Below are 141495 nucleotides of genomic sequence, written 5' to 3' on the forward strand. Positions count from 1 at the left end.
ACAGGATCCTATGTGGTTATCATCATCCCATTTCAGCAGGAAGTAGTTCTAAGAATACTACACCCCCTCTCCCTACTGTTGACACTAAGGGATAATTTACACCTGTTTAGGGATAATTTACACCTGTTTAGGGATGGTTTTCAATTGTTTAGGGTTGGGTTTGGAAAGTGTTCAGACTTGGGTATCTCTTTTGGATAAGTTTAAGGTTTGGATGGGAAAGATATAGTTAGGATGGGATATAGGTAGATTATTATATCTTCTTGTGATTTACCTTAGTGATTATTAGCTATAGACAACTTACATTGTTATAGATTCTCATATGATATAACTTATGTATGATCAAGTTGGATTCCTTTCTTGGATAATTTGTACATCACAATTTTGTCATACTGTATAAGGTCTTCTTTTTATGATGTTTAGTTCATAAATATCCTTATCATATTCTATGCATATATGCTTTTACATATGTTTAAGACATTTTGTATATTGACACAATTTAGTTTTGTTTCAAGTCTAAACTAAAAGGGGAATTATAGGGAAAGATCTAGGTACCTGTGGCACTGACCACGCCCATTTTGAGCATGGCCACAGGTGCGTATGGGAGTGTGGAATAAAGGGCTGAGGAGAGGGGCGCTTGCTCTCTTTTGGGGTTCTGGTCAGGTCTCGAAAGGCTGCAAAGACTAACCTGGGTTTTTGGTTTCTCATGTAAGTAATTTCCCACAACAAATAACCTACAACATCCTTATTCCATGTACTGCTATATTTCCTCACCACTCTCCCCTCCCAGGTAAACCTTACCAGCTCACACCAGCCTAGCAGAGTATGGCCTCGGAAGTCAGGGGACAGAACAGAAATGCTCCACTCTCAGCAGTGTCAATCAGACAAGTTAAGGGTGACTACCCTGTGAGTATCCTGAGATAATCTGTTGTATTGTGAACCCAAATCGCCTTTTGCATAATGAAAACACCAATTGATTAGAGACACTTGACGTCCTGTATATAAGGAAATAAATCACAGGGAAAGTGGCATGGGTTTGGGAAATTGTCCCACATGAAGAAAAGAAAAGGCTTAGTGAACAGACCAGGAAGAGAATACTCAAGAAGGAAGAAACGACCAAAAGAAACCAGTGCTCCCTTTGTTAGAGACAGCTGTAGGGATGTCCCCCAAAAGATGAGAGTTAGCTTACCCTGCACTGCAGAATCCAAAAACCTGTGACTGCAGACATTGTATTATCCTGAAGTTACTGCCATCAGAGAGAGTCCTGTAGTACCTGACAGCACCAACTGGGCCTCTAACAAGTGACAAGCGCTCAGGACAGTGACCTGAACAGCAGGTGTGGGGTGCTATGCCCCAGTAGAGGATCTAGGGAGGAGCAGGTAGGAAGGACACGTTTCCTCCTCAACATGGAGTCAGCCCACCCATCTCCTGGTGTTGAGAGGACGGGTGAAGGGCATGGCTGTATCAGGACTGAACGATACCTGTCCACTCCTACATTCACAACACAATGTGCTTGTATTTTTCATCCTCAGACAGCTCACCTTTACCATGCTGTCATGCTCTCTGTGAGTTAATGTAAAACGGACAGAGGGCTTTGCAAGGGGGAACTGAGAGTGGGGTTGGGATGAAGTGGAGCTGAGCACTGTGCTCTGTCTGTTGCACAATTGCTTCATCAGGGCAGCGTCAGCGTTGTTTTATGTGGGTCTGTTGAAAAGGGGTCACTCTGGAATGTAATTTCAGGCTTAGCAAAAGCAGGGCGGGGTGGGGGGGAGTCAGCCTCAATGAACTGACTACTCCTGGCTTTTCAAAAGCCTCCTTTATTGTTACACAAATTATACCTCTAGCAAGTCAATTTCCAGTTACCAAAGCCTCCTATCTGGAGTTGTTGGACGGAATCATTTGCCTAAGCAATTCTCAGGCATGAGACCTCCTATTTTGCCAGGTCCTCTCAAGACTAAATTTTGCAAAGGTTCTAAAATTCCTTCAGGAAGAACTCAGATAAGAATCACGGACTTTAAACAAAAGGTAACTCAAAGCCTAGAAACTAAAGCCAGATGCACTGGCTCTGTGGAATCTCACTACAAAGAAGGAAGGCCATCACCAAGCAGATGTTAGCTCTGTGTCCAGAGAGGCCATGAGTACAGGAACTGCAGGAATGCCATGCAGATGTCTGGAGTGTATCTGGGCTAGGAAATAACAGCCACTTATGAAAAGTAGCTTAAGAATTAATTCCTGTCATCTTTTTCATTGAACTGAGTGTGAGTACTTCTCCGGGTTCAGACTTGCAGGTAGGATGTCGACCAGTACTTTTACTATACCCCGAAACAGCAGGAGAGGAAAGCATTCTTTTGAAATACAGAAATACAGAAGCAGGGGACTGCAGAGAAGCCTCATCTTGCTGTCAGAGACCCACAGCCTGCAGGCCACTCCTTATCTTCATCTCAGGAGGAAATAATGGCTGAGACGGGCTCCCTGCTCCACAGCTGTCTCTCCTTACCCTCTTAGTCTCTGTGTGTTAGCAGTAAGAAAGACAGGTGCTCGTGTTTGTCTGTTCCTGATAGGTTTATGAAAACATCCAGACTGAGTAAATCTGAACGTTAAGCACACAGCAGGAGAGGGTGAGGCTTGACATCCTGCATTCTCTTCTAAGCCAGAGACCTCAACACCTCCACTGTTGGGGAATTTGAAAGGGGTACTTTCTCAGTGACTAGGACAGGAGACAGATGAATGGATACAAATGCTGTTCCTCTCAAGCTCTTGGAATTTGGATCCTGGCTCTTTAGACACCAAGAGGGGAAACTACCACTGTGTAGTTAATATCGAGTGTTCCAGCCACCAGGGTCCTTCCGAGGACATGTCTTACTGTGTAGTGCACAGACAATGAGCCAAGAACACTGCTGATTTCTGAACCTGAATCAGGATAAAATGACTTGAGGAGAAAATTACTGGTGGGGACCTCTAAGTAATGTGACATCCTCTACTAGATATTGACACAAAGAGGGACATTTCCTTCCAGACACCCTGGAATCATTTTTAATTTCTCAAAATATAGGTTGAAGGGACCAGCCCTCTGCTTTAGCAGCCATAACAGGCTGTAGAAAAGACTCAAGATGTGCTTGCCTGACCTTGCTGGGTCTGCCGTAGTTACTAGGAGGTCAGATACCCTCCTCGTGGCAAGGAATCAATCACAAGTTAGCTGGCAGGGCTGTGCTTTACGGCTCTGGGTAAAAGTGCATAACAGAGATGTGCAGAGCATAGCAACCACCCTGGGGGGGGGCCTATGGGCCATAACAGCCAGTTGACCAATCAGCACAGGACAGGCTAACCAAGCCCAGAAGCACACCACTAAGACTGTTGCAGGCCCCTAGACACTCCCCTTTCTCTACCCAATATATTTCCCCATCTCACAGCCCCTTCGGGTCCTTCTCCAGCCTCTGCTGTGATGAATGGATGAAGAACCCGAGCTAATGGAGTTAGCTCATTAAACAATAAAAGACTCTTTGCTTTTGCATCAAAATGGGACTCTTGGTGACTTGGGGGGTTCAGAATTTGGGCACAACAAGGTGACTTATACAATAAGTAGTTTTGTTTTAGTTAAAATTAACAAAAGTAAAAATATGGATTTTAATGAAGATATGAAGTAAAAACATCAATTTTTAAATAATTGGCACACAAATTATTTAACATCACTAAAATATACTACATAAAAGGGAGGACTGATATAGTTCTTCATTGTGAGTCATTTAATTCAGACAAAATGTAAATATAAAACATTCATGTTTCCAATGAAAATTTAATAATTTTAGGAGTTTCAGGAAATACCCTAAGAAGAAAATGCCCTCGTTGCCATGCAGCACACAGTCCCTGTGCCCAGGGCCTGTCAGAGCTCAGCATCTGAAAACCTCCCTGAGCCCCACTGCTCCTCCTCCCACGGCCTGCCTGGACCTGGCCACCTTCTGATTCTGCACTTGGATGCAGAGCACTTACCCAGATGGACGTGGAAGGGGAGGACTCTGCCTGAGGAGATCTGCACAGGTTTAGGTGAGGGGGGTTTTAATGCATCTTGTAATTTTAGTGCCTACCATTGGGGAACACAGAAATGTGGCATCCCAGTGGAACACCATACCTGCCTGTGACAGTACTTACTCTGTCCTGGATAACAGCCATCTGGGGAGGGCTGGGCACAAACTATGTGAGTTCCCTTATTGCAGGAGGAATCTGAAAGTTTATGTCATATAGATTGTTAGCATAAAGTTTGAGGGGGATCTTGGGTGGGGAACCATGGCGGATTCCATGGCAGGCGAGGGTGACCAAGGCGGGGGACAAACACGCCAGGCAGACAGAGTTTAAGTGAGAAGTTTTATTTAAAAGGGGAGGGAGGGAGGAAAAAGAAAAGAGGTAAAGAGACACAGAGACAGAGAGAGGACAGAAGAGATGAGGGAGACAGGAAAAGTCCTGTCTGCCCCAGGGGAACAGCGGGACGACAGCTGGAAAAGAGAAGAAAGAGAGAACAGAGAGGGAGAAGAGCCAGAAAGAGAGCATAAATGGGTGAAGGTCTTTCTTGTAAAGGGGTCCTTTGCACCTGAGTGTAGATTAGTACTCATGGAACCCTGGGCTGACCAGAGTACTGCCTGAGTGCATTCTTTCAGGTGACAGGAGCAGGCCCACATAATGCCTGGATCCTTACATAGACAACTCTAACTTTTCTCACTTTACTCTTTAGACTTAATTCAAACCAATTTTATTCACTGTGATGCCTCTATTCTGGGATGAGAATTCCTGGGCTTCCCATGACTCCCCGTGGTTCCAAGTATGCTTTCCCTACACTGTGTGATAGGCAACCCATAATTCTCTGCCATGGGACATGTATTAGTATCAGGGAGGGTTAACTGGAAGATTTTGAGTATGACGTGAGAGTAAGTCGTTGAACAAGTCTTTTAACACATATAATCAGATAAGGCTTATCGAGGAAGGAGGAAGCCCACAGACTGTTGTTACTGGGAAAACAGGTCCACAACAGTCCAGCCTCAGCCTCATCCTAGACCCTGTACTTCTCGTGTGTGTGTGTGTGTGTGTGTGTGTGTGTGTGTGTGTGTGTGTGTACATGTGAAAGAAAGATGCAGGCATGCGTGTGCTTGCTTGCCTGGGAACTCCCCTTGTGTGCATGTGGAGGTCAAAGGTCATCTTCATGTCATCTATTTCTCTCCACCTCATTTGTTAAGACCTGGTCTCTCACTGAACCTGAGAGTCATTGTTTCAACTAGACTGGCATAGCAGTGAGGTCCCCCTATTGGTGCTTGGATTACAAGCATGTGCATACATGTCCTACCTTTACTTGTGTGTTGGGGGGTCTGACCTCTGAACCTCATGCATGTATAATAATCATTTTATCCAGTGAGCCATCCCCCAACTCACCCCTTGATGTTAATACTCGAAAATCATTCCATCTCCATTAACACCGGGGATTAAGTAAGATGGGTGGTGCAGTATACTGATGCCCGGACCCTACCACCTCTGGACTAAATAAGATGCTTCATAGAAGCTTTCAGAGAGGTCCTAGAGTGTAGCCGTTAGTACTTGTTAATGGCCAGAGATCTGGAGTCTGTCAGCATGGATATGAAGTCTCCTCTGTTGCATAATGATGGTGCCAGGAACAGATGTGCAGCCTGTCAGAGCCCCCATTATTCATCTGTCTGATGGGTAGGCAATGCTCACTCCCAGGGTGTTGTGAGGGTAAGGAAATAGTAGATAGTAGGTGCTGCCTGCCCAGCAAGTGCTCCTTAAGTAATCCTGGGGAGGTCTGACTTTGTGTATCCTCACCAGGGGACACTGCAGGAAGCCATGTGTCTGGTCCATGGTAGATGCTGTAAAAGATATCTGTGAAAGTGTGTGTGACTGTTACCACGGCAGACAAAGCTGTGGTGAGAAATACCAGTTACTGAAATGATACAGATGCTCTCTAGTTTTTGATTGAGCATAAAACTACATTTCCCAATACCCTTTGCAGGTAAGGAGTTCTGGCCAATGCTAGCTAGGCTGAGGTCACTGGGTGTCCCGAGCTACCGTCTCACCAGCAAGAACGACGCGCACACTTAGGATCCTTCTGCAGAACAGCTTTAATGCGTCTTGAGAGGGAGAGCATAAGCTTACAGAGCGGAGACCCAGGGAGCGAAAAGCCCAACCCTTATATAGCTCAGCAGTCCCCGCCTCGGACGTGTCATCTCCTGACTGGCTCCTGCTCGTCAGCCCATATGACGCCACGGGAGAGGCAGAGAGTAAGGGATGGAAAAGTAGCAGGCACGTGCGCACCAAGGTTGTTTACTCCAACTGACAACGGATGTCGGCGCCATCTTGTAACGGAGAATGTGGGGGCGGCTCCCCACAACTGGGCCTTGGATTCTCTTCATTCCCCTGGCCCCAGCATCACTCTTGACATTTTGGTATTTGTAGACGTTAAATCCCATTTCATTTTGTTGACATGTGATGTGTTGTCAGGCAACATGACTCATTAGACATGGGGAATGTACATGTAACCAAATCTATCACCAGCTTGCCTCCTTCCATCACACAGTGTTTATTTCCTTCAGTAAAAATCCTAAAAAGTGGTGATGTATAAGTAAAAACAGTGACTTTTCCAGGTATGGAATGTGAGTTTAGCATTGCCATGTTTCTGTGAATTGGTCTTTCAAAACAATGAGTGACACACAGTACTACTGTCACCTACATGAAACTCACGTGTGACAAGATTTGGTATTTGATTTGATGTCTAATGTCAAAGCATATTTCAAGCCCATGGCTTTACAGCATTGGCTAATATCAAAGATTTTCGTGTCTCTGATCTGCTCTTTACATTTGGAGTTTTGCATTCACAGGAAACTTCACCCAGGAGCTTGCTACACTGGAGCTGCCTGTGGGTCTGAGTGCCAGAGCTGATCACACATGGCACTGGCAGGATCTCCAGCAAGGGCTTCGGTGTCCCAGGAGAGACTAAGAGCAAGATTCAGACCAGCAGAGAACAGTCTTCAAATGATTGGATGGGGCACATTTGTCACAGGATTTTATTATAGAACAATTACATTCTGGTGTATTTAGATTCTTGCCACTTTTTAACTTTAATGTGTGTGTGTGTGTGTGTGTGTGTGTGTGTGTGTGTGTGTGTTTTCATGTCTGTGAATATAGGCACCTATGTTTCATGATTTGTAGAGGTCAGAGTTCAACCTATTATGCTGGTCCAGACTTTCCACTTGGTTTAAGGTTGGGTTTCCAAGGTGTGGACCAGTCTAACTGCAGTGGAGATTCTGTGAATTCCCTTCCCTTCTACCCATGAAAACTCTGGGATAGAAGATGCTGTAGTCTGGTGTTATGTGGATATCTGAATTCAGGTCCTTGTTCTGCAGTGAAGCCTTTATCCTCTGAACTTCAAGGGGACTAGAGAGGATGCTGGGATAGCTGTACATTCTCTTATCATGAGGAAGCACACAAAACATACAAAGATGTCATTTGAACATTCTAGCCACACGACTGAGTGCTAGTGAGCATACACATATTGTTGTGTCCCATAACTGCACATATCTGCAGCATTTATTTCCCCCGAATTGAAATTCTGTCTGAGAATTGAACTCAGGATGTCTGGAAGGGCAGCCAGTGCTCTTAACCTCTGAGCCATTTCTCCAGCCCAGAAGAACTGATTCTTACAAGTCGTCCCCATGACAACCAAAGAAATGAAGAAAGGAAGACAGAATTAGTTACTGCACTAGATAAGATTCTAGCTTGTTGCTAAATGAGGTGTGTAAAGAAGGACAACATACTATACCCATGACCTTCAGAGAAGGTTTGGTAGAATTCATCAGAGAAATCATCTGGAGGTTGTTTTTATATTATTCATTCAATTTTTTCAGTGATATGATTCCATTATAGTATCTATTTCTCCTCTGGAAGTTTTTGTCTCTGAAGGAATTAATCACTTTCATCTAAGCCTTTAACACTCCAAGAAGCTTCTCTGCGCTCCATTTCATATTCCTAAAGTATTCATGCTATCAACAGTGGTGATCACTCTTTCATTTTTGGTTAAGTAAAGAACATTTGATTTGAGTTCTTTTAGAAAACAAGAATTGATACTCATTGATTTTTTTTTCTCTGTGGATATCCTATTTTCAGCTTTTAAATGATTTTCCTGTTCCTTTACATTAACCATTTGTTTTATAATTTACTCAGGTGAAGTTTAAATTACTGACATCAGATTTTTCTTCTTCCCAGGATACACACCCAGTGTCATGTATCTCCTACACTGTGGATCTTGTTTTTACTACAGACCACAAAGTTAACAAATTGATTCCATTGATCTTGTTTTTACTACAGACCACAAAGTTAACAAATTGATTCCATTTCATCCTCCTCCTCTTGTTTTCAGGGATAGAATTCAGAGTCTCACTATGTCCTTGCTAGACAAACACTTCATCACTGAGCTACATGCCTAGCCCCTTATTTCTATTTTAATTTGACTGAGATTAAAGGTGTACCCCCACTGCATCTGACTAATTTGACTTGTTTTAAACTCACATTTAGCTCTGACTTGCAGCTTGGAAGCTGCACAACTCACAACTTGGAAATCATGGGAAACAACCAATAACACCCAGAAACAAATGTTGCATGTGAAAATGGATTAAAGCAGGGCTCCTGTCACACACTGGGAGAGAACCCTTGAGCCTATGTTAATCTCACCTATCAAGAATAAAACCACTACCACAGTTTAAAGTCAAATTTGAAGCAAGCTTTAATTAGATACTGGCCAGGAGGATGGGCTCTAACCAAGTCCATACCCAGGTTCCTGGGAAATGTCCCAGAATCATAGTTTGTATCTGCTTAAGAAGAAAAACCCAGGCCGGGTGGTAGTGGTGGCACACGCCTTTAATTCCAACACTCGGGAGGCAGAGGCAAGCAGATTTCTGTGAGTTTGAGGCCAGCCTGGTCTACAAAACTACACAGAGAAATCCTGTCTCAAAAAACGAGGAGGAGAAGGAAGGGAGGAGGATGAGGAGGAGAAACATGCATTTCCCATAGGTCCAGGTTTAATCAGGGGAAAGTATACAATCCTGACATGCCTCCAGCCTGTGAACTTCCTGCCCACATGTGATCAAGCACATCTGGTGCAGATGGGTCAAACAAACTTGTTTATGGGAGTGAAAAAAGTGTGACTTATCTTCCATAAACAGTAGCCTCCAGCATTTCAAGAACTATCTGTCCTTGGACAAGGAGCTTGCAGATCAGAGGCATTTGGTTTCATGGGTCTCTTAGGCATAGTAATTAACACTTGAAATGGAACTTTGGCTCTCACACCTACTGGGAACTCACAGGAAGTACCAGGAGTCCCACAGGAAGAGAGGCATCACTCACCATAAAATAGATTTCAGTGGATTATAACTTGGGACCAATCATACAGAATGAGTGTGTGCCACAGGGAGTCAGGGTCTGTGTGTACATTCCATGTTTTTGTCCATCCATTCACTGATGGACAGCCACACTGAGCTCAGGACTTGACAAGTGCTGCAGATGTCTATGCAGGCATTTCTATTCCCTCGGGAGTGACAGTCCTTGGTAGGGCTATAAAAGGAGACAGATCTGCAGGTAAGGTTTTCAGGAGAAGCTGCTAACCCTACCCACTACACCCCACCCCATGCATGTCCCCCACCCAGAGGATGGCTTCTGTGTAGTCCTATGAGGAAACTTTCTTCTTGAGGTACTTTTTCTTTTAATTTTGAGATCTATATAATTAGTTCATTTGTGTCATGAGAAATACTAGTTTCAGTTTTCTGTTTGTTTCTTAACAAAACTTCTCTTAACTAGCTAGACCGAACAATACTCATTATCCTTATTATTACTGATTTGAAATACCATGTGTTATAGTATACATATTAGGGAAATTATGTTTTAATTTCACAATAATATATTGCTTTCCTCTTTTATCTTTAGAGATAAAATAGGACAATTGCTAAGTATCTTAAAGATCTTCAGGAATTTTAAACAATATTAAATGCTTGAGGAGGGAGTGGAGTTCATGATGAATACCTGCTCTCATGGTGGACACTCAACCACAAAGCATATGTCAGTGTCTACCCAGGAAAAACTCTATCCAAAGTTTACTATCAAAATTAGAATGACATTGGCTCTTAAACAAACTAAAAGATGTAATATAAATGTAAATTCAGTTAATGTTTTTGAGTTCATTTGTATGGCTGATTCAGTAGAATTGTGTATTTTCAGTATATGTATACAGCACACACACACACATACACACACACACACACACCCTACCATTGAAACTGAAATCATGTCTATGAGTCCATCCAATCCATTGAGAGTCAATGCTGGGGAGGGCTAGAATTCGTCACTAGTAGGGAATCCTTCCACTTGAATTCACTAACAATTGTACAAGTTTTACAATGCAGTTGACACAAGAGGAAGTAGTAGTTGGCAGTACTTTGGGTAACACATGGCACTCTTTAATGCACATAGAAGGCCCAGGAACGCATACACACCCAAGCCATGGCTGGGAAAACGTGAGGCAGATTATACAAATGGTGGTAAAAATCTTTTCCAGCAATGACAGACTATGGACACCCCCAAGGAGGGTCTCACCCTCCCTGGGGAAATGAGGGGATATTGGGGGGAGGTCAAGGGAGGGCACAGGAGGAGAGGAGGGAAACGGAGAGGGACCTGGAACTGACTTGTGAAGCAACCTTGTTTCTAATCTAAATTTAAATTTAAAAATAAAAGAAAAAGTAAAAAAAAAAGAAAAGAAAAAATCTCTTCCAGTGTTTTTCAGGCATTTACTATGTTATGTGGTTCCTTGCTTCAAAGATGAGAAAAACCAACAGAATGTGTTATTGATATCTCAGGCCCCAGCCATCTTCCACATCCTCGGGTTCTTTCTTGAACACAGGCCAAGTCCAGCTGACATGCTTATACTGACTGGGCTGAGACAAATTCTCAACTTGGTTTCCATCTCTGTACGTTACTGGTCAACGCTTTTTCCCTACGTTTACTGGACATTTGAATCCCATCTCTTGAAAACTGTACTCTCAAATCTGTAGCCCATCGCATGACTTCTAGCTATTCATTTTATGAGTTTCTGTATATTCTAGACATTAATCCTGTCACGTTCAGCTAGCGGGGTTCTGTAGTGTCTTGTTCCACCACACTCCAAAATCGCCCTCCCAGCCTCTAATGACTTCCAGCCCTCAGTCTCTTCCTTCAGACTGTGCAGGAGGCCCCAATGCACAACTCCGGGAACCAGAGACACGCGAAAGGATACAAATCTCCAACTAGAGTTCCTAGTCAGAAGTAACGCCCCTTCCGGCAAGTGTGGCGTGTGCGCAGTGGAGAGAGCCGCGGGTCTAGCTGGGTGGAGCTTCGAGTGCTGCAGCAGCGATGGCGCAGTATGAAGGCGCCATCAGGAGCGCGGGCCAGTGACGTCATCAGGGCGCGTCCCAGTCTGGCCCTAGTCCCTTAGTAACGCCTTCGGACTCGCCACGCTTGCTTTTTAGACCCTTCCTGCGGCTTTGCCCACTGGGATGCTTCACCGCAATCTGCCTAAGATCCGGAGACGTGAAACGGCCTAGAAATGAATATGTGTGGAAAGTAACTTCCAAGCACCTCACATCGTGGAGCTAGGTATCAAACGGAAAGCTCGCAGGCTTCAGAAACAGGCTCCCCGAGTTCATCTTCCTTCCGGTACCGGAGGCTTGGTTCCAGGTCCTCTTCGGTTTCCTTAGCAACAGCACGTGGTGGGACTCACATATACACTGACAGGTCTAGTCCTTGCTGCTTGTTAACAATGCCGAGGCTCTCCGCAGATTCGTGGTCAGCTCTTCCGTTTTCTCACAGTGCTTAGGGCTCCGTCACCCAAAGGTGCTGTGAGACGTCTGGGAAGACTGTGGGAGTGTACTACGATGGAAAACCGTCAGTCACTGTGTCAGTGCAGATAAGAGCTCCCGGATCTCCACAGCTGTGCCCTGCAGCAGCTATTTCTCGTCAGGCAGGAGAGGTGAAACTGTCCGGCCTGGGGGTGTGGCGCGGGGAGCAGGCCCATGGGATACCAGACCAACTTGAGTTCACACCCTGGGTAGGCAGTCCTTCCACACCTCTCTGCGCTATCTTTCGTATCCCGTGAAGTGTGCTTTGTCTATCACATCCCGTTCACCTCAGGAAGCCGCCGAAAGGGTCAGGGAGGCCCTGGAACACGAAGCCACTCTTTCGATGATGAGATTCTGCATCAGTGCTGGTCCACACTCATGGCCTGGAGAATGATGTGGCTTCCACTCTGTGCCAAGCTGCGGTCAACTGTAAAAAGTGGCATGTGCCTATGACCTGTGGCCTCCAGCCACCCCTTCTTTTACTGGTATAAAGATGTGGTCTTGGGCCCATGACTGTTGAGCAAGGACAGCTCACAGTCTGTCAGACTCTGGAGCCCTATCTCTGCCTGAGCCTTCTTGTTACATAGGGAGCATCTGGGTGCCCCACTGCCTCTGGATGTCCATCCATAATCCCTCTTTGCAAACTCCTCACAGTCACACCTGGGTTCACACTTCAGGTTTCTGTCAAGGATTCTAGCTCCCTTGTGGCTGGGCTTGTGACGAAGTAGAACATTGCGGTACGGTAATCCAAGTGCCTCATCTTAAGGTGGCCAGGAAGCAGAGACCAGGAACAGGAAGGGACCCGGATCAAAACACACCCACACAAGTCATACCCTGTTGACTTACTTCCAGCTCGTAGACCTACCTTTAATAATCCTGCCACTTACCAATAACCATTTGAAATATCACCCTTAACAGGTGTGTCTAGCCTGTGACCCAGGCTCCACAGGAACTCTGACTGTATTCCAACACATGTTTATGCAGCCTATTACAATGTCAAAATGTGGTCACCCCTGGAAAGTACAGATTATACCAGACACAGGTTTCTAAAGTTCCTGACATCTCTCAGTCCTCATGCCCCTAGCAGTAATTCAGACCATCAGGAGGTCCTGAGTTCAAGAGCAGCCTGGGCAAGAGTGAAACACAGTTTCAAAACAAAAACAAACAAACAAAAAACCCTCAAGGGCTGGGGATATAACCTAGAGTAGAGTTATGCCTCCCATAGGCCAGGCCCTGGCTTCAATCCCGTGTCACACATAGCACCCCACCCCTCCCACACACACACACACACGTAGGGGAGAGTGAGTGTAACGATTACAGATACAGAGACGGTCTTAGGAGGAGGAGCAGAAGATAGAGGAATCAACCACAAGCTATGGAGACTCACATAGCCATTGAGAGGCAATGCAGGCACTCACTAGGGACACTCAGACCATTCCCCCATGTGTCTGAGTTTCTGTGCCTCAGCCTGTGCGGGCTCCCTCCACATTGTTGGGGAGATGGGTGTTCACAAGTTCATTTTCCCAGTCTGTGATCATCATGAATTCGGTCCCTGCTCAGCACCAGGCCCTGAAATGTAAAACATGGACCCTGAAGATCCAGCTCATCAGAGATCACCACCTGTCTGAAGCCCTTCTCATCCCCCAGCCCTCTCCAGCCTCACCTGGCAGTGATGTAATATATCCATGACCTCCACACCTTGTGTGGGAAGATACTGGGCCAGAAACAGGAAGAGAAAATGGGACAGAAGGGGGACTGAAGAAAGGAATGTCAGAGCAGATCACCTTAGTGTTAAGTCACCAATGTCAGATATTATTCCCCAAATGACACACCCTCTCCAGAGCCTACTTCCTTTGGACTTTCCCCAGGAGCCTGAGAGCAGATAACACCACAGCCTCACTGAGGCCATGTTTGATTTTTATTCCAACTTTACTTTTTCAGAACCTTAGCAGATATTCTACAACTAGAGCTGTTAGTATGGCAATCACATCAAGGACAGGAATCTACCTGTGACCTGTGAGCAATGGCAGGGACACAGGGTGGGAAGAGAGGACACCACTCAGGTCTAGAGGAAGCAGGCTATGGGACACAGACACAGCTATGGGACACAAAGACACAGATCGAGGCAGAGAGGCCTGAGGAGGCTCGGGAGGGACCAGAGGAGGCTGGGAGACTCCACACCAGGATGAACCCATCCATCTCTCCTCTTCTTCCGCTGCATGTTGCAAATAGGTCAAGAACAGAGAAGCAGGAAGCTAGATGGTCAGGGAGCAGCATCAGGAGAGGGGATACAGCACTTCAGTGCCCAGATGACGCTTTCCCAAGCTTTGTGTGACATTGGTTTCAAGGACTGACACGTGCACCCCACTCTGTGGACAGGACGGGGGGGGCTGTCTTGGAGATATAACCCACAGTGCTGTAGCTGGGGGCTTGAATTATTTTTGTGAACTCACCTTGATACACAGGGGCTAGCCTGACCTGTCATTATCTGGAGGTGACAGCCCTCTCATCTTTACTGAAGACCACCTCCCCAGCACAGACCTCCTCCCCAGCACAGACCTCCTCCCCGGCACAGACGGGGCAGGGCAGGGCAGGGCAGGGCAGGGCAGGGCAGGGCAGGTCTTAACTTTCCTTTCATCACACTTCTCCCCCTGCTCCAGCAGCGGTTTCTCCCCTCTGATGTCCACATATACTCCAAGGTCTACGTGAATAAATCCTGTGGACTCTTGAGGTGGCAAAAGGTTAAATTACACACCACATTCGGGCACACAATTGTGTCAGTTAAAAAGCACAGTGCAGATGAGGGCAATGTACAAATACACCTCAGTGCCTCACCTCCTAGCTTTGGGTGTTTCGCCATTCTTCCTTTTGATTGGAACCACTTTGTTCCTGGAGAGCCAGCCTTTCACCTGGACTGGCATGCAACAGCACAGCTTTGCTGCACAGTTCGCCACTCTCCTCATCACTCTCTTCCAGCCTGGGCAGTGTCTGCGGGTACAGGCTATCATCACACTGTCAGTCTGGTCATTGGACAAGGATACTGGTTCTGATGACAGATCCCCAGAGGATGAGCCGCTCGCTGTTGTATGAGCACCCTTGGTGGTCAGGGTCCACAGTTCCTCCCTAGGAAGTGAGTTGTTTTCTGGAGGTGTGTCCTGAGAGCCCACATGACTCTCAGGCTCAGCACCACAGCTACTCATGGCGTGGGTGCAGAGGGCATTAGCATCATCATGATGGCAGGCTGCCCTGAAATAGGAGATGGTCCTTTTCAGCAGAGAACACTGGGGAGCAATAGACATGGTGGCCCTCTTGTCTCCCTCCATCCTTAAATGTTTCTCATCATCAGGAAGCTGACATTTGTAGGGGAAAGTGTGAAGGGCAGGCTTGCTGGTTCTCTGGTCCAGGGGGAGAGGGAGGGTGGGGAGATCTGCAGGGGTCGCACAAGGTGTAATTCCTGGCTGCACAGGCTTCACCTGGTTCCCTTGTCTATCCTCCAGGGAGCTCTTGTGTTGTAATATCAGATATGTAGCCATTGTTTCATCGAAAGTTTGCACTTTTAAAGATTCCAGGACCTCATTAGGCTCATACCCCAAATCAGCCATGATGATTATGATAATGGGGTTTGGGAGACTGGGGAACTCCTCCAAGGAAAACTCAAGAGAAGGCACCTCACCTTGTGTGAGCCATGGGTGGTGCATGATGCGGTCTATAGTGGCCCTCTTACTGGGGTCCAGGGTGAGTAACTGGCCGATTACATTTAGCACGTTTGCAGAAAGATAAGATGGGCAATAGTATTTTACACACAAGATCTTCTGCTTTATCCCAGGATTGGTAGGTGCTTGAAAAGGGAGGCACCCTGTGGTCATAAAGTAAAGGAGGACTCCTAGGCTCCACATGTCAGCTGCGGGTCCATCATAGTCTTTTCCCTGCAGGAGCTCTGGGGCACAAAATGGGAGACTACAGAAGAAACCATGCAGCTTCTGCCCAGGGCTCACCTGAACGCCCAACCCAAAGTCACTGAGTTTGATGTTGCCCTCGCCATCCACCAGGATGTTTTCTGGCCTCAGGTTCCCATGCACCACACCTTTTGAATGACAGTAATGCACAGCGCTCCCAATCTGCTGGAAAAGCCGGCGGGCCTCCTCCTCCTGCAGGTGCCCATCCTCCTGGATCCTGTCCAGCAGTCCTCCCCCGCTCGCATATTCCATCACAAGGTAGGTGTTGACAGTGGTGCTGATTATCTGATAAAGTTGGATGACATTGGGATGACTAAGGGATTTCATGATGTCAATTTCGGATGTGACAATGGAGGAGGTCCTTGGCAGGACTTTCAACGCCACCTGAGTCTGGGTGAGGAGGTGGCAGGCGAGCTTCACTTCACCAAAGCTGCCTTGGCAGATAGTGTTCAAGATCTTGTAACTATTTCTGAGGGGTGCCTCATCGAAGGCTGTGACCTTGAAGTCCAACATCATCATTATCACGCCAATTAACAGTGCTAGGTTAAAAATTAAAACAATAGAAATCAGTTCTCAAACGTGATTCTAATTCCCACATTAGAAAGGCAGAGTGGGCAGTGCTCTTGCTACTTCCTGCCCAGCCCGTTGCACCTGCTGTGCACGTGGGGAAACGCGTTATCCTAACATAAACACATCTCAAACAGACCATTTAATGATGTTCCTGGAGGCCACAGAAAATCAAAACAAACCAAGCACCAAAGCAGTAGACTGAAAAAAAAAAAGAGCGGAGCAGAAGTGAAGAAAATGGGATATAAAGGAATAGGAAAGCTTGTAGAGATGGAGAGTTAACTGAGACAGAGTTGAGCTGAAAGCCTGAACCCAGCTCCCAGAGAACGTGAATAAAATAAGATAAGGCTACAGCATTATGGCTAATATCGCTGACATTCACAGCATAGGTGGGAATATTTTGAAAACCTACATTCCAACAAGCTGGAAAAGTCTGGAATAAAAGCTTTTTCTAGACTCACATAGCCCACCAACATCAAACCAAGAAGAAGAAAGCACCATATTGAGTATAAGCAATAAAAGCAAAATGGTGATTAAATAATCCCCAGCAAAGAAACCCCCAGGCACAAATGGATTCACTCAAGATCTGAAGACCTTTTACAGAAGGACCACACCAATGTCCAATTCCCTAAAGCAGAAATAGAAAGAGCCACCCTACACAGCCAGGATGATTCTGACATCAAAGTGAGAGATATAAGCAAAAGGGAAAATTATAAACCAATTTCCAGAACAAGTGTAGATGTGAAAATCCTTTACACCAAATACAAATTCAAATAACACATTAAGAAGGCCATACTTCGCCGGGCGGTGGTGGCGCACGCCTTTAATCCCAGCACTCAGGAGGCAGAGGCAGGCAGATCTCTGTGAGTTCGACGCCGGGCTGGACCGATAGCCTCCAAAACAATACAGAGAAACCCTGTCTCGTAAAAACCAAAAAAAAAAAAAAAAAAAAGGCCATACTTCATGAACTAAAATGAGTTCACCAAGTATCCTAAGGATAAGGATGTTGCAACATACACGAATTGTTCACACACACACACACACACACACACACACACACACACACACACGGACAGACAAAGGAGAGAAAGAGGTAATGGAATCAAGGACGAGACAGACACACTTAGCCATAAAGAATGACTGTCATTTCCAGGAAAATGGGTAGAACAACTAGAGATCATGTGTTAAAACCTGCATAGAGCTGGCCAGGTGGCTCAGGCAGTAAAAGTGCCTGCCACCAAGCCTGACCTGAGTTCCATCCCTGGAACTCACAATTGAAGGAGAGAAATAACTTCTAAAAAGTTGCCCTCCTACCTCCACATGTGTGCTGTAGTATATGCACAAACAGATACAAAAATAAACAAATGTAAAAAAAAATTTAAACTCCCAATACTGAGCCCTAAACTCCTAAACCCAAACCAAGAAGCCATGAAACAAGTTCACTGTCAAAGTCCAGCAGATCACCAGTGTTAAATCCAACAAATCACCAATGTCCAAGTGCACAACCCACCAGCCAACAGCTATCCAAACTGTAAAAGCCAGGCAGGGCCCATGCTTCTTATGGACAGGGGCCTTGCATTGCTCATAATGGCTCAATGTGATGTCAAAGCAAGAAACAGGCACACCCCACAGAGGGTTTCACAGCTTTCCTTCACCAGGGCTATATTAGGTTTCTCATCATTGTGAGCAAAAACCTGAAAAGAAGCAACTTATAGGCGGGAGGGATTCCTTGGACTCCTGCTTTGGGGGAACAGTGGAGACATGGTGGTAGGAACCACTAGCGCTTCAGGCAGAAGCTGGGGCTGCTTGAGGTGGCTAGTCAGAGTATGTTCCATCCCCCACGCCAGTGACCAGCCACCTCTCCAGGCTTCTATCGTTCTCAGGCACCACGTGCTGGGATCAACTGCCTCGACACAGAAGACATCTCAAATCCAACCCACTACAGAGACTTCCTAGTCTACCTGTGTCAGTCAGAACGCCAGTTGCTCCAGAGAGGAGGGTGTGTGAGAAAAACACACAAGCACTTGTGGAGGAGGGTTGTACTCACTGTTGAGCTGGGACATATTAGCACATTAACCGATCTGTTAGAAATTTAAGCCTTAGCCGGGCGTTGGTGGCACACGCCTTTAATCCCAGCACTCGGGAGGCAGAGGCAGGCGGATCTCTGTGAGTTCGAGGCCAGCCTGGTCTACAAGAGCTAGTTCCAGGACAGCCTCCAAAACAATACAGAGAAACCCTGTCTCGAAAAACCAAAAAAAAAAAAAAAAAAAAAAAAAAGAAAAGAAAGAAATTTAAGCCTTTTCTTAAAAGTGTGTTCATTTCTCATCTGGGTTCACCAAATGGCGGGAAGAGAAGCCTGGCACTGCTGTTACTTTGTGTTTCCTCTCCAGTGAGTGAACTGCTTCCTGGAGAGCACATTCGTTACTCAAGGAAAGCTGAAAGCAGAGCTAAGTCATTATTAAGTGGAGTGTTATTATTTTACAATAATACATATTTTATTAATATGCTATATTAATGTGCAGTAATATAATATTTTTATTTTTATCCATGTGCATGCATGTACACACCATCACTCAGGTGTAAGGTGAGAATTGGTTCTCTCTACCCACTGTGAATTCCTGAGATTGAACTCAGGCCTGCTGCAAACAGTTCTTTTGCATGCTGAGTCATGTTTCTGGCCACTGGTTTTCATGGGGGGGGCAGCAGAGCTCCAGTACTGTCTCTAGGGTTATCTAGGTTCAACTTGACTAGACCTGGAATCAACTGAGATACTTGCCTGTGGAAGGTCTCTGAGGTATTTCCTGGAATGGTTAACTGAGTGGGGACAACCCACCCCCTAAGCATGTGGCACCTTCTGGTGGTAGCGCAGATGCAAGAGGCCTGAAAGGAAGCTGCTGCTCCTTGCCTGCCCTTTGCCCCTCCGCTGCCGCCTCTGTTGTCCTCTTCTGACAGAGCACAGCTTCTCTGACATTCTGGTGTGGACTGACAGCCAGAGGCTCTCTAGGATTCCTCCAGGACTTCAGTACCAAGCTGTTGTAGACTATTAAGATGTGTTACATTTGTTTTAACGATGCAGTTGCTTAATTGTTGCATTCTTTCATGTTGCATTTGTTTAACTCTGAGAAGCTGTGTTACTTTGCCTGTCTAAAACACCTGGTGGTCTAATAAAGCGATGAATGGCCAATAGCTAGGCAGGAGAAAGAATAGGTGGGGCTGGAAGGCAGAGAGAATAAATAGAAGGAGAAATCTGGGAGGAGGAGCAAGAGAAAACAAGGAAAGGAAGACATAAGGGGTCAGTCACACAGCCAGCCACGAATTAAGAGTGAAAGAAAGGTATACAGAAATGAGAAAGATAAAAAAAGTTCAGAGGCAAAGATAGATGGGATAATTTAAGTTACGAAAAGCTGCTTAACTAGGACCCATACAGAAGTTTGGGATCTGGGCTAGAGCCTGCAGCTTGGATGGAGTCAGGGGGCCATGCCACATACAGATATGGGTGGCCTGTGCTGCCCACAGGGGCCAGGCTGCAGCTGAGGGTCATGTCTGGGTCAGTGACCCTGTATCTGTCAGTGTCTGGTTGACATATGTGGCTCCGTTTGCCACCAAGTGCCATGAAGAAGCCCAGGTTCAAACTAGCAATCCGAGTCTGGGTTGGTGACCGAGGACTAGGATGCATCCATATCTGAGTGGCCTGCGCTGCTACTCAATGATATGGCGACGTCTGGGCCTGGGCTGCAGCTGAGGGCCTTGTCAGGGTCCATGGCCCCACTGCGGCCAGGGTCTTTGCTGATGGCTGATGCTCCAGCTACCATTGAAGGCCAAGCAGACACCCAAGATCAAGGGCCAACTTGGTGTCTCAGGGCCATATGCCGCTGGGGGCAGTGGTGACATCTAGACCAGCTGCTGCTAAGGACCATGCTGTGGTCCATGGTCTTACCACGGGTGGAGTTTCACCTTAAGTCTGGGTCCTGCACTGCCACTAATGATCACATAGAGGCCCAGGGTTGGGGCCACAACCTGAGGACTTGGTGGTGTCCATCGACCAAATGGCTGTTGGAACCATGCCCGCCTGAGTGGCGGTTCCCTCTACACAGAGCCAGGATGTTGTCTGGGCCTAAGCTGCATACAAAGGCCATGTATGGGGCCATGGTCCAGTCAAAGCTGGGGTCTGTGTTAATGACTGTGGCCAGTGGCACCTCAAGAGGCCTTAGGAATCATGTGAGATGAAATCAGAGAGTTATACTGAGCCAGTCCTGTTCTTACTGCCCTGGGAAAGCTGCTCTTACCTCTGGATGCCCAGTACAGCAAGAGAGCTGGCTCCTGCACTCTGGAGAAAGGGCCCCCACCTCTTACCACAGGTGAGGATGAACCTACCCTGAGGGCATGTATGTAGGGGAGCTGACTCTGCCACTACACCTGAGGTGTGTGGCCCCAGTGGCTCTCTCTGACCTGACTGGCTAACACCCGGGCCCACAACTGAGCCCTGCATTGACCCACCCCAGCATCTGTAAAGGAACTGGTTCTGCAGAAAGATACAGCAAGATCTCCAAGACACAGGAGAGATACCCCAGAAGAGCTCTGGTGAAGATCAAGTGATGATGGTGTACCTAAAACCAGAGGCCTGAACCAGACCAGTGACTCATTGCAATCGACAGTAGCCAGTCAAGCTGATGGAACAAAGGGGTGTTCTATATGACACACTGAAGCCTCCAATGACAGCAGGATGCATGGAGAGGTGATGGAGAGGCAGGAGGGGAGAAGCAGAGATTTTGTTTTGGGTATGGTTTGTTATTAGTGTTCTGTTTTGTTTTAATGTTTTTTTTCTTTTTTGTGTGTTCTTGCTTTTGTTCCCTTGCTCGCTTACTTTGTTTTGTTTTCTTTCATGGGGGAAATGCAACAGGGGTGAGGGGGTATGGGGGGACCAGAAGGAGAACAGAATTGGGGTACCTGATGTGAAACCCCCAAAGATTCAAGGAAGAAGTTGCAAAAAAGGGGAAAAAGGCTGGTTAGAAACAAGCCAAACTAAGGCTGGGCACTTAAAAGTGATAATAAGACTTCATGTGGCTGGTCAGTGGTGGCACATGCCTTTAATCTCAACACTCAGGAGACAGACACAGGTGGATCTCTGTGAGTCTGAAGCTAGCCTGGTCTACTGAGTGAGTTCCAAGACAGCCTCCAAAGCTACTGAGAAATCCTGTCTCAAAAAAACAAAAGGAAAGAAAAAGAGAAAAAGATGTTGTAAGGATTTATCTGGGATCTAGGTGGCAGGCCTCCAAAAGAGTTAAAGAGCAAAAGAGTAGAACGACCAATAACACCAGACTGGGACGTCTAACCCTAACCCTAACCCTAAGCCCGTGACCGCTCAGGCACCCAGCTTTGAGGACTGAAAAATTACCAAATTCCCAGACTCTCCAGTGTGTGAGCAGCCATTTTGGGACTACTGATCAGTTTTCACGTAAGCCAGTCTAACACATGTCCATTGCCATATATAACCATTGTACCGTGCTGCTCCTGTAGAGAACCCTGAGTACCACTCCCAGGGCAGGGCCATACCCTGGAGCTGCACAGTTGAAGTATGCACCTTTGACCCGGGCGTAAGCTCAGCCATGATCCCTCTAAGATGAGAGAGGGAGGGTCAGTTATGCTGTTGGCTCACTGGCCTTACATGGAGGACTTTTTCTTGGTGGAAGCGCTGAGAAAGAAAGAAGAGAGGGGAGCGAAGAGACTGGCCTCTGGAGATTGGAGTGGCAGAGGAGAGGAAGAGAGGCAGAGAGAGACAGGAGGTGGGCTGGGCCGCCTTATAAGAGGGGACACAGCTGATAGCATTGCGGGACCCTAAGCAGGTCAGAGCACTGCCTGAGTACTGGCAAGCACACCCTGCCAGGTGACGGGCGGAGCAGGCCAGCACAACACCTGATGCTAACGACAGTAACAGTAAAGTACAGATTTATTAAAAGAAAGTAAAGGCTGGAGAAGTGGTTCATTCACAAACGTGCTTATCAGGCAAGCATGAGGATCAGAATTCGTAAGTACTGTCCTCATGCTTGTAACCCAAGGCTGGGGACATTACGGTATCTAGATAGACTTAGAAGCCTTTGAAGATGATGGACTCCACCCTCACCCTCCATTTTGGACTCAACCCTGTGTTTCCTTGGTAACACTGGAAAGGAAAGCATCACAATCGCCCCTTCTTAGGCCCTAAAATGACATGTGTAAAAGTGGAGGTATAAGGGCTTTGTTGAGGCCCATCAAGAGAAGATCACTTTCTCCAGGGCAAAAGAATAAATTTTGAGTCTACCCCTAGGCAAGTGGAGAGAAGATATTCACAAAACATTGCATATTATTGTCCCTCATAAGAGTTAATTCAAGTGGGCCCTGTCAATCACCCTGGCAGGGCCACTCCTCAAGAATGAGGATTCACTTGAAGACATGCTCAGATAGGAGGAGTAGTTATCCTTTTACGAGAAAAGGTACTCACGGATCTTCATTATTAAACCTGCTGCAAGCATAACTCTTCCTTCTCATTAAATCTTTCTCAGATACCAACCAAAAGCTTAGACATGCTTTCCCTGTTGTCCTGAGCGTTTTCCCTGAGTATGAATGGCCCCTCCAGCCTCCTACAACTGCTCGCTTGAAGCATTAATCTAATTGATCTTATCAATAAAAACTCAGGAGTCAAACATTGGGGTAAAAACCTGAAACATCAGAGAAGAAGCGGAGCAGCCACAGTTGTTTCCTGCCTCCTCTGTTCCTCCATCCAAAAGGGCTTATGTTTTCTCTCCACTCCACCTTATCACCCTGTCTCCTCTCTGGACACACCTCCAGGCCTCTATGACTAACTAGTGGTTAGCTCCACCCTCTGACTCCAAGCAAGCTTTGTTTGTCAGAACACAAACAAAACATCACACACTTGCTCATTTCCATGCCTGATACAAAGCATAACTTTCTTTGTTCTCAGTCTCCCACCTCTGGGCGGCTGCCAGGATTTTCAGCTTGCCTGCACTGTTGTTTTTCTCTCAAAATCTAATAAAATGATCCTGAAGGTATCTTCTGAGTTCATTGTTAAATTTTCTCATCAATGAGACAAAGAGAAAGAATCCACAAAAGCAAACTTGATGACCTGGTAATTGGGAGGAAGAAACAGATCGCTGGGGCTTGCTGGATAGCCCAAGCTAGCTCTAATAAGCACCAGGACAGCAAGAGACCCTGGTGGTTTCGAAACCCAGAGTGTTGGCAGCACATGAAGAAAAATGACACCTGATGCTGTTCCCCACCTCTACTCTCACATACAGACAGGGAGAGAGCATAGAATATGGAATACTGGTCGGAGTAGAGCAAGCATGAGGCTCAAAGGGTTACCTCTGGGTCAGGGTCTTAGAAGGGACGGAACTCCCTGGAAGGGACATCTTTCTCAAGTTTTCAGATGTGACCGGTTCCCTTTGATAGGTGAACAGTTCTGGGGTTGGTTCCAGACAGCTCTCAGTTTTTTTTTTTTTTTTTCTTGCTGGGTCCCAGAGTTAACCTTATGATTCACTGACCTAGGGAAGTGGACCATTCCTTCATGCTTTGTCTGTCTGCTGATTGTGTGTTCCCAGTAGGCTGGCAGCACGGTAAGAAGGCATTCTCCTTGTTTATAGACTAGAGGCTTAAACTCCGGGCCTTCTTTACCTAGGCTTCATCTAGTGAACAGAGCGTGATGGGGAAAAGCCCAGGAAAAACACACGGACAAGGTGACTTTGTAAATGTCCTATAGAGGCCATGCCCCTGGAGGTCTAACTGAGGGCTTTCCCCTCAGTTTACTAGCCCACTACTATTCTGGAAAGTTCCATTGTCTTAATAAACTGTCTCTATTTCTGTTTCTAACCGTGCGTCTTTGTTACCATCTTTTATTCTGCAACATGACTCAGGAGCCTGGGATGGGGTACCTCTGAACTCCACCTGCATACCTGCACTGGGCATGCTTGCCAAGAGCAAGTGTATACTTTCCCCCAGCATTCTAAGCCTCCTCACTGGTTCTCAGACCCCACATCTGACTTAAAAGACATGGCCTTTTCTGTACGTCTGCTCCTCCCGGTGGCTGCCAGGATTTTCCACTTGCTTCTCCTGTTTTCTCTCAAACTTTAATAAAATTGTCTGGGGAAGGGGGATTTCCTTCCACTTCCATTTAAAAATATTGGATTAATGAGAGGTTCAAAAAGAGACCCCTGCTTCCCTGGTAACACTGCCACTGCCACTATATTTCCTGAAAAATCCTCTTAAACCACATTTACTGGAACAAGCCATGAGGGCCTCACTCTCTCCTACCTGTTAGCAGGCACTGGACACCAGTTATAAATAATACAACAACACGCCTTCACGCATGAGTCTCCCTGCCTTGATGACTTCCTGACACCAAAGTACAGGAACAGTTTTGAAGAGTCCCTAAAGGAATCCCCACATTGTTGTTGTAGGGGAAAGATTTGATAACACTGTAAAGATGAGTCTCTGTCCTTCCTTGCCTGGCTAAGGTACCTTCTGATTGATTTAATAAGGATCTGAACAGCCAATAGTAAGAGCAATATCTGCTCTTAATTCCTTAGCCACTCCTCTAGCACCTATAAAAAGTTTTTAGTTCGCAAATTTTATTATGTTTCAAAAAACAAACAACTCTCTGGGGCTGGAGAGATGGCTTAGAGGTTAAGAGCACTTGCTGCTCTTCCAGAGGACCAGAGTTCAGTTCTCATGGAACTTACTACACTCTGTGACCCTCCAATACTTCCTTCCTTGTTGGCTTGACTTTGCTGAGGATCATATAAAACTTTATTTGCCTTTTGGGATCACCCCAAACTGCCTCCTCTGAGGCTTATTTTCCATGTCTGCCTTGCTTCATTTCCTACCTTCCAACCAATTCTCTTTCATCCTGGCTACCTTCCCCCCTCAAGACCTTTTAGTAGTCAACAGGCAAAAAGATGAAAGCTGAGTTCTGGCTCCCACACGTAAGGACCTCAAGTACCCCTGGACTTAGAAGGAAAGTATAGGCATGTCTGGAGTGACCTGTAAGCTTCCCTACAGTCCGGAGGAAGGCTGGGAAGACTCTCCCATTTGGTTAGAGGTCTTCTCAGGTTGAAGCAGAGGCAGGCAGAGACCTTGTGGCAGATTTCCCCAGGTCCTCGAAGCTGCCAGGTGATTCCTCTGAAGATGATATCATACCTGACAGCATCAGCAGGTGAAGCTGTAGGAAAGGTAGCACATCCAGGGATTCCAACCATAAAACTGGGAAAGATCTGTAAATCATGGTTTCAACTTTTGTAGCTGAATAATGTAGGAAATCCAAAGAATCCAGGATTAAGTCAAAACTGCAAGTAAATAGTAATTGAAAGGCAGTGAACTAGAATCTTCATACACTGCAGTTTTCTTCTCTTCAGTTTCCCCAATTTATTTGTAAGATCTTGAGGAAGTATAGTAAGAATGGTCACTGGCCACACAAGCTGGGTTTATCTGCACACACCTTTAGTACTAGCACTCAGGAGGCAGAGGCATTGCTTCAGAATTCCAGGCTAACCTCATCTACATAGAGGGTTCCAGGACTGTCCCAAAACAAAAACAAAAACAAAAACTTAACTTTTACTTGTGTGTGTGTGTGTGTGTGTGTGTGTAAATCATATTGTGCAGTTGCCCACTGAGGCCAGAAGATGACGCTAGATCTCCTGGAACTGGAGCTGAAGTTACAAATGATTTCCAGCTGCCTGCCATAGTTGCTGGGAACCAAACTCACGTCCTCTGCATCCCCAACCTAGGCTTAAATAAAATCTGGCTTGCTGAGAGTTACAAGACTCTCAAGAGTCAAAGGAACACTATCAGAGTTGACTTGTGGAAACTTGGATGAGTTTTCTGAGGCCCTCATGAAAGGAGATTCCTACAGGCTGTTGGGGGATGTCATTCTTTACTTACAAGAACCCCAATATAACAAAGCCACTTTTCCAGGGCCACCTGTTGACCTGTTTTCTTTAAAACTTTCTGCTCACATTAGATAGGACATTCCAGTTTGTGGTTTGAATGTGAAATGTCCCCATAGGCTCATGGAGTTCAACTTTGCTTACCAGCCAATGATGCTATTTTGCAAGGCCTTAGAACCGTAGGAGGTAGAGTCTCACTGTAGGACTATCTCATGTACCTGTCATAATGCCTTCCTTGCCACGATGGACTGTTTCTCTTCAAACTGTAAACCAAATCAATCCCTCCTGCTTCCAGTGTTCTGTTAGGAAGCCTTTCTAGGCATAGCGGTGCTAACCTATAATCCCAGCACTTGAGTTGGAATTGCAGCTACCTATTGAGTTCAGACCAGCCTGGGACACATACAGAAAGACCCCATTTCAAAACAAAACCCATGTGGACACTGGGTGCTGGCCATCATTGGTAAATAACAGAACATTGTAAGCAGCTGCATCTCAGTGAGTTGCTCTTGTTTCAATTCCCTTATAGTTGAGTTGGGTTTCCTAGTATTTATATGGAGAGGGCCTAGCTTAGTCCCACACAGGTTCCTTCTTGCCTCTGTATGTTTCCACCAATCACTGGATGAAACCTCTGATGATTATTGGGCTAGGCACCCATCTGAGGGTCAGGATGCTGGTTTGGACTCTAGGGGGTAGGAGGCTTCTGCCAAAGGTGAGGGTTAGGATAGATTCAACTCTCATCGATTGTTATTGCTTATGAAGACACATGGCAGTTTAAATACAAATTATTGGGGCTGGAGAGTTGGCTTAGTGATTAAGATCATGTACTACATGAACTGTTTTTCCAGTAGACTAGAGTTCCATTCCTAGCACCTATGTCAGATGACTTACACTCACTTGTCAGCCAGGTGTTGTATACCTTTAATCCCAGCACCCTGGAGGCAGAAGCTGCTGATATCTGAGTTCGAGGCCAGCCTGATCTGCACAGTGAGTTCCATAACAGCCAGGGCTACACAGAGAAAACAAAACAATCACTTGCTAACTCCAGTTCCAGGGAATCCAACACCCTGTTCTGGCCTCCACAGGTACATGAATATATCACACACAGACACAGTTACAGATATAATTATTTGTAGAACTTAGTACTGTGTAATACCCATCATTCTTTTCTGTTTTTAGTTGAGTGCACCACTCCTGCCAACTGCTCTGACATGCCATGTGTCTTGCTTTATACGGGTGTTCAGGTTTCTTGAGCCCATCAATGAGTAATACCAGGCAAAGTCTGTACTATCAGTAATACCTTATGATTAAAATTTTACCTGAAAGCATGTTTTGCTCATTTTGTGTGAAATCTACAACACTGTTGTCACACCTCTCAAATCTGACCAGCTCCATGATTTGGGCTCTTTTTAAAGCATTTAAATAATTTAAAATTATTACTAATACTTATTTTGGGGGTTGGAGAGATAGCTCCATAGTTAAGGGTACTGGATACTCTTCCAGAAGACCCAGGTTTGATTTCTAGAACTCCCATTGCAGCTTACAACCGTCTTAACTCCAGTTCCATGGGATCTGACATCCTTTTCTGGCCTCTGTGGGTACCAGGCATTCATATGATACAGTCCTTCATGCAGGCAAAACACTTGCATACATATCTTTATGTATGAGTGCCTACATGTATGTGTGCCACCTGAAAAGGGCAAAAGACTGGAGTTAATAGGCATGGGTGCTGGGAATTGAACCTGAGGCCTTTGCAAGAATCTAACCACTTGGCCATCTCACCAGCTGTTTTTGGCTCTGAACTAAATAAGATTCACAGCTCTCTACACCTCCACATCTCAAAACCACGCCTTTATGTATGGGTGTTGTACTGGTAGTTTTATGTCAGCTTGACACATGAGAGTCATCACGAGAGAGCCTGAATTGAGAAAACGTCCCATAATATCAGGCTGTAAGTAAGCCTATAGGACATCTTGTTAATTACTAATTAATGCAGGAGGGCATAGCCCATTATGGATGGATGGTACCATCCCTGGAAAGGTGGTTCTGAGTTGCCAGTAAGGAGCACTCTTCCATGGTCTCTAATATCAGCTCCTGCCTGAGTTCCTATCCTGGCTTCCTTTGATGATAAATTGTGTGATGTAGAAGCCTAAGCTCAATAAACCTTTCTTTCCCAAGTTACTTTGGTCATGTTCATCACAGCAACAGCAACAGCAACCCTAAGACAGGTGTTTTGCTTGCACCTATGTCTGTACACATGAATGCAGTACTCACACAGCTCAGAAGTAGGTGTTGGGTCCCTGCGACTGGAACTACAGAGAGTTGTGAGCCACCATGTAGGTGCTAGAACTGAACCTTGGTCCTCTAGAAGAGCAGCAAGTGCTCTTAAGCACTGAGTCATCTCTCCAGCCATAACCTCTCAGCTTTAGAGTGGTGGCACCTGCCCTGGTGTGGCATGGCAGCATCCTGGTACTCAAGAGTGGAATGTGGCCTGGACCACTTCTCACAAATACATACATACATACATACATAAAATAAAAACTGTGGCAGTGGGGGAAACAATGCAACTGACTGGGGGCTCTGGAGTAGCTTGGTGAGTGTCGCTTGTTTTTTAGATTAAATTACAGAGAGGCTGTGCCTTTTTTGCTCTAAGGTAAGGCTCATATGGCAAAGAACTGAGACCCAGAAAGAACTGAAGCCTCAACCTAACAACCCACAGACTCAATTCACTTGAGTCCTGCCAAAAGTGGCTCTAGAGTTTGTGAGGAACTAGCCAAGGCTGGAGATGACTCCAGTGAAGGGAGGACCTCGGAAAGCCATGCCTGAGCACCACAGTAGACCCTGTAAGGAAATCCTTATTGCAAAGGCTACCCTTACACAACAGTAACTGATGCACTCACAACATCTGAGGCTCTACCACAGTACAGCGTGAGAGCTAAGCCGTTACTTCAAGTCAAGGGATCTGCAGAGTCCTTCTAAATGGAACAATCTGCCCTGCCCCACTCCATGTCCAACTGCCTTGTCTGCAGAACAAGTGTTTAGAAGAACATGTTAAAGACTCAGCCTGGTTTGGCTTTATCTGAGATGGTATTACTATGTAGCCTTGGCTGCCTTGAAACTCACTGTATTTTCTTACAGAAAAATATCTGTAGCGTGGAAGGCTATTTGGGAAGCTAATGCAGGAAGAACAAGGCCATTCTGGACAACTTAGTGAGACCTTGTCTCAAAATTGCAAAGAGCTGGGAATACGGCTTCCTGGCAAACTTCCCACCTGGCACACAAATCCTCACACATATTCAGTTTCCACCACCAAAAGAGAGCTAAGAACTTTCTAACTAGTAGAAAGTCACATTCAAAGTCAGACAGAAATTGTTTCTTTTTAATTGAGTACTTCATTCAGACATTTCCTCTGTCGGCTTCTGCTCTGGAAGCAACTAGATCCCCAGCTCAATATCACAACTGACTGGACTGAGTGAACATGAGCTCCAAACCAGGGCTTTCAGAACAGCAAAACAATAAAACGAAAACCAAGCCTCTCCTTTCACTTAGGAGGGACTGGGAGTCACAGGGTCCAACCTCACCCTGCATCTGCAGACACCTTGGAGTCTGGACTGCAAAAACAGAAACATGGGTACCAGGCACAAGCAGCAGCCACATACAGTGCAGCTCAAGTATATGACCATTAGCCTCTTGCAACAGGAATGGACCCACTCTTGAAGGAGCTTGGGCATCTACTTAATTTCCCAAGGAGGTGTAAAATCTACCAAAAGGGATGCAATGGGCAGAATAAGTCAGCTTTCTCTTGATAAACTTTCCTGAGTAACAACTTTTGGTTGCTGAGAAACTTCAGCACAGTATTTCAAAGTGGCAAAATCCGGGGCAATCACAGAGTACGTCCAGCAGTAGCTTAACGCTCAAGGACAGGTTTATGCAGACATAGGTATACACACACTCCCTTTCTTCAGTGTACATGGCAAGTAGCCAAGACCCCTGATCATTAAAATAAGTTATTTTGTACATTACAGTGCACAGAGGGAAAGAGCTTTCACAGAGGTGACCAAAAGGCATTGTGCATAAAGTCCCGTGGTGAGTGGGCAGCCAGGGCCTGTGGCCTTCAGGAGCTTGACCCCTGCTCTTTGGCCACAGAGGCTTTAGTAGCAGCTGATTCTTCCACCTGCTCCGCTGGCTTTGCCTCCTCTTCCTCTTCCTCATCTTGGGGATAGAGGTCCGGGTATTTCTGCATGCATTCCTGCATGGCCCGGAACTGGTCTATACAGTCTGATCCCTTGATTTCCTCTTTGCTGTAGTGGAAGCAGGAAAAGGCAGACTTGAACTGTTCCCCACAGGGGCCACTGGCCATTCCCCCAAGACATGGGCAATTCCAGTTAATATCTCCATTGGGCAGTATCAATCCTAGAAGAGGAAGATGGACAAGGGAAAGGTGAGAGATGTTCCCTGTGATCTTGAACATGCAAAGCATGTTTGTTTGGTGCTTATTGCCTGGAAGGCATCTCCCGTAACCTCTTTATGTGTGTTCTGGTCTACTGTCTAAGCCACCTCTCAGAACTAGAATCAGAACATTGAGATTTAAAATACCAGGAATCTCTTAAGCCAAAGCAAGCACTGATCCTCCAGGCCCTACTTCCTCCCACAGCCCCTCAGCATGCTTCTGCTCAGCCAGCCTAGAGAATGGTGCAAGCACACAGATGTGAAAAGATCTTAAAACCTGTTGTACAATGCAAAGCAAGTGCTTTTAGACTAGTGGGGCTACATTCTTCCTATACAAATCAAATATTAAGGTGGGGTATACAGCACAGAGGCAGAGCAGGGTTTGCCATCCAGAAGACCCCAGGTTCAATCCCCAACCTGTAAAAAATAAATCAAACTTTTAATTTAAGTGATTTATGATCAATGAGCTGGAAAGTCAGGCTATTGATGGATTTTTAGTAAATGCTACATTGATGTCTTCCTTTTGCATGTGGCTCTTTTCTATGAATTTTGTTCACATCTAAATAGAATTTTCTAGTTTTCCAAAATGGTTCAGGATGACAGACAATTCTACTCTCAGCTTTGTGAAGGACACAGAAGACAGTTCTCCTGTGAGCCTACTGATGCAGAGAATGTAGACAGTAGAGTACTTGCCTCTGGTGTTGAGTATTCTTGGCACTGCAAAAATCAAGGGAAAAAAGAAAAGAAGGCAAGCAGGCAAAAGGCCGATACAAACTGAGTGCCACATGACCCTCTACTCCAGAGGCATGCCCAGGCGTGGCTGCAGAACTAGTGTCCAAAGTCCTAGGCGGAATCCCGCCTCTGAATGCCAGCTCTGAAAGCTTCACTGATCAGCAAGCAAACCTGCCCCAACTGTTTGGGGACAACAGGAAATGTCGCTGGTGCTCCTCAGCAGGCAGTTCCTCAGCAACACCACAGCTGCAGAGTAAGTTCCTGTACATGAAGCTGTGTGGTACCTGAAGTGGTCCTTCTGATACTATCTGCAGGTTTCTGGGCTTCAGAGTCAAGTCAGGACAGTAGTAGGACCCATCAGAGCCCCAGAGCTCCAAACCCAACTCCTCTCCAAGGGACTCTCAATGCTGAACATAATGCTGGCACTGCAGGTTCCAATGTGCTAACCCAAGGAATAGCTTTCAAAAGAAATAGACTGACATTGAAAATAGAGTCTAGATGCTATCAGTGGTGGCACATACCTGTGACTCCAGCCTGAGCCACTGTTTTGGGACAGCTGTACTGAAACCTGCTTTGTAAAGCAGACTGGCTGGCCTTTAACTCTCGGGTGCTCTTGTAGAGAACCCAGGTTCCATTTCCAGCACCCATATGGCAGCTCACAGCCATCTGTAACTCAGGTCCCAGGGGATCTAACACCCTTTTCTGACATTGGCAGGCAATGGATGCATGTTTGAACAAAACATCCATACACATAAAATAAATAATTAAAAACAAACAACAACAAAAAAACCCACCACAACTCAGGTCTACAGAAGTCCTTGTTTTCATGAGTCTAGCAGAGGACAGGATGCAATGTAAATTGGGACACACAACCCACATCCACAAGATGGCAGCTTTAGTGGTTATAGTGCAGAAGTACATTTAAAAACAAGCAGACACAGCCTGGCTGCTCACACCTCCAGAGCTCTGTGACATATGTGCAGCTAATGTAAACAAAGGACCAGAACTTATGTGAGTTCATACCTCTTCATTAAGAAAGGCTAACTCAGGTAGGCTACAGCTGCCACTCTCAGGACACTAATACTGTGACATCTGACTTGCCAATGTTCCCAACACGGGGCCAGGTATTCACCCTTACTTGGCAGAAGGCTAACAGGTAAAGGTCCCACTCGGAACATGCATCTGCTTGAGATCAGGTCTGCAAGTTCTAACCATAGCCTGTCCTCCAGGATTGCCTGCTGTAAAGTCAATCTCACTGACCAGTAATTCTCACCTGAAGCACTTGTTATAGTGCTGAATTGAGTCTTGTTGACACATATGGCCTGGGAATGCTGCACACACCTACCACACAGACTGGAATACCTAGCCCAAAGCCTATAGAGTGACATCCTGTGTCCAAAGGGATACTACTCTAATTCGGGGATGAGCCCAGGAGTGTGTCACAGTTCTGAGTAGCTCTGCTAAGTCCCTTCCTGATTTAACAGGGGATAAGGACCAGCTGCCTGGCCACTGCTCTCTTGCCTACAAATTACCTGGTACACATGGCAGGGCTCACTTCAGTAATCTGACAGAGCAGGGATCCCTGTCAGTTTTAACTTCAATCACTCTTAATCACGTCAGTACAAACACGTAGGACGGAGACAGAATGTTTTAGTAAGAAGAAATTGCTGCCTACTAGCTTGGCACAGTCCCAGCTCCTGGGAGGAAAACACAGGGATCACAGAGCCAGACATCCGTCCACCGCCAAAGGAGACAAAGTGGGAAAGCAGTGCTCACTACCAAGCCTCCCCTGGGGTGTGTCTGTGGTCCTTCCCCTCTTACCGTGCTCCTCATAGGGATCATTGGGGTCATCAGCCACCAGTTCTGCACTGCTAGGAGTTTCATGGTCTTCTTTGGTCACAAATATGATCCGATCCTTCCCTAGGGTTTGGAGCAGAGGAAGACAGATTCATTGGAGGGAAGTAAAATACAGGACAGCCAACCTGAAGACAGTTCCCTGTATCTGTCGCCATCACTGGCTAGACACCCCAGCAGCCACTTCCGGTGAGCCAGCTGGAATACACTCAGGTGGTGGGTGAGGAAGAAGGCATAACACCCAGCTCTCTAAACTGAGGGGGAAGGGGAGTGTTCCCACCCTCCTCCGTGAAAAGCCTGTGAACAACTCACAACCAGGAGGAAAGTGGAGCACTATGTGTGAGCTGGGGACCCCAGCCCACTGCTGATGCAGCTGTGAGGCTCTAGAACCTGGGAAAAAGGCCCAGGCACTAGCACCTAAAAGTCAGAGCATAGCCTGGGCCAGACACGGTGAAAAGGAAGGAGTCAGGTAGGGCAGATTTAGAGCACTCCTCAGAGTGAAGTCTCCTTCCCTCTTCTGCAGCAGCTCCCCAAAGGGCAGAGTTCTCAGACACCCTCCCCCACTCCCACCCCCGCTTTTTAATTTAGGCCTGGCTAAGGTTCTGAGGTCTCCAGGAAAAAACATGAGACGGGTATGTTTAACATTAGAGTTTCTCCCAATGGTATGGGGACAAGACATGTCTATTTGACAGAAACCTTATAGTGACCCTGTAAGGAGTCCTGATGATCCCAGCTACTCAGAAGGCTGAATCAAGATAGTGAATTCAAGACTAGCCTGGGCTACAGAGAGTAGAAATCCAAGTCTTTTTTTTTTTTTTTTTTTTTTTTTTTGAGACAGAGTTTCTCTGTGTAACAGCCCTGTTTGTCCTGGAACTCAGGCCTGCCTTTGCCTCCTGAGTGCTGAGATTAAAGGCGTGCACCACCAATGCCTGGCTCAACAAGCCAATTTCTTGAAATGAAGAAAATAAAGGGCTAGAATAGCTCTCCAGAACAACCTGTGGCTCACCCTCTGACAGATTTTGGTATCAGTTAGGCCCCTCTCACTCCCAGCAGCCACACACCAGACATTTCCCTGTGGTGGAACCGTTCTTCAGTACCCACAATGCACAGGGTGCCATCTGTCTCCATGGTGGCCCAATTCTGGATCCTGTGTAGCGGGCAGCCCTCTACCTACCACTCCCAAGGGACAGCAATGCCCTCTGTTCACAGGAACCTCCACAGTCCCTCACACCCAAACCTTTCCAGCACCCACACTGTCCTGCCTTACACACTGGGTTACTGACTCTAACCTGAGCACTGAGCATAACAATATGGCAACAGAGACCCACCCTGCCCCAGTCCCAGACTGAGGACTAGGGAAAGGTCAATGTCAGAAATCCCTAACCCTCCCAGGACCAGTGCAAGGGAGCCTTCTGACAGCCCACCCTGACTAGATCCTCACCCAGAGGGCACACTGGAAGATGTTTTCAGGTCTGAGTAAACCTGCCCTTCTTCATGAGTAGCCCTGAGGGAGGTAGCAACTGTGAGAGCTGAGGCCAGGCTGCAGACAGGTGGCTCTCTGAAAGTTGCCAGCACTGTGTTCACTTCTCCCCCTGCATCTTGGAAAGTTCAGGTCCAGGCATATGAAGGAAAAGTAAGGCGAAGGACTGGAATACCCAAGGAAGAGGCCAGAGAAGGCAAGTGAGGGCAAACGTCAGAGAGGCTACCTCAGTGAAAAAGACAGTTTAGGAACAGAGGTCTCTCACACTGGCAGACAGTAGCAATGGGCAGGTCTCTGCACACAGGGTTAGCCCCACCACCCACCTGGGCTCTGCCCAGAGGCAGTCTTGGTCTGAGTACCTAACAAATACCCCAGCCAGATTGCTCTTTCCACTGCTGGAGAAAGCATCTGAACAAGGTCACTGGGCCATGTTAGAGTGCCTAATGACCCTGGAGATTCTGGCCAGTTTCCAAGAACCCCCAAAAGTCATTTGCATAACTGCTGAGTGCTAAGCAAAAGTAGCTGACATAAAGCTCCCAGCTCTGACAGTTGTGACCTCAGTTGCGCATAGGCCCAAAGGGGAGGGGACAAATCTGGACAGTTCCTGAAATAGCTGGGGCAATAAGTGATATCCATAGAGACCAGATCTCACCCAGCAAAGTGCAATCAAACTCCGGCACATCCACACGGCCCTAGGCTCCCGGACAAGTTGGGATGAAGCAGCTTAGTGCTTCTTTACATCTGTGACTTGTCAGCCTTCACATCAACACACAGGCAGGTATCCTCTACTCCCTTCTCTTGAAGCAAGAAGCAGGCAAAACACGTAAAGAAAAGAATTGGTGTTGGTGCGGCAGAGTCTCCTGCGGTGCCATGTTGGGCCAGAGTATCCGGAGGTTCATGACCCATGGTCTATCGCAGCCACTATGCGGAGGGCCCGGGAAGAATTTGCCATTTTCAGTGGAAAACAAGTGGCGGTTACTGGCTATGATGACTGGATACTTTGGATCTGGATTTGCAGCTTCCTTCTTTATAGTAAGGCACCAGCTACTCAGAAAATAATATTTAATCATCCCTTTAACAGAATGAAGATTGTTTAAGAGATGTGATCTGAAAACTGGATTAAACTCTTCAACTCTTATTACTAAATAAAATTGTAAATAAACTAAAATAAAAAGAATTTACATGCATCAAGTGAAGAAGATTGAGTGGGGAAGGGGTTGTCTATAGAAAGAAAAATAAGTTGAGCTTTGGGATAGAGTTTAAAAGGGACTGGGGCCATCACTCGGGTGTAGAACACCTGCTGAATATGCGCACAAAGGGTCAGATTGAACTAAAGAAGGCAGAGTAGTCCAGACCTGCAATCCCATTGGAGGTAGAGGCGGCATCAGAAACTCAAGGCCAACTAGAGCCTGAAGGCTAGAGGTGGCCCTAAGAATTCAGTGTTAATTCTCAGTCTGAAGACTGGGACGGTTCTGAGGAACACCATCTGAAATGGTCTCCACAGCTCTGGCAAACCCTGCAGAGCCTTCAGTACACTATCCCAGCACTTTCCCTATTACTTAGCAGTTGGTAATTATCCATCTGGGAGTGCTTTAATGACAACCTCGCCTGTGTTGTAGACACAAAAAGTGTCACCTTGCTCACTACTACATGCCCAACGGCTGGCCCATCACTCTGCAATGAAAATTCTGAATGAAGAGAAGTGGGCAGGCGCTGACAGCACTGACAGAAACACGGGCAGCACAAGTCCAGAGTGAGGCTTCACCCACACTGCATGGAACTCCCTGAATGTCAGCCTGAGTTCTTTTAACACGGACACTGACAGATGTATGGACCTTTGACATGCATGTGTCCAGACAACCGTCTGCTTAGAACAGAGGACAGCACCCACTGTATACCCGGCCTTCTGCCAGCTCTCAGGATGGTGGGAGAAGACATCATTTCAGAGTTTATGACACAAAGTATCAGGGAAGACCTGGTGACTTTTCAGCTGGTTTATTTTATTTTTTTTTGGTTTCTCTGTGTTGTCTTGGAACTCACTCTGTAGACCAGGCTGGCCTTGAACTCACAGAGATCCACCCAAGTGGATCTGCCTCCCAAGTGCTGGGATTAAAGACATGTGCCATCACTGCCCAGCTTGGGCTGGTTCTTGAAGGATGAGAGCTGGAATTTTGGAGAAGGCACATGAGAAAGGCATAGCCAGGGCAGCTGAGGAGCAAGCGGGAAAACGTGAGGCTGGAAGAACAGCAGTACGTCACCTAAAGCCTTACACAGTATTATTTCCTTAGTTAGTTAGGCTTTTCCAGACAGGGTTTCTCTGTGGCTTTGGAGGCTGTCCTGGAACTAGGTCTTGTAAACCAGGCTGGTCTTGAACTCACAGAGATCCGCCTGCCTCTGCCTCCCAAGTGCTGGGACTAAAGGCGTGCGCCACCACCCTGCCATCGTTATTTATTTTTACTTTGTTGTTGTGTTCCTCAGACAGGATTCTCACTATGCAACCCTGGCTGCCCTGGAACTTGCTGTTTATACTAGGCTGGCCTTGCACTCACAGAGATCATGGGTAGGGGCACATGACTTCAATCCCAGTATTTGGGGGGGGAAGAGAGAATCTCTCAGTTTGTGGTACATAGTGAGACTGTCTCCAAAAACAATGGTAATAATAAAATAAAATAAAAAACAGACAGACACACGATGGTTATCTTTTGAAACAAGAAGACAAGTTCAATGCTGCAATAGCAGCAAATGGACCCAACTTCTTTCCTGGAGAAGCTGAGGCCTGTAAACCCTTCAAGAGGTAGTACCGTAAGGATTCAGACGTTATGCTAGCCTGCCGGTCACCTGCACTCGGGCAGTACTCTGGTCTCACTAAGCTCTGCCTGCCTGGCGTGTTTGTCCCTCTGCCTCAGTCTCCCTCACCTGCCATGGAATCCGCCAAGGCTCCCCACAAGCTTTATCATAACACCCCAAAGAGTCAACATCAACTTGCCAAGTGGTGAGCCGCACTAGACTTGGAGGAGACAAAAATCATGACAAGAATTTCCTGCTTAATAGTGCTCGAAGACGGAGACTTTTGTATAAGGACACCAAGTGCTAACCAACAGACACAGATCTGAGGAGAGATGTTAGTCAATTATGATTCTGGGAGGAGGGGTCTCTAGGGTTGTAGGAAAAAGCTGTGTGGTGTAGACTGGGCTTTCTAACTGGATGCATAGCCTTGGGTGGATTAGTTCCTCCTTTATTCCTCAGATTCCCTAGACTGCAGTGAAGAAGCTGATCCTACTCACTCTACAATTCTGGGTGCCCCAAGTCTCTCTGTAGCTCTGCATTCCCACGAGTCCTCCCACGTGCTGTGTGGAAACTAGAGTGAATAGCAGCCAACCTCTCAATTTACAAGACTGGAAACTAGGGCCTGGAGGGGTTACTAGCAGCTCAGACACAAGGGGCCCTTCGTGCCGGGAGGCTGCGTCTGGAGTCTTCCACGCTGCTGCCCACAGGTAACCAGTGAGGGGTCCTCAGCGTGGCTGGAGACGGTAGAAAGGAAGGCCTTTAACAGAGGGCTTCCCACTGGCACTGCAGCTTCAAGTCCCGATGGGCTCTAGGGCCGGGTAACCCGTCTTAGCTTACAGTTTGATAAAACACGAACAGTAACAGAACAAAGGTCGCTACGTGAAGTTTAAAGAGTGCCTGGTATACAGGAGGAGCTCAATAAACACTCCCGCCAGGGGCACTTCACCACGCGGCACAGCCTATTCCAGCCCGAGTGGTAATTTCCCGGGACAGTTAAAAAGCCTATGCGGGATACAAACACGTGGGGCGTACTAGGGACGACGGTGACTAATTCCTAACAGTCCCCAATTTCCAGCCAGGTACAACATGCTCCGCACTCTCAGGGCCCACGTGAGGCCTCCGAGGCCCGGGTTTGAGTGTCACGGTGACCTTGGACCAGCCTCGTTCCTCTCGGAGCCTCTACTTTCTTATCTGGAAACCGCCGCGTGAAACCCACGAAGGGCCCACGCCGCCCTGTGGAAACCCCCCGACCGCGTGTCTCTCGCAGGCCGGTGCCCGACCGGTCTCCATGGCAGCACCCGACCCACCTTCCTGCCGGCAGTAGGACATGGTCGTATCCGACGCTCTCAGCTCTGGGAGGAACCCGGCACGGTCGCAGCAGATACACCTTCTCGCACTGACCTCCCTTCTCCTCTGCTCAGGCTTGGCGGGCGGCACTTAGGCCCGCGCGGACCCGCCCCCTCCAGGCCTGCCCGCCGCGCGCCTGCCTCGGAGCCTCCTCAGCACCAGCGTCGCTTCTCAGCCGGAAACTACATCGCCCAGCGGCCCGTGCGCCCCGCCAACGAAGCGGTACCACATTTCCCAGAAATCTTGGAGGGCGCACGCGCACCAGTGAAGTGCTGGGTGTGCTGAAATTTTGTGGCGGAAAGTGTCCGATAGCGGACTACATTTCCCAGCAGGCCTCGAGATGCGCATGCGCAGACAACTTGCGGGCACAGACAACTACCCGCGGGGCGGTAACTCTTGACCTGAGTCCTGCCAGGTCCTGGATTCCACGCGGAGTCTTGCAGTTCAGTAGCAGACAGGAGGTCACCGCATTCTGCATTCCGGCCGTCAGCCTAATTCCTACCAGAGCAGTGCTAAAACGCGGAGGCGAGCCGGGCCCACCATGGCTGCGAACGTGAGTACCTTCTGGTCCCCTGACCACACTATCATCCAGGCCACTTCTTCTCCTGATCCACTGTGGGTCCTTCGGCGATACGATCTCAGTGGGTGCGGCGGCCCTGATCTCCCTGTGCTTGTCCACTGTCCACTCATCCTCAGGCCGCGCGTTTGTGGAACGTTCCCCTCAGTCGAATCCGCTCATGCGTGGTTGCTCCTTAGTTTCTGTCTGGGCTCCTGAGGGTATGAAACTTGGGGAGAAGGACCTCGAGGAAAGTGTCCCTCGGTGGGCATGTTGGTGAGGCGATCCCGCCCAGGTAGAGCTGTCCAGCAAAGGCGGCTCTGATCTCTGCGCCCTAGGGGGTGTGTACACCTAGGCTGTGATGCTACTGTAGCAGGACCAGCCTGGCCGGATGACCAAGAGAGGGAGGCTTTTCTTTACTGTCCAGTCCCTGGTGCACTCATTTGGTAAGAGACCCTGGCTGAGGATAGTCTCTCCGCGTCCCCAGCAACCCCCAGGTCTCTGGCTTCTTCCTACTGCAACTAGTCCTTAAGAACTTTACTCGTGAATCCGAACATTCATTCAGCAAGCAGAGCAGCACTTACTAGGGAGCTGGGTGTGGGAGAAGCTGGTGACTCACCACTGCCTCTGGTGAAAGCGCCTCTGAAGCCAGCTCAGGAACGCTGCCAACTCCAGGCAAACACACCCTCCACCCCTCCTTGGTAGAATGTCATTGCCGCCCTCTTCCCAGACCTCTCCTCTGTCCGGCAAACCTCTTCTCGGCCTCCTACACCTCCCAAGAGGCCAGAGTTTGTGGGGCCCAAGCAAAGGCTGCTCGGCACATTGTGAGGCCCTGGAAGGGAGGAGAACCAGAGGGGAGGAAAGCTGCACTGGAGTCAGAGAAGGCAACCTCTAGGTAACCCTAGCAGGAGCAGGTGGACTCGTGCTGGTGCCCATCATCGTCATCATCATCATCATCATCATCATCACTTTACAGTTCCCCAGCAGGAGACGCCGGCTCAGGGGCACTAGGCCAGTGTATGCTACAGCATCAGCCTGGGAAGGTGACGAGGGCAGGCTTTGGAGTCAAGCCTAGAGACAAATCCAAATTCTTCCCCTCTAACTTCTCTGGGTTCACTGTCTCATGGGATCAGTTACTTTGAAGTTTGAGGAAGATTGCTAGGCACAGAGCCTGGTACATGAGAGGTGTTAACCCATGAGAAAGTCACTCTTACAGGCTAGTACCCACAGTCCTGGTAGGCAGAGACCATCTTGGGTATGTTGGAGTCTGACTCTCATACCAACAAACATAGACACAATGGGGTATCTTCAGTAGCTGTGCATTTGTCTATTTGTTACATTTGGTAAACCAAGGAGGTTACTAGGCATACTTGCAGGAGCATGGGTAACCCCCAAACAGCTACATTACAGAAGTCCCAGACCACCCCTGGAAAGCTGCATGATGAAGTGTCATCCCCCTAGCTCCCAGCCCCCTTTCAGTTAGCCTTCTGCCTCCTGTATACCCTAGCAATGCTATATACTTCTGGGGATGGGACATCGGAGGAGGTGAGTGGCTGGAATCTCAGCCACTCTTTCGGAGAACATGCCTGATCATGTGAGGGGCTCATGTGGAAAATCAGAGCTGCTCTTATTTCAAGATGGCAATGACTGTGTCATGCCTGGGGCACAGAGTACTAGAGCATCCATACGATAGTTGAGCCACTAGGCAGGGAAAGCAAGAGAATCTTAAGATAGTGGGTGGAACATAGGCACCTGAATTCAGAATAACAGCTGTCCTGTCAGGTAGGTATTATTACCAGCAAGTGAGGAACCCAGGATCAGAGAGGTGGAGCATGTTACCAAGCTCACACAGCAACAGAGCTTGGATTCCAACTGTGGTGTGCCAATTTCCAGCCCAGTGTGTTCCCACCTATTGCTTCATTGCTTGTTGATTCTGAGCCCAGTGTGCTGGAAGTGGAATACGCATGCAAATACAGTCACCCATATAGGTGCCATTGCCCATCTCACCCCTCCCCCAACTGGAGGAATATCCTCTTGGCTTCTCTTCCTTCCTGGGCTTAGGAAAAGGGGGAGGAATACAGGTTTCCTTTTTCTGTTTCCAATTGTTCAGATCACATTACAGCTAAGGTCATTTTAAGCAATGAGAAAGGAAGTCTAGGGCAGAGGGATCTGGCTGGATTTGAACACCCACTCACTACTTATAAGCTTGATCTGGGCAGATATCCTAAGCAGTGAGTCTTGATTTCCTCATCTATGAAATGGCATAGTGCTAGCCTCTTCCACCTTGAGCTGGCTCATGACTGGCCTGGCTGATGGTCACCTTCTTGTCTGCAGCGATCGTCTCCACTGAGTTTCTGGTGGTGTCATTCTGGGTTCAGTGGGTGTCCTTCACAGACCTGAGCTAGCAGTGGAGAGTAGCCAGAAGTGGCATCAGCTATGCTCACAGGCTCCGACCCAAATCTGTCCTCTGATCCCTGGCAGGAAGGGGCCTGGCTCTCTGCGGTCCCTGCCTGGTGACCACTTTGTATCCCTGTGACTTTCGTCTACACCCACAGTCTGGGTGGCAGCCCAAGTTTCAGTTTTGGAGAGATCTGATAATGTTCCTATTAGCTGTAACTCCCACAGGTGACTACACGGCCTGGGCACTGAGCCACCACCCCAAGCATTGGATGGTCCCCTGCACTTTACCCATGAAGAAATGGAGGGCCCACAGCTAATGGGTGGCAGCGCCAGGATTCAGGCTCAGTCTCTGCTTTTGTTGATAAGCACTAGACATACTTCTGACAACAGCAAGCAGGGCAAAGCCTGCTCCACTGACCTGTGGCTTGTGGCCTACTGGATGCTGCCCGGGCATGCCCATCTGCTCCATCTCTCTGGCAGCCCTCCACAGCCAGAGCAGACAGGATGCCACTCCACACCATTGCCCCACAGCCCCTGCTGAGGGTACCCTTTTCCTGAGGTCTACCTCTATGCCCCCTCCTCCACGTAGCCTGTCTTAATGCCTTAGCTGGAAGGTCACCCAGTGCTGGACCCACTTCTCACTGGACACTCAGCACAGCCTCTGGTAGTTCTTAGAACTGTGACCCAACTGCGCAGAAGACCACTTACCACTCCTCCAACCTCACAGAACAGCACAGTCCTCAGGAAACCCAGCCATTACCTCTCAAATTTAACTAAAAACACATTTCTAGCTGCTTTGTAAAATAGCTTGTTGGAGTCTTCAACGTATGCTTAAACATTTTCTTGACAAATGCTGAACTTATGGCCCAGAAATTCTATACCAAAGTAGAATTGTACCCCAGTGTCTGGGGGGAAGAGGGATTCTTCTGGGAACAAGAAAGAATGATTTTGGACACCAAAATCATTTCTTTCTTTCTTTCTTTTTTTTTCTTTTTCTTTTGGTTCTTCGAGACAGGGTTTCTCTGTGGCTTTGGAGGCTGTCCTGGATCTAGCTCTTGTAAGCCAAGCTGGTCTCGAACTCACATCTGCCTGCCCCTGCCTTCCGAGTGCTGGGATTAAAGGCATGTGCCACCACCGCCTGGCTTCTAAAATCATTTCTTAAACTCACCAAACTGTGGATTTCCCCCTCAGTATTCCAGCGTTGGCAGCAGGAAGGAGCACGTGAGAGTGACATCTGGCCCCCAGCCAGGCTTCCTGGAGCGGCTGAGTGAGACTTCTGGCGGCATGTTCGTGGGGCTTATGACCTTCCTGCTCTCCTTCTACTTAATTTTCACCAATGAGGTAAGGTGCAGAGTGAAGATCCAGTGGCTGGGCTCTGAAATAAAGGCCTTGGTTTTACAGGCTGGAAAGGGCTGCTGAGTTACTCAGAATGCCTGCTTCAGGCATGGCTGTGTTCAGGCACTCATGCTGGATCACTGGAATCCTGCCTCTTTGTTGTGACAGACAGAAGGCAGTCCCTTCCCTTGGGGGTAAATGTGGCCCCAACATTTTCAGTCTCGCCTCCAGGCAGCTTAGAATCCGAGAGAATAGGGGAGCCATGTCTTTTTAAATCAGTTTAGCAGAAGTTCCAGTTATCTCCCAGGTTCTTGGCTTAGGTCTCAGCCGCACCTGACTCCATGGCCTGCAAGGGGAGGGCAGTAATCAAGAAATGATGGGAAAGGTTCCCCTGCCACCCTAGGTTCTCCCAGAGGAGACAGGTGAAGTGTCAGCTAAGCTGAGAACACGGTTGGCCAGTCCCGTATCACATGGTTTGGACAGTGGTTCAGATTGGCCTTTGTAAGCCACATGGATTGGGAGGTGGGAGAATGGAAAGCAGAGGCATGTGGAGGCCCAGGACTAGTACAGGGCGGGGAGACATGGAACTGTTCCCAACTTCAGGCAGTCTGAGATTGGTGGGGTCAGCCTGGAGAAGCAGGAATCCTGGGTCCAGTCTTGAGTCTGCAGTTGCTAGACCTCAACATCTCTGATTGCGAAGGCCCATCCTTCTGTGCACCCACAGCAAGCTGTCAAGCAGCATCTGAGCTGTTGAAATCCCGTTCTACCCTTGACAGGGCCGCGCGCTGAAGACAGCCACCTCTCTTGCAGAGGGGCTGTCGCTTGTGGTGTCCCCAGACAGCATCCACAGTGTGGCTCCAGAGAATGAAGGGAGGCTGGTGCACATCATTGGGGCCCTGCGAACCTCTAAGGTAGGCTGGCTGATTGGGTGGCAGTTCCCGACTATGATGGCTTGGAGTTGGGCCTCAGAGACAGACCCACATGGGTGGAGGGTACCCTCTGTGGCTCTGTGGTTAATGGGCCTCAGAGACAGACCCACATGGGTGGAGGGTACCCTCTGTGGCTCTGTGGTCAAGTCACTTCTCAGTCGCAGTGTCCCTTGTGCTACCTACAACAGTCTCGTAGTCATGTGGCGAGGGCATGTCAAATGGCAGTTGGCACATAGATGGTCTGATGGTCAGAGCTCTCCTGTTGTCTGCAGGGTCCTGGGCATCGTGTGAGAACTGAGGCTGGCAGCTTCATGCTAGGCTCCTTCACCTTCACTTCCAGGCCTGCCATCTTCATCTCTCTCGCAGTTGGGCTGCTCTGGCCTGGGGACTCTGGACCTCCATGAATCTGGCCTTTCACTTTTATTTGTTTGATTCTTTTTGAAGCTCTTGTCTGACCCAAACTATGGGGTCCATCTCCCAGCTGTGAAACTGCGGCGGCATGTGGAAATGTATCAGTGGGTGGAGACAGAAGAGTCCAGGTGAGGACCCGGGCATTGAGGGACTGCAGGACATGAAGGGCGTGAATGGCTCGGGTGTTAGGATAAAGGGCAGTGGCTTTCAGACACCATTTAACCAAAGTGTAGGATCTGTGATCAGAAAAGTGTCAAACCCCAGCATTAGTGCATGGTGACCTTTTATTTGAAGGTGACAACAGTCTAGTGCAGAGTGGGCCAAAGCAGAAAGGGAGCTGCTCAGATTAATTACCTGGACATTCCAGGGTGCACAGCCCAAGGCATGACAGTTTGGGTTCAAATGCTGCCTGCTCAGCTTTTCCTGCATTGGATCATCCTCTCACAGAGGACACAGGTCACTTCCCAATTAACTCTCATCCTATCAGAAGGCCCAGGGCAGGCGCTTAGTGACCAGGGAGTTCACCTGGAGCCAGAACCGGACTCAGCCCCACCTGAACGGCATGACCTGTGAGGAGAAGGGAGTAATCAAGGAATACTAGAAAAGGTCCCCCTCCACCCTAGATTCTCCCAGAGGCTGCTGCTGTACATCTCTTTGAGCCCGAGGCTAGACGCCTTTGGGTGAGCCAGCTAGAGTGTGTCAGCTAAGCTGAGAAAGCATGTCCCTCCAGGCAGGCTGTCTAGAGATAGTGCCTGCTCCATGGTGGCTGGGGAATGTCTGTTCCTGAGCCCGCCAGGCTTCCACTCCCTGTGTGGAGCTGGGCCTTGAGGCCAGCTCAGATACTTAGAGAGCAGTTGGCCTGGGGTGCCTGAGCTGACTCCTGCTGCCTGTGCTTTTTCTGCAGTGAGTACACGGAGGACGGACAGGTGAAGAAGGAGACCAAGTACTCCTACAGTGAGTCCCAGACCCTCAGGCCTCTGGGCATCCCCAGGACATGTGACTTCCACCCTAGCACTGTGGGCAGCACAGTGGGTCTGTGCGTGGGTGTGGAAGGCCACAGCACCAGGCAGAGTTCGGGGTACTAATCCTTAGAATCCTGCCTGTCCATCCAGGGAGGCCAAGGGTCATGAGTGCTAGTAAGAGGATGCTGAAACTAGTCTTAAATGGTGTGAATTGCCCATTCTTTCTCTTCATGCAGACACAGAGTGGAGGTCAGAAATTGTCAACAGCAAAAACTTTGACCGAGAGATTGGCCACAAAAACCCCAGGTGAGAGCTTGGCCCTGGGTCAGAGTCCAGTCTTGCTTACCCTTGCAGGATCCAGCCTCAGTTTCTTATCTGAGTGATGGATTGAGTAAACTCTGCCCCACAGGTTATCAAACACAAGAGATGTAGTTGGCAACACCAAGCTCCACGTTAGAATCAGGAGCACAGATCAAGACCTGGTCTCTGCTCACACTCAGGTTACCACAGGCCTGAAGGCCTGAGAGGCCCCTCTGTGCAGCGGAGTGCCTTGTTAGCCAGGTTGGGGCTCTAAGGGTAGTGTTAAGATTCCTCAGGAGGAAGTCACTCCATGGCATGCGATGATGTAGCTCTTGGGCATGGCTAGATCATATGAAGCCATGGTCCAGGTTGAGCCAGGAAGATAGTCAGTGCTTGGAGGCTGCCCAGGCTGGAAGTGGGATACGGTCCAGAAAGGCTCCATTTCATGGCTAATTGTAGCAGGCCTTCTGGAACCACCATTCCCCAAATCATGACCTGGAGACCTAGTTATGAATGCTCAGCCTTATCTTATACTTGTCTCACTAGCTCTTATAACTTACTTTAACCTGTTTCTCTTTACGTTTTGCCTCGGGGGGCTTTTTACCTTTTTTTTCATTCTGTATGTCCTATTTCACTGCTTCCTCTGTCTAGCTGGCTGGTGGCCTCTTTCTCCCTCATTCTCTTTCTCTCTCTTCTCACCCTCCCCCACCCCCTCTATTGCCTAGCTATTGGCCACTCAGCTTTTTATTAGACCAATCAGGTGTCTTAGCAGGCAAGATAAAACAGCAGACATCTTTACATAAACAAATGCAGCATAAACTAATGTAACACATCTTTGCCTAGTTAAACAAACACAGCATAAACAAATGTAACACATATTCCACAACAGCTGATGGGATGGGACAGGCTGGGTAAGAGTATGCAGCCCTGGGTGAGACAGAATGGGGGTGCTCAGCCCAGACTGGGAAACTGGAGCCCTGGGGGTCATACTATGCCTAGACTTACAGGATCCACTTCCTGGGTAGGGACTGTCTCCAGCACATTACAACCAAAAGGTGACCAGACAGCTCTACCCTGGTGCCCATTATTGACTGTTCCCCTCTCTCCTGCAGTGCCATGGCGGTGGAGTCTTTCACAGCGACGGCTCCCTTTGTCCAAATTGGCAGATTTTTCCTCTCAGCAGGTGAGTCTCGGGCCTTCTGTGGAGGTGCCCACCCAAAGGCCTTCCATTCCCTTGGCATCTTCCAGGCCTGGGGCCCCAGCACCAAGTGGGCCCACAGCTCATGGTGGTCAGTGTCAGGGTCCAGCTGGCCTCCATCTCAGAATCAGTTTCTGGGCTGGGGTCAGAGGGAGGTGAGTTCTCAAGGGGTAGAACTTCCACTCTAGTCAGATCCTCTGAAGCCTGGGTTGTTCTAGAAATTACCCCAGGTGCTACACCCTTATCATATTTCTGTGCATGTCTGTTCTGAGCAGACGTTGCACCAGAGACCTGCCTCAGGCAGCCCTCAGCCAAGAGTGCAGACAAGGCCCATCCCTCCCTCTGACCTTTGGTTCCATCTGTGTGAGCCCTACCTGGAAACCAGCTCTCCCACAAGGAGGTGCACCACAGCCTCCTCCGTGACTCTGAGGAGAAACCCTCAAGGCTTAAGGTGGCACCATGAGTCATAGTGATGCTCGGGTTCCATCTCTGGACCTCACCTGGGAAGATGACAGAGGAGACGCTTGAGACCCAGATAGCCAAGCTCAGCCTGACTGTCCCGCCGCTCTGCCACTCAGCTGGTGCCTGTGGTGGAGGGAGCTCCAGCCTAGATGAGTATTTCTGAGGAGGGATGGCAGAAAGCAAGGTCACTCTCAGAACTGTGGTTAGGTTGGCTTAGCAGGAGAGGGCATGGGAAAGTCTCCCTGGAAGAGTTAGTGATCGAGTTGGGCACATGGAAGTTCTGGAGATGAAACTGGGAAAGGGGGTGTTGCAGCCGGTGTGGAGGCATATTCCTATCATCCTGCCACTCGGAGCTGAGGCAGGATTAACAAGTTTGAGGCTAACTTGGGCTACATGGAACAAAAAAGAACCCATGCATGACAGTGTAGGCTTTTCATTCCAGCACTTGAGGAGTGAAGACTATGAGCTCAAGAGGTCGAGGTCACCTTCACTACATGAGATCCACTACCGAAAAAATATGTTCACTGCATTTGGGAGATAGCCACAAGCCAGAGAGTGTAGGCTGGGTAATAGTGCATGGTCCTGCTGCCTCAGGACACCAAGGACAGGGTGTCAGGCTATGGGGTTAGCAGAGCAGGGATTCTCAGTGGAGTTCAAGGTTTCTGAGCATTTTGCTTCCCTCAGGCCTCATTGACAAGATTGACAACTTCAAGCCCCTGAGCCTGTCCAAGCTGGAGGACCCCCACGTGGACATCATTCGCCGAGGAGACTTTTTTTACCACAGTGAAAACCCTAAGTACCCAGAGGTGCGTGGACACGAGGGCTGTTCACATGGCAGAGCCAGGGCTTTTGAGTAGCACGGATGGCAGCATGCAGCAGCTGAACCCAGGCTGCACTTGGCCAGTGAGGCTGGAGGTTGGCAGGCCCCCTAGGGAATGGGACAGTCTGGGTGAAAGTAAAGCCAGCCAGGTGCTGCATCACCATTCACTAACTCGACGGCTTCTCTCTCACCCTCAGGTTGGTGATGTTCGTGTCTCCTTTTCTTACGCGGGACTGAGCAGCGATGACCCTGACCTGGGCCCCGCTCATGTGGTAATCTGCTCCCCAGGGGTTGACCTCAGTCATGAGTCCCTGGGCCCAAATACCTTGGGACATGTCCTGACCACTTTGTACCTCATTTGCACAAGCAGCAGGCGTGCTCTTGGGCAGTTTCAGAGTCCCGACTGCCTCCCTGGAGCTTGGACTGAAGCAGCTCAGTTGGAGCACCAGGGCCTGGAGCCTGTAGAAACAAGGACAGCCCCGGGGTTCCTCACCTCCTGGCTGGCATGGAGTCTGAGGGGTGGGGCTGTGGGTCTCACCCTGTGCCTGTGTCCCTCAGAGCACCCCACTCAGCTCTAATACTGACTTTTCTGATCAGGTTACTGTGATTGCCCGGCAGCGAGGTGACCAGCTAATCCCATACTCCACCAAGTCTGGGGACACGTTGCTGCTCCTGCACCATGGAGACTTCTCAGCTGAGGTGAGTGAGTTGCTGCTGCCCTGACTGTGTTGGGGACAGACACGTCCTGCCCTTCTTTCCAGTGCTATTTAAGAAGGCCCACCACTAGAGGTCATGGCCAATGCTGTATGGGAAGAAAAGGAAAAGGACAGCAACCTCCTGTGCGAGCAGGGCACTGAGGACTGACACTGCCCCCTCAGTTTGTCAGTCCTGCTGGGGGAGAATGGTGAGAGGCCAGGAAGTGAGGATAGGAGTGTGGGCAGCCATGCTCTAGCACAATGGGTCTCTAATAGACATTCAGTTTCTATGGCCAGGGCCTCTGTGAGAAGCTATTTTTGTTGAGGCCCTCAAAATGAACAGGTCCACCCTAGAATAGTTAAGTCAGACAGAAAAGGGTTCACTTTGTCAGTGGGTACCAGGAGAAGAGGGGACAGTGACTGCGAGGTTGCCATAAGGCAGAGGCCACTCTGAGGTGCCTCTTCTTCCTTCAGGGGCACCAATGGAGGGTTTAGCACTGCAATATCAGGGCCATGTGAGTGCGGCAATCGCCCACACACAATCTCCTGGGCGTGCCTTTCCCAGCTGTATTTGGGAAGGGTCATGCCTTCCCCAGTGCTAATTGCTCAGTTTTCTGCCTTTAGAATAGAGCAGTGTGGATTCTGGCTCTTGCTGATAAACCCAGTGGATCTCTGCTGGGCCTCCCTATGACCTCTTAAGCAGATTCATGGGTTTCATCCACAACAGCCAGAAAAGGCCAAGGGCACAGCTGGCCTCAGAGCATAGCTGTGGCCCTTCTGCTATTAGTGAGTCCTCAGTTGCCCTCTGTCCTCCCTTCCAGCCACAGCACTGGGTCATAGTGTTTGGGCCCCACCTGCTCCTTTTACCTGGCCAAGATAGGGTGTGGTCGGTCTGTTATTGGGGAGCCTGGTTACCAAGCTCAGGGTGGGGCTGTCACCTCCCAGCCTGGGTTATGAGTCATCCTAGGAACCGCTCTAAAATTAGGAAACTCTGTTCTCTCTCCCAGGGCTTTGCCTAGCTCCTGGTTTCCAGTCTTCTCTAGCAGTCTCAGGTCTCTGGGGGTCCCCAGAGGGTGGTGGGTGGGGTCTGGCTGAGGAGGCCTGGGAGGAAAGGTTTGGCTAGTACAGGCAAGCAGGCAGACACACAGAACTGAGAAAAAAGCTGGTCCCCAAAGTCAGGACACTGGGACTCCAGGGCCTGGAGAGTTCAGGGGCCTAGACCATGGCACTGCCCATGGATCCCTGTCAAGCCCTTGCCTGGTTGTGGCTCTACCTCTCACCAGCCACAGACCTTGTGCAAGTCTTATCCTCTCTGAGCCCGTTTCCTCATCTGTGAAATGAAACATTTTAAAAAACACCAGCATCGTCATCCCCGTCTCATGTGGCGGCTGTCCGTGCGGTCCACTCCTGCTCACTGAGCATAGGCACATCAGAAAGCCTTTCCTGTTAACTGCCTATGGTGAAGCCATGGGGTTGGGTCACAGCCCTGCAGAGCCTCAGCTTCCTGTCTCAGTAAAACAGAGAAGATGATCTGATTAGGCTATTTTAAGTCAGGTCAGTGTCCATCTTTGCGTGTTGTGTTAGAGATTAGACAGGAATACTATTCAATCAGCCTGGGAAAGGCTCTCAGAAGAAACCACATTTTAGCCAACTTAAAGATTGGAAGATAGTGCAGAGCTGCTGGGCAGCTGTAAGCAGTCTGTACATGGCAGTACACTTGACCTGGCCTCACCGTAGGTGGAGCGTCAGAGGGGTGGGGCCATGGCAGTTGCTGTGTGAGAATGAGGTGGGGTGAGGGAGCAAGGAGGCCAGGGAGACGGAGGCTAATGGAAGCGCCCCATGAGGAACTAGCGGTGTGGCTCACAGTAGACATAGGGGAAACCACTAACAGCCTGCTTGTATGGTCAGGGGCCAGCAGACAACACCTAACCCCAGGTTTTGGCTTATGCAGATGGGTGGGTGGTGGAGTTGTGTGTTACCACGGGGAAGACAGAGAATAGGGCTGGGGTGGGGCTCTGAGTCAATGCTCAGTATGCCAGGAGGCTGGGACAATGTCTGGGAGCCAGTGCAGCCCTAAAGCAGTGTAGTGTTCTGTTTGAGTACAGGCACACGGAGCCATGGGGGTACACAGGGGTCCTGGACAGATGGATGAAGCAGCCAGAGGATATCAGCATTTACAGGCCAGGAAAAAGAAACCAGGGACAACAATGGGGTCAGAAGGACACAGCCTACAGAGTAGGAGGGAGACTGTTAGGCCAGGGTCCTGAAGCTGCAAGCAGTGTCCTGGGGTTGAGGGCTAATGCTTCACCCAGGACCAGCATGGACTTTTAAACTGTCCCCTCCGGAAGGGTGGGAGCTGCCCCCATATGGACAGCTGCAGTGGGAAGGATGGTGGCCATCTTCCAAGTGAGACCGTGTCTGAGGCCACAGGTCTCATTCCATGTTCTTGAGCTAGACAAGCAGAGACTTCAGACACCGATGAGAGGTTTGCCTGTCTCCCTGTATTCTGTAAGGAAAAGCCCGCCACCCGCCCCAGGACCCACACTGCTGGTCGGTGACTCCCTGGGTCTTGACACGGTGCCACCTTGTCCTACAGGAGGTGTTCCATAGAGAACAGAAGAGCAATTCCATGAAGACCTGGGGCCTGCGGGCAGCTGGCTGGATGGCCATGTTTATGGGCCTCAACCTCATGACACGGATCCTCTACACCCTGGGTAAGTGAGAAAAGTGTAGGAGCCATCCTTCTCTCTGGAGGTCCTGTCTTCATCACACTCCATTGGTTCAGCCTTTCCGTCTGATGGGATCCTTGAGAAAGACACCAAACATCTGGCCTGTCTCTATGTGTGCTCCCCCAGACAACCCCCCCAGCTTTAAGACAAATAGTGAGGAGAAAAGCAGGTGTGAGGGACAGGATGCTCGCACCTGCCTAGGGGTGGGAGGCTGGTCCAGCTGCTCTGCTCATCCCTTACTCCATAACTGAACAGCGATAGGTAAGAGGCTTGCCAGCCTGTGCTATGAACTGGATCTGCACCTGAAATTCCTCAGGTCAGAGTCACGGATACCCCTGCCTGGGCTTCCTTTTCTCGCCCCTGCTTAGGAGTTTTCTGTATGTTAACACCCTCCAAAGCCAGGCCATATTTGCTTCAGCTAGCACATCTGGAGCCTGGGAAGGGGCTGCTCACTAGCCCTAAGTCTGGCATCAGAGAGCTCAAATTTAAGTGTCCCAATTTTGTTCAGGACCTGGTGCCCAGGACATGGAGTGTGCCAGGCTGACATTGTCCATGCAGGATGAGCGTCTGCTCAGGGAGACTCAGTACCCAAGCGTCTGCCCCAGTATGTCCCCATCTAGACTTCTTGTGGTACCAGCAGAAATCTTTCCCCCACTTAGGTCTATGGACTGGGGAGAGGTGTGGCTGGAGCACATCCTAGATTGGCAGCAAGTATTGGAGGTTGACGGGGGTTTCCTCATTTACAGATGGGAAACCAAGGTCATTCCCTCAGACTTTCCCTAGATTGCTGAGGCATGCTCAAAAATACCAGCCACATTGTGGGCATGGCAAAGAACAATCAGAATTTAAACAGAACTACCTTGGCCATGTGACTGAGGGCAGGGCAATCCTTGTGAGTCTCAGTCCCCACCATGTTTGAGAAGCCGTCTGTGATCCTGATTTCCACTGAAGGCATGCTGGCAGGTAGGGCCGATGGAGTGTGGAGGGATAATGGGAGCTGTGGCAGGGCCCATGTAGTCCTGTCCATTTGTCAGGGTCACCTACTGAACACCAGGTGTTTCCTCTGCAGGCTGGGCACAGTGGCTCAGAGCTTAAGCTCTGACCGAGCAGTGCAGAGCGTCAGGGTTGGCTCTGAGGGAGAGGGTGTTATGGGTGATTTTTCAGTGACCTCAAGTGTGGACTTTGAAGGCCAAGGCACTCACACTTGGGCCTGGGCTGAGCAGGAATAAAGTTATATATGCCAGCTTACTGAGCTCCTCCTCCCCTGGGTATTCTGGGAAAGTGTGAGGCTGTTTGGTTCCTCTCCGATGGCTGAGAGGAGACATCGAGGACAGGGAGCACAATGTCCTCAGGGACTCATGGCCTTTTCTTTCCCCACAGTGGACTGGTTTCCTGTCTTCCGAGACCTGGTCAACATTGGCCTGAAAGCCTTTGCCTTCTGTGTAGCCACCTCACTGACCCTGTTGACCGTGGCTGCCGGCTGGCTCTTCTACCGACCGCTGTGGGCTGCCCTAATTGGCTGCCTAGCTCTGGTGCCCATAATCATTGCACGGACCTGGGTGCCAGCCAAAAAGCTGGAGTGAAGCCTCAGCCTGTCACCTCTGTCCAGCTCCAGCTGAGACAGGCATCTGTACACCCCACTCTTCAAGGGGCCAGTGTCTACACCTGCATGTAGGGTTTGGCGTTCACCAGCTCACATCTTCTCCACCCCACTTCTTGCCAAAATGCAGCTTTGGTGGCCAAAATGCAGCTTTGCTGGGCAGAAGCAGCCTGAGGATGGTGACCCAGCAAGTACTGTCCTGCTTAATGCCTTCCCCTCTCAGGGCTTTATTCCACTTGGCTATCAGCTGACCTGCTGGTGAAGGACTCGGCCTTCTTACTGCCCATCCCTCATTGCCAAAACCAAGTGCCAGGACTGCCACAACCTCCGCCTACAGCTGAAACCCCAGAATGCAGGCGTCACCCACTACTTCTGGCCACATCTCATCAGTGTGACACCGTCCCCAGGCCTGGAGAAGGTCCACCCTAAACCAAGTCTCTGGGTAGAACCTGATGCGGACTAAAGAAACACCGACAATCTGTGTTATCCCAAAGGTCACTGTCACTGTGGCTGGACGGAGTTTTGGTGTAAGCCCTCACACCTCTGGTTCTGTTACTCCACCTCTTCGTGTGTTCTTTCTATCCCAAGGAGTTAAGACTTAAAACCCCTGTGAATGGCTCCCATTTGACAGTTGCCGTCAAGGAGATGAACTCAGCAGGAATGGTGTCTCAGTGGGTGTGGCTTGACTGGTTTTTAGTTCCTGAGGCCTTGGGGAAGGAAGCTTTAGCTTTGCAATGCTTTTGAATCAGTGTTAGCAGATTCTTTCATGCAGGGCTGGGATAGTGGAGGAAGCACCCCCGTTATCCTCTGCCATTACAGACCACCTGTTCACTTGAAGGTCATTTTGAGTTTGTAGTCAGTGTTACAGAAAAAGGCTGGAAGCTTTCCTACTAAGAGGGCTTATTCACTGTGACCTCCAGTTAACTGAAGGTCAGGCTTGCTGGAGGAAACCCATGTCTGGCCTGGCCCAGCCTTTTTCCCTGGGAATGCTTTTGACCTTGACACTCCAGCCTCAAGTAGTTTCAGCATAATGGTTCTTTTTGGATTTCATGCCCATCACTTTCCTCATCCCAAATAAAATTCACCCATACTAATGGACATAATTTCTAAGTTTCCTCTCTACTATTACACCTTTGAAGGGATACTTAGCCATGATGTCATTATATATCCTTGGTTTATCCTTTATCTCAATTCTATTTGCAAACTGCCCTAGTGGCTGCTGTAGCCAATGGCTGTGTTTGGTAGCTGACTAAGGTGACAGAACCCTTGACCCTAGTGATATATAACAGTCCCTCTCATGTCCTGTGGTATCTGTGCTTTCAGCTGTGGTTCTTGGTGAAAGTGCAGCCAGAGATGGCTTGCTGGGTTTAGGATGGAGATGATAGTCACTACTGCTCAGTGCATACTGGTGCAGTCTCATCTAAACTCCAAAAGATGGTTTGGGAAAACATGGTACAATTAGTGATAGCTAAATACACAATCCTTGGGATTCAGACTGTAAATTTTTCTTATATGGGTTTTGTCAGCTTAAAAGTTCTTAAGAGCAAATTATGGAAGAATAATTTGATGTCTTTGAAAAAACTGAAGTTTGTATTCTTTGTATTAAAATCTGAAATAAATTTCTACCTATCTTTTGGTATAAGATCTTGCCAGTAGTCTGTTTGGGCGGGGGTCAGACTCATTTCTTTGTTGCTCTAAGTGGTTTCAGTTCTTTCCAAAAGGGCAGCTCACCTTCAAGCCTGCTTTGTCTTGGCTCTATTTAAAGTAAATGACTCATGCTTCACAAACCTTGAGAATATGCTAGAAGTATGATGCAGTGCTGAAAGCACTGGCTTTGAGTGTCACACAGATGAAGTCTGTCCTACTGGCTCGTGGTGTTGGGCCAATCTGTTGCATCTGTTAAGATGGGGACAGCCTGTCATCATACATGGCTGTAATGAGTAAATAATTTGAAGCCCAAGTGCCTATCGTATGGCATCTCTTAATTGCTTTCTTCCTGTCTGAAGCACTGCCATGCTGTTACCTAGCAGGCAGACTTTCTAAACCTAACATGCCATTACCATCATGTCGTCTCATAGCTGACACCTGCCACAATAGGTTACATTTCCAGAAACATGGCCATGCCTAACTAAAATCCCCAAAATGAAATCATTTTTAGGAGGCCTGTCAGGCTCTGGTGCAGGAAGTATGAGAATACAGTTTCCATGGTGACCCTAGTCTGTTTCTCTACCAGAGCATCTAATATGAGTCATACTCCAAGTGTTTTGTTTGCCTTGGTAAGAGTGACTCAACATTTTTTTTTTTTTTGAGACAGGGTTTCTCTGTGTAGCTTTAAAGCCTGTCCTGAAACTCACTCTGTAGACCAGGCTGGCCTTGAACTCACAGAGATATACCTGCCTCTGTGTCCTAAGTGCTGGGATTAAAGGCATGCAGCATCACTGCCCAGCAGTGACTCAACATTTTAAAGACTCAAAGTGAAGTATATTGAGTATAGTCATACACAAAAAGCTTCCTTGGCGTGTAAGGAGTTCCCAGCATCCATGAAAACAATCCTGAGCTTTCTCCATGTCTCACCACACACATAAGTCTGTTACCTGGATCCTCTTAGCGGTTTAAGACCTGAAACAAAATGGCAGCCAAGTGCTTTTAGGTAAATGCTTTATTTTCTGTCAAGGTTTTATAAAAGGGCTTTCTCCTGAGTAGCTGGCATATAGCAGCTAAGTAAATGTATCGTACAGAATAAATGTATCCAGAAATGAACAAAATGTAGTCTAACTAGTCTTTGCTATTTTCATAATTCTCCATTTGTTTTTCCTTTTCTTTCTTGATTTTAGCTCTTTGTTTTAGTCTTCTACAACTGTAAAATCAATCCCAAAAGTGCCTTGACAAGAGATATCCTGCGTCTCTGACAAAAGAGCACCGGGCAGTACTGGAAAAGTAAGGCCTGAAAAGCAAATGCCCCGGGACCTGCAGGAGAGGAGAGCAAAGCATCTCAGGTGTGAACAGCACGAAAGAAGGGTGTGTGTGTCCTCAATGCTCCAATACCCAGAATTTCCCAGTGGTTTCTATTTAAAAAATGAAGTAAAAAACAGGCTAGGCATGGTTGCATATGCCTGTTATATCAGTCAGCCCTTGGTTTAAGGCAGGGGGATTTTGAATTTGAAGCCAGCTGGGACAACAGATAAGACTCTCCAAAACAAGCTCACATTTCCAAAGATGGGAATACCAAGGTCCACGGGTCAGAAAGTATCTCCCAGGAAAGTGTTCCAAACCCCAGAGTGGGTTCTGGGCAGCTTCCAGGACCATCCCATGGGGATCTGGCTGGGCTGGCATCAGACAGATCTGCAGCATAACTTCCATTTGGCCTGTAGTTCCCAGGCCATCAGGTGTCTGCCTTCTGCACAGACAAGAACTGCCGCCTGGCCTGGTGGACAGGCACTTCACAGCTTCTCAAATGGGAAGAGATGGGAAGCCTCTGCCGCCCGCCTCTTCCGGGTCATCTTAGAGCACTCAGGCTTCTGCTCTTCTTTAGCTTCTCGGTTTTGTGGCCAGGAGGCAGCCAGGACTCTTGCTGCTTCTGCCTGTGAGCTGGTCCCTTCCTCTTCATCAGAAGAGAGTCCACCTCCTGCATCTGCATGGGAAGCCACTGCCTCGCTCTGCAGGGAGACAGTGGAGGGGCCACAATTCGTGACTGGCTGACTTTAAAAGGCAGCAAAGTTCCCCAGAACCTAGTCTTGGAAGACAAGGGTTCTGGGTGGTGCTGGGAGAGTCCAGGCAGCCTTACTGGCCTTCCTCAGCCTAGGAGCTCACCCAAGCAGGTACTTAAGTGAGAACTGCTGGTGGAAAGAGGGTGCCCAGGCAGGCAAGCAGCTGCTGCTGTGCATGTCCCCTCACTCTGACACACATGCGTGCTATTTCCAACTGTTCAGTGCTCAGAATCAAACTTCAGCACTAAAGGATCTGAGATGGTACCCGTGGAGGCTGGCTAGGATAGCTGGGGCAGCCAGGAGCCAGTAAGAACAAGCCAGATGAAAGGGTCCCTAACACGATTCAAATGAGCACATGACTAATGTCTTTAGCAGGCAAATAGGCAATGGGAAGGGAGATCATAAACGGAAAAGAACATTTAGGGCACGGCCGGATGACTCTGACTTAGTACCCATCACACAACTGCTCTAGGTTCTGCCTGTACAGAGATGAAAACCATCCCATAACCCAGCACTTTAGACAGGCACTGTAGGTGTGTGGAATGTGCAGGCCCAAAGCTGGTCACAGTACTGGGAACCTGGAAGCCAAGAAGCAGGTACAGAAGGCCCAACACACCTGGACTGCCTACATGGATCTCTGCAGCAAACTAGACCAAGCACAGGGTCCAGGTTAACAGGGCGCAGGGCAGGGCAGGAACTGCTAGCTGAGGCCAACAGACAGACTTCCTAATATAAAGCAGACTTCTGGGCCAGTGACTGAGTGGTAACCAGGCTGTTTTGTCTACAAAGGCCCCATGCTGACCTTGGCCCCGTATCGGAGTTGCAGCCTCTCTCTGATGAGCAGTCCTCTGACCAGCAGCTTCCAGTTCCCCAGCGCCCGCTTCTCCTTCTTCTGCAGGCAGAAATAAAAGTAGGAAAGGTGAAGCCATGGCATTATCAGAGAAATGTTAAGGCAGAGTCTGATGTTCAGACATCTGTCTGAATTCAGGTTGGGAGAGTCTTCCTGCCTGGGGAGATGCCCAGTGCTTAAAGCATTTGCTGCACAACTGTAAGGACAGTTTGGGTCCCTAGAACTCACATAAATGCTGTGTGTGTGACAGGCCTGCCTGCAATTCCAACCTCAGAGGGTAGAGACAGGACGCCCAGAACAAGCTGGCTAGTTATCAGTGGCTAACTCTTCCTCAATGAATAAGGTGGTAGAGTGACTGAAGTAGATCCAGATAGTAACCTTGGGCCTCCACATGCATCGGTGCACCCCACCACAAGCATGCATATACATCACACACACACACACACACACACACAGAGGAAAACACAGGGTCTCCCATCACACCAAGTCTTGCATCCAAGCCATAAGTCAGATTTAGTAAGCGACAAATGTAAAAGCCATCAGTAACCAAGTCTTTTATAACTAACACTGACCAGAAGGCAGCAATCAGGTCTAGGACCTGGGCCTTCCAAGTCAGGGCCCACAGTACCTGAGCTTGCATGCAGGCAAGTAGGGGACGGGACAGTGGACATGGAGCGTGGGAGGGAGCTGTTTACCCAGGACTAAGCCCTGACTCCACCAAGTCAGCACCAGAAGAGCTAACGCACGGACTTTGCCATCTTCTTCCGTGATGCAGGAGTGGCCTGGACGGGGGACAGCTGGGACTTGCCGCTCTCCTCCAAGTCCCCATTCATACTACTCACCTCCTTCTCCTTCTTTTCAATGATGGCCTGTTCGTTCTCCCAAGCAGCCTGCAGCACGTCTTTGAATTCCTCACAGACAATGTAACCCTCAGTTCTGTTGGGACAGTAATACAGATGAGCTCCCTGAGCTGCCACCTACCCTACTCCTTCTTGTTCAGAAGCCAGTGACCCTTTCTGAGTACTTGGGGCCCTGATGGACATTGCTGGCCAGCCAGTGACAGATGCCACTCATGCAGGAGGCAGGATTGTGGGAACCTGTACCTCTTCCTCCACAGCCCCTGCCTGAGTGCTAGAGTGAGAATCCTCAACCCTGGTCCTCACTTCACACAGGAGAACTCAAGAAGCAAGCAAGGATCATGGTTTGGTTGCAGCCTGTGACCAGCACTAGGGGGCAGTGCGTCAGTCTAGAAGGACCAGGACACTTGTTGCACTGGGTCTGCTGCTGCTTGTTAGAAGCTGGGACTGATTAGGAGATAAATCTGGAAAATAAGTGCCACCAGCCTCAGCCTCCCCACCTGCCACCGAAGGTCCCTCACGCACACTGGATGGCAGTAGCCTCCATGGAAATCGAAGCCAGTGATGGCCTGCACGCAGTCGATGCCCAGCTTGCGGGCCACACGGTGCAAGTTAGGCAGGTTCATCTGGACACAGCCGATAGGCATCATGCTGGGCAGGAAGAGATACACGTTCCCAAACTCATTCCGAGGCACCTGCAGAGATGGGCATGCCAGGATGTAGCTGGATGGAAAACAGGGCAGCCTGCTCTGACCCCCCCCAGAGCTGTCCTTACCTTCCCGTCTACAGCCACAGGGGGCTGATACTCTTCTGTCTGCCAGTGACCATAGAGGGCCAAGTCATTGTAGTCATGCAGCTGGGGCTCCGAAAGCCGGGCTTTCCGGGCACGGTTGGAGAAGCCTTTCACCATCTACTCCAGAAGAAATGGCCAGGTTTTAAGAAAGGCTTTCTGCTCTGGGCGCTCAGTCCACACCAGGCACTGAGCGCTGTCATTCTGACACAAGTGTGCCTCCACTAGCTCCTGCAGGGCACTGCATGTTCTCTGTGCTGCCTCTTTCCTTTAGGGAGGGGAGGCTAAAACAAAACTTCCCTCTGTAGCCCAGGTTGGTCTCCAACTCCTGATCCTCCTGCCTCTGCTTGAGTCTGGAATTACAGGAGTGTCATCATGTCTGACGTCCATGCTTCATATTACTAATCTCAGTGAGCTAAGAGGTGTGGCCCACTCGCTATTCTGTCAACTTTCCAGACGTGCAATACAGGCACGAGTGATATGCCTAAAGTCACAGCTCAAGAAGGATTTTAAGTTCTGTCCTAAGTTCTCACTTCCATTACAATGAAAAAATAGCCTTAGAGATGAAGTGACTTACTTAAGGTACCATGGCTTATAGGATTTAACCCAGATAACTCCCCATCTCTGTAGAGTGATCAACAGCTATCTACCCTAGTGTCGCCTGTGGAAAGCAGTGTCTTGTCAGGATGTCCAGTGCACAGCAAAGGCCTAGCAGCCAAGACCTAGATTCTTCCTAGGGAGTTAAGGGGTGGGAGGAGGGGAGTGGCAAAATGAAGTTGCATAACACAGGAAGGGCAGCGCAGGCAATGGGCTAAGGATGGGTTCCTGGGCCTCGGCACACAGGCTGTTCTAGTGCAGGGGCCATCTTAGCAAGCTTTGCTGGTAAACGGTTACATAAGGCCTCTCTCATCCTTTAATTCTTTTCCTTTTAAAAACTTTTGAGAAAACCAGCCAGGCAGTGGTCGGCACACCTTTAATCTCAGCACTCAGGAGGCAGAGGCAGGTGGATCTCAGAGTTTGAGGCCAGCCTGGTCTACAGAGAGAGCTCCAGGCCAGCCAAGGCTACATAGAGAAACCCTGTCTTGGGGAGAAAAAACTAAACAAAACACCTTTGAGAAAAGCAGTCTTTAGATGAAAAGCCCACCGAAGGGACTCAAGCTTGGTATGGTCCAAGCTACATCTTATACACCACTGTGCAAGTCTAATCCTCGGGGACATAACCTCTCAACCACCCCTGTGGGACTCTGCAGACTTTTGGTCCTGACAGTTTCCTAAAGTAGTTGTTTGCTCTGGGTAGGTTTTACTTTAACTTGATACGACCTAGAGTCACGTGGGAAGAGGGACCTCAACTTGAGAATTACCCTGATCAGACTTGCCTTCAGCCATCTGAAAGAGATTGTCCTGATTGATGACTGATGTGACAGGGCCCAGCCTAGAGTGTGTAGCACCATACCCGGGCAGGTGGGTCTGGGCAATGTAAGAAAGCTAGCTGAGCAAGCAGGTAAGCAGAGTTTCTCCATGGTTCCTGCCTTGAATTCTCTCAATGATGGACTGTACTATAGAAGAGTAGGCCAAATAAGCCCTTCCCTCTTGCAACCTGCTTCTGATCATGGTAGTTACCACAGCATCAGAAAGCAAAGCAGGCCACTGTTCACCCAGCAGCGTTCTGTGAGGTTACTGAGCATCTCTGAGATAACACCACAGCACTCATGGACACAGATGGGGAAGAGGCAGTGCTTGCTGACAGAGCTCAGGCTGTATGGGGTGTAAGGAATGCAGGATAGAATGGGAACTGCAGCAGGAAAGACTGATTAGAACACGACTGGGAGAAAGGGCATTTAGGACCCCAGGACAGGGGGAGCAGCTTCATCTGGGGTCTGAACATGGTCTAAAAAGGAGAGGGGTGCCACAGCATCAATCATGAACTACGTGAGGCCACTGACTGATGTGATGGGCAGCTAGGGCAGGTTGGCCACACAGGGCACTATGCCCACAGAACTGTAACACAGGCAATGCATTTGATCTAGGAAGGAGACTTGACCATTACTCAAAAATGAGTCACTGTGGCAGAAGCCAGGATGATGGAAATCAGAACAAAGGGAGAAATCTGGGGTCATTCTAGAAGTGTGCTGTTATATGACTAATGAGGGGACTTGTCTGAACTGAGATACTGAAAGTTACACACAGAATTACATGTAAGGACTGTATGAAATTTAAGTATCTCAGACATTTTTACATATTTATATAACACATTAAAATGTTATTTTGAATATATTTAAATACTTTTTGTGATTTTTATATGGATACTAAAAATTGGTGTTTTGGGTAGTGGTGGCACTCTGGAGGCAGGGGCAGGTGGATCTCTGTGAGCTTGAGACCAGTCTGGTCTACACAGCAAATTCCAGGACAACCAAAGAAACAATGAGAAACCCTGTCTCAAAAAACCAAAACAACAACAATAAAAAACAAAAAGAAAAGAAAATCACTTTTTGCTGGGTGGTGGTGGCGCACATCATTAATCCCAGCACTCGGGAGGCAGAGGCAGGCAGATCTCTGTGAGTTCAAGGCCAGCCTGGTCGGTACAGAGTGAGTTCCAGGACAGCCAGGGTTACACAAAGAGACCCTCTCTCAAAAAGAAAAAAAAAAAAAAAAAGGGGGAGTTGTTTTGTTTTCCAAGACAGGGTTTCTCTATATAATAGCCCTGACTGTCCTGGAACTAACTTTGCAGACCAGGTTGACCTCAAACTCCAAGATCTGACCTGCCTCTGCCTCCCAGGTGCTGGGTTAAAGGCATGGGCCATTTTGACTACTAAAACTTGTAAATGCCTGACTCTTACTGTAATTCCACTGGATAGCACTAGTCTGCAAGGGAAAAGGTAGAAGGCAGCTCCCAGCAGGCCTCTGGGTCCAGCAGGCAGCTCCATGCACTCAAGCCACTACTGGTAGCAGCCTTTATTAAATCCTGCCACCACTTCCCACCAAGCTGAGGCCCACCACCAGCTCCACAGTTACAGCCCCACCAAGGTTCTGACCCACCAGGACTCTGCTGTAATCTGACAAAGAACAGTAAATGGGTATATAATGGCCACTGTGCTCTGCTATCATGATTGAGCCAATGCCTGGAGGAATGTCTATAACACCTTGCTGAGTTCATGGCCTTCATAGGTAACTGACCTAAAGATGTCCTTAGAGTCAGAGACAAGTGCTAAGAGCAGGGCCTATGAGTCCTGCTGAACCCGGGATGTTACTAATTGCAAGGCCTACTGGCAAATCATATTCTATCTGAACTTTACCTTTCTCATCTGTAAAACTGACATCATGGCTTTGACTTCTAGGGTCACTGGAATGCAACAGATCACATATAAGCAAAATGCTTGGTAAACTGTCATACAGGGTAACCTCTCTGTGAAGCAGAGCTTGGACTTCAGAATAACCCAGCAACCCAGCTCTAACCTGCTGGCCATCAAGCTCACAGCATGAGTCTCCAAGCTACTTTTTGGCCTACAGCTCTTACTTGGAAAATCTATTTCCTAAAAATGCCTTATCAGTACTTTAAATGCTTATCTCCTCAAACCCTGCTCAAGGCAAAGAGCAGGCTATTTCCGGCTGCCTAACTGGGCATGCCTATCCAGCAGCACTTCCTCACTACCTCTCCTCCCCAACTCTTGTAGCCAGCAAGATCTCTGTCCCTGCAGGCAGCTCGCTTACCTTGTAGGGCACTTCTCCAAGTCGCACCACTCTTGCTTGCTTCAGCCATGTGTCCCTGGAGTGCAGAGTATGCACACAATCCCTAGGGAAGATGAAGGACACACTCAGTGCACACTGGAAGTGGAAGGCCTCTCTGGGTCTCACCTGAGCTTGTATATAGCTGAGGTGGGCACAGCCCTGCCAATTCTCCTCCCAGGCTTTCCCTCTCACCTGGAGCAGGCCCTTCCTGTACCACACAGTGCAAACAGCCTCACTTCAGACTGCCTGTGCCCCCCTGCGGCCCTCACCCAGCTGGAGCTTTCTTCCTGAGGCTTCATACCTAGCTTCGGCTGCCCTTTTCCCAGGACAAGCTCTCTCTGTGGCTTGTGGTATAAGGTGAAAGCCAGCACCAGCAGGTGGCAACACTCACCAAGGAGTAACTGCTGAGGGTTGCCCACTGCTCAACAACATGGGGACATGTGAATGCTGAGGTAAACTCAGAAGACTATGGGAAACTACCTGAAGAAGTGAACAGACTGTGGTGGAGGGAGATGCATATACAAGCAACAAATGACTCGGGGCCTGTGCTTAGGGCAGTCTGTCTGGGTTCACCATCCCTGAGCTCAGCGCCATACCACAGGCCTACAATCCTCCATTGCCAAGCCTTTTTCAACAGACATGCCCAGCTCCTCTTCAGCTTGCATCGGATCTCCAGACATCAGGAACCTGCTCCACGACCTGAGCTTTGCTCATGTGCTTTCTAGTGCTGTTTATCAAACCTGCAGCCCAGCCCAGCCCAGCGCAGCATGGGGACTCCACTGAGAGCTAGGCAGTCCCTTTCCACCTTCCTAAGCCTCAGCAGCCTTGTTCATCAGCCAGGATGAGCAGCTCATCCTCTACCTCACAGGGTTGCTGCTGGGGTAGCACTTCTGTTAGGACAGAGGCTCACCCTGCACTCCACTGGAGCCAGATCATCTTTGATGGCCTAAAGGACTCAGAAAGGGACAGACAAGGTAATGTGCAGAGGTTCACTGATAAGCATCCTGTGGCTACTCCTAAGAAACAAAGCCAGGAAGTGCACACAGCACTCCGATTGAATGGCAGCTTCTAATTACTGGAATGGCTATTCCCTTGACTTCTGGTGAGGACAGTGACTGGCACCATTGTGCTGGGGGAAGGGGAGATGTGAATGGTGTGGCCACTGAGGAAACAGTTCAGCCATTTTCCATAAATTTCTACAGTATGCAAAACATGGACTCAACTAACATACATGGCAGCATTGCTCCCAACAGCCTAGAGGAGGGGCCTGAGCAACCACTGACATGAACAATTCCCTCTCAGGCAGGGAATACTCAGTTTTAAGGAAGGAGAGGTCAGGAAAGTGACTCAAGGGTAAAGGTCTGGTGTGACTCCCCAACAGGGCTCAAAGCAGGACCTGTTCACCGTCAGAGGGCTTACCCACATGAGGGGTCTCTACATTTCTTGTCTGTGCCTCTTGTTTCCCATTTATTTAAAGCAGCTTCTATGCTTTGGTTCTTGCACTTCAGTGTTTTTAAAAATCCCTTCTTTCATTTGTTTTCTACTACTAATGCTCAAAATCTCTGCTTCTATCTTTTCCCCTCAGCTCTAAATTCTATTCATCTTTCTCCAGTTTTCACTTTGTAAATATCGTACATTCGTTTTTACTTAAGGTACTTTTCTGGTGGCTTCTTTTGCCTGCAGTACTCTAGCACACACAGAGCACCTTTCCAGCCACTCTTGAGGACAAGCCCAGCAGCACCAGGCACACTTACTGTTGTGTGGCCACCTTGTTCATTACAGATAGGGCTCGGCACTCCCTCCCTTCTGTTTTGATGTGCATTAGCTAAGAGGAGCACTTCTTATGGCCTTATATTTTAGCTGACCCACATTTACATACATTTCCCCTCAGCTCTCTGCTCTTGGCCTTTTGGTACATGTTTTGATTTGTGAGCTCTAATTTCTTCTTCACAGTACACACATACCGTGTCTCACCCCTGAGAATACTGTTAATGGCAGAACCTATGCAACAGGTGCTAGTCCCAGGCCACCAGGAGGACAAGGAGGATGCTTCACACACCTGGAGTAGACAGCTTCTCCCCGACAATACCCAAGGACTGCAGCTGTCTCTGGGTAGATGGCCTGGAATTTCAAGAGGTGACGCTTCAGGGCATAGAGAGGGTGGTTCTTGTATGTGCTGATGGAGGTGGGCAAAGGCTGGTCCAGGTGCTTCTCCTGAAACTGCAAAGGCCAGACAGACTCTGGTGAGCACGGAAGGGGATATGAGTGGGCTGGTATACATGAACCTGTTCTAACAACAAACTGTGGAGTCCAGACCCATCAGTGACATTGCCAGTCACTATGGTTGTGAGAGGCACCAAGGATAAACCCTAACCCAAGAAGCACTAGTAGGTGTGATATGCACCAGCATCAGAAAAGCACCTGTCTCCAATCCTCAGACACCTAAGCCTTAACAGAACAAGTCCACTCTACTCCATATCTTCACAGGAGAGAGTGCCAACTTCTCTACTATAAGGCCTGACCTCAGTGGCATCGTCATCTTACAGCAAAAGCAGGTTCGAAGGCTTACGGCAACCGCCCTGCAGCTTTTCTGATACTCACACAAGCCTTGCACGTCACTAACAATTCTGGTTATCAGAGGAAATCCCACTGCTATAAAGCAAATGCTGTTTCCCAAGCTGGATTAAGCCTTCTCTTGGCCTCCCTTCAAAACACCAGGGAGCTCTTACAGACTGGCACCATTGTGTTGATTGTTGTTTTTGTTTTTGTTTTTTTGGGTTTTTTGCCAACTTGACACAAACCTAGACATATCTGGGAAGAGGGAACCCCCAACTGAGGAATCGCCTCCATCAGATTGGCCTATGGGCAAGTCTATGGGACATTTTCTTGACTGCCGACTGATGTCGGAGGCCCAGCCCACTGTGGGAAGTGCACCCTGAGCGAGTGGTCCTGCAAGGTATAAAGGGATGTGAGCACAGAGCAAGTCGGTAAGCAGCCTTCCTCCATGGTTCCGCCTCTACTCCTGCTTGAGTTCCTGCCCTCAAGGATAGACTATGAGGGGAATATGTAAGCCAAATGTTGGTGTGATAATTACATATAATCAAATAAATAGAAAAGCACATATTTCTATGGCTAATATAAATATATTCAGAACTATATCATTAAACCACACCAAGATACCAGCATACTACTGGGCATGGTTGTGAGCAGAAAAGGACAGCCTGACTGCTGCCCAGTGTTGAGCCTGCCCTGGGCAGCCGTGTCTTACCTCCAGGTCTTCCTTCTTCTCCCTCTCCTTAAGTGGGCTCTGATAGGGTCTCAAGGTCTCAGCCCACCACTCAGCGTCAACCCGGCACTTGCGGGTTGCAGTCATCCAGGCTGGGTCATACCTCTGAGTGACATCTCGGACCCAGCCATCATTGTCAATGCCTACAACATAGGTCATGGGTTTGGTGGCATATTTGTAACAGGTCAGAGGCTGGGCCACCACACCATGCACACAGTCCACACACACCCACTTTGCTTGTGGCTCACAGAACACCTCCAGCCACTGGTCAACACCAGCGGCTTTCCTATCTCCTGTCTCTTCGCCACCACTGGAAACCTTCTTGCCTCTCTTGCTGCCTGAAGAGCTTGAAGATGCTGCTGGAAAACTTGGTGGGTCATGCTTGGAGGCACTCTGGGACCTGGCCTTTGTCCTCTGAGGAACTGGGGTCCTCTTCTGCTTTCGATCCTCATCAGAGGAATGCTGGCCTTCGCCGCTGGAGAGTTCAAAATCAGAGCCACTGCTGTCCTCATCGCTCCCACTCTCCTCTTTGTAAGACACCTTGGCGGTCACCCGCCGCTGCCGGGCATGTACACGGCTCTGGGTTTTCGGCTTGGCTTCCTCTCCCTCACTGCCGGAGGGCTTTCTCCTCTGCCTGCTGCCCACAGCCTTGCTTCTCTTTCCTCTGGCATTTGTCTTGTCACTGTCCTCAGGAAAGGTTTCCTCTTGTTTGATTCTTTTGCTGGTCTTGGGTCTGTTGTGGCTTTCTAGAACTTGACTGGAAGGTTCTGAAGAGCCTCCAGGACTCTCTAAGGATGTCTCCTTGGAAGATTTCTTCCCCTGAAACAATAAGAAATTTTGGTACACCTGGGCATCATGCTGTATACCTGCGATTCCAGTACTTGGGAGGTACAGGGAGGATAATCAGGAGTTCAAGGTCATCTTCAACTACAGTGACTCTGAGGCAAATCTGAGCTAGATGAGACTCTCTCTCAAAAAACAGAGCAGGAAAGAGGAGGGAGAGAGATATTAATTTTGCTGTTTTCTGTCTTAGTTTTCCATAATTTAGCTAGCTTATGATAACTAACCTCCATTATTGCAGGAATTAGATGACAAGACACCCCAGTTGGGCAGCACTGACATCTTTCCTCACATATTTCAGAAGGCAGAGTCATTTACCCACCAGCCCTCCACTGTGCTCGTGAGGACGGGCGACTCTCTACTTGGTCCGCAGGCTAGAAACAACAGCCCGGAAACCAACCCTCTCAGATGACTCGGTGCACACCAAGCTCAGGGTGCTAACCACTCACTTGTGTGTCCATCTCCTCCAACACAGAGGACGTGCAAAGCAGGCTCAAAGGAGCCCAGGCTGCATGAATACCAACTCTTAAAAGTATGACATCATTAGACTGGAAAAATAGCTCAGTGCCAAGCCTGACAACCTGAGTTCAATTCCTAGGATTCACACATTGGAAGAAAAGCCAATGTCCGTAAATTGTCCTCTGACCTCCATAGGTATCATCATACATACACACACACACACACACACACACACACACACACACACACACACACGTAAGATCAATATAATAAAAAATGGTAATGGCCAATTTTCTTTTAAATATGCAATTTCCTCACTCTTTCCTGGTGGCAACTCCTTTTCTTTAGAGGACCAAGGACCTCACCTTTGTCACAGATGACTTCAGTGGAATGGGCTGTAGAGACAACACCAGTCGTGTGAGCAGTTGCAGAGCCCGAAGAATCAGAAGAAATATCTATGATGACAAGACAGGATATATGTAACTGGATAATGTAAGGAGGCTAACCCAATGCACTCTGCTGCTTAGATAGGAGAGGGTGGAAACCACCCCGGGACAGGGCACCAGCCCTCGGGACACTGTGGTAAACGACACTGCAGAGACCCAGCTCACAGGAAAAGTCACCATTTTCCTAAGCAGGGTTACACATAAATATAGACGAGCTGTACACTCGACAGCACCTGTCACTGGCTACATATTGTCAGAGTCTCTTCCTGCTTACTTCTCTTTTCATTGGCCTGTAGTCAACACGTGTTATAGAAAGTAAAATGAAGCAGTCAGGGAAGAAAATGTGGAAATACAGATTCGCCAGGTTACACGTCTGCTCTCTCTTTTGTACTCCCCACACTGAATCTTTTACCTGGAGGCCATAGCTCTGACCTGTGAGGATGGGAGCTGTCCCCTCAGGGACAAGCCTCATGGTGACATCAATAATACACTGCAGTAAGGTCTCCCCCAGACCTCCACACTAGCTCCTGACCACTCTCATCAGTTACTATAACACCCTGGTGAGAAAGAGGTGAAGACCGGAAATAGGAAGGTAGGCCATCTCACAAGCCATGTGACCATGGAAAAGCTATTACTGTGACTTCCTTTATCTGGATTTTAAAAAAGCGTCATGTAAAGCAGCAGTCCTATGGTGGTGGCATATATCCCTAACCCAGCGCCCAGGAGACTGAGGCAGAAGTCATGATTCTGGGCCAGCTTGAGCTACATCAGAGACCCTGTCTGAACTAAGCAAGAGCTGAGGGAAGCAGCTCAATGGCAGAGCACGCTTAGCACCCTCAAGTCCCTGGCTCTAATCCCTGACATATCCCTGCAAACTTGTGAAGACCACCAAAGATAAAGACCAAAAAGCCATCCAATCTAGAAGAAATTAAGGGACTCAACAACTCAGTGCAGCGGGGTGTCCTGCACAGGAAAAGGCAAGGCTTGGTACTGTCTGTAGTCTGGCTGGCAACACTGCTCCCAGGTAGCTTCTTAGTTCCTTGGAGATAGGGCAGGAATAAACTAGCATGGGCTACCAGCTGTGTGGTGCCCCAACAAAGGTTCTTCACCTGAGGCAACCCCTGCTTCTCCTTTCCCACAGCTCTAACAAGCTGATGAGAGGGTAATGAGGATGACAGTACCTGGTATTATTACATTCTTCAAAACCAAATCGCAGGAGGTCTAAGGCCAGACATGCAAATGCAAAGTCCAGTCTCTGTGCAGCTAACAGGCATCCTCCAAGGATGATGACATATTTCATTCCTGTTAATGAGCAGTACCACTAGAGGAACCACTTACATGAACCAACTCCTCCTCATCCCTCACAGAGTAAATGGCGATTCTCCTCTCCAAGGTTGTCTGCAGGCTGTCCTGCTCACTGGCCGAAAGATCCTCATTGACTGTGAAGGTTCCAATGAACCTGGGAAGAGACCAGGTACTTTTCTATAGAGGGGTCAAGGTGAAGGAGAAGTTCTAGTCTTTTACAGCCAACAAAACCAACAGCAAGCTGCGGGAGGAGGGGGGCACACACCTTTAATCCCAGCACTCAGGAAGCAGAAGTAGGCAAATCTCTGTGAGTTTGAGGCCAACCTGGTTCACAGAGCAAGTTCCAGGACAGGCTCCAAAGCTACAGACAAACCCTGTCTCAAAAAACCATAACTAAAAAAAAAAAAAGTAGCAAGTGACTTCTAGACTCACCTACCTACAATGGCTCTTCTCAACCCTGTTAGCCAAAGCTGACTATCACTGAAGACCACCTACTTGGGCACTCTTTCCATACTGCCCACCTGAGGGAAGCACCCTGTTTCCTGCATTCCTTTGCCTCAGAACTCCTCATATGACTCTAAGTATACAGTGCATATGGGTCCCCTGCCAGCCCAGGCTCTCTTCTAGGTCACGGTCATCCTAATGCTTACCTCTCCTCAATGTCATGCCCCTTCCTGATGCCAGCTGATCACTACAGAACTGGCCTGAACCAGCCCAAGAGAAATCCAACCCTATATGCCAGCTCCGGAGGACAGTAGATAGCCTTACCACTTCACCAGGTTTGAGAGGAAGCAGATGTCCCTGTCTTGAAGTGGCACCTTGGTAAAGTGAGTTGGGATGATTGAGAGGCCAATGGCCAGCAGATCTGGCTGGCGGCAGATGCTATTTCGATAGAAGCCACTGGCCAGCAGGCACAATAGGTGAACCTGAGAAGTGGGGAGCAAGAGCCCAGCATGGAGGGAGAGCTGAAGACAGCAGGGATATTGCTGGCAAGTTTGACAGGAAACATCGGCTATGCTTCTACACACAGCAAGTACAAAGGCTGGCATCAGCCATATCCCAAGGCTTTGTGTCTCCTCTCTTCTCACTCCCTCGAAGAATTCATCAGTTCACAAAAAGAACTTTCCCTCTTAGCAACAATCCCTTTTACAGGCACACTACAGGGTTTTCAGATGGAGCGTCACACCACCTGAGTCTGCTGCAGTGAGTGCAAACAGGCTGCTCAGAGAACCAACTGGAGGCCAGGCATCAATCATCCTGCTCATCTGCACCCACCCTCCATTACTAGGCACCCTCCTTAGCTCCTGCCCTCCAACCTCAAGCTCACCCTTCACAACTTCCTGCAATGACAGTAAGGCTGTGTGCTCTCTCCACCTCCACATACAGCTGTCTACTCCCTCCACCTCCTTCCCTCAGCACACCATTCTTCTCCACACCAAGGTGAAGGGAGCTCCACTTAGCTGCCTTCTGTAAGCCCGGCCCCCAGGATGGCACCTAACTTCATGCAGGCCTGTCACCTCTGGACCCACTCTTCTGGCCATCACCTTGTGCATGTTCTCCTGAACTTCCTTATTGAAGCGCTTCATCATCCTCCGCAGGTACGTCTCCAGCTCCATCTTCATCTTCTCACTGAAACACAGTGAGAAACCCAAGACTGAAGCAGGAAACCGCAACTCCTCCCGTGGCATGGGAGCCACTTGCCCCGCTTCCTATACAAGGCTGTGCCACTCAGCTAACTCAGCAGCAGCCACCATCTGCTCCTTCTCTATGGAGAGAAGAGGAAGCCCTGAGTGACTGCTGTCCTTAGGTGTGTTACTGATATGGGAATGGCCATGTCAAGGATTCATGGGAAAATGGCAAAGCTACCCCTTGCCCACGAGACTCAAAGATAAGGCAAAGGTTTCACCTTCCCTGGGGGGTTATATAACCTCCACCTTCCTATGGATGTTAATGTGTATGCAGGAAATGTTCACCTAGCTCCCCTCCATGTTTACTGCTCCCCTACAGACTGCTCCTGCTGAGATGACCTGACCCTGTTCCCTTGATCCAGCTGTCCACCATAAATCCTGCCTCCTTTGTTTATCTCTATGTAATAACCCTGCCTTCCTGTTCAACTCTACAAAATAAACACACTGAGCTTCTGAAAGACTGAGCTTTCTCAGTCTAAGATCCTAGACCACCTGACCAGCTTTCTGTCCATGTCTCTGTCTTTTCTTCACTTCTTTCTTGCCCCAGTCTGGTCTGTCCCTGTAGCCATGCAGGATGGAACACTTTCCACCTGCAAACTGCTCACAGACTCCTGTGCAGCCCTGGATGCAGCATTTCCCATCTGTAAACCCACTCTTAGACACTGTGCAGCCTATAGACCAACTCCTCCCAACACGCTATGCGTCACCCACAGGCCTCAAGTTTCCTTCCTTCAGAATCCTAACTGACTCCTCCTCAAACCACCACACTGATTAAATTAAAAGAGGCATTTACGTGGCTGTTCTGCAAAATCTTTCACCGGGGACCTATCGACCTTCAGGAAAGCCTTGCATTTCCTGAAAGACATAATGCCTCCCTCCTCCCTGCCTAACAACACTATCTTGTGTGCTCCATTTTCCTAGGTCACCAGAGGCTACAGAGGAACTGGGCACCCTGGGAAGGGTGTGTGCTCCTTCCATAGTGGGCACCATCTCAATTCTTGTAGCGATATGTGGAAGGAAAAGTGTGAGTGTCATATCAACCTACAGGGATTTAGGTCTTGGGTCTTCCACTCTCTGGCTAAGTGGCTCCTGGACTGTCACTTAAGCTCTCTGAGCCTCTCATTTATAATCCTGCTCTGAGAATCAGGTAAACTAAGAGATGAACAAAGTGCTCAGTCCTTGGCATGGACCCCCATCCCCCCCCAGACAGTCCCCCAGCCCCCCACGTCTCCTTTCAGCCCTACAGGCAAACCTAGGCTCTCCCCTCTGACATGCAAAGGCTTTCTCCGTGTATCTACTGCCTGTTTTCAGGACAGGAACACAGAAGCCGGGCCCAGCCTACCTTCTCTCCCGTGCCTTCGCCTGCTCCGGTGTTTCAATTTCTATCTCCACTGCCTTCACAGGCAGGACAGACTGTAAGGTGGCGGGATTTTCTTCAGTGTCCAGCACAGGCTCAGTAAGTTCTAGCAACAGTAATTTTAAAAGTTAATAACAATCATTGGGGCTGGAGAGATGGCTCAGTGGTTTAGAGGACTGACTGTAGAGGACCTGAGTTCAATTCCCAGCACCTACATGGTGGCTCATAACCATTTGTAACTCCAGTTCCAGGGGATTCAACACTCTCTTCTGGCCTCCACAGGCAGCAGGCATATAGTGCACCGACTTATATATGCAGGCAAAATACTTATACACATGAAGTAAATAATAAGAGTAGCTAGTACAGGGAACACTATCAGGGTTCTCCTAGGAAAAACAAAGTCAGGAATAGACAGGGAAGTTCCTGAGATGCCCAATTGTTTTTCTGACAAAACCAGAATATTCTAAAAAGCAAAAGCCAGGACTTTTCAAAGCAGGCATTGTTCTACAAAGCCAAAGCAGAAAGAAGGAAAAAGAAAATGCCAAGCATGGTGGCACACATCTGTAATCGCAGCACTCAGCAAACTGAGACCAGAGGTCCTATGGGCCAGGTCAGCCTGGACTGCATAGCAAGTCCTGAAAAAACAAGGGCTGGGGGCTGGCAAGATGGCACGCATCCTGAAGACCTGAGTCTGGGCTGGATCCACAAGGTGGCAGAAACTCCTGAGAGCTGTCTTCTGATCTACACACGCACGCACGCACGCACGCATACACGCACGCACGTGCTCACTTTTTAAATTCAAAACCCCCCAAAAACAAGGGACAGGAGTGGCAGTGCTGTGGCAGAACACCTCCCTAGTATTCCTAAAACCACGGGTTTAATCCCTAGCACAACAAGTAATTAATAAAGGTAGTACATGGTGAGGGCTTTAGATTAAAAAGAAAAAACTACAAATGCATAATTTCTAATATGGACCTGGATTAGCAAAAAAGAAAACAACAGCGCTCTAAGGGCATTTTTGTAACAATTGAGGGTTGTTTTTCACATTTTTGGGTGTGAGGAGGTTGCTCTGCCAGGTAAGATATAGCTATCTTTTAGAAAAGGAATACTGAAGGGTTGCTGAAACTCATTTTCAAATAGCTACAGATAGAAAGACACATTAAGGCCAGGTGTTGGTGGTGCACACCTTTAATCCCAGCACTCAGAGGTAGAGGCAGGTGGACCTCTGTGAGTTCGAGGCCAGCCTGGTCTACAGAGCAAGTTCCAGGACAGCCTCCAAAATATTACAGAGAAATCCTGTTTCGAACTCCCTTCCCCCCAAAAGAAAGACACATTAAGCCTGATGGTGGTGACGCATGCCTTTAATCCCAGCACTCGGGAGGCAGAGGCAGGCTGATCTCTGTGAGTTGGAGAGTTGGAGGCCAACCTGGTCTACAGAACAAGTTCCAGGACAGGCTCCAAAACTACACAGAGAAACCCTGTCTGGAAAATAAAAAAATAAAAATAAAAGACATATTAATATAAAGGACAAGGTATGCAAACTACTCTCTTTTCTTGGTAGATTTGAACTTGTCAAAATAAAATGTTGAGGGGATGGGCATGCCCCACAGAAGGGATTAACATTAGCTACCACTCTCACCGTGAGGACTTGGGGCTCAGGCCTACTGCACCTGCAGACTTCCTCCCCAAACCCTAGAGCCCGACCGGGCATAGTCCAGTCACATACAGTTTACCGAATGCCGCCAGTGAAAAACTGCCCCAGACAAGCAAAGAACTTGCTCACACAGCCGTGTGGGGTAGTCAGGGCTGGAGTCGGGACTACCAAACTCCTGCAGCTGCACCCCCTCCAGCCTCGCCTGTTTACAGCTCCTTACTAAGTCCGGTGGAGGCAACACACAGGCTTCTCTAGCAACCCGTGGAGTTTTGTTACTTAAAGAAGTCCCTACTGCAACTGTATCTTGTCTTTGTTTCCAAGAAAAACAAGATTGCAACATGTGATGTGACTTGGCTCCAAGCAGCAGAGAATGAGCTTGGAAAACAAGACAGACACTTTACCTTCCACCTCCTCCCAGTCATCCTCGCTGTCCTCATCTTCATCACTGCCTTCATCCTCTCTCTTTGGGTGCTTCTTTGACTTCTTACAGTCACCTGGAGAGTCCCTGCGTATGGATCAAAGATGCAGAAGGCTCACATATCCTAGTGCCACACTCGGGCTTAGCAGAGCCCACAAGATTTCTTCTCTGTTGACTACTGCAATCATATCCATGAAGGTGACAGAGAGCTGGCTCTCAAAGTCTTAAGACGGGAGGTGGAAAGAGCTCAAGTATAAGACTAGCCCGTTACAAAGCAAGATTTTTGTTTCTTAAAACAAATCCAGAACTTACTAACTCACAATCCATGTGGGGGGAAAAAAAGGCCAGGCTGTGGTGGTGCACGCCTTTAATCCCAGCACTTGGGAAGCGGAGGCAGGAGGATCTCTGTGAATTCCAGGCCAGCCTGGTCTCAAAGAGAGTTCCAGGACGGCCAAGGATGTTACACAGAGAAACCCTGTCTTGAAAAACCAAAAGAAAAAAGAAAAAATGCTGTGCCTTGAAATGATGAGGGAAAAATTAAGCCGCACGGTCAGAGGAGCCTCAGAAAGCTGAGGTAACTGTGCACAAATGCACATAGCTGGGGGTCAGGAGAAGAGAGGTCCACGTCAGCCGAGCTGCCTGTGACCAGCTCAGAGAATGCTCTTCTCCCATTAGGAAATGTAGCCCAAAGGCACTGAAGCTGGCGCATCTCAAACAAGACAAGTCAGGTGTGCTCATGTGTGAACCCATGGCCAGGACCAGGTGGGCAGCTGTGAGCAGGGGAAACCCATGCAGATAAGCAGCTGGCTGGACAGCAACAAGCAAGGTGGGCAGTTGCCAGAATGTTGACATACTTCTGCAGATTCACAGGTAAATCCCCTCTACAGTTCTGGGTTACTTTTGGCTTGTGTAAACATTATGATACTTGTTATCAAGAGGAAACAGCCAAGATTTTAGCACAGACACTTAAAATGATCTCAGTCTTGAGCTCCAATAACATTTTGGTTTTGTTTGCTACTTTTTCTCAATGCCATGGCAACAAAATTTCCCCCATGTCAAATAGTAGAAATGGTTCTAAACTACAGGTTGGACCAGTCAACCCTCAGTTGAGAAGAAAGGGGATCCAGAGCCTTCCTTGGCAGCTCTTGACCTATGTTTGTATGGATATTCCCAGAGAGAGAATTCAACAACCGAGGGGGGGCAACAGGAAGCATTATGCACCATGGTGGAGAAGCTGCTGGCTTTCCCTGGCTCTTTCCCTGGCCCACTACTGCCCTCTGCTGGACTGTTCTCCCATCACCTACAGCAGGTCGGATTTATTTAGGAGCAAACAGCTTTCCTCTATTCACCTACCCTCCAGCTTGCCTAGGCTGGATAATGAACTAGTCTCATGTTCTGTCCCTCATCCTGAAATAAGAGCATTAGCTTCCCAAGGGCATGCAGCAGCTGGAAAAATACAGGTCTAGCCCTAGATGCCACAGGCCCTGTAAACACAAATGAAGTTCACAGCTCTAGCTGAGGCCCAAGAGGACTGATCACCCTAGAGGGGGGCAAACCTGGATACAATGTATTGTTGTAAGTAACTGCCACCTGGCAGACATGGCACACTCCTCAGCAGCAGCAGCAGAACACGGGAGCAGAAAGACAGGAGCTTGTGAAAACTAGAGCTGATGGCTTCAGACAAGCATCAGAAGGGACAAAGCGACTCCAGGTGGAGGGAACAAGAGTGCAACACAGGGGGAGAAGAGGGCAGGAAGTGGAGCTCAGTGATCAGTGCTGGCTTACAACACAGGAGGCCTCGGGTTTGATCCCCCAAACTATGAAAAATGAAAAAATAAATAAAAGGGCATCAGGGGACAAGAATGTGCCCGACGAATGCTCAAAGTCCAGCTGGACTGCAGTTGCCAGTGCCAACACCGAGGTGGCAGGAAGCTGCCTCACTGTTGAGTATCTGTGAATGGAAAGCGCACTGGACCAGGAGTCAGGAACCCTGAATTCGGAATTCTGCTCCTGAGTGTGCTACTAGCTAGCTGTATGTGTGACCAGGGGTAAGTCACTCGCTGTGAGCTGCTGTGGAGTAACCCTTCTGTACACTGGGAATGAACAGTGGTCTTTATGCAGTCCCCACTCAATTAAAACTAAAGCTGAATGTGGAGTTGGAGTGTGGCTCTTTCCTTCTCTAAACCCAAGTATATTTGTTAAAATAAAATTCAAAGTCTCTGTCTCAAATCAGAAGAACCACCTGGAATGGGACAGAAGAAAACCGAAATCTAGGGACTATTATATTGTCACTAATCTCATATTCCTCAGATTTATTTTGACTCCTTAAAACTTTTTTTAAGTATACATACTATCTCAAAATTTAAACTTTCTGTTTTGATATTAATGATATTATAAAGTACTAATTCTAACCTTAGACTTCATGTAGCTTCCTATATGTAATTTTAGGCTTGAGTTTAAAGAGAGATTTATGAATTAAGCCTGGATATCCCAGATGTATTTAATAGATTATGGTCCTTTAACCTCCCTAAGATTTACAGCATATGACACTTAATATGTTTAAGTTTTCTGGAGTGAACAATAAACATTCCTAACAGTGATCACTGAAGTCTCCAAAAGGATGATGGGGCCCCACATTGTGGTAACGCCAGTTTATCGGCTGATAAGCACCACCCAAAGATGGACTCTGGACTACAAACTGATCAGAATAATTCCAAGGGTCCCTGAGAGATGCAGCTGCCCCCCAGACATCAGGAAGTGATTTAAAAAATACAACACCCACATTCCCAAGAGATGGGGTGTATGGTTTGTGGTCTTTCACGGGTTATGGATATTTGTCATCCTGTGGGGGACATTGGTTACAAATTGTTACTGAGTATGGTCAAAAAAAGGCGGGGGATAGATATGACAGGATTAAAAAGTTAGATTGTTGAATCTACTTTCAAACTAAAAAAGCAGTTACTAATCTTAAATAATTTACATTGGTATGGATTTTAGTTTATTGATACAAATTTAAAGTTAATTTTATACTGTATGTATATTTCTACTCTTGTTTAAGGTATTGTGTTTATACAACTCATTTAAAAATGTAATGTATAACTAAGAAATACAGATAGTAGTCAACTATAATCAAATTTATAGTCTTGTTAGGTATGTCTTCAAGGTCATACACAAATATATTTAGATAGATAGATAAATGGTCTTCAAATACTTCAAAGACCTACAGACTATGGCATTTAATATATTTAATAACATAAGGTTTTTCATGAAAGTGAGACACATCTGTTCCTGGAAGCACCAATCTACTTCAGAAAAAATAACGGCCATCAAAGAAACTCCATATGGAGTTTATTTTCTTTATAGCCATGTGGGCAAAGAAACTGCCCCTGTCTCAATTGGTGACAATATACTATCCAAACTAGACTAGCAAGCAGGACACAAGAGAGGTGACTGCCAAACTTTGCCAAGACAAGGTAAGACAGTTCTTCAGAATTCCTTGCTTCACAGGAAAGTCTGTCAGAAATGCTAGGTGTATAGGCCAGAGTTAGATGCCCCAATGTTACAGAGGAAGAACTCTGGGTGACTGTCTGATGTCCCTGTCATTAGGTGACATTTCACCCTTCTGGGTTCCTTGATGGAGTTAAAGACTAAATAGTTAAACTTATAGCTTTCCTTAGTTCTGATAAAAACAAATTAGGTGTAAAACTTTAGATTCACCAAGATAAGACAGATAATATAGTATTTTCTCTAATTTTGCCAAATACAAATAGACTGGATACAGCAAATACAAGTCTTACTTGAGAACTGTTTTTGTTGTATATAATTTTCCTGTGTTAAAGCTAAAACCTTCCTTTTTAATTAGACAAAACTGGAAAAATGCTGTGAAATAATCCTACTATACACTGTGTGAATACACGTCACTATGATTGGTTTAATAAACATGCTGACTGACCAATAGCTGAAGATGATAGTTAGGTGAGAAAGCCAAATGAGATGGGAGGAAGAAGGGTGGAGTCAGGGGAATCACCAGCCAGACAGAGGGAGCAGGAGATGAATGTGGCATACTAACAAAGGTACTGCTATGTGGCAGAGTGTAAATAAAGAATATGGGTCAGTTTAAAATATAAGACCTAGTTAGTGATAAGCCTGAGCTACTGGCCAAGCATTTGTAATTAATATTAAGACTCTGGGTGATTATTTGAGGGCAGCTGTGGGACAGGAAAACTCAACAGGAAACTCTGAGGTCTACAGCTGGAAATACTTAAAGACTCTCCTTCTTCCCACATCCCCTTAGAGAGCAAAGAATGACTGCCATTATCCTCCCTTCTCTGATGGGAACAACTGTGACTGGGTTCTGTGTTTGGTCATCTCACCTGAAGTCGTCCTCATCGCTGAGAACTTCCTCTTTTGGAGCCTTGAGATTCTCAGATTTAGTAGTGGCTTTGGTCGCTTTCTTTTTTGATGGACCCTTTGTGGGGTCTCCTGGATCACTGCAGCCTCTCTTCCTTTTTCTTTGGGAAACTTTGGAGAGAACGCACTTCTTTGGGGGTTTCTGTTTCTCATCTTCAAAATCATCTAGGTAACAACACAGAGCAAGGGGTGATGGGTGGTTTGGAAGGAGGAGGCAGTGTGACTTTTGGGCAAGAATCTCCACAACCACATCTGTCACCCATCCCCTGGTCACCATCTTGTGTCTAGGCAGCACACAATGCTCAGCCTTCACCTGAAGCTTCCTCTATGATCACAATAAAAACCACACAAATCAAATGCAGAGCCCCATGTGCCATAGGGAAGTGCTACCACCCAGCTACACTACTAGAAGACTCTTTCTTATTCTATTTCTTCTAAAACAGAAACTACCCTATGACTAAAACTCATAATTCCTATCTCAAAGGAAATGTAAGGGAAAAACCTTGAATCTACTCAATGACACCTTGCTCGCCAACCATCGGCCAAGACCTAGTAGAATCTACCACTCAGGTGAGACCCTTCCAGTTCACAAACCTCTTTGCACCTTACTTTTACAATTCTTTCTGACACATTCTAAACCAAACTCTGCTCAAAGTACTCTGCCACTCTAACCTAGATGGTGCTTCTATACTAACTGCCTCAGCAGACTCAAGAGTTGGAATAGGACTGTGAATGTTTCTAAACTACTTGGTATCACTACCAAGGTTTTTGATTTCTGAAATATCTGCATCAACTTTACAGGTTCAAATGATCAACAGATCCAAAGGAGAAACAAAAGCCTTCCCACAAATCTGTTTCAATTGACTTTGGAAAATAACATAGATTAGCTATGATTAAGACTCCAAAAGGGGCCTGGCAGTGGTGGCATACACCTTTGATCCCTGCACCCAGGAGGCAGAGGCAGGCAGATCCCTATGAGTTTGAGGCCAGCCTGGTCTACAGAGTGAGTTCCAGAACAGCGAAGGTTACACAGAGAAACCCTGTTCTGTTTTTTAAAAAAGACTCAAAAGAGAGTGCAGAATTAAGCTGAAATATTAAATTAACCCATTCTGGTCATTCATGGTTTATCTTGCTGACTCTCAGGGCATGTATTCATATTCTCAGAAAATGTATTTTTACATGTGGGGGAAAGCAAAGACTTTTCCGTTAGATCTACAGGGACTGGTAATTTAATTCAACTAAAATTCACATTATACAAACATTTGTTTTATGTTAGGTAAATCACTAATTCTTGTGTCTTTTTTTTTTTAATTCAAAGACAGGATCTAAAACTTGTGATGATTCTCCTGCCTCAGCAATTTCCATGTTTTAAACACTTTGATTACAAGGACAAACAAGCACTGAGAAAATAGTTCCTAGGCACTAGCAAACTTGTCATCTGAAAGGCAGAGAGGCTGCTTCTGTGTTTTGGAAAGGTGGGGGATGTAAAGGGAATCAGATGATGCTTATTGTCTTAGGGTTTATATTTCTGTGACAAACCACCATGGCCAAAGCAACTTGGGGAGGAAAGGATTTATTGGGCCTCCACTTCCACAGCCCTGTTCATCACAGAAAGAAGTCAGGACAGGAAACTCAAACAGGACGAGGGCTGGAGGCTCAGGAGCTGATGCAGAGGTCATGGAGGGGTGCTGCTTACTGGCTTGCTCCTCATGGCTTGCTCAGTCTGCTTTCCTATGGAAGGACCACTGGCCCAGGGATGACACCACTCACAATGGGCTGGGCCCTCCTACTTTAATCACTAAGAAAATTCCTTAAGGGTCTGCTTGCAATTGGATCCAATGGATGCAATTTTTTTTAAATTGAGGTTCCCATCTCTCTGATGACTTTAGCTTGTGTCAATCTGACATAAAACTATCCAGCACACTTACAGTATCAAATTTTCCCCAAAATAAATATCCAGGGGAGCATGGTGGTATTTACCTGTGATCCAAGCCCTAGGAGAATGAAGAAAGATGATTGCCAAAAGTCATAGTCCAGCCTGCACTACAAAGCAAGAACCTGCCTCAAAACATAAGCCAAGCAAACCAAACCCAAACACCCTGAATATCCTACCATGAAATGATTAACTCACCCTGGGAAATGTAACTTTTTGTTGTTGTTGCTAAGGCAGGCTCTTGCTATATAGCCTTGACTGGTCTCAAACTCACTCTGTAGACCAGGCTGGCCTCAAGCTCACAAAGATCTGCCTACCTCTGCCTCCTGAGCGCTGGGATTAAAGGTGCACCACCACTCTTGGTTTAATTAAATCATTAAGATAATGGAAAAGTGATATAATCTGATGTTCAGTATGAAATGTTGTTTTGGCTGAGTGTGAAAAAGCACAGGCAGCAAGGAAATGGACCTCTATTCTGCACTGGAAATCTTTAGTGGCTTTTCAGTATTTTTTGCTGTTTATTTTTTGCAGGATGCAGGGGAGTAGGAGTAGGGTAGCCTCTCAACACATCTCCAGAATAGTTTCCAAAATTAAGAGCTAACTAGCATACCTAACGAGTCTCCTTGAGCTCAGTCATTTCACCAGTTCAAGAATTAACACTGTGGCCGGGTGTTGGTGGCACACGCCTTTAATCCCAGCACTCGGGAGGCAGAGGCAGGCGGATCTCTGTGAGTTCGAGGCCAGCCTGGTCTACAAGAGTTAGTTCCAGGACAGCCTCCAAAGCCACAGAGAAACCGTGTCTCGAAAAACCAAAAAAAAAAAAAAAAAAAAAAAAAAATTAACACTGTGGTTTCCTCACTGTGCTGTGGAGACTTAAGGGCAGGCATGTACATCTTCTCAGAACTCCCCAAGGTACTCAGGATGAATTCAGATTCCTTAGTTCGATCTTCAGGCTGAGATCCCTGACCTGCAATCACCTCGATTTCCATATTTCATCTCTTCAAACTGCGCACAGCCAAGAGTCTTTAAGCATCCTATTCTCTTTGCATAGGACTCGCCCCCTTGCACTTACCACCGCACTTCCAAAGCAGAGTTCAAAATTACACAAAGTGATTCGCTACAGCACCTGGACACTAACACTGCCTCTTCCCCAGACCTCTGGCAGTCAGATGGGAGCAACTGGTTTTACTCATCATATGTTTTTTCCTCTCTTTTAAATCTTATTATGTTGACCTTATTCTCCTCCCCAAAGAATATCAGCATCCTAGTAGCAGAAGCCTTGCCTGCTTCATTTACTGTATACTCCCAGTACTTAGAGCAGTGGTGGGAAATCACTGAGTAGTTAGAGAAACTAATGACTTTCCCAATGAAGACATTAACAGAGGGAAAAAATATCTGAAGAGGAGCCTACTGGGCAACAAGGTGAATGATGATGTTCTTTATTCCCAACTATCAAAAGGAGCTAAGCCTCATCTTCATTTGTATGCACGGGAGTGCTCCTCAACTTTTCCATGTAGAAACTACCTAACTGGCAGACACCACATAACAGATGCTCAAGAAATGTCTTCGATGAGTAAATGAAGACGGTGAAGCTTCTTAAGTATAGAGTAAGCCAAGGCCTCTAATGTTTAGGAAATATTACTGTTTCCTAGTTGACAATGAATTTACAATCTGTACGGAATCCAATTCCAGGGTAGTAGGAGCCATGGGGTGGGTATGGGGGGTCAATACACTAGTCACATTTTCTATCTAGTTATTTTAGAAGGTCTAGCTATCCCTTCTAGCAGCATGCACTTTGCATATTTAAAAATGGTTTTTGCAGGACAAAAGAGATAGCTCAGTAGTTAAGAGCACTTGCTGCCCCTCCTAGAGAACCCAAGTTCAATTCCCAACACCGGAACAGCAGCTCACAACCTTTTGTAACTCCAGTTCTATCTAGCCTCTGCAGGCACCGCCCACACATTGTGCACAGACATGCATGCAGGCAAACACACATATGCATAAAATAAAAAATAGTAAAGTGTTTTTCCTGGGATGTAAACGAGAGGAAGAACAAAATAGGATGAGGAGGGAAATGGGCTTTGTTTTTATGAAGCTTATATTTTACTCAAGCAATAAGAAATGACGATCTCTGCAGAATGTGAGGCAGACAGGGAAGTCACTGCGATTCTGTGGTAGAGGGCACCTAGGAATGACTACTTTAAGATGGCCATGGAGCGTCTTAGACCTCAAGTAGAGAAGAAATTAGATCCCGAAACAGCGATGAAGAACATCCTACGGCAAAGAAACACTGAAGGCCAAGCCTCCTGATAAACAAACAGTAATATTCAAAGAACAGAAGGGCGGTCACTAAGAGGCAGGCATGGTGGCATCTGTAATCCCTGCGATCAGGAGGATGAGACAGGAAAACCCAGAGCTCTAGGCCAGGCTGCTGTTTAACATAAGAATATCTGGAAGAGAGACATGCTAAGTGAGGTAGATGTTATAGACGGAGAGCATACTAAGTGAGGTAGATGCTATACGTGGAGAGCATACATCTAAGAAGGTTTTAAGTAAGAAGACCAAGGCATATGCGGTCTGGTTGCTGTCCTACATCATTTGGCTGCTGGATGGAGATCTGATGCAGAGGGGAACTCACTCAACTAGAAAACGACATGAACAGGATACCAGCTATGAAATTAGGAGAATTAGGTACATATTTCAGTGATTCCGAAGCTGAACTGGACCTCCTGACGAACTGGCAGTTAAGAAAAGGCAATGTTTAAACAGGTGGGTGAAGGAGATATTTATTGAGCTGGAAATGTTTTAAGGGAGAATTGGAGCTTTTCCTTGGTTCAAGACCAAGGTAAGAAGCGCATCGCAAATCTTGGGCCGATTCTAGCACTACAAGGTCTCTCTCTGTTCTAGTTTTGGTGTCTCTGAGACTCCGGGCAACTGCGAGGTTTTTTCCTGCTCGGCCCGTAACACTTGCCAAAAGGCTGGACTTGGCCCTAGGGGTTACGGTGGGGTCAGGGCTGATGGTAGACGCCGCGCATCCGGCCATGGAGACCTTCCGCCCGCTGCCCGCCCCAGCCTCCGCCACCATAGCCTTGCATGTCCCAGACTCAGCCTCTCACCCGCGTAGCTCTCCTCAGGCCGGGATGCTTTGTTGTTCTCGGCTTCTCGGCCGCGCCCCCGCCGCCTTCCGCCTGCAGGACGTTTTGGAGCCATGCTGCCGCTCAGCGCCACTCCTGATTACCGCGGCCGGCCGCAGCGAGTCTCGGCGTGCTCACTCCGCCCCGAGGCGGGCCATGCCTGGCCGCGCCCCCTGACCAGGTTGGAACCACGCCCTCCGAAGAAACCCCGCCCCTGTGTAAACTACAGGGGCGCAAAGGGACAAAAATAATATAGTTCTCCTTCCCGAGAGTGGAGCCCTTGCGTTTCTGGGTGCCTGTTCTCGCGAGAGGTGGAAAGGGCGCAGCGTTTGAAACATGGCGGACGACGTAGATCAGGTAAGTTTGTCCAGTGGCGCTCGTAGAGGAAGCGCTTGTGCTTCCTGGCCCGTTCGCTTTTGCCACGCTCACCGAAAAGTGGCCCGTTTCTTTTTTCCGGAGTAACCACGGCCTTCCGTAGCCGCGCCTGCTCCTAAAACTTCCGCGGGCCTAGAGTTTTCTCAACCCGCCTATCTACCCATCACGCTCGTCATCGGCTTTTATCTGTAAAATGCAAACGGCTGTCGATACCAGACAGAAAACGTGATGTAGTAGTGGACACCAGCTTAGATATACGTGTAAGCACCTGGTGCACAGGCAATGCCTCTCTTGGAGTGTATTATGAAGGAAGTCAGATAAAAGACGCGGCTCCGCGAGGTAGGGAAGCTGGTAGATTTGCAGTATGAAGAAAGCAAGCCAAGAACGGCTACACAGGGTAACAGAAGGGCCTACAGCTCTCGTCACCTACTCTTTCCTATTCTCTAGGTACCTATGGAATTCCGAAATGACTTGCACTCCCTCACACGTATACACACACACACACGGACGACCTTACTGTTTCTCTTCAGAGCATGCTATTTTAAAATATGTATTTCTTTATCTAATAAGTTTCTTCCATAACTAGAACGTAAGTTCCTTAATAGGGACATTTGGGGAGGCTGGGGAGATGGTTTAGGGGTTAAGAGCACTTGTTGCTTTGGTAGAGACCCTGGTTGGGTACCAACACCCACATGCTGGCTTACCAGCACCTCAACGCATCTTAACTCCAGTTGCAGGGGGTCTAACGTCTCCTTCTGGCCTCTGCTGCAGAGCACCGTGTGCATGTGGTGCACATACATACAGGCGAAACGCTCACATATACGATAAAAATAAACTTTGAAAGGGGGGGTTTTCTGTGTTTGCTTTTCTTTCCTAGGTTTAGGACAGTGCTGCTAGCACTCAGCAGGTATTAGTTGAGGGAATGAACCCAATGTTCAGGGGCAGCTTCTTTGAAAAGGCAGAATGTAAAGCTACAGGGTGAAAAGGATTGACAGTGGCCGTCCTAGACTGAAAAGGGCTGTCGTGGGGACCATCTCATTGTTTCACAGCTATGTACTTATATGCCCTTCTCCACACTAGAGTGAGCTCCATTGAGGGGATGTGACTTCTGTATTGTTGTAGTCCAGTGGTTCGGTTGTCTGATTCTTAACAAAAGCCTTCCGAGCTAAGATGGGGGGAGGAAAGCCCCATTTGAGGTCCAGGGGGTGGGGGGGTGTTTGTTTACTGTCATCAGCCTCATATCTACGCAGCCTATGATTTTCAGTCAGCTTTCACTGACCCCAGGTACTCACTGGAGAAGCTTACAGAATGGTTTTACTAACTCTTGATGGATGGAACCACCTCTTCCACATAGCTGACTCCAAGTCATCCTGGTTCTAACCTTTGAAACCTGTTCCAATAGTTCTTGAAGACTAATTCTGATTTATCATTCCTCTGAAAAGACTGACCAAGAAAGATAGCATTCTTAAATCTTGAAGCAAGCAAGAGATTATATTAAATATAAGAATATAGGTGCTGGGAGTGGGGCTGGTAAGATAGCAGGTAAAAGTGCTTGCAGTTTGCAAGCTTGACAGCCTGAGTTCAATACCTGGGACCCACAGAAGAAGGAGAGAACTTTAGAAAGTTATCTTCTGACCACTTCTTGAACTCCATCACCTCTCATATGCACTCGCGCACTCATAGACACACACACACACACACACACACACACACACACACACACACGCACGCACTTAAAAGCCCTAGAAGCGGTGCATACCTATAATCCCAACATATGAAGGACGAGGCAGGCAGGAGGCTTGCTGTGCCTCTTTCAAAAAAAAAAACCGGTAATAATGGTAATTATTTAGAAGTATTTCCTTTTTACTTCAGATAGACCCATTAGTCCTTATAAGATCTTTGAGACAAAGATGTGGTCTCCTCAGTTTGCAGATGGGGAATCTGAAACAAGAGATGACATGACTTTTAATCCCAGTCAGAAGAGCCAGGTCAGAACCTGGAGTTGAGCAGACTGCCTGACTCAGTTCTTTCAATGTCTGTATTAAACTACTCGGTAGGTAGGTTCATCTTGCCAAACAATTAGCACCCTAAACTCAACCTACTCTGTACTGGCTTCAAACGCAGTCAGATATTTTTATTAATGTGTGAATACGTATTGCAGGTATGCTTTTCAGATTATTGAATTTTGTAAAAGATAAAGCTAAAGTTCCTAAGTGGTACTCTAACACTTTCAATTTTGAGGAAGTTCAGTCATTATTTTGCTACTTAACTCCTTCCCATATAATGTTTTGGCTGTCTTTTACATGGCATTGAGGCACTATTCTAAGCTTTCATATGTCATTTAAGTCTGATAATAGTATTAGGGAGACACTGTTTTCTGCATTTGGCAAAGTAGACTAAGGCATAAACGGGTTACATGACTTACCCTTGGTTGCACTGCTTAACGGTGGTTGAAGCACCATGCTGTCTCTAGTAGTCCATTACTAAGTGTGTTTCCTTCATCAGCAACAAACTACCAATACCGTAGAGGAGCCCCTGGATCTCATCAGGCTCAGTTTGGATGAGAGAATTTATGTGAAGATGAGAAACGACCGAGAGCTTCGAGGCAGATTACATGTAAGTTGTTAAATTTCTCAAAACCAGATGTTTCCCTATCATCCTTTCCTACCTGCTTACAGGTTTAAGAACTGCAACATAAACATACTGCTTTAAATTATGCAGTTTCTTTCGGGAGTTGAAAAATCTTAGACAATATGAATATCCTTTATTTTTAAAATATTTTTCCGAAGCTGGGCATTGTTGGCGCGCACCTTTAATCCCAGCACTCGGGAGGAAGAGCCAGGCAAATCTCTGTGAGTTTGAGGCCAGCCTGGTCTACAGAGTGAGTACCAGGACAGCCTCCAAAGCTACACAGAGAAACCCTGTCTCGAAAAACAAATATATATATATATTTTTTTTTCCTTACCAGAGGTTTATGAAAGAAAGCATGTGGGTGTGTGGGTGTATCCATGCTTACAGAGACCAAAAACTGGGTATCAGATCCCCTGGAGCTGAAGTTACAGACAAGATATGGGTGATACATGAGCCAAACTCATACTCTGCAAGAGTAGCCAGTGCTCTTAACCTGAGCGTCTCTCCAACCCTATAGAACATTTTTATCTCCTTCAGTCTTACCTTCTGTTTACTTAGGAGTAAACTTACTTGTCTTCTTTATTTTCGACAAGGGCTTGCCATGCAGCCCAGCTAGTTTTAAAGTCAAGATCCTCCTGCCTCTATCTCCTTAGAGGTGGGATTATAGATGTGCACTACCATTCTTTACTTGTCCTCTATTCTTGAAGGTTATTGGGCAGGGTGTTATTTTTTTAGTTATTGAAAACAGGTTAGATATACAGTTCGTTAGTAAGAGTACTTACTTGCCTAACATGGGGCAAAGTCCCTAGCACTACAAAAAGTGTTAATAGCATAGAAATCTGTAGGATTAAAAGTGAAGTCCCATTCACTATGGGTGACCACTATTTGGGGTTGATTACATGTGTATAGACAGTGTTTAAAGGGAGATCCTCGTGAAGTATGGTGACATGTGCCCATAATTCCTGTTCTTAGATGACTGAGGCAAAAAGATCATGTTTGAGACTAGTCTGGACTACCTAGTGAAACCCTGTCTTGAAAGGCAGGCAGTGAAGACTTTGTATGCATATAAAATCACATTCCATGTGATATTTTTTTTGGTGGACTGATTATATAGATGATTACTGCACAGGATTTTATATAAGGCAGTTGTCACATTCTTCTTTTTTTCCCCAACTATGAGACTGTATTACTCACTTTATTGCTTGTGCACATTTATGACTTCTATGGAATTGGTCCTGTTAAGTGACATCACTGTGTACTTATGGTTTGTCTCTTCTTAACTTTTACTTTCCTAGGGCTGTTGGTTTACAGCAGGGAATTGAACCAAGTCTTAGTTCAGGGTTAGAAACAGCCCTGTCCTGCCAGTGACAGAGCCACTAGGCAGTTGCACTTCAGTCTCCCTCTCAGAAGCTGTGATAGTTCCTTCCATGATTCCTGAGGGCAGTGGACCTCTGGGGTTGGGAAGGAAATCGGGTCACTGATCTACAAGCTAGCCTTTGCAAACAGCAGTGTCCGTTTGACGAGAAAAGTGGGATGGAGCGAAGGGTCTTTGGCACATGAAGTGACACCCCAGGCCAGGCGGTGTCTTTAGCTCTTACCTCCATGCTAAGTGGCCCACCTTTCTGTCTGCCTCCTGCTCTTCAGCTGAACATTTGCTCATTTGTATAGCTGCCAAGCAGTTCCTTCCTAATGTGGCTGTTGGGCTATTTTTATCTTGATATGAGCAGGCAAACCACTTAGCACTTTGTTAGAAGAACATGTAAGTGGGTTTTGAACAGGCCCCAGGAGGTTTGCTGTTTAGTAAAAGGAATGAACTTTAAAGGTTGCACTGAATACTGTGGTCTCAATCCTTCCTGACTGAGTCTACAGAGGCCAAAGCACGTTAAGCTCTAGACAGGTTACAGATGGGCAAAGTAGAGGTAGGAAAGATGGCCACTAGGTAAAGCATGACGGCTGGAGTTTAGATCCTCGACACCCATGGAAACACCAGGCGGGTGTTACCTGTAACACCAGCCTCTGGAGGCAAAGATAGAATCCCTGAGCAAGCTGGCTAGCTAGACAGTTCACAAACTGTTCAAGTGAGAGACTCTACCTGAATACATGAGGTTGAGAGCAACTGAGGAAGTTTCTGGTGCCCACACACATATGAACATGCATAAATACATGCATACCACACACACACACATATGCATGACCACAAAAAAGGGAAAAAGTTTGCTCTGCCTGTATCATTTTTGTGAGCGTCAAATGACATTGTCCTTACTTGAGAACCACAGGGCTAAGACTTTATGTTGCTTATTATCCTTGGAAGAAGTCTAATAAACAAAGAATTTGCTGGGGTTTTTTTAATAAACTGTTGTGAATGGGGCTTTCTCTAACAAGTAGAGTAGGTACTTAAGCAATTTCAGGTTATTTTGAGTGAATTCATTTTTGATCATAAGCAGTAGTGTCAGTGGGAATGACTTTCGAAGAAACAATAGACTAGCACAGAGGGAGTGCTTGTTATTTGCATGTAAAAGTTTTGGGTGTAAGTATTGAACATGTTGCTTATAATCCACTTGCATCTTTTGAGCCCTCTTCCTTGTTTCTCAAATCTCACCCTCCCATTCAGGCTTATGACCAGCATTTAAATATGATCCTGGGAGACGTAGAAGAAACTGTGACGACGATAGAGATTGATGAAGAGACATATGAAGAGATATATAAAGTAAGTCCTGCAGGTCTTCTCTTTGACGGTGTCAGATCTCATCATGCAGCAATTTAACACATATTTGTGGGAAGCTTGTTATGCCTACTTAGGGACTATTGATAAACTGTAGTAATTAAATGTGAGGGTTTTGGAGTCAAACAGCCTATTTTTAACATGGATTTTTTTGTTTGTTTTTTGTTTTTCGAGACAGTTTCTCTGTGACTTTGGAGGCTGTCCTGGACAGAGATCCGCCTGCCTCTGCCTCCCGAGTGCTGGGATTAAAGGCGTGCGCCACCAATGCCCTGCAACACTGATCTTAAAGACAGCTTTATCACCAAAGCTCACCCCAGCATGGATTATAGCTCACAAAGCTGGGAACCATGTAACACACTGCACAGCCTGCAAGTGGCTCAGCATATTGGAGAGTGTCCTTTCCCATCAGCTGAGTTGGTCTGAGCCTTGCCTCAGAGTACTAGGACTAAAAGCTTGTGCCACCACACCCAGCCCACAGATACAATAGCTTCTATTCTTTCTTTTTTAAAATTTATTTTATGATGCTGGGCAGTGGTGGTGCACACCTTTAATACCAGCACTTGGGAAGGAGAGGGAGGCAGATCTCTGTGAGTTTGAGGCTAGCCTGGTCTACAGAGCAAGTTCTAGGATAGCCAGGGCTACAAAGAGAAACCCTGTCTCAGAGGGAAAAAGTAAAATTTTGTAAATGTTTATGGGAATATACATATATGTGCCTGGTGTCTGAGGAGGCCAGAAGAGGGCTTCAGATCCCTTGGAACTGGAGTTACAAACAGTTGTGAACCACCATGTGAGTGTTGGGAATTGAACCTGGGTTCTCTGGAAGAGCAGCCAGTGCTCTAAAGCACTGAGCCATCCCTTTATCACCTTTTATGGTTATTGTAGTGTGTCATGTATGTGTTTACTACAGACACAGGTGAGACAGACTGTGGTGTTGTGGGTAGTCTCTACAGTCCATTTCATGCATTAGTGGAGAACACTGCCTTGCTGCCTTGTATAGTCTCATTACCTTTGAAGTGAGAAACCAAGCAGCAGCCTCCTTGGCCCATTGTGTGTTTTGCCCTCCCTCAGCTGACATAACTAAAGAATAGCAACATTCCCAAAACAGGAAAGACCACAGACCACTGGGATTCCCTGAGCTTTTCCCACAGAATGAATAACTAACTCCTGAGTGACTGGATTGATACCAAGTGGCCAATAGGAAGGCAGACAGCAGTTAGTCCTGTTCTTTGGGTTCTCGTTTCACCACAGAGTATTGCTTTTGTTGATTGCTAAAGTTCTGTTATTTGGCTCTGCCCACTTTTTCTGCTGTCCATCATGTTTACCACTTCTGTTACCAAACAACCCACAGTGTGGCTTTCTGCCTGGCTTGTCTTGGTGGTACTGTGTTCCTTGTAGCCGAACCTTCTTGCTCTAAGCACCAGTCCTCATGGAATTACAGACTTACTGGAAACTGAGGAGACAGCATCAAACCACCCTGGTTAACGCTTCCTGAGCTTCAGCAGGCTGCATAGTCTTTACCTAAGGACAAAGTGTTTTTAACTGAAAACTTTTACCGGGCCTTGTCTGCCTTTTTTTTTTTTTTTTTTTTTTGTACTTATGTAGTTGGGCTCAAAAGCACCTGGCATTGTTTCTTTTTATTTGCCTGATGACTAGCCAGTTCTTGCCTGATCTCATTCTTGTACTTTCCTGCTGAATGCATCTGTTATACTATGGCACTTACTAACATTTGGCTTTTTCCAGAGTCTGTAGGTTTGGGAGGTCTTTGGGCCGCTCCCAAGTTCTGCCAACATTTTGCCAAGGCATAATGATTGTGCCATGTTTGCTGCCTGCCCAAAGCTGATCACTAAGCTGAAACCTTGAGGGTTGCATCCCCACTTTTGCTCACGGGAGTACATAGAAGCAGGCGTGATGGCTGGTGGGCACTCTGGAGGTTGAGTCTCTGCCTACAGGTCAACACAGTGGCTTTCAGGTGCTAAGTTGGGGACATAGACTTCCGCCTTCCTGTTCTTGTGATCTCATTGTTTAGGTTCCATCCATTGGTAAAACAATGGCTACCCATTGGCATTCAGAGGAAGTCACTCTTGAAACCAATGGCTAAAATTCAGTTGTAGCTGTGGCTGTGACTCAGTCGTAAAGCATTTGCTTAGAATGAGCAAGAGTATCGTGATGGCACACACCTTTAATCCCAGCACTCAGGAGACAGAGGCAGGCAGATCTCTCTGAGTTTGAGGCCAGCCTGGTCTAACTACAGAGCAAGTTCCAGGACAGCCAGAGTCAAACAGAGAAGCCTTGTCTTGAAAAACACCACCAACAAAATATGTGCAAGAGTCCAGTCCCCACCCAGCACCCACTTCTCCAAAATCAATCCGAAGCCAGACTCAGTGGCATACTCTTGCTGCAGTCCCAGCACCTGGGCTGGAGAGATGGCTTCTTCCCTCCCTTTTCCTTTTTAGTACTTATTGACACAGTCTTACTCTGTAACACAGGCTCAGACTGTTTGACTTATCGTGCTCTCCCTTTGTTCTCTTCCAGTCAACAAAACGGAACATCCCCATGCTCTTCGTCCGAGGAGATGGTGTTGTTCTGGTTGCTCCTCCATTGAGAGTCGGCTGAGACAGAAGATGGTCCTGTGTAGGAACATGGAGACTTTGCCTCTTGAGATGTACAGACCACTCACAGAGAGAAGCCCACGTGCACTCTGATAGTCAGAAATGACCCGAGGATCCCTCTACCCTCCAAGCAGTTCATTTGCGAGTACCTTACAACCTCTCCAGCTAAAATGTCATGTTTCTTTGTCTCCAGCCCTCCCGTCACTGTAACCACCTTGCTCTCTTTGGGGCTGGTTTGCCCGTTGTTCTTGCAGTTACTTTCATGTTGTTTTTCTTCAAATTAAATTTGATGTCCCTTTTTTATTTTTAATGTGTCTTGTGGATTCTCAAGCTTTTTCTTGGTATGCAGCATCCTTTCCCATGTCTAGAGCACCAAGTTGAATGTGAGGAAGGAGAGTTGGCCATTCTGCCCCTGCCCTCATCTGAGGAAGAGCTGTACTAGCAGGTCCGGGCAAGGAGGTCATTGCTAATAGCCTCAGGGACCCCAAGAGTTCAGGTGAGCCCCTCAGTGAGAATCAGGCCAGAGTGGAGGTGGCAAGTGGCTTCAAACCTGCCGGGAGGACACAGCATGACTTCAGTGACTGAAGAAATTACCTTCCGCTTATGACTGACAGGCGTCCAGTGTCAAGGACCTGAAGAGTCAGAACAGGATGAACTGAAAGCAAAGCTACTCCCATTCTGGCTTCAGTCAGCCAGCACTTCACATGGAATCGCAAAAACACTTGGAGCCATCACCTTCTACCAAGTAACTATCCATTGTGAAACGTAGAGAGTTGAACTAGGGCTGTGGCTACTTGTGCTGTATGCACTAGGGCCTTAGTCCCTTGCACCACAAGAAAAAAAGTATAGGCAGTCTGCGCTGTGGAGGACATGTCTGTAAATGTGCTCATCTGTTCATTGCTAATCTGCTGTCAAATGCAGTTTATTCATGTGCTCTGAGCCAGTCATGTTGAAGAGGCTTTGTTTCCATTATTAATTGTGCCTGTCCCTACAAGTTAGAGAGAGAAAAACAAGTGTGGCTGAGCTGATGGAAGTTTGGTTTTCAGTGAGTAGGCAGGGCAGAACCCTCCTGACCACCCCCACACTGTCCTTAGGCTTTAGCTGTGCTAGGTGATGTCCTGTTCACTGTGGGAAACACAGGACTTGGGATTTGGGCTATGCCGAATGGTTGTTCCTTGCAGTCCCCCTTCCTGAGTAGATGGCTTAACCAAATGCTAATAGCAATGGCCATAACTAACTGGCTAAACAGCATGCCTCAGGCAAAACCACTCGTATCGTAGTCCTCTCAAGCCTGCAGTCTTAGAAGGAGCAAACCAAAGTGCTTGGGTCACCCTGGTGCTGGTGTGTGGCAGCAGGGTGACCTCCCCTGACACCCGCTGAGCATGTGTGGTGTATGGCAGAGGCCCCAGCTGTGGGCGATCACCTAGTGTGCACTGTGGCACTTGTGTGTCTGCCTCAGGCCTGCAGGGTTGTGTGTGACACTTCAGTTCTCTGCGTGGCCAGCTCCCTGATACGCTGACTGCGCTAGAACTTTAGGCTGTGAAGACTCGTTTTATATGTGTTTGTGAAACCTAGGAATGTTAAAGTTTGATAGACTCTACACCCAACACAAACAGCCCATCTAGCTGTTGAGATATGGAAAAAAAATATAAACAAACAAACAAAAACTGTAGAGTAACTATCTGTGTTACCAGGTTGAGGAATGGGAGGCAGTGTGAGGTTGGCAGCTCCTTTAGGTCTGGAACTTAGTACCCCACCTTGACAATACAAGCTCAGCCCTGCCACTGTCCCCCACACCACAGCTACCTCTACTGATGCGCAGTGGTACTGTTGGCTGTATGACAAAGGGCTCCTAGCAACTATGCCTTAGACTTAGGACCAGAGAGCAGTGGGCTGGATATCTCAAGCTGGCTTCTGTGACACAGTGTCTGTCATTACAATATGGACTATCCTCTACAGACTCGGGTATTTGAATACTTGGTCCCCTGTTGGTGCTGCTCTTTGGGAAAGCTGTGGAACCTTTACCAGGTAATTGATTGAGAGGTGACATTAAGGTTTTATAGTTCAGCCTTGTTTCCTGTTGTGTCTGCTTCCTGAAGCACCCACAAGTGAACAAGCAACTTGGCACTTCTGCCATCACTGCTAAAGTACTCCCACCACAATGCCTTCCATACCAGGGTGGATGTACCCTCAAAGTGTCAGCCATAGTAAACCCTCCTGGAAGTTGCTTCTTGTCAAATGTGGGCACAGCGGATGCCACACTTCCATTCCTGGGTTGGTCATTTTGTGTGAGGAATGGTGGTTGCTTTCCACAAATACAGAAAACACAGAGCTGTCGTTAGAAAGCAAAGTGAGACATTTCTAGAGGCAGAGAAGGCCCACTCTGTAGACAACTCTTAGTCATTTGTAAATTACTAAAAAAATAATTGGGTACTTTATTAGTGGTGACAGATTTTTTGGACACACCCCAGGCATCGTGGTGTTAAGCTATGGCTGTAGAACCTCATTGGAGGCTCTGGAGCCTCTCAGAGAATCAAGGTGAGCAGAGCTTAGGCTTGCTCACTAGTGGACTGGGCCCCATGGCAGCAGCAGGACCCTGCAGTGGAGGTTGGGTGGAGTGCCTGGAGAGTCCTGCTGTAACGCTGGGTGGGGTTGCTAAAGTGGGGGTAGATGTTGGCTTCCTCTGCTTCTGGGAAGGGTAAGATATTTAAGAGTTGAACATAGTCCCACCAGACAAGCGACTGCTTGTATTCACAACTCCAGACTTGAGGCCTGGCCAAAACTTGTCTTCCAGCAATGCTGAATGGGTGAAGATTAAATGACACCAGGCCAGCAGTGCTCTGTGACTGGCATTGCAAACAAAGGGCCAATAGTACTTTAGAAAGACAAGCTGTGCACACCATTCCCCAGTACTGGGGTCCCCACAGCTCAGCAAGGCTTACCTCCCTTTCACCCCTCGGTCATCTGCTCCCACATGCCTGGGACTACCAGCAGGTGCCAGCCACAGGCACCTAGCCAGGCATTGGTTTACACGGAAAACACCAAGGATGAGGACTACAAGGACCAGTGTTTTCGATGCCTACACGCCTGTTGCTCCTCTCTCCAAGCATGTTGATTCTTATTCTCTTGGCTGATGCTTAAGTTTCATGGGTGTGGACGCAGCATGCCCCACTGTGGTTTCTGATATTGATTACCCCTGAGGGATTCTTTTCTTGTGTTCTTCCCACCCACTACTCTGCCATGCAGATCCAGGGAGGTGTTGACAGGAGCCTCCAGCTGTCCTTCCTGGGTTTGGAAAGTTCCCATAGAGAATCTTGCTGTGTCATGGAGTCAGGTAACTGAGCTTCAGTATGTGACTGTGCCACGTGCCAGCTGGGCAGATGGAGTACCCTCATGTTGGGCCCCGGCCCCATGGGGTCTCTGTGAGTTGCTTGTCAGCCAATAACCACAGGTGCATCCTGGCTTACGGCCCCAGCCTTGTCTCACTGGCATCATCCTGGGGTTTTTCCACTGTGCTGTAAGTCTGTATATGAGGCTGCTCCCTCCTTGCAATAAACATAACACACACACACACACACACACACACACACACACACACACACACACTTAGCACAAATGGCCGGATATCTTGTCTTTCATTTAAATCTCCAGGCTTTCGCCGGATACATTAGACTTGCTCATGACCCAGGCACCACAAGTGGAGGTACCACTGAGATTGGGAAAGAAAGAAGACCCTGAGAGATTGCCCTCAGAGGCTAGCCAGCAGGAAAGGATTTATGAGGGTGAATTGAAAATGGGTACCTCAACTTCTAAGATTGTTAAAGAAACAATTGAGCGAAAGACAGCTAAAGATTTCCTTTTAAATGTGGAAAAGACAAGCCCATGGTTTTTACACTCAGAAGGCAGAGGCAAGCAGATCTCAGTGATTTCAAGGCCGGTCTGGTGTACAGAGTGAATTCCAGGGCAGGCAAAAGTAAACAGAGAAACACTGTCTCATAAAAGGAAAAAATAAAAGGAAAAGAAACAGACACAGAGAGTCTGGATACTATATGTTACTGTGTTGCTTTAATTGATTAATTGCTAGGGAAGGAGAAACAACTGCTAACAGACTGCTGAATTAATCCAACTTATATATTTTTAAAATGCTTTGACTATAAGGACTAAAAAGCAGCAAAATGAGCGACCCAGAAACCCTGAAATTTTACAGGTCAGGCACCATCCCCAAGTTGAAAGCAGCACTGAGTGACAGTGGGCTGGGGTCACTCCTTTATCGGCTTTAAGCTAGTTGCTCTCCACTCTGTCTCCTTTCAAGAGAGTCTGGCTTTGAAATAATTTGATTCATTCAATTAAAACTTACTTCGCAAAGGCTGAGAAAGTGGCTCAGTGCATCCCAAGTGCACATGGGGATCTAAGCTCAGATACCAACGCCCATGTGAGAAGGCAGTCGTGGTGGTGCGTACCTGCAAAGGCAGCCCTGGGAAGATCCCCAGAGCTTGCTGACAGCTAGTCTCACTCAGTGAGCCCCGGTTCAGTGAGGTACCCTGTCTCAAAAACTTTAAAGTGGAGAATGATAAAACATCAATCTCTAGCCTCCCCAAGCATACACACACGGACACAGACACACATGAACACATACTCCACACCAGAGAGGAAGAGAAATGCCTACCATGTGCCAGAATCTGTCAGAGGACCAGCAGGACCAACTAAGGACCTAAGGTAAATGCTATTAAGGAAGGAGGGGCATGAGGTGAAAGAAGACAGAACATGCTTGTGGAGTCTGTGCTGGGAGGGTGTAGGCTCTACAGGATTTGACAGCGCAGAGAGAATGGGGTTTTTTCCTGGCTGAAGGTCAGCAAGGAGGCTAATGGACTGGAGAAGTCTGAGTCAAGTTGGGCACTCAGGTTGAGACGGAGAGAGAGAGCCTGGTGTCACTCACTGCTCTCACCTCACAGGGAGATACAAAGACCTGGGGGAGTGAGAGAGACCTGCCTAGGTCACAGCATCCAACTAATCGAATTCCAAAATGGAATCAGGGCACCGTGTGGCTCAGCTACAGCAGAGCTGTTCACACAGCTAAGCAGCCCCTGACGTCAATAGTGTATAGGTCTGAGGGCTGTGATCCCTTCAGATCACATGCCACGATCTCTCCTCCTGTTCATCTTTGGAAGGATTCTGAGTGAGCAGTCGCCATTCAGGATAACTGAGACTGGTCTTCCATTCATGCTCACTATGGAGTAAATGGACAATGGAGAAAGCAGAGGTAGGCAGTAAGCTTGCCAGTCCTTGCTCTGTCACACACATGCTTTGTGGATTTAGGTGTCTCTTTCTCCTCCCTATGGTTCACTTGCTCAAATGAGGGGAAATACTGAGAATGCTCTTAAGAGATTTTACCTAAACATGCATGTCTTTTACCCCCAGTTATATATATATATTTTTAGCTGGTATATAAAAACTAAACATTGGAGCTTGGCATTGTGTTGCACACTTGTATTCTCAGCATTCAGTGGGCTGAGGCAGGAGGATCACATGTTCCAAGCCAGCCAGGGGCTGTGAATCGAGATCATGCTCAAAAGACAAGAACATAAAATATACATGTAGAAATAAGTGGGTTCTGTGTGGTCTCAGAATGTGTTTGCATTGGGTGGGATCTAAATCAGCATAAATGTTTATCTCCACAAACATGTATTTAAAAATAATTAGATTTACATAGTTTATTTGTGATGCAAACTTTAGTCTTTTTTGAAATGTACAGCCACCACCACAGCCCACTGTCTACCTGTCCCATAGCATATCACTTCTGTTGCTCCTCTCCAGCAACAGGATCAGCCAAATGCACAGAGCATGTTTCAACACCAGGGGGTGCTGCACTCTTACCTACTCAACTTCAACTATCTTGGTTCACTGTCAATATAAGACTGCAAACTCTTGCCATTTATTTCCTTAAATCCAAACAGTATGTGAAACTCCAACCACACTTCCAGAAAGAAGCATAGGACAGGCAACATCACATGCACCACAGGCCTCAGGAAACAGTTTTCAGGCAAAATACCCTAACAGTGGCTCCTGCAATGCTGAGCTAGAACCATCCACAAGAACACACTAGTCTAGGCAAGATGATTTTCACCAACACACTGGTCCTGGATGTAGCTGGGGGGTTGAACTGAGCTTTTGTCAGGGATCAAGGCCAGACTCTGCCATCCCGCTGAGCAGATCCTTGTTCCTGCTCTTGGCTTTAGTGTCCTCATTTGGGCTGTGTCCTCCCAGCATAAGAGCACTCTGTTACTTATTCAACAAGTTTGGAGAGATTGGAAGGTGCTTGAGAGCCATCGTTTGTGTGTTACAAGGTAAGGACATGAGGAGTCAAGAAGCCTTGCTTTTGCAACTAGCTGAACACTATTCTCAATCACGCCAACCCTCTTTCTTTATCCATAAGATAGGAGCTAGCCAAGTGCTGTGCCATCGAGCTGCACTCCAGCCCTCATCAATATCTTCTATTCCTTTTCCTTTATAGCTTTTCTAGACTGAGAACTGCTAGAAACTAGGTCGGATCAAAGGTAGTTGTGCTTAAGGTTTGATGATTGGATGAGTGGGTTGGTGGGGTTCTCCTCGGCAGGGTGCCCCATCCTTCCTTCCTTGGTTCATAACAACGGTTTTCTCAGCTCAGCTTTCAGGCATGAGAGAAATGAGCAGAACCAGTTTCATGAACAAGGTCACCCAACATCACAAGACGATGACATCACCGTCAGCTCTGGCCCTGCAAAAAGCCAGAGCTCGAATAACCAAGGGAAAGGGCAGGTCATCCTCATGGCAGGGCAACAGAGATGGTGCCAGGCCTCTGCCAACTATCATGGCCTGGGAGTGTTGCTGAAAGTTACCCAGGAGCTCATACCTGCCTGTGCCCAGCCAGAGCTCTCTCTCACAAGTGCAGAACAGTAGAGTCTCACCAACAGGAATCCCTACCCCCACCCTTTCCTAGAAGAAAGGTTAGCAACTGCCAGAATCAAAATAGATATGGATAGAATCGTGTGGCAAGACTCATGTTTAATTCAAGCACACTCAATTGCACGATGCCCTGTGGAAGATAGCTGAGGAACAAAACTTTTTCAAGGTATTGTCACTTTGTTGGAACTGCCATTGCAGGAGGCCTCAAGCCAGTCAACTTTTCTCTCTGGGCTGATGTTTCTGGCATACTGCATGTCAAGCAATCATGTCTTTAGAGCCCTGATGCTGTCCTGTTTTACAGGAGAGCCAAAATACAGAACCTCACATAAGGAATCCTTCTGTTAAAGCAAATAGTTGTCCAGACTTTATCTATGCTATGTGCTCTGGCGGCATGCGTGCTCACAAACTACCACCAGGTTCCCCACCCCCCTGGAGCAGCCTCTAGATTCATGGCCCACCTCACCCACCGCCTACCCCACCTGGCCTTCTCACTCTCCTTCCTCAGCCCAAATACGCTGACTGCTTTGTTATTCCTCACAAAGGCCAGGTCCAGTCCCTCCTAAAGCCCTTTCCACTGGATCCCACCTCCTAGAATCATCTTCAGTAGTGCTGAGCAATAGCACCACTTGCCAGGGTCAGAAAACTCTTAATGACCAGAATATCCTACACCAACTAAGACTGTTTCTGGAGCCTTCAAGGTTGATGTTTAAACGCAAGCCAAAAATAAGTAAAACATCTCTCTTTTGAGAGCCAATGTCCTAGATGAGGGCCTCTCAAGAAGCAATCCCAAGTCAACAGCAGCACTACCTGGGGATGTGTTAGAAACACACATTCTTGACTAGCTGGTAGCAGCACTTGCCTAGCACACATAAGGTCCTTAGAACAAGAGCAAACCAAGTTCTCCCAATTCCAAAATTACCAAATGAACAACTTTGTGTATAGGGCCAGGAGTATGCATATGAACAAGCCCTGGGGTGACGTGTACACCAGGTTCTGAGAAGTGCTGGCTTCCATTCTTGGTGCTCGGAATGTCTTGGGGATCAGGAGCATCAGAATGCCCCTGAGCTTGTCAGAGGGCAGATCTCCAGTGCCATCCAAGCTCGTAAACATGACCTGTCAGATCAGAACCTGTGCTCAACAGATCTCAGTGACTCACACATGCTAGGAATTAAGAAGTCTCTCAGCCCTGTCCTGAGGGGCTTGGAAGCCATGAAAACTGAGAACTAAGCCTGTCCTGCCTGGGTTGCACACATCTTAATTATCTTTGCATACGGAAAAAAATCAGGCTTGCTAGAGAAAAAGACTCTGACCGGGGCTGAGGCAAAGAAAGAAAGAACCAGACGATCCTGAAACATCATACTATGTCAGAGAGCAGGGAAATTCAGTAAGTAAAGTGCAAGCCCAAAACTTAAATTTGATCCCCCAACCCATTCTAAAAAGTTGGGCAGGGTGCCATGAGCTGGTGATGGGTAGACAGAGATGGGTGAATCCCTAGGGCTACTGGTGAGCCAGCGTAGCTTGCTTGGGGAGTTACTGGCCTGTGAGGGAATGTCTCAAAAACAGGTGGGCAGGCAGTGCCTGAGGATACCCTGTGAGGTTGTCCTCTGGCCTCTCCACACCCACCCACGTGTACCTGTACACACGCACACACAAACACACAGAGCAAGGAAACACTCCAAGAATGAGGGTGATGTCAGAGAGACACATTAAAAATTTTATCTTTAATTATGTATTACACACTTGTATGCACAGTGTCCACAGAGGCCAGAAGAAGGCATTTGTGTACGCTGGAACTGGAGTTAAAGATGTTTGTGAACTGCCATGTAGACGCAGGTAATCAAGCCCTGATCCTCCAGAAAAGCAGCCAGTGCTCTTAATGGCTGAACCATCTCTTCAGCCCCAGAGGCCAGTTTAAAGGGCTCTCATTGGTCTGATTTGAGATGAATCTGATTGTAGTGATATAAACTATTAATAAGGCTTAAATCTATGATTTTATAGTTATGTGATTATAGAAATGAGTGTAAAGGAGGTGGTGGCGTACACCTTTATTCCCAGCACTTTCCAGGCAGAGGCAGGCGGATCTCTAAGTCCAAGGCCAGCCTGGTCTACAGAGCTACAGAGAGAAACTCTGTCTTAAAAAAAAAAGGAAGGGAGAAATAAAGAAATAGAGAAAGAAAGAGAGAGAGAGAGAGAGAGAGAGAGAGAGAGAGAGAGAGAAGAAAGAAATGTGAATGGAAGAAAAGCCTCGTCCCACAGTAAAGCACCAACTTCTAGACTGTAGACTTGATTCAGTGAGCTTTAGAGCCCCCAAACTCGTGTGGGTGAAGGCTTGGCCCTCAGACTGTGGTGCCACTGGGCAGCAGTGGGACCTTTAGGAGGCAAGGCCTCATGGAAAGAACCTAGTGTTCGGAGGGCATGTTGTTGGGACCTGGCCCATCACTCCGCTTTCCTTCCACCATGAGGCGCACAGGTTTTCTGTGCCACATGTTTCTTCCCTGAGGTCATATCTTATGATAGGGTTACAGTAATGGAGCCAAGTGACCATGGACTATTACTTCTGAAGCCATGGGCTAAAATTAACCTTTCTTCTCAGAGATTTTGCCACACGACAGAAAGCTGACTAACCTACAAGTAGTAAGGAGAAGCAAAGATAAAGGAAATTGCCTGAGCATGGTACAGTGACATAGGGCCCAAATATGTGTGTGGTAAAAATGCCACCTCTTCCCCCCAACAAATGGCATAGTCATTACCAAAGGGAGACGCTCGTTCATCTCATTGTGGATCAGCCAAGGACAGTCCTCCCTAACCACACAAAGTTATCACCATGTGCCTCCTGCCACCTCACACTGAAAGTCCGTGTCACTTTGGTGGTCTCCCTTCCAAAACAGGCATAATCTGAACTGAATCCTCAGGAACTGCCAGCCAAGCCCAAGTGGGAAGGCTTCACACGAGAGGGATGGATGTGCTGTGTGACCCTGGACCTGGAAAGCGGGTGTAACTTTAAGAGGCTGTTGTTGAGGCGATTGACAAAAGGTGGGCATAGGTTGTAGATTAGATATGGACTTGTTATAAGAGGGAAGGTTCTTATTTCCAGGAGACACACAGTGCAGTATGGGGGCAGAGAAGTATGTTTGCACTATGGGCTTACAGGAGTTCTGAGAAAGGGGTGTACATATGCCAGGCATAATGTGCATGGCAGAGAGAGGAACAAGAACAAGGTAAAACGCAGACGCCTGGGGAATCTAGACGAGGAGATGCCTGGCTTACTTTCCCTGTTGCTGTGGTTGCTTCTGGCTGGCAGCATCAGGCTCCAGTGTGTCATTGCGGGGAAATCATAGCCGCTGGTTACATCACATTCACAATCAGGAAGCACCGAGTTCCCAGTGTGCTCAGCTCACTTTCTTCATTTTATACAGAAGGATCTCAGTCCAGGGGATGGTGCCATCCACAGTGGGAGGGCCTTCCCAGTTTGGTGAACCTTGCAACATGCCGGGAGACCTGTTTCCTGGGTGACTCTAGATCTCAAGTTGACAACTGAGAAGAACCATCAATTTGTTCTATAAGTTAGTAATCATATCAAGATGTGTTCTCTTCTCCTTGCCAAAGCAAAAGAGAATACCAAAGACAGACCTTGGAGAAACAGAGGCTTGGAGTGCTAGCTTCCAACTCATGTCTGACCCTGCAACAACTTGGGCCTCTACCCTGTGTCACCTCCACAGAGAGGTCCTACCTGGTCACTCATCCAGCCCAGCACCACCCCACCACACCCAGGTCCCATCACCTACTTCCTTCTCACAAGCATTTAATTCTCTCTCTCTCTCTCTCTTTCTTTCTCTCTCTCTCTCTCATTCCCTCCCTCGCTCCCCCCGTCACCCCCCCGTGTGTGTGTGTGTGTGTGTGTGTGTGTGTGTGTGTGTGTGTGTGTTTGTGTGTGTGTGTGTGTGTACAACTCATAGGACTCAGTCTTCTCTTTCCACCATGTGTGTTTCAAGGTCAGGTCATCAGGCTTGGCGGCAAGCACCTTTACCACTGAGCCGTGTCGCCAGCCCACATCACCTGTTTTCTTATTCTCCCAGCACTCTGTGCTGTAAACCATCCATGTTTATATGTATCTGTCTCCTTGTTTAGGGTCTCCTCCCGCCAGAATGTAAACTTCCTAATCGTGGAGAATGTTTCTGTTTGATGCATCCTTTAGACCGCAGGCGCCTTGTGGGTACATGTGAATGAAGAACCCCTTTCCCCGTCTCCAGACAAACAGCTCTAGGTTCAGCAGTCAGGCTCCTTCCTGGTCTGACAGTGAAGTGAGGAATCTGAGGACGCCGGATGCTTCAGTTGAGCCATGGGGACCTCTCTATCCTGGCCAGACCTGATTTCTGAACTCAGTAGATCGTCCTGCCTCAGCCTTCAAGCACATGTAGGCACATGCCACTGTGCCCACTTGGGTCTCAGCTTTAATTCTTCCTTTCTTATGTAGTTCTCTCACTGATCCTACAGCCCTGCTGACAACATTGAGTTCAGTTCATTTGATGAGCTGATAACTACTGAGTGCCTGCTACCTGTTGGGCACCCAGAACCCAGCGTCTGGCCCCTAAGGAGTTTGCCAGGTTAGCAGGAGCTTAGCTGAGAAAAACTGGGACTTAGAATAGTTGTCTAACTGGCCAGTGTCATACGGCATATACACAGTTGAGCTGGGAAGCCCCCCAGCTCTCTGCACTGCAAGCGACATGGTCCTCCAAAGCTTTGGAGTAGAACACTGCTCCAGTCCCGGGTTCCTCTTCAGGACACCCACCAGAGTCTCATGACCTCAGCCTTCATCCTCCATGTACCCTTCCAGCAGAGAGACAGAATGTGCCAGATCTCAGCCCTTTCTGGTTGTGTTTCTCATTATTCCAAAGCCTAGGTTCCACTTCCTTTAGATAAACCAGGGGCTGCTCTGCTTCAGTGGGCAAAGGTCAAGTTCAACTCAAGAAGTAATCTAAATTGGAGATGCGATCAAATAACCTTGTCAGGAAAACAACAACAACAAAGAAAAACAAAGTAACAAAACAAAAACCCATTCCAAAAAAATGTCTCCTGAAGACGCTGAGCATGAAGAATTGAAAAGATGTAAGGACATTTCTTATAAGATGTTTTGCTTCTCTTCAGCTCATTGATCCTGACCCTCCCTGGAAGCTTGAAAACTTTCTCTGCCAATTAATCGCTGCACTCGTTACCAGCCCCCACCCTTTTTATATTCTTCAGCCTCCAAAGCAAGGACCACAGTTAGCAAGACAAATGTTTGTCTTGGAAGATCAATTACCGCCCTGGGAGGTCTGAGATTCCTGGGGTTTAGTACATGCCTTGCCTTGGACTTGCTGGGCGACCTTCGGCTTTCTGTGCCGGGGTATCTGAGACTGTACAAAGAGCCATGTCCTGAGATTGCCCTGAGTTTCCCGATACAAAGTTGAAGGGGTACTTGGCCATGGATATGATTTATCTATGCTCATAAATGCTTCTCTCCCTCCTTCTGGAAGCCAGCTAATTATGTTAAGAATTGAAAATGCATTCTCTGTGGGCATCGGAAGGATGGTCTTTACAGGAATGTGTGGCAGCGGGTGTGTGAATAAAACAGACACATTAACAAAGTTTTGTTATTCTAGAGAAAAATGTCATAACTCCATTTGTTTAATGGTCACAGAGTTGAGGGGGGGGAGAGAAGAACAGGACATTATTGTTGGAAGTACTGTTCACAGATGGTTCCCCAGGGGAGCAGCTTTTCTGGTAGTGTGGAGTGCCAGCATTTTCCAAGTGAGCCAGTATAGTGGCCGACAGAAAGACCCACCTACTACTGAGTTTCCTTAACTGAGACTGTGAGGGAGTAAACTGGCAAAAGATCATGCTATGACGTTCATAGGTAAGATTCTCCAACCTTAGCTGGGTATTGGTGGCTCATGGCTTTAATCCCAGCACTTGGGAGGCAGAGGCAGGCAGATCTCTGTGAGTTCAAGGCCAGCCTAGTCTACAGAACGAGTGCCAGTAGAGGTTCCAAAGCTACACAGAAACCCTGTCTCAAAAAACAAAACAACAAAAACAAAAGATCCTCCAGTGTTGGCTCAGAGATCCTAATCTCTTGATGCCACACAGAAAGATACCACGCCTCCCTGCTGTGGTGAATGAGGACAAAGGACTTGGGTGTCCCGTTTCTTCTGCTATTACAGAATGCCACAGACTGGGTAATTTATAAACCAAAAGTTTGTCTCCAGGTTCCAAACTGGAAAATTCCAAATCATAGAGGCAGCATCTAGCAAGGGGCTTCTTGTTGCTTTATCACAAGGTGACCTGACACTGAGCATGCCCAAGATGGAAGAGCAAGAGAAGCCACCTCTAACAGGTCCGTCCTGTGGGAACTAACCCACTCCCTGACATTTTATCTGCAATCACTGCACCCTTTAAAGGTCTCTGTTCTCAATCCTCTTATGGTGGCTAGTTACCATGAGTGAGCTTTCTATAGACACTCAGACCACAACAGAAGGGCACCCTCCATGCATTTGAGCAAATATCTCTAATCAGGTTGGGCCGTGTATACCAATGACTCCAAAATCTGAAAGGAACTCGGGCAATAGCTTTCAACCACAGGATCCTCCATGACAGATGAGTAATGGATAAACCCAGTATGAGAAACCCAGAGAGAGTGAGCACAGAGATAGACACTGGGGATGGTGGGCTAGGAATAGTAACATCTGTAATCTCAGCACTCAGGAGGCCGATGAGGCAGGAGATTGCCATGAGTGTGAAGCTAGCCTGGGCTACAGAGTAAGACCCTGTCTCAGAGAGAGAGAGAGAAAGAGAGAGAGAGGAGAGAGACAGGAGGATGAATTTATAAAATCTTTGTGGGGATTTTTAATAGTCACCAAAATAAAGCAGCTCAGAAGGTGCCCTGCACTGACATCAATCACATTTTTTACGATTAGTCATGGGGGTTGCTGAGAAATTAGTTTTCTCTCCGCACATGCAAGGAGATGACTGTAGCTCACGTGGCTTTTTCCTTTCCCAGGGACAGCGTGCACTACACTAGCAGGCGTTAGTTTTCTGCATCTGTTTCTCCCTCTGAGTTCAAGGTCTTTTTGATGTTATAGCACAGTGTGTCTGAAGCACTTTGTTATAGGCGATTTGCACATTGGTGCTACCAGACAGGAAACCTACAGAGTTTTTAAAAGGGGGGGCAGGGGACTTACAGCTAGCCCAGATGCACCGCATAACCAGGCCAGTTCAGGATTGCCCAAGTGTGACTGGCCTGTTGAATGGAGCTCTGCTGTCTTGTTCAAATGGGGACTCTCATTTCCATCAAGTGGACGTCTATAAATTGCAGCTGAACTTCATCTAGACTTTATTGACCATGGCTACTATTCTATTGCCCAGAACCCTGGATGCACTTTTTGAATCTCACAGTCTTAAGTCAAAGCAATACTCTCTCACAGTTGGAGAGATGGGTCAGGAGTTAAGAACACTTTCTGTTCTTGCAGAAAATCCAGGTTCAGTTCCCAGCACCCACGTGGAGAATCGTAACTGTCTGCAATACCAGTTCCAGGGGTCCTGAGACTTTCTTCTGTCCTTGGGCATTGTGTGCACATGGTACCCACACATACATGCCTACAAACATTCATACATATAAACTAAAAGAAAATAAATTTTAAACAACATTAAAAACCAGCATATTATGAATGAAAATTTCTTATGGACTAGAGAGAGGGAGGACTCAGTGGTTAAGAACATGTATTGCTCTTCCAGAGGACCTGAGTTTGGTTCCCAGAATCCATATCAGGCAGCATAGCAACCTGCAATTCCTGCTCCAGGGAATCCAATGCCCTCTTCTGGCCTCTGAGGACACACACACACACACACACACACACACACACACACACACACACACGAAAGAAAGAACTTTTCCAAGTTGATAAGTATCCTACAGGTCCTGAGCCTAATATTCCCCAAGACCTATTTTACAGACACTTCCCAAGACACAGTACTGGGCAGGTTTCCTTTGTCATGAAGTATGGGGACTGCAATGTGCTACAACTCCTACTTTAATTATTCCCACGGAAATTAGGACCCAAGGCCCACAATGAGGAACTGGTGTTCACTGGATTGGTGGGTGCAGGAGAGAGTCCCTTTTGCCTTTTAAAAAAATTGTCTAAAAGATATATGCCTGCTGGAAAATAATTTGGAAAAGACTTTCCCACTAATGTGGTGAGTGACACTCAGATATGGGAGGTGAGGACCTGAAGTTGTCCATAGTTAATGGCCAGCCCAGGCTTGGAACTCTGTGCTTTCAAACTCTGGGCTCTCTATTCTTATTGGCAGCCCCTCCCTGCTAAGGCCGGCAAAGAGCTATTGGAGAGATAGTCAGGCAATAAAGTGCCTAATGACCCAGGTTTTACTGTACTAGACAAACTGATTCTGAAGTTTATTGTACTGAAAAGATAACTGTGAAGCAGGTGACTTTGGTTCCTCCCAAGTGAACTTCCCTATCCACTGGGGAAGAGAAGGCACAGCTCTGGCTTCTTTCTCACCAGGTATCTTTGAAGGGTAGGGGAGCAGAAGTGGGTGTGTGTGGGGAACATAGCTGAGATGCAGCCTCGAGTTTGAATCCAGCTCTACCATGAGCTCTTGACAGCAAAATGTGATCTTACAGAATGCCACTTTCCCAATGTATGAAAAGGGGATGATAACTGTAATATATATCCTTGGCATCACATACTTCAAGGGCTTTCTGTCATGATCCATTTGTGGGCAACATTGGGGAGAAAATATAGTGCTCTCTGGCTTACAGAGAACCCTTCCAGTGATGCAGTGAGGCTCCAGTGATGCAGTGAGGCTCCAGTGATGCAGTGAGGCTCCGGTGATGCAGTGAGGTTACAGTGGTGCAGTGAGGTTCTGGTGATGCAGTGAGGCTCCAGTGATGCAGTGATGTGGTGAGGCTCCAGTGATGCAGTAATGCAGTGATGTTCCAGTGATGCGGTGATGCAGTGATGCTCCAGTGATGCAGTGAGGTTACAGTGGTGCAGTGAGGTTCTGGTGATGCAGTGAGGCTCCAGTGACGCAGTGATTCGGTGAGGCTCCAGTGATGCAGTGAGGCTCTGATGATGCAGTGAGGCTCTGGTGATGCAGTGAGGCTCTGGTGATGCAGTGAGGTTAAAGTGATGCAGTGAGGCTCCGGTGATGCAGTGATGTTCGTTCTCACAGCCCTGAGCAAATCTGAGCAGGCAATCCAGTGTGGATCAGCACACAACAAAGAGGAGAGGACAGGCAGTAGCCTGGGCTAAGATAGGTCACAAGATGCTGAAGGCTCCATTGAGAAGATGAGGGGCTGTGCGTGCATGTGTGTGTGCATGCATGGGTGTGTTGCTCCTGCCTCAGTCTTCTGAGTGCTGAGGAAGACATAACTTTAATGAGAATTACGGCCAAGAGCAAGTGTAGAGATGAGCAGATTATTATTTTTTCAAGACAAGGTTTCTCTGTGTAGCTTTGGAGCCTGTCCTGGAACTCGATCTGTAAACCAGGCTGACCTCAAATTCACAGAGGTCCACCTGCCTCTGCCTCCTGAGTCCTGGAATTAAAGGTGTGCACCACCACGCCCGGCTGAGCATGTTATTTTAACTAGGACTTTTTCACTAACAATAAAAAAAACAACAATCTCTCTCTCTCTCTCTCTCTCTCTCTCTCTCTCTCTCTCTCTCTCTCTCTCTGTGTCGCCACATGCCTTGCTGGAATTAAAGGCATGCACCATTCACTACTCCCCACCCCAAGCCTCTAGCTTAAAAAAATTCATGTTCTCGCTTCAGGTGTGGCTGGATGCATCTAGACACTCAAGGACCTTTCCCCTCCCTCACTGAGCTCACAGATTTTCTGTCCCTAATGGCAAAATAGCTGCAACAGCACAGACAGGGCATCTTGCAGCTTAGTCAGCAACTCCTGCCCTGACTGGCTCTGAACTGAGGAGACACTAGAGATGAAGTTACAAGTAGTTGTGAGCCACCCACCAAGGGTCCTGGGAACTGAGCTCAGACCTCAGGTCCTCTGCAAGAGCAGTGAGGACTCTAAACACTGTGCCATCTCTCGAGCCATCCCCCCTACTCCACCCCCACTTTTTATTTATTTTTTCAGACAAAAGTCTTATGTAGCCTAGGCTGATCTCAAACAAGCCATGCAGCAGAGAAATAACTTCTGATTCTCCTGGGTCCACTTCCAAAGAGCTGGGATTACGGGAATGTGCTACCATGCTGCTGTTCTTTTGAGACAGTATCTCAAGCATTGAAGGCTGGCCCTGGGCTCCCTGTGTAGCCTGAGGATGGTGAATGTGTGATCCTCTGCCTTCCACCTCCCAAGTGCTGGTAGAGAAGGCATTCACCACACCCAGCTTATTCTTAGCTCATTTATTGGAGTTGGGTTTTTTGTTTGTTTCAGTTCTTTACATATTCCAGATATCAATCCTTTACATGGAATGTGAGTTGCCTATGATTTCTCCCAGATACAGTTTACCTTTTTGTTTTTTTTTAATGCACAAACATTTTAATGATGAAGTCCAGCTTGCCTACATTTCTTTCACTGTCTACACTTTGTTGTGGTATCAGAAACTATGGCCAAACCCAGGATGGCACCTTTGTTTAATTGTATGAGATTTTCAGTGGCAGTCCTTAGGCTGAGGTGTCTGGCATTTGTTGAGTGCAGTCCCTAATACTGCGTGATACATGCATCCAACTTCATTTTTTCACATGGACTCATCCCACTGCCTATGATAGACTGTCATTTTTCAGTTAAAAAGTCATGACCAGGGTTGGAGAGTTGGCTCAGTGGTTAAGAGCAGAGGACCTGGGTTCATTTGCCAGCACCCACATAGTGGCTCACAACCATCTGTAACTCCAATTCCAGGGGATCCAATACTCTCTTCTACCTCCACAGGCATGTAATACATATAGGAAAACATTCATACATGTAAGTAAAAATTAACACAATCTTTAAAGAAAACAAAAATCTTGACACCCTTGCTGAAAACCAGTTAACCACAGATGTCTGGATTTGTTACTGGTGTCTTGACTCTGTTCCCTTGACTAATACATCCACCCTAACACCAGTCACGTTCTGTTGTGATTACTGTAATATTGCAGTCAGTTTGACACAGCTTCATTTATCCTTCTCAATAGTTCTTTTGCTACTCAGGGTCTCTTGTAATTACACATGAATTTTAGGATCCATTCATGTGCTTCTGCAAAAACAGCTCATTGGTAGGGACTGTACTCAATCACTTTGGGAAATACTACCACTTTGGGGAACTTTAAATTTTCTTTTTCTTGCTGGGGGGTGGTGGTGCGTGCCTTTAATCCCAGCATTCGGGAGGCAGAGGCAGGCGGATTTCTGTGAGTTCGAGGTCTACAGAGCGAATTCCAGGACAGCCTCCAAAGCCACAGAGAAACCCTGACATGAAAAACCAAAAAAAAATTTCTTTTTCTTGCCTAACTGCCCAGGTACAATGCTGAATAGAAGCAATGAAGGAGAAGACCCTTGGGTCGTGACCTCAGGGGGACAGGTCAGTTTCTCACCGCTGCACAGCATGCTAACTCTGGACCATTCTTATGCACAATGTATTATGTTTGAAGAATTTCCCTTTCCTTATTAGTCTGTCAAGTGCCTTTGTTTTTTAATATGAAAATGGAGTATGCTTTGTCAAGTCCTTTTTCTCAAGAATCGAGATAATCACAGTTTTTAAATTTCAATTTAAACCTATCTTCAAATTTTAATTAAAATGAATTGTGACTATATTAATATCAGGTAGTTCAGAGTATAGGGGAAGGGACATTACCAGAATCAGGGAGGGATATTGTGACTGGACTGATGTGTGAAAATGATGTAACAATAATGCTATAAGATACAGGATAACCAGGCATGGTAGCACAGCCTTTAATCCCAGCACTAGGGAGGCAGAGGCAGGCGGATCTATGTAAGTTCAAGGTCAGCCTGGTCTATAAAGTGAGTTCCAGGATAGGCTCCAAAGCTACACAGAGAGACCCTGTCTGGGGGGGGGGAAGAAAAAACAAAAAATAAAACAACAACAACAACAAAGAAACAGGATACCTGGGGTTTACTTCATCTGTTTACATGGTCTATTATGTTGACTAACTTTTGTGTAATGAACCATCCTTGTATTCCTAAAGGAAATCCTCCATGGTTATGATCCATTTATGAATGATTTGTGGATGATGTTATTACATTTTACCTGTAAGGATACCAGTCTGCAGTTTCCTTGAGATGCCTGAACCTGGCTTTAGTATCACATTGATCCCTGCCTTGGAGAAGTAGCACCCTCAGCTTTTGAATGAAAGTTGACTTACAATCTGGTTTACTAAGCTCAGATGTCTTGCTTTCCTCATGACTTAAAAAAAAGAAACATATTTTAGCCAGGCATGGTAGCGTATGCCTTTGATCCCAGCACTTGAGAGGCAGAGACAGGCAGACTATCGACAAAGCAAGTTCCAGGGCAGCCAAGGCTGTTACACAAAGAAACCCTATCTCAGTAAATGAAAAAAATAAGACTTATTTTAATGTTTAATTATGTATATGTGTGTGCATGCCTGTGTGTGGGCATGTGCATGAATGCCAATGCCCACAGAGGCCAGAAGAGGACGCTGGACCCCTAGAGCTGGAGTTACTGTTGATTGTGAGCTGCCAAACGTGGGAGCTTGGAAACACTCTGGTCCTCTGCAAGAGTGATACAGCTTAACCCCCAGCCATCTCTCCAGTTCCCCTCCATGCATTTTTAGATGCATCTTGCTGAGTAGACCACCCTCACCATTTTCAGATCTCAAACCCTTGATCCTCCAGTCTCAACCTCCCAAACGCTGAAAGGGCTGAGCTGTCACTGGGCTCCACACGGGCCATTGCTATTAATGTCTCCTCTGCATATGCTGTACTTTGCTTCTTGGCAGACTCCTAATTGTTTTTTGTTTAAAAAACCACCTCCGTATGTGTGTGTGTGTGCAGGTCCCTCTGTGTATCTCTGATTGGCTTGGAACTCATTATATAGAACAGGCTGGTCTGAAACTCACTGTCTCTGCCTCCCAAATGCTGGAGTTGAAGGACTGTGCCACCATGACTGGTTGAAAAATTCTTTTTAAGATTCTAATATTACAACTCTGAAAATCATATCCACTCATCTTCACCAGGACTGTTTGTTGCTGCTTGCTGTGACTTCTGTTGCTTGTGTTGGTCGCCTTATCTGAATTAATCTTGTGTGCATCCTGTTCTTTGACATAGACAGCCTCTGAGGAGCTCATTCTGTTAGCCTGGCAGGTAGCCAGTGGTTTTTTCTTAATTTAATTTTGTGTGTGGGGATGTTTGCCTGCATGTACGTCTGTGCACCACATACATAAAGTGTCCACCGAGGTCAGTAGAAGATACCAGACCCTGTAGAACTGGAGTTACAGACGGTCGTGAGCTGCCGTCAGACCCAGGTCCTTCACAGGAGCAGCCAGTGCTCTAACCACTGAGCAATCTCTCCCGTCACAGCCAGTGATAGTAACCCCAGTTAAACACTTTTCCTGGAACAAAACAAAAAACAAAAAAACAAACTTCCCCAGTGTTTGCCAGTGAACTATATACATGTTGGGACATGCCTTTAATTCTTAGCCAGATATTTTATAACTCTACCTTCGCCTTCACTTCCTGTTTATAGAGGGCGGCAAGGTCAGCCAGAAATGAGAATGTTTGTTGAGCCTTCTGAAGCCCTGAGAATGCAGATGGGTTTCCATGTCCCCAGGATGAGCACTCATCCCTCAGTGTGTGTCAATCCCCCACCTTTCTTCTGAGAAGTTTGGTCTGTCTACAGGTGGCTCCAGGCATTTTCTGCTGACCCTATAAAGGCAACTAATACTTTTGTCTGTCGCTGTTTTTAAGAACAGACATCTGCGAAGCTGACTCAGCATAAACCTTGAGGAAGCCTGTCCTGGAGGGAATCTGCTGTGGGTCAGAGAAGAACACTGGGGTCCTCTGACCTGCAAGTTTCCTCCCCTGTACACGAGGCTCCTGCACCAGGGGTGTGAGTGGTTGACAGCTGTAGGAGTTCATTTCTAGTGTTAAGGTTGTGTAGTTTTCATTATTCGGTTGTGCTCGATTAAGCATTCTCGTGATTCTTGTGACCTTCTAGCTTTCCAGTTCTAATAGAGTTGAAGATGTGGTATGCACTTCACAGCTGAGGCTGGGGCTGTGAAGAAGCCTGGAGAGAGAGAAGAGGCGGGTCTGTCATCACTCACAGCAGGAGTCCCAAACCTGAGGCTTTGACCTAGTCCCCACCACCCTGCACAGTTCATGGTTTGTGTCTCGGGGGTGTGGGGAACACAGAACCTAGCTTTGCTAGGTTAGGCCCATTATGCTGACATAGCAGTAGGGACAATGGAGTCTTATCAGCATGAGGAAATCATCTGGTGTGGGATGACAGAGTCAGAAAAGAGTATGCTCAGAATTCCAAGGCCCATCTAGATGTTTCCCTGGCCAGTGATGACAACTCTGGGTGACGAAATAACTGTCATCCAACCAGAGAGTAGTGACTGGGCGCTCAGGCCTGCACATACAGAGGCTAACTGTTCCTCCAGACCAGCGGCTGCCATGAGCAGCATGAGGAAGAGAAGTTCAACAGTGAACACCAGGAATGGCCCAAGCACTCAGAAGCAGCTCAGCAGCGGGTAGCACCCAACGCAGCAGTGGGTGGCAGCCGGGTCCCAGGAGACCATTCTTGTTTTGAGGCTGGGTCTCATGCAGCCAAGGCTGGCCTTAAACTCTTGATCCTTCTGCCGCTACTTCCTAAATCCTGAGATAACAAGTGTGTAGCCCCGTATCAGCACTCCAGAAGTACGCTTACCTTCTTTGTATTAACTGAGAGCAGCCGTCTCCTAGAAGAATCTGTAGTGGGAAGGAGTAGACGTAGCACAGGGGACTCCAGTGTCTCTTCGACACCTTCAAGGTAGGTCTCTCTTGCAATTTTTTTTTCAAGCTGGCCCAACCTGTCTGCCAGTAGCTCCTTGTCAGAGAGCCCCCTCTGGCTGCTGGGACCTGCTTTCCCAACAAGCATGGCAATCTAGAAGTGCCAACAGCAGCCCTCATTGCCTGACTCAAGAGGAATGCCAGGGTGTTCCACACTGGCTCCCGCGCTCACTAAGGTAACTTGTGTGTTCACACATGTTTTCTCTGCTCCTGTTCTTTGTGTCAGCCTCACTCATCTAGGACTTTGTCTTGGCATGAAATAAACTATGCAGTGAAATCCCTGGCTGGAAGTCGGCCTCTTGGGAAGCGCAGGCTGAAGAGCATTGTGTGTTGCCTCCCTTCCTCTGAGGGTTCCCCATCCACTTCAACCAGAGGGAGTAGGCATTGGAAGGGCCGCACTCTGTGACACAGCTACCATCTCCTTCCTGTGGTCTGCGATTCTCTGCGGTGCCCCAGAGGGCCCTCTCTACTTGAGCATTTTCTGGGTAGATCCCTGGTGTGTACGGGTTATCTTTCTGCCAGTTAGGCTACAGAGAAATGTTGAAACAGGCCCTAAAGCAGTGGGGGCGTTGAAAGGTAGGACGTGCATGCAGAGCTTAGGCCAACTCGGAATTCCGTGTCTGATGGGATGGGGATGGGGGAGCATTTCCAGGGACTGGGAGGAGGCCTTCTTTTCATAATCCTAGCTTGTTCCTCATGGTTTTCTTTTGTTTGTTTGTTTTTTGATCCTTAATGGTAAGTCTTAAAAGAACTACCGTGGTTTCCGGTCTCTCCCTGCTCTTTCCCTGGTCTAATGGGCTTTCCCACCTGCCACACAACCAGAGCTTTCCCTAATGGCCAGCAAGTGACTAAGTCTGTGCAAGTACCATTCTGTGTTGTCTCCTTCTTTCATTTTCCTTCCTTTTAAACTTAAACTGCACTATGGATTCAACTTGTGAAGGCTAAGCTGGGAAATAGATCTGTCCCCCAGGACTCCAGCCATTTCTTGATCTGTCAGCCCTTAGCTCCTTCCTTTCTGAAGCACTGTCTGCCCTTCCAAAGATGAACCCTCTGGGCTTGCTGGCCCTCACTGATCATGCCTGTCCCCTTCATTTGAGTCTCCTCACTGGCCTGATCTCTGAATATTGGGGGGTTCCTGGTCATTCCTCTCACATCTGACACACTCATTCCCCTCATGGGGAGGGCATTCTGTCCAGCATAGGAAGTTTAGGTGCTTCCTGTTGGCTGGCCACTCCCAGACCAGCATCCCTCCCACTCCTGAACCTTTTGCCATGGGGCTTCATAGATCTGTCTGGTTCACCCTGTCCCAGAGACCACTGTGGTCCACACATCTGAGACAATGTAAGAGGAAGTTGCAGAGTCTCTGAGGTTTTGAACTGTGATGTGTTGGTGTTGCTGCTCCAAGGTCTGTGATGGGTCAGAAAATCATAGCAAGAGTTGCATGAGGGGATGGGTCAAGGCTGCTCATAGCATGACTCCTGGGAAGCTAAAAGAGACAGGGAGGGGCCAGGGTTCCAGTAGCTTCTTGAAGGACACTTTCTCAATGACCTATCTTCTTTCTACCAGGCTCTATATCCTAAAGTTTCCCCACCACACCCAGCAGCACCACAGACTAGGGGCCAAGCTTTTAGCACATGGTATAGAGGGGGGTCATTCATATTCCAGCTATCACACAAACCAAAGTTGTGCTTCTCTCTCACCCCATTTTCTACCGTTTCCTCCTGCTCAGCAAAGGAGAACTCTGTCCAGAAGCTCAGATAAAACTCTCGATGTCCTCTGGCTCCCCATATCTGGTCCATCAGCATGGCAGGCTATGGTCTGTTTCTGCCTGCTCCCTCCTTATCTCAACCTCGCAGCCCATGTGTCTCTTCAAAAGGTCAATCAGTTCTCCACAGATCACTTCACTTCTCTCTCATCATCTATGGACAAATAGTTGGATTCACTCAAAGGACACCACAGTTCACCTCACTTTCTAATCAGGGAACACCAGCCATTTCCATCATGTGTGCTGAGCAAATCCAAGGCCCCAGCAAGGACGTGCATAACCCTGCACGTCCATTCTGGACCCCTTTTTCTCTCTCCTCTTCCTCTTTCTCCTCAGCTCCAGCTCTGCTGGCTTCTGAGAAGGTCCCTCAATATGTACCAAGCTCCCTGCACCCCTTGATCTTTTCACCACCGCACTCTGCCCATGGTACTTCCTGCAGATAGCCCCAGCGAGTAGCTGGCTCACTATACCTCTCTTGAGACCTTTTATCCCGGACAATCCTGGGTCTTCAGAACACCCTGGCATCTATCTCCCATCTGATATCTCTATTCACTTTTCCATTCTCCACCTCCCCACTCAGAGCAAGGGTTCCAGGAAAGTTGAACTGACTGTAAGTGCTCCTGTGGCTCCTAAGATGGAAACAAACCCCACTGAAAGAATGAATGAGGCTGTGCTCAACAAAAACTGATGAATGAAGGCTATGATCACCTCCACGTGGACCTTGGGGGATATGTTCACAGCTCCACCCAATAGGCGGAGGTTTGAACTGCGGGTCTGAAACACGACTTCCCACTGCATCCTTCCTGGCCACTCTGTGTGCTTTTTTTTTTTTTTTTTTTTTTTGGTTTTTACGAGACAGGGTTTCTCTGTTTTGGAGGCTGTCGGTCCAGCCTGGCCTCGAACTCACAGAGATCCGCCTGCCTCTGCCTCCCTAGTGCTGGGATTAAAGGCGTGGGCCACCACCGCCCGACTAAATGTGTAGCCCAGGCTGGCCTCGAACTCGAGATCCTCCTGCCTCTGCCTCCTTCAGCAAATCCTACCGGCGTGCACCACCACAACCGGCTCCGTGTGCTTTTGTGCAAATCAGTGAAGACCGTGTCCTGATTTCATTCTTCGCTGTGATAAAATGCTCTGACCAAAAATGACATAGAGGAGGAAAGAGTTCTTATTTAGCTTGTACTTCCAGATCACAGTCAATCATTGCTGGAAGTCAGGGCAGGAACTCAGGAGGTAACTTGGAGCAGAATCCCCAGAGAAACGCTGCTTATTATTGCTCTCAGGCTCATGCTCAGCAGCTAGCTTTCTTACACAACCCAGGGCCACCTGCTTATGAATGGTGCCACCCACAGTGGACTGGGCTGCTGTGCATTAATTAAAAATCAAGACCATCCCCCACAGACACGCTCATGGGTCAAGTTGATTTGGGCAATCCCTCTATCAAGAGTCCCTTCTCATGTGATGCCAGGCTTTAATCAAACAGAACAAATCCCAAATACCCTTTCTTTCCTCATAAAGTCCAGTGCAGCTTACAAAGGGCATGGGACCTTTCTCTTGCTTTATGGAAATCAGAACTTTCACCATGGTCTGCCCACATGACCTCTGCCATGATCCCCTTACATATGGCCTCTGCCATAGTCTCCCTACATGACCTTTGTCCAGTCTGAACCTCTCACAGGTCTCTTCCTCACCTATAAATCATTTGCCATCTTTCAGGCTAGGCCTTCATAGTTTGTCTCCACCTGGGATGACCATGCATTGACGCTTGACAAACGTGTCAGATAAGCAGTTGGTGCTATCTCAGGAGACGTCATCTTCACCTCTGTTCCTTCGCACGAAGCCCAGCACCAGTGTCCCTAGGCCTGCCTCCCTCATTGATAAAGTGTCCAGTAACTTCTCAATGAGCCCATGCACTGTAGCTGTGGTGATAAAGGGCTATATCTGGCCACTCTGGAAAGCTGCCCATGTTCCGGTCATGGCTATGGCTATCACTTATCTGTTGAGCATGAATGACCAGAGGCTGGAAAAGCACAAGGAACTATGGTGGTGAAAAGTGGGAGAGATTAATTTCTGTTGAGGGCTGAGGTTCTGCTCTCAGCAAGTGACAGGGAAAGGGTGTGGGGACAGCTGCCTTGGAGTTTATGCCACACATCAGCGCTCTGCAGGAAATAGAAGACTGCAGGCTCTTGGGTTTGTTGACAACTTGTGCTTTCTGATAAAGTTGTCAGAAAAAAAACTAACTAAAAACAAAACAGAAAGGACAGTCCTGAGAAGTTGAGAGTTTCCCATCCTTGGAAGTACCCTGGGAAAGGCAGTGTGTGATGGTCGGGAGGGTGTGGAAGAAGTTGCATATGCCAGGGAGGAGGCCGTGTCCCCAATCTTTCCAGTGTCATTGCTACCTGGCACTGGTGTTTGCTCCCTACTTGAGAGGGACAAGGATAGGGGTTGATCTCTGCTTGAGCATCAGTAGGATCATGGGAAACAGCAAAAGAGAGCAAGTGATCCTTTCACAGGGGTCACCTAAAACCATCAGAAAACACAGATATTTACATTATGATTCATAATAGTAGCAAAGTTACAGCCATGAAGTAGCAATAAAAATAATTTTGTGATAAGCGATCACCACAACATGAAGAATTGTACAAAAGAGTTGCCGTGTTAGGAATGTTGAGAACCTCTGCCTTAGAGGGAGAGCAGGGATGTGAGTGTCAGGGAGTAATTGAATCCAAAGATAATCAGAGATGGAGAAATTCAGAGATGAAAGATCCAGCAGCACAAACAGTCGAGATCAACTAGTATCAGAGGACACTTGGTATCTTCTTTCATAAGTTTGAAAGGATATGTTGCCTTGTCCCTTTGCCTGGGTTTAAACATGATCAGATTTCTGGGTTTGATGGCACACTTCTATCATCCTAGGACTTGGGAGGCAGGAGTTGCCTACATTCAAGACTAGCCTAGGCTACACCGAAAAACCCTGTCTCAAAGAGGAACAAATGACCAGAAGTGGGGTGCGTGTGCTATGCTTGCTGTCAACACCACAATGCAGAGCAGCAGTTAGCTTTTTGCTATTGCTGGGGGTTCTGTTTGTTTTGTTTTGCTTTGCTTTGGGTTTTTTGAGATGGGGTCTCACTATGTAGTCCTGGCTATCCTGGAACTATGTAGACCAGGCAAGCCTCAAACAGAGATCTGCCTGCCTTGGCCTCCCAAGTTCTGGGATTAAAGGTGGGCACCACCACACTTGCCTCAGTAGTTAGCATTTTATATTAAACCAGTTTTAAAAAAAAAGAAAGAAAAGAAATTCTGATGGACTATGTTCCCTTCCACCTAGAATTAAAATATTTTTGTTAATGCCCATGGGAGAAAATGGATTCTCTTGCAATCTAAAACACATACTTTATGTCATGTCATTTAGAAGTGTGTCAATGCTTTTAGCCACTTAGATGTCAATTCCTGAGCCTACTATGAGATGAAGGCAAAAGACAGCCACTTTTAAATCTTTTTACTTTATATAGCTCAAGAAATATGCACCTCAAGCTCATGTGAATTGTCCAGACCACCTCGGATGGTAAGTGGGTTTCCAATTGGGAGAAAGCAGTAGGTGGTGCCCAGTGTGCAAGGAGCCCATGACTCTAAGACCTTACACTACTGACAACCCCACTCCACTGTTTGAATGGTTTCAGGTCAGAAAGCACAGAAGCTCCCAGCCCTGTGATTCTCACAATCTGTGCAGCTCTAGCCCGGTTGGTCTTTGACATCAACGTGCAACAATCAAGTTCTCTATTTCTACCCTGACTATGCCACACAAGAGTGCCTGACCTGAGTGAGGTGAGATGAGGAAACTGGACACCTTCCCAGACACTCATGAGTCAGGTGTCTGCGGCCTCATTCTTTTGTTCGAACAGAATTCCTGGAACATCACCCGTTGTCTGTTATCAATGCAACAACACATCCATTGCCAAGTGGTGTCCTTCAGGGTCACAGGAGTAGACCTCCAGGCAACCTCCAGCATGGAGACCTAGTCTGCGAGCAGGAGGCAGAGGGTCCTCTTTCCAACATCTCTGAGGCAATGGTAAGAATCTGAATGTTACTCTAAGAGCACTCAGTGTAGAAATGGACCAAGGTCGGGGTCTTCTTTGTTTGTTTGTTTGTTTGTTTGTTTGTTTGTTTTTCTCGAGACAGGGTTTCTCTGTATTGTTTTGGAGCCCGTCCTGGAACCCGCTCAGTAAACCAGGCTTGGTCTGGAACTCACAGAGATCCGCCTGCCTCTGCCTCCCTAGTGCTGGGATTAAAGGCGTGCGCCACCACCGCCCAGCTCGGGGTCTTCATTTTTGAAAGACCCATCTATCAGCAACATAGCTGAGAGGATAGAGGGGCTGATGGGACAAGAGATAGTTGGTGACTCTTACATACTTCCTGTACTCCAACTCTGTGGGCCAGAGGCACCAGAAACAGAGTCTGCTCTCCTCCTGGAGCTGATGGGGGTCAAGAATATAAGCAGAACCACAGGAGATATTTCCCTACAGTGTCAAGTGCCATGCAGAAAATAAAACTGGGTGCCATGGTAACTCCTGACCACAGAGGGGGGGCATGGTCATGTGTTCTAGTGTGTTGCAGGAATGGTCTTTCTGAGGAAATGGCACTTGTGCTGAGCCCCAAAGAGTGGAGATATATGAATCATATGAAAGGGGAAGTAGGGACAAGGGACCTTCTGTACTTAAGGGAGCAGCTGTGCACAGAACTTTGGGAAGGAATGAACGGGGCATAGGGCTGGGGAGCCCTAAACAAGGGTAGAGGGGCAAGCAAAGTCAGCCCTACAGGTCATCCTGTCCACACTTGGGAGTTCGGTTTCACACTGAGGGAGTGAGAAACCACATGGGGTTTGAGTAGAGAGGCCAATAAAGAATCCAGAAGCCAACAAAATAAATGTCGTGGACCCTATCCAGCCCCACATGCTTCTGTAAATAGATGTGCCTGGTCATTACACGTTATCTATGGCTGCTTTCACACCGTATGAGCACTGTTGAGCACTTAAACCAAAACCCACCTTCTCTGTGCAGTATCAATTCTTTTCTTTCTTCCTGGTCCTTTATACGAAACTCTTGGCTCCTAGTCTAAATGGTGTCTTCTGAAGTTGACTGTGCCTGCTGTTTGGGGTCATGTCATATCGCGGCATCGTGGAGGAGAGGGAGCAGATCCCTGCAAGACAAGACCTTGGGATGAGCGGTCCAGAGCATCAGTACCTGCTGGGGATGTTCTCCCAGCATCAGAGGGATGGAGGCCAGGCTGGGCCTGTCAGGCTCATCTCTCTGCTTCTAATGCCAGAGGCTGCCCAGGCGGGCAGACTCTGCTTCACTCCATCAGAGTTTAACTGCTGTTCACAGAACCCCCATCCAAGCCATCACTGCCTGCCCTTTGTCTGTGGCACCTCATCACCAATTTGGGGCTTGGGAGTTGACATGGGCCAAGCAGCTGTTTCCCATTACCTGTCTGTCCCACAAACCCACACCGCTCCCGGCAGGGGGCAGGAGGCTCCAAGAGAATCGGATCCTATTTCCACATCACAGGGCAGACTGGTTTTGTTTTGTTTCTTAAGAAAAAACATTAAATAAGTAAAATAGTTGAACGCTGTGTTAGAAAACTAACCCCAAACATCTGGGGGGTTTGTGCTATGGCAGCTTATTTTCATTCCACTGGTTCTAACTGATAAATACAGAATAATTGAATTAGTCTATTTTGGTAGGCAGGAAACCACTGATGTTATGTAAAGAAATGGTGAAGGCAGGGGCATGAAGAGTTGGGGTGACACAGCAGTTATCTGAGCAGCTCACCAGAGTGAGGGGGTCAACATGTACTTCAAATTTACTCTCATAAGCATTAATATAGTGGTTACTGCTCTGTGCTGTAAAATAAGGGCCCTGCCCTCCAGGGGATCATAATCTGCTAACAGTAAATACAACTGTGACGCCAGCACAATGCAATAAAGGCAAGTGCTGTAGAGGTCCTTCATGGCCGTGTCACTCCTCTGACATGTGTACTGCCCCCTAGTTTTAGAATGGGACGCGAAGAGTAAACACACAATTGGGTTTGAAGCCAAATGTATCTCTTGAGATGGCAGAACCATTGACCTGCCGGCAAGCTCCAGGCAGGTGGGCTTCAGCCCCAGGAAAACTTGATCTTCCCTTGCTCTCTGGATTTCGTCTCACTGTGAGATCTCTCAGTTTTATAAGCCAAGATGCCACTACATTGTGACACCAGAGGCATAGTTGTTGGGTCTTGGATTTTTCAACCTCCAAAATAGTGAGCTTATAAAATAGCCAGCATTAGGCATGTTGTCACAAATAAAGAAAATGGAAACACACACACACACACACACACACATTCCCTTGTCTCCTGAGTTTCCCTTATGAAACTCCTCTTAACAATACAAAGGAAATTGGGAGGGGGCTGCTGGAGAGATTGCTCAGTGGTTAAGAATATTTTGTGCTCTTGCAAAGGACCTAGGTTTAATTCCCAACACCCACGAGGCTGCTCAAAACTATCTGTAACTCCAGTCCCAGGGAATATGTTGCCCTCTTCTGACCTTCCAGGACACCAGGTATGCAGGTGATGCACATACATACATGCAGACAAAATACTTTACACATAAATGTTAAAAAAAGAAAGTCAGTAACGATGAACCAGGTCTGTAATCCTAATATATGATGGGAGCCTGGGGCAGGATCATTGTCATGGGTTCAAGGTCAACCTGGGTTGTATTGTTTTCAGCACTCCTGAACTGCACAGTGAGACCGTGCCCGGCAGGGGTAGGGGGGTGATTAGTTGTATGAAGGGAGAGATGTGGCGTGGGTAAAAGAAGAGATAAGGGGCTCCAGAGATGGCTCAGCAGTTAAGAACACTGGCTGTTCTTCCAGAGGATCTGGGTTCAATTCCCAGCACCCATATGGCAGTTCACAACTGTCTATAGCTCCAGTTCCAGGGTACCCAACACCCTCATACAGACATACATGAAAGCAAAACACCAGTACACTGAAATAAAACAAAATTAAAAAAAAAGGATAGGAAATCAGACCAAAACTAAAGGAGCTGAACTCTTTGGGGTCTTTGGTGGCGAGTTCATGATGGAAGAAGGGGAATCTGTAGCCCTACAGACTTGGCCAGTCACTCACTATGAGATGTTTAGTAAATAACCTCCTCTGAGTCACATCTGTGAACTGGGCCTCATAGCATCTTCCTCACTGGCTTTGGGGATGATTACACAGCCGTTGGTCACCATGCTTGGTTCAGGAAATGATGCTCAATATGCATAGGACAGGACTGGAGTAAGAGGAGGTGTGAGAGAACCAGGGCTGACTCCAGGATCAGGAATCGCTGGGTAAGATGTCGTGGGTGGCCAGTGATTCAACTGGGATGACAGCCATGAGACAGGCCAGGGCTGGCTGTGCATATAGATGCTGAGTTTCTGAACCATGCTCCTGGGATGGAGCCCACTTGGACAAGATGCTGTTTGGAAAGACCTGGCCAGCACTGTTACCCTCTCCAGCTTCTGCTGCTCCAGCCAGCTCCCTGGCTCCTCAGCTCCCCAGAACAGTGTTCCCAGAACAAACTGGCTTCTGTCCTTACGAGGAGGCTGCCAGAGAGAATAGTTCAAGACCAACCCTTGGCTTTAAGGGTCTGGATTAGACAGAGCCGAAAGGGAGGAATGGCTTCTTCATGGCCCAGATGGAAGAATGGTAGGACCATGTGGGAACAAAAGTGAGTCCCAGATGTTGGGCACAGATGTTTAAATCCTAGTTCTGTAGATCACCAGCATGACTTGGGCTGGCTCTTGCTCTTAAACTGACTATATCAACTGTGTATGTACAGGAAGTTTATTGAAAAGACTAGACAAGTCAGGCGGGGGCATAATGGGACATGCTATAATCCCAGCATTTAGGAGGTGGAGGCAGGAGGCTCAGGATCCAAAAGGATGAAGATTCAACGTTGTGCCTAGCTACAGAGTGATCTCAAGGCCAGTGTGGGTACCAAAACAATAACAGACCCAGTTCCTTGCAATTTTCCATGTCGTCGTTTGCACCAGAAGGAGAATGGCCAGGCATACACGTGGAAACCATGGACAGACAAGGAAGGATATGTACAGCCACCAATGACTGACCCCCAGTGTTTTTCTTCTTCAACGAGGGACTTAAGACACTCACGCTTACAATTCCATAAAATCTTGAGAGAAACATATTAATATCTTTTTGGGGAAATGCAAATCCCAAAATCCTGCAAATCCTGTATCACAGGATCTGTTGGGTGTTTTTACTTTTTAATTAGTTGTTTATGTGTGGGGGTGCACATGAGTGCAGTGCCAGGGAAGGCCAGAAGAGGATATCAGTTTTCCTGGAACCACAGTGCCAGCTTCCTATCATGGCTGCTGGGAACTGACCTTGGGTTCTCTGCAAGCACAACACATGCTCCTAACTGCTAAGCCCAACTCCAGTCCCAACACAGGGTCTCACTGTGTAGTCCTGGCTGGCCTGGAACTTGCTGTGTAGATCAGGCTGGTGTTTTATAGAGACCCACTTGCCTCTGCCTCCCCAGAGCTGGGATCAAAAGTTCACACCACCACACCCAGTTGAAAGAAGCTGTCTTATAAAATACTGTAAGAAGAGGCTGGAGAAACAGCTCATCAGTAAGAGGAGTTTGCTGCTCTGTGACTTCAAGTTCCAGCACCCATATTGTGTGGTCCACAGATGTCTGTAACGTCAGCATCAAAGGACTTAACAACTAGTCTCTCTCTCTCTCTCTCTCTCTCTCTCTCTCTCTCTCTCTCTCTCTCTCTCTCTCTCTCTCTCTCTCTCACACACACACACACACACACACACACACACGCGTGCGCACACACACACACACACGCACGCACGCACGCGCGCACTGACAGGTAGCCCCACAAACAAGGTGATTTTGAAAGTCTAATGCTAACATACACACCTGGTCCCAGTCAGACAGGTTGCGTTATATCAGTTGTGGCTAACAGACCAGAAAGTGATGGTAAGACATTATGGTGACTGGGGAAAAATGATCCTGGGTCTTGGAGATCTGTGTGTTTATGGGATGGAAGTTCTGGTAGGAAAACTTTTCTTGTCCACAGCTTGTGAAGGAATCCACCTTACGTAGTGTCTGCCTGTGTGTCTGCTATTCACAGCTTCATGGTGATCTCACTCATGGGTTTACGAGAGCAAGCACCAACAGAGATGACTGGGGTACACCTACACAGTTTGAAGGTTTTGTAATTCATCACTTGGACTCTTGGGAAAATATTGTGTGTTAAATGATGGTATTTTTAAGATTTATACTATTATTTTTTTAATTATGTATCTGTGTGTGGATATGTGTACATGATAGCAAGTGCCTACGAGGCCAGAAGAGGGTAAAGGATCTCTTAGAGCTGAAATTACAGTCAGTTTTAAGCCACCTGACATGGATGCTGGCAACTGGACCAGTATCCTCTGCAAGAGAAGCCAGTGCTCTTAACCCCTGAGCTTGTCTCTAGTCCTCAATGGTGATATTTAAAGGACAGCTGCATTGCTGTACTTGGCTATGAGCCAAAAGAGTTATAAGCAAACCGATCTCAGATCACAAATCTTCTTTCTTGGATTGTTGGGTAGGGGGCTGTCTAGGATCTGCAAATCTTATAGTTGTGTCTGTGGTAGAGAAACACAGTGGGAAATATGAATGTTTACAAAATGGCTTATTAGTTAAGAGACAGAGTACTAAAATAGACAGTTACTGGGAATTGTTTACTTGTTTTCCACTCCGGCTGGACTCATGGCCAGTGTCACTTAAAGGCCTATGACACTACAGAGGTGGAGAGCAGCCTGGGAAAGCTGGTACATTCACAGAGGGGCAGTGTATATCTGCCTAGAGCAGTTTATGTGGGCCATTGATACTCTGAGGTAGGCAAACCAAGGCAAAGAAATGATGTGCAAATATTTCTAGGTGTGGCTTTAGCTACTCCTGATGGTTGCTGGTAATTATTAGCTTGACAGCACCTAGAATCAACTGGGTGATGGGACTCTGGGCATGCCTGTGATGGATCATTTTGATTGTGCTGATATGATGGGAGACACACCCACTGAGGGCGTCACCATTCCCTGGCTGGAACCCTGGACCATATAAGTAAAGAAAGTGAGCTGAGCTGCTGGATGCATTTCTGCCTGCCTGCTTCCTGGTTGTGGATGAAATGTGACCAGCTTCTTCAAGTTCCCAACGCCTGGCTTCCCTAACACAGTGGACTGTGAGCCAGAATAAACCCTTTCTCACTTAAGCTGCCTTTGTCACATATTTTACTATAACCACAGAAAAGCAAGACTGCTACTCTCTTATACCCAACACATCACTGATAGTAGTGTCCTGGAAGCTTCAGAGACATTGACAAGTGACAGATGAAGATGTTGTTTAACTATGTAAGGAATATTATTTAACTATGTAAGGATGTGTTACATTTGCTTATGTGGCATTTGTTTAGTGATGTAAGGATGTATGTTTGATTATGTAAAGATGGTTTGCATTTGTTTTACCTTACCTTGCCTGCCTAAGGCACCTGATTGGTCTAATAAAAAGCTGAAAAACCAATATCTAGACAGAGAAAGAATAGGCAGGGGCTGGCAGGAAGAGAGGAATAGTAAGAGAAATCTAGGCTCAAGAGAGGAACAAGAGAAAAAAGAAGATAACAAGGAGAAGGAGAGGAACTCTCCTGGGACCAGAAGTCAGGCATCTGGCAGCAAGACATGAGAAACAGTGAAATTAAGATATACAAAAAGCAAGAAAAGGTTAAAAAAAAGCCTCAAGGCTAAAGGTAGATAAAGAGAAACATGTTAGTTTAAGTTTAAAAAGCTAGCCAGAAATAAGCCTAAGCTAGGCTGAGCATTCATAACTAATAAGAAGTGTTTGTACCATGATTTAGGAGCTAGCTGGTAGCTCAAAAAGACAAGGCCTGGTACATGAAGACAGGGCCCATGAGAGACTCTGCTTGCTTGCTAATTATCAGGGAGTTTCCCTTAATGCTGCTGCTCCTGGAATTCCAGAATGCCCATCTGCTGAAATAATGGCCTTCCCACCCCCAGAACCAACAGCAAAGCCAAACCCATTAAAGCAAGAATACCTGGAAGTGAATGTGCCAGTTGTGTGTGCTGCCCAGAGTGCATCCAGACCTCCCTGAGAAGACAACAGAAGCTCACCCACCAGTGCTTTCCATGCTCCAGGGGAAGCTTGTCTCACCTTCCCACCGTGTGTGTGTGTGTGTGTGTGTGTGTGTGTGTGTGTGCCTGTTTGCCTGTATGTGCATAACACGCATGTTGTGTCAGAAGAGGGCATCAGATCCTTCAGAACTGGATTTAAAGGCAGTTGTGAATAGCCTGGTGTGGTACTGAGAATCAAATCTGGGTCTTCTGCAAGAGCAGCAAGTTTTCTTAACCACTGAACCATCTCTTCACCCCCCACCAATTTTTAAATAAAAAAGAAATAATATTCTCAGATCTCTAGTATTGCCTGTATTTTATTTTCCCCCACCACTTGGTTTGACTTACTTTTTCCCCACTAAACTATGCATATGTCAGGGGTAGAGAGAATGACTAGCCTCTTGAACATGACTTATGTGTTACAGAGAGGTGACACAGTCAGGCATCTTTTTTTGAATGCATGGCTTATTGTTCACACATAGAAAAGGGAAAAGACTCACAGCAAATGAATCTAACAACCTAACAGTCTAGCGCTAAGTGATGCCACCATGTCTGGAGGCAGAATTCACTTTTAGACATTGGGTTGAGGTGGGCTGCAGGTCTGCTTGCCCGGTGCACAGCAAACCACCATGTGCACACCCTCTGGTGGAGGAGGTGGGCAGTGAGCATCTGCAGCGGATGCTTTCTGAGAGTGAGAGAGGCTAACTGGTTGGTCATGGCCTCAATTGTGATTCACCAGGGTGCCATGTTATTGGTTGTTTTTACTCTCTTGGGTTTCTTTGGGGGGTGAAGGTCCATCACCTAGTCCCAAATAAATCATACACAGAGGCTTATTCTTTTTTTTTTATGTCAATCATTTTAATTCACAAAAATTCAAAAGTTACAACTTTTTTCTTTTTAAATAAATTTTTATTTAAATTAAAAACAATCTTATTTTACATTCCAATCCCAGTTCCCTCTCCCTCCCATCCTCCCATGCCCCCACTAACCCCCATCCACTCCCCCGGGAGAGTGAGGCCTCCCATTGGGGATCATCAAAGTCTTGGGCATCTTCTTTTAAAAGTGAAATTCTTTTCTCTCTTTTTTTTCCCTCAATATATGCTTTTATTTAAATTAGAAACATGCGTGCTTCACATGTCAATCCCAGCTCCTTCTCCCACCCCTCCTCCATCATCCCTCCACTAGCCCCCTCCCGCCCTCCACCCAATCCCCACATCATTCCCCAGGGAGGGTGTGGCCCTCCTTGGGGGGGATCTCCAGAGTCTGTCATTTCATCCAGGGCAGGACCTAGGCCCTTCCCCATGTGTCCAGCCTGAGAGAGCATCCCTCCACGTGGAATGGGCTCCCAAAGTTCATCCGTATGCCATGGTAAACACTGATCTACTGCCCAAGGCTCCAGAGATTTCTGAGGCCTCCTCACTGACACTACATTCATAGAATCTGTATCAGTCCCCTGTTGGCCTCTCAGCCATCAGTCTGGCATTCAAGAGCTCCCCCTCGTCCGGTCAGCTGTTTTTGTGGGTTTCACCAGCATGGTCTTGACCCCTTTGCTCATCACTCCTCCATCTCTGTCATTGGGTTCCAGGAGTTCAGTTCAGTGTTTAGCTGTGAGTATCTGTCTATGCTTCCATCAGTCACTGGATAAAGATTCTAGGATGGCATATAAGGCAGTCATCAACTTTATCATCAGGGAGGGGCTGTTAATGTAGTCTCTCCACTATTGCTTAGTTTGCCAGTTGGTGTTATCCTTGTAGATCTCTGGAAATCTCCCAATATCAGCTCTCTCCTCAAACCTAAAATGACTTCATCTATTATGGTATCTCTCATCCTGCTCTCCTCTATTCTTACTTCAACTCAACCTTCCTGCCCCTCCCCAATGGCTTATTCTCCCCTCCTCTCTCCTTCTCTCTTTTTCCTGTTTCCCTCTCTCCTCCCCCGATGTTCCCAATCTGCTCATTCCACTTCTCTGGGGTATCATGCATATCTCTTGGGAACCTCCCTGTTTCCCAGACTCACTGGCACTGGGATTGTAAGTTGACACTCCCCTGATCCATGTCTAAAATCCATATAAGAGTGAATACATACCTTGTTTGTCTTTTTGTGACTGGGTTACCTCGCTCAGGATGGTTTCTTCTAGTGCCATCCATTTGCCTAGAGGCTTGTTCTTAGTTATGAATGCCCAGCCTTAGTTTGACTCATTTCTTAACAGCTTTTCTTAAATTATTCCATCTACCTTTGGCCTCAGGGCTTTTATCTTACTCTATTCCTGTGTACCTCTTTTTTTCTTTCTTACTCCATGTCTGGCTGTGTAGCTGGGTAGCTTGGTGGCTGGGTGGCTGAGTGGCTGGGTGGCTGAGTGGCTGGGTGGTTGGGTGGCTGGGTGGCTGGGTGGCTGGGTGGCTGGGTGGCTGGGTGGCTGGGTGGCTGGATGGCTGCCCCTGAAGTCCTCCTCCTTCCTCTCATGATCCTTCTACCTCTTCTCTCAGGTTTCTCCTTCTGTATATTCTCTCTGCCTGACAGCCCTGCCTATCCCTTCTCCTGCCTTGCCATTGGCTATTCAGCTCTTTATTAGACCAAGCAAGTGTTTCAGGCTAAGAATCACAGCTTCTCCGGGCATTGATGGCTCATGCCTCTAATCCCAGCACTTGGAAGGCAGAGGCAGGCAGATCTCTGTGAGTTCCAGGCCAATCTGGTCTACCAAGCCAGTTCCAGTCCAGGACAGGCTCCAAAACAATACAGAGAAACCCTGTCTCCAAAAATCAAAAGAAGAAGAAGAAGAAGAAGAAGAAGAAGAAGAAGAAGAAGAAGAAGAAGAAGAAGAAGAAGAAGAAGAAGAGAAAGAAAGAAAGAAAGAAAGAAATCACAGCTTCACAGATTTAAACAAATACAGCATAAACAAAAACAACAAAAGTAACACACCTTAAAATAATATTCTACCACAGTGCCAGATGTCCAGAAGTGCAATGGTCACTAAGGTCAGAGCCAGATCAGCAGCAGGAGATTCTGGTGGGAGATGTGGTCACTGGAAAGGTCCCTTGTTGCTAGAGTATGTAGCCCTGTATGCTAGGACATGTTGATGTATGCTGGGAATCAGTCTATGTTGAGCTATCTGGAGCCTGGGATTTCATGGCTCTTCTGAGGTTTGTCTTGTCCTTGCAGACTTTTTGGTCCCTGCTTGTGATTGGTGTAGGCTTCCTATTCCTAGGGCATTGTTGATTATACCCAAGTACTCATTTCTGCCTTTAGTGTGTCCTGATATCAGCATGTTAAGTGGGAGCCACCATCTTGTGAAGCACTCCATTTTGCTTTCTTATTTATGTTCTAAGTGTTCTCTGCAACTAGACTGTCAAGTCCCACCCATGCCCCGCAATCTTCTGCCCAGATCCAGATGCACCCAAGACATCGTTAAAATGTGTCTGTGGGTATCTTCACAGCTTCACTTGCATTTTTTAAAAGCAGCATCTCACATAGCCCAGGTTAGCCTCACACTGACTATATAGTCAAGGATGACCTTAAACTGATCTGTCTGCTTCCCCCTCAAGTGCTGGGATGCCAGGCATGTGCCACCTCCCCCAGCTTCATCTGTGTTCTTGTCCAGGCTCGCCAAGCTGTTTGTTATTTACTGTTATGAGCAATTCTCTTCTCTCACTGGTTTCTTATAGGGCTTCAAAAATAGAGAGTGACGTCCAAGGATGTGATTGCAGAATTTGGAAAGCCAAATTTTAACTAAATTCCTAAGAAATTTGTCAGTACCTCTAAAACTGTTCCTGTAGTTGCTTCACTTGTCCTGAGCAATCTAAAATTTCTTTCAATAGATAGATTTGGGGGGATCTCCTGTATTTATTCTGCAGAATGATATCAAGGTGTAGGTATAAGTCATAAGAGAGCAATAGGAACTACATTCTTAGACAAGACGGTCATTCTACAATGTGCAGAAGGTCACTTGTGTAATAAAAAGAATAGGTTAATTTTAAAGGTGAGAGGGCAGGCACGGGGAGGAGGTGCACACTTTAATCCCAGCCTGGTCTACATAGTTTCAGGTCAGCCAGGGCTGCACAGTGAGACTCTGTCTCAAACAGTAACAATAGTCATCTTAAAAATGAAAGGAACAGCCCTCTCCCATCTTCTTCTTCTCAGTGCATGTGTGGTTTGTAGTGTGCATGTTCACATACACGTGTGCATGGGTGTGGAGGCCTCAAGTTGACACTGGGAATCTTCCTCAATCCCTCTTCCACCTTATTCTTTGAGGTAGTCTCTCAATTAAATTAGAGCTAGCAGAAATGATAGTTTCATTAGCCAGTTTGCTCCAGGGAGCCCATCTCCAAGGCTGGAATTTGAAGAGGCCATCTGGTATTTACATGGGTCCTCTCGCGTGCATGGCAAATATTTTAACTGCTGAGCTATCTCCCCTGTGTACTCCCTGCACCCCTCTCCCACCAAATGATCCAGGGAATCTAACCCAGTGTGTCAAGGAGGCTAAGCAAGTGTAGCCCCCTTTTTATTTGTTATATTTTTTAAGGCAGGGTCTTGCTATGAAGCCTAGGCTGGCCTCAAACTCAGTCTGTCTTTAATCACAGCCCAAGAGCTGTACAGGAGCATACATTGTAAAGTAGGAGACAGCAGCTGCCATGAATCTAGGTCAGCTACAGGCTGCTGACTTAGTACCAACCCTGAGTGTGGTGAACACAGAGCCTCGTGCTCACAAAGACAATGTTCCTGCCAGGTTTTTGGTGCCCAAGTTATGCTGGTTTCATGCACGGAATCTGGAAGCTTCCCTTCTTCTCCATGCTGAGATATTTTAAATAGCATTGAACCAGCATTTCCCTACAGATTTACTTGGGCTCGTTCACCAGTCTGCTGATTTCCCCCATGGAGATGTGTTTTATTAAGGTACTGCCACAAATGATGACAGATGTGTCCATCACCTCCAGAAGGTTTCTCATGCTCTCTTGTGGTCTGTTTCTCCCGACTCTATCCCCAGCACCCCCAAGCACTATCCTTCATTAGTTTGCATGGCTTAGAATTTTATGTAAATAAAACCAAAGAGTATGCAGTTTCTTCTCCTGGCATTTTCAACAAAGCATATAGGGATTGAATGGAACCATTGTCACATACGTGATTAGTCATTGACCCAAATGTCATATTCTGCAAGCGTCCAACCACTGTGAGAGTCACTCATATCATGTATATCAGACTTATTCATTTTTCTTGCTCACTAAAATTCCATGCAGTCTGTGTCTCTATTTGTCTCACTTTTACCAGCTGAGAGATGTATAAGCCTAATGTATTCAATGTTAACTTGATTGGTGACACCTCAGGGAAGACAAATTTGTACCCCCTCAATGTTAACTCGTTTTTTTAAAGCAGGGTCTCATATATGCCAGGCTAGCCTTGTACTTGCCATGTAGCTGAAGATAACATTGAATTCCTAACCTGAACCTGGAGTGCTGGGGTGGCAGGCATGTGCCACCACCACACACAGCTAGACTTTTCTCTTGGATAAATATTTAAGGAGGAGAAAGGTCAGGACATAAGATGGGGATGTTTGCCGGGTGTTGGTGGTGCACACTTTTAATCCCAGCACTCGGGAGACAGAGGCAGGTGGACCTCTGTGAGTTCCAGGCTAGCCTGATCTACAGAGTGGGTTTCAGGCCAGGTTCCAAAAGTTACAGAGAAACCCGGTCTTGAAAAAACTGAAAAGAAAAAAAAAGATATGGGTGTTTAGCCTCTTAAGAAATGGCCATGCTTTCCAAAGTAACCAGTCTACCTTACTTACATACTGCCAGAACTATACCAGTGTTCCCGTGTTTGCTGTGCTTCTTTGAGTGGCTTCAACTTGGCAATGTTCTCAAACTGTTCTTACTCTGAGCTGTGTTGTCTGACCAGCAGAGCAACAGCTGAAGAGTCTTAGACACCTAGGTGCCGTTATGAGGGTGGGTTTGGGAAGTACAGATGGAAGGGAAGGGAGGGCAAGGTTCTACTGACCCAGGGCCCAGACTATGCCACAATCAGCAGGGCTGGTGAGTTTAGCAGAGAACCATGTTTCAAGTTTCTAGTGAATCTGACCTTTGACTCTGACCAGGGATACGGGTGGGGATTCACTGCCCAGTATTTCAGGTGAAGAAAGCCAGGACCTCCCTACACTGACTTGGCCAAGATTATGCATCAACTAAGGACTGCATACCTGTGCCTTTGACTCCTGGGACAGGGTTCTTCTATTGTGCTAAGTGGTCACAATATGTTCTCAGGATTACACTCTGGGACTAGGCTTGATTGGTGACACCTCAGGGAAGATAAATTTGTACCCCCCCAATCATTTGTTTACTCTTTTCCAGCCTCTGTAATGAGGGTGTCCCAGGCCACCACGGGGAGGGAGAGGAAACCTGGGTTAAGTCCCACTTTGTGTGACTTTGGGCCAACAGTCCTCCCCTTGGGTCTCTGTCTGCTCATATTTGGAAAGAAAGTATGAACAGGACATCAGATACTGTCCTAATTGTGGAGTAACAGTCCCATACCATATAATGCCGGGGAGTAAGCCTGGGGTCTCATGCATGCCAGTTGACCACTGAGCTACATACACCCTGGCCCCTCATGAAATTTCAAATCCTCACTCACACCACAGGGGAACTGTTAATGTACATACCCGTCCCACCCTGTCTGTACCCATAGAGTCAACCGAATGAAAATCAAACATGTTCTGTAGAGAAGTGTACTTGGGTGGCTCTCACCAGTAATCCCAGCATTCCAGAAGCTGAGGCAGTCTGGGCTAAATTATGAGTCTGAGGTCACCCTGGGTTACAGGGTGAAATCCTCTCTCAACTAGAAAAAAAATGTTGCTTGACTGCTAAACATGCACACAGACCCCCGTTGTTCCCTGAGCAATACAGCACCATACAGCATTAGCGTTTTAAAGCGCTGCCATTCTAATACCAGGAACACATTTGGGATGTGCTGGCAGACAATTCTGTCATGTTAATGTCATGGTTGGTCCTTATGGAGATGGCAAGATCACTGGGTAACGTGATCTCATGTGACAACGGGCACGGGGGAGGAGGGTAGACTGATTATTACCCAGAACACTGACTCTACAGGAGGACAATGTGTGGACTGCACTCTGACACCCCGAATTTGATACAAGGGCTTGATCAGTCACAGATTTTAATACTTGTGGAGATCCTGATACTAGCCTCCCATGAGTACTCCCATGAGTGCTAAGGACAACAGTCCCTCCTAGGACTTCGGGAAGAATGGAACGAATTGATGTGTGTGAGCCAGGGACAGTACCTGTACATCACAGATGAACAATAAATGTGCTAATGAAGAAAGGACCTGGTATCCTGAAAAACAAGCTCCCTTAGCTTAGACTAGTGTGTGAGTGGTGTGAACAGTATGTCCTGGGGTCAGACGGGAGAGCATGGCAGTGCTCCCCTCTGGCCCCAGTATTCAAGCTGAAGCAGGAGGACCATGAGTTTGTCAGCCCAGGCTACATACAGACCTGGTCTCCAAAGCCTAAATAAACTCTGATTTTAAATTTCAGTTCTAGTGTTTATCAACTTGTTGAGTGAGATATGTTTATTTGTAGCTCAACCTCCCCATTTGTCAAACTAGACTTGACCCTTGTTGAGGATGAAATTATTCGAAGTTTCACCCTTCTCCTCACCCATGCTTCCTGGTGATGTCCTCTGTCAAGAGAGGGAGGCTTTTCCTCACCTTGTCATTGGGGATCTGACACACCATAGGAAGAGGCCCAATCTAACAGGAAGGATTAGCAGATGTATATAACCAGTCATCCCCACTGAGTCTGCCAAACTTCAGGCAGTCCCCAGAAGCTGGCTTGCAGATTGTCTACAAGCCAAGAGAGACTAGTCAACAGCAGAACGGCCCAGCTGAGGTCAGCCTACACTTCCATCCACAGAATTGTGAGCTGGCACTCGAGGTCTACGTGATTAAACTTCGGGCTATTGTGGTTCATAACAACGGAGAGCCAATACAGTGGAAATTATTCCGCACAGTAACCCTAGCTTAATTAAGAGAATCAATGATGATGATGACAACAACCACACTGTGTTCCTGGCTCACACCTCTGCCGCAAGTGTTTTAGAAAATTGTTTCATAAATCAGCTTATGGCCTGACAGTGAAACACAAAAAATGGTTTCCAGTGACCTTCCAACCACTTACTCATTCTTGGCCAATTACCAGCACTTCAAGCCCTGCAAAGGATTTTGATTTGGTGGCTTAAGTGAAAAGTCACTAGCAGGTTCTAAGGCTGGGAGAGGAATGAGAAGAGAGTGAGCAGGGCTGTGGGAAGGATCAGGGAAAGAGAGAGGTTGAGGGTAGACTGGTATAAGGACCCAGGGAGGCAACAATGCCATCCTCCTGCCCACTCCTCCCGTAGCTCCCATAGCCCTTAGAATGAACTCCAGATACCTGAACCGCACAGGCTTTTCACCCTGCTCCACTACACCTGCTTCTCTTGGATGCACCCAGCCTTTGCATGTACTGCACCCCCAACATCCTGCATGTGCCTTCCTTTCCCTCTGTGATATTATGTCCACCTTTTACATCTCTTCAGCCCCGATGTCACTGCATCCTTCACCTAGGTTGGGTCACCCAGATGTATCCTCTTTATACACCATGCTTTGCTTTCATGGCAAACATCATGAATCATACCATAGGCAACATGCAAAGGCTCATGGGATGAACCAACCCTGAGCTCCACCAGAGATACAGCCAGGTTTGCCTTGCTTGGAGCTGTGCTCCCAGAGCCTGGTACAATCACTAGCATGTACAGGCATGAAGGCCCTCATCTTGGATGAGTGAGTGTCCATGAACAAACCTTTGGGACAGAAAATCCACGCCTACCCAGAACCTCTCACCCTGAGAGGGCATAGAAGTGCATGCTTTCCACAGAGACAAGTCTGTCTCACCCAGGATGCTGGTACCAGGTTTATAGCCAAAGAACACATTTAATCTGGCCAATAAATAACCCAATCTCACTAGCCCCGGTGGCTGAGTGGAAAGTCCTTAAGGAGGGAATAACACTGGTGTGGAACACCGAGTCCTCAACCTCAAGAACATGGAATTCTCCTGCAGGACTTGAATGTCTATTTGAATAAGGAATGCTTTCCCAAGCCGTGTTTCATAAACAAGCCCTGATTAGAAGCAAACAAACAGCCCTCATGGACATCGGCTGTCTGGAAGACTTCATCTGGCTGCACAAGTCAGACTCTGGAGAGAGTGGAATGGAAGCCAGGAGCCTATGGGATGGTCGTAACATGGCCCCATCCACCTTGCAGAATCCCTCGCTCTATTCAAAATCCAGTCCTGTAGACAGTTAAGTATGGCGTCTGTGTCCATCTGTCCCTCGTTCCCACGGTACTGTGAGTGCCAGGAGGGCAGGAACCAGTTTTGAACACTCATTGCTCCCCGACCCAGAGCTCAGGGCTTAGCACAGAACTGTCTCCACGCAGAGAAGCCGAGCTACACGAGGATCAATGAGCTCATGTAAACAGCAAGATCAAGGCCATCAACAGTAGAAAAATGGTGTGGAGGACTCGGAGCCTCTGCATCAAGCTATTACTGAAGGCCACTGGAACTTTGTCAGTGCACTAGGGTCTTCTGGGCTGGTTAACCCAAATCCTAGTGCATACATGTTCATGGCGTGTTTGTTCACAGTAGCCTGAGTGAGAAACAACCTAAATGCCCTTTGACAGGCGAGGAAGACACCAGGCAAGCACACCCACATAACCAGCCCCTACACTGGAAAGCTGCTCACTCCGCAACAACAACCTGCTCTGGGATGAAAGTTCAAGACCCTCCTAGAAGTCGCATGTGGAAGCTCTAACCCCACTGCATTTCAGTTTGGAGATGAGGACTCTATGGAAGTAATTATGGTCGTGTGTGGTCATGATGATGGGGCATTAATCTTGATCCCCCATCCTCTGTGCACACACTGAAGAAGGGTGTGTGAAGGCATAATAAGAAGGTGGCTGTCCACAGGCCAAGAAAAGAGCCCGAACCACAAGCCCAAGTTTGCTGGAGCAGACCAAGACACTATTCCCAATAAGAGACCCACATATGCGATGATGGGGATGAACCTCCCAGACCCTGTGCTGAGTGAGTATCATCAAAGGGTAGCACCACTTCCATAAGTTCTGTAAATGCTGCAGACCACTGTTGCAACAGACTCCCGTGGGTGACTACTGCTAGGGAGGTGGAAACTGATAGGTCCCTGAAGAGAGGGACTTTCTCAGGATGTAGGAGACACTCGTCTGCCTATTAGTTAAGGGCACAAACTCCAGTGTGGAAGCCACTGAGCCACACCTTCAGATGCTCAAGTTGCATGGTGTGTAGATGATTCCTTAACTGCTCATCTGGATCAGACTCCCTCTGTGGTCATTTCTAATTCTTTCAAGTTGTAGGATGGGCCCCATTTCCCTCATTTCTGGGTCTTCTTTGGAGGCAAGATGGGTAGGAACATAAAGACCCTGTCACTGGACGGTCTCCAGGCAGAGGTGGAGGGCAGCTGAACTGAATTAAAGTTAAAAGTTAAATAGTAAAGTTAAAGATACAGAGGGAGAAAGAGGAGAGCAGGGAGAATACAGTGGGGGTCAAAGGACAGAGACTGAGACGAGAGAGAGGCCCTCTGTAGCCAGGGTGTTCAAATCCTGGCTCAAAGGACCACTTATTCCTCACGAAGCCTTCAGTGTCCCCACCCCCAGTCCCTGTCGCATGCCCCAACTGTCTGCACCTGCCCCTTGCAGGGCATGGGTCAGATGGCTGAGCTGAGCAGTGACATTATCTTCCTGATCAGGACATATTCGAGGGCAGAGCAAAGTTTTTGGCATCTTTTGGTCATTGAGCCCCTGGTCCTCCCTTCTAGCTCTGGGGAGAACCCCAGAGGGCCCTGGCCACCCCTGATGGGGAGATGAGTTGCTACACAGCCCAGGCCAGAATGGATGGGGGAGGCTACTGGCCAGGTCAGAAAGGGGTGTGTTCTTGGAAGTGCAGGGCAGTCCCTAAACACCATCAGTCAAAGGAGGCTCAGAAGTGTCCGCAAGGCGGGGCTCCAGAAAGCAAGAGGCATGGTGCTGAGCCTGCGGACGGAGACAAAGGGCTGTGGAAGACCTTTGGGCTGGGGTGTGACTCACAGCTTTGCTGTGGTCACTGGACTTGAGCTTAGTGGTCTGATAACAGACCTTCCTTCCAGGTGGCCAGAGGCTCAGGACCCCAGTAAGGTTGTTAGCCACTCAACATCACAGAAGCCCGGAGGGTGGTGCCAAGTTCATCTCTTCTGAGGTCAGGCCCAACCACACACTGACTGCCTCAGGTGGTGCGCAGGAAGGCAGGGGCATCCTAGACCCTACACGGTGGTCCACCATGATCTCTACTAGGGATGGATATTTGCTGGGCAACCCAGCATGGAGATCTGTGACTTCCGTATCTTTTTGCTCCCATGGGGACTGGTCCAGGCCCTAGACATTAGAAAGCCATCTTGTTACCCTGTGTCCTGGGGGTGACACTATTCAGGTCTGATCCCCCTTAAATCCCTCCAGTTGAGCTGCTGTTCCTTCAATAGCTGAAAACCATCTTGAGTTGTTTCTGGCTTGTGTCTTTGGGAGTCCCTAGGACTAGGTCTCTGTTCCCATGAAAACTGCTCCAGAGTTTGAGTCCATAGGGAGATGGCCTTCGAAGAACTTGGGAAGAAGCCAGGCTGGACTAGACTTCTCTCCCCCTTCCTTCCTTCCCCACTGCTGCATCATGAGCCTGCAGGTGTGGGGTTAGCGTGTCAAATCTGAGCAGGTCCTAGCCCCATTACCGAATCACTGTGGAGCTACTCACGTGCCATTCCTGTGCCACGATTCCTCACTCAGCTGTTCCTTCTTCCGGCTAGACGACCAAAGTGTCTCAGAGCTCCAAACCTGTCAATCCCCTGAAAGAGACCTCTACTTGAGATGTTTTTCAAAAGGAAAGGACAGAGCTGTGCACTATCTTTGATGTCCCCCAGTCCCCAACAGTGCAGCCTTGTTTTGTCCATGGGTGGGGTTAGCATGATGGGCCACCTCTCCTTCCTGGCTTCAGAAAAGAGTAAATGCCACCACTGGCTCGAGAAGAATTTGCAAACTGCAATGAACGGTGTAAATATTTACACCAGCGTCTGCCCCATCCTCACCCTGTCCCACAGTGCTGGGTGGTGTCGTTTGTTTACCTGCTTCCTCCATGTCCTCGTCCTCAGTGTGGCTTCCAGCTGTTAGGGCTGTTCTGACTTCAGAGCATGCAGGAGAGCCAGCCCTGTGCTCACTGCCTTCTCTGTGATGTGGGACAGTATCACTCCCGTCTCAAACAATACTGTCCCAATATGTTTCTCTCTACTGCTGTGACAAGACACCGTGACCTAAAGCAACTTGGGGAGGAAAGGGTTTATTTTATCAACTCCTTACCCTTCCCCTAGTCGCAAAAGTCAAAAGGGAACCTGGAAGCTGATAGTGGTTCCACACACTTTTAATCCTAGTCCTTGGGAGGCAGAGGCAGGTGAATCTCTGAGTTTGAGGCCAGCCTGGTCTACAGGGCAAGTTCCAGGACAGCCAGGGATTTGCAGAGGAGTCCTGTCTTGAAAAGAAAAGAAAAAATGAAGGAAACTAGAGGCAGGAACTGAAGCATAGAGAAACACTACTTACTGGCTTGCCTTCACTCTCAGGCTCACACTCAACTGGTTTTCTTATACAATCCTGGCACATCTGCCCAGGGGTGGTACCACACATCAATCAATGATCAAGAAAATATGCTCACAGGCCAATTTGTTAGACACAATACCATAATAGAGATTGCCTCTTATATGTTAACAAAAACTATGACATTCTACCACACGGCAACTATGACATACACATACCCCTTTAGTCCATACCTTTTTAATTTCTTGTCCCCAAGATCTCATGTTAATATCACAATATGAAAGCAGTCCAGGTTGGTCATGGTGATGCATGCTTTTAATTTCAGTACTCAGGAGGCAGTTGTAGATGGATCTTGTCAGTTTGATGTCAGTGGTCTGAATTACAAGTTGCAGAACAGCCTGAGGGTACATAGTGAGATCCTGTCTCAAAAACCAAACAAACAACCCAACAAACAAACAAACAAATAAGCAAACCAATAATTCTACTTTTTAGTTCCATAGTGTTTAAAATTTTCAAGACTTTAAAGTCCAAAATCTCTTTTAAAATCCAAAGTCTCTAGTTGAGGGAGAGAACTGGGGAAATAAAAAATCCAAAGTCTCTTAACTGTGGGTCCCTATAAAATAAAAAAAAAGTTATATATCTTCTTATTCCACAAAGGAATAATCAGGGAATTCACAATCAAATCAAAGCAAAACCAGCATTGAACTGCATAAACCAAATCTTGTAGCTCATTGTCCAGCATCTGAGACTCATTCATGATCTTCTGGGCTCCAAAGGGCTTTGGCAGCTCTTCTTCTCCAGCTCTGCCATCTACAGCACACACAGCTTCTCCAAAGGGCTCATGATGGCTCTACTCCACCCTTGCTACTCTCTTTGATGCTTAACCCACCAGTCTAGCATCTCTGATACCCTGGGATCTCCACTGCAACTGAGGTTACACCTTCACCAATGGCCTCCTTGCCTCTCTTTGGGGGCTCTTGTCAGACAGTACCAAGCCTTAGCTGCACTCCATGACCTTCAAGACCAGCACCATATGGGAGACTCAAATACATTATTTGCCAAATTCTTCTGTATAGCCCTGGTTCCCCTGAACCACAGTTTCTGTGTGCTGACCCTAAGGAAATAATCCCAGAAGATCTCAGTGATGCTCTGTGTGTGTGTGTGTGTGTGTGTGTGTGTGTGTGTGTGTGTGTGTGTCTGTGTGTGTGTCTGTGTGTGTGTGTGTGTGTTGAGTATATGTCTTGTGAGGCCAGAAGAGAACTGGAATGGCAGGAAGTTGGG

At 47.5% G+C, this 141495-nt stretch overlaps 6 protein-coding genes and 1 long non-coding RNA gene across 9 annotated transcripts in view; 3 read left to right on the top strand and 4 right to left on the bottom strand.

Moving 5' to 3' along the window:
- Positions 1-10474: 10474 nt before the first annotated feature.
- On the bottom strand, positions 10475-23495 carry LOC121137012 (sperm motility kinase X-like). Of its 2 annotated transcripts, none has more exons than XM_040738773.1 (2): positions 23128-23495; positions 10475-16404 (listed from the first exon to the last, which is right to left on the bottom strand). In XM_040738773.1, exon 2 carries the CDS (start codon positions 16382-16384, stop codon positions 14741-14743), a length of 1644 nt encoding a protein of 547 aa, XP_040594707.1. In that variant the 5' UTR covers positions 16385-16404; positions 23128-23495; the 3' UTR covers positions 10475-14740. The 2 variants fall into 2 exon arrangements, with proteins under 2 accessions (XP_040594707.1, XP_040594708.1); XM_040738774.1 differs by lacking the exon at positions 23128-23495 and adding an exon at positions 17943-17988.
- A 6227-nt stretch (positions 23496-29722) lies between these two features.
- Positions 29723-39199, bottom strand: Chchd4 (coiled-coil-helix-coiled-coil-helix domain containing 4). The gene is made up of 3 exons (XM_005071164.4): positions 38974-39199; positions 33367-33465; positions 29723-30777 (listed from the first exon to the last, which is right to left on the bottom strand). Exons 1-3 carry the CDS (start codon positions 38993-38995, stop codon positions 30479-30481), a joined length of 420 nt encoding a protein of 139 aa, XP_005071221.1. The 5' UTR covers positions 38996-39199; the 3' UTR covers positions 29723-30478.
- On the top strand, positions 35750-35938 carry LOC121136920 (cytochrome c oxidase subunit 7C, mitochondrial-like). Its single transcript, XM_040738462.1, has one exon. It carries the CDS (start codon positions 35750-35752, stop codon positions 35936-35938), a length of 189 nt encoding a protein of 62 aa, XP_040594396.1.
- A 163-nt stretch (positions 39200-39362) lies between the features above and the next one.
- Positions 39363-55052, top strand: Tmem43 (transmembrane protein 43). Its single transcript, XM_040738460.1, has 12 exons — positions 39363-39566; positions 43161-43310; positions 44081-44215; positions 44678-44772; positions 45549-45598; positions 45843-45912; positions 47019-47089; positions 48251-48372; positions 48584-48658; positions 48984-49085; positions 51678-51795; positions 53191-55052. The coding sequence occupies exons 1-12, from the start codon at positions 39555-39557 to the stop codon at positions 53391-53393; spliced, it is 1203 nt and encodes a 400-aa protein (XP_040594394.1). The 5' UTR covers positions 39363-39554; the 3' UTR covers positions 53394-55052.
- A 999-nt stretch (positions 55053-56051) lies between these two features.
- Xpc (XPC complex subunit, DNA damage recognition and repair factor) lies at positions 56052-84417 on the bottom strand. Of its 2 annotated transcripts, XM_040738458.1 has the most exons (16): positions 84253-84416; positions 79167-79368; positions 74777-74880; positions 72707-72827; positions 71221-71305; positions 70445-70602; positions 69710-69830; positions 68291-68380; positions 66609-67445; positions 65400-65560; positions 63323-63404; positions 59600-59734; positions 59350-59519; positions 58810-58903; positions 57920-58009; positions 56052-57066 (listed from the first exon to the last, which is right to left on the bottom strand). In XM_040738458.1, exons 1-16 carry the CDS (start codon positions 84344-84346, stop codon positions 56851-56853), a joined length of 2760 nt encoding a protein of 919 aa, XP_040594392.1. In that variant the 5' UTR covers positions 84347-84416; the 3' UTR covers positions 56052-56850. The 2 variants fall into 2 exon arrangements, with proteins under 2 accessions (XP_040594392.1, XP_040594393.1); XM_040738459.1 differs by lacking the exons at positions 56052-57066; positions 57920-58009 and having other exon boundaries at positions 59325-59519; positions 84253-84417.
- A 56-nt stretch (positions 84418-84473) lies between these two features.
- Lsm3 (LSM3 homolog, U6 small nuclear RNA and mRNA degradation associated) lies at positions 84474-92917 on the top strand. Its single transcript, XM_040738461.1, has 4 exons — positions 84474-84627; positions 87151-87261; positions 89888-89983; positions 92531-92917. Exons 1-4 carry the CDS (start codon positions 84607-84609, stop codon positions 92609-92611), a joined length of 309 nt encoding a protein of 102 aa, XP_040594395.1. The 5' UTR covers positions 84474-84606; the 3' UTR covers positions 92612-92917.
- Positions 92918-139384: 46467 nt separating this feature from the next.
- The window catches only part of LOC121137237, a 13381-nt gene continuing 11270 nt past the window's right edge, over positions 139385-141495 (bottom strand). Inside the window, exons 3-5 of the long non-coding RNA XR_005874476.1 lie at positions 140448-140612; positions 139752-139946; positions 139385-139475 (exon numbers count right to left, since the gene is read on the bottom strand). This is a non-coding gene — a long non-coding RNA (uncharacterized LOC121137237). The remainder of the gene's footprint in view (positions 139476-139751; positions 139947-140447; positions 140613-141495) is intronic.

This window comes from Mesocricetus auratus, unplaced genomic scaffold (genome assembly GCF_017639785.1).
Source record: "Mesocricetus auratus isolate SY011 unplaced genomic scaffold, BCM_Maur_2.0 Super-Scaffold_100676, whole genome shotgun sequence".
Lineage (NCBI taxonomy): Eukaryota > Metazoa > Chordata > Mammalia > Rodentia > Cricetidae > Mesocricetus > Mesocricetus auratus.

What these genes read in the sequence shown, in the direction of transcription:
- LOC121137012 (XM_040738773.1), bottom strand. Translation starts at nt 16,384, where the DNA reads ATGATGATGTTGGACTTCAAGGTCACAGCCTTCGATGAGGCACCCCTC.
- LOC121136920 (XM_040738462.1), top strand. Translation starts at nt 35,750, where the DNA reads ATGTTGGGCCAGAGTATCCGGAGGTTCATGACCCATGGTCTATCGCAG.
- Chchd4 (XM_005071164.4), bottom strand. Translation starts at nt 38,995, where the DNA reads ATGTCCTACTGCCGGCAGGAAG. An exon ending in GTCCTACTGCCGGCAGGAAG is followed by an intron (nt 33,466 to 38,973) that starts GTGGGTCGGGTG and finishes TCCAAACCCTAG; the next exon opens with GGAAGGATCGGATCATATTT. An exon ending in TGATCCCTATGAGGAGCACG is followed by an intron (nt 30,778 to 33,366) that starts GTAAGAGGGGAA and finishes TTCCTCTTCTAG; the next exon opens with GATTGATACTGCCCAATGGA.
- Tmem43 (XM_040738460.1), top strand. An exon ending in GTGGAGACAGAAGAGTCCAG is followed by an intron (nt 44,773 to 45,548) that starts GTGAGGACCCGG and finishes CTTTTTCTGCAG; the next exon opens with TGAGTACACGGAGGACGGAC. An exon ending in ATTGGCCACAAAAACCCCAG is followed by an intron (nt 45,913 to 47,018) that starts GTGAGAGCTTGG and finishes TCTCTCCTGCAG; the next exon opens with TGCCATGGCGGTGGAGTCTT.
- Xpc (XM_040738458.1), bottom strand. Translation starts at nt 84,346, where the DNA reads ATGGCTCCAAAACGTCCTGCAGGCGGAAGGCGGCGGGGGCGCGGCCGA. An exon ending in CTCTCAAACCTGGTGAAGTG is followed by an intron (nt 69,831 to 70,444) that starts GTAAGGCTATCT and finishes GTCTCTTCCCAG; the next exon opens with GTTCATTGGAACCTTCACAG. An exon ending in TTGGAGAAGTGCCCTACAAG is followed by an intron (nt 59,735 to 63,322) that starts GTAAGCGAGCTG and finishes CTTCTGGAGTAG; the next exon opens with ATGGTGAAAGGCTTCTCCAA.
- Lsm3 (XM_040738461.1), top strand. Translation starts at nt 84,607, where the DNA reads ATGGCGGACGACGTAGATCAG. An exon ending in TGGCGGACGACGTAGATCAG is followed by an intron (nt 84,628 to 87,150) that starts GTAAGTTTGTCC and finishes TTCCTTCATCAG; the next exon opens with CAACAAACTACCAATACCGT. An exon ending in AGCTTCGAGGCAGATTACAT is followed by an intron (nt 87,262 to 89,887) that starts GTAAGTTGTTAA and finishes CCTCCCATTCAG; the next exon opens with GCTTATGACCAGCATTTAAA.